The 125,000-nt window shown below is 36.4% G+C and overlaps 4 protein-coding genes and 2 long non-coding RNA genes across 6 annotated transcripts; all 6 read right to left on the bottom strand.

Moving 5' to 3' along the window:
• Window positions 1-157: 157 nt before the first annotated feature.
• On the bottom strand, window positions 158-2,853 carry LOC140144679 (uncharacterized). The gene is made up of 3 exons (XR_011857921.1): window positions 2,643-2,853; window positions 1,886-2,063; window positions 158-313 (listed from the first exon to the last, which is right to left on the bottom strand). It is a non-coding gene; the product is annotated as an uncharacterized lncRNA (long non-coding RNA).
• Window positions 2,854-12,081: 9,228 nt separating this feature from the next.
• On the bottom strand, window positions 12,082-18,560 carry LOC140144676 (protein bark beetle-like). The gene is made up of 3 exons (XM_072166484.1): window positions 16,508-18,560; window positions 13,739-16,195; window positions 12,082-12,647 (listed from the first exon to the last, which is right to left on the bottom strand). Exons 1-3 carry the CDS (start codon window positions 18,558-18,560, stop codon window positions 12,082-12,084), a joined length of 5,076 nt encoding a protein of 1,691 aa, XP_072022585.1.
• A 24,478-nt stretch (window positions 18,561-43,038) lies between these two features.
• Window positions 43,039-50,074, bottom strand: LOC140144675 (uncharacterized). Its single transcript, XM_072166483.1, has 7 exons — window positions 49,912-50,074; window positions 48,874-48,995; window positions 47,343-47,404; window positions 46,203-46,408; window positions 45,286-45,469; window positions 44,585-44,782; window positions 43,039-43,731 (listed from the first exon to the last, which is right to left on the bottom strand). Exons 1-7 carry the CDS (start codon window positions 50,072-50,074, stop codon window positions 43,455-43,457), a joined length of 1,212 nt encoding a protein of 403 aa, XP_072022584.1. The 3' UTR covers window positions 43,039-43,454.
• A 712-nt stretch (window positions 50,075-50,786) lies between these two features.
• On the bottom strand, window positions 50,787-56,772 carry LOC140144674 (uncharacterized). Its single transcript, XM_072166481.1, has 4 exons — window positions 56,712-56,772; window positions 54,141-55,004; window positions 53,247-53,411; window positions 50,787-51,238 (listed from the first exon to the last, which is right to left on the bottom strand). Exons 1-4 carry the CDS (start codon window positions 56,770-56,772, stop codon window positions 50,787-50,789), a joined length of 1,542 nt encoding a protein of 513 aa, XP_072022582.1.
• A 1,628-nt stretch (window positions 56,773-58,400) lies between these two features.
• LOC140144680 (uncharacterized) lies at window positions 58,401-62,126 on the bottom strand. The gene is made up of 4 exons (XR_011857922.1): window positions 62,016-62,126; window positions 61,106-61,195; window positions 59,856-59,945; window positions 58,401-58,494 (listed from the first exon to the last, which is right to left on the bottom strand). It is a non-coding gene; the product is annotated as an uncharacterized lncRNA (long non-coding RNA).
• A 26,568-nt stretch (window positions 62,127-88,694) lies between these two features.
• Window positions 88,695-112,048, bottom strand: LOC140144673 (protein bark beetle-like). The gene is made up of 11 exons (XM_072166480.1): window positions 111,460-112,048; window positions 109,838-110,370; window positions 105,099-105,342; window positions 100,607-103,069; window positions 97,765-100,293; window positions 95,730-96,593; window positions 95,073-95,167; window positions 90,734-90,835; window positions 90,150-90,432; window positions 89,147-89,344; window positions 88,695-89,002 (listed from the first exon to the last, which is right to left on the bottom strand). Exons 1-11 carry the CDS (start codon window positions 112,046-112,048, stop codon window positions 88,695-88,697), a joined length of 8,208 nt encoding a protein of 2,735 aa, XP_072022581.1.
• Between the last annotated feature and the right edge of the window lie 12,952 nt (window positions 112,049-125,000).

The following is a 125,000-nucleotide window of genomic DNA, read 5'->3' as shown; positions in this document are numbered from 1 at the left end:
CCTGATCAATTTACTCGTTTATATATTCTATGGTGTAAAATTTAGCTTCAGTATTTTTAAATGAAAGTGTTGTTTTTATGCTTTTATTGTGGTATCATGTGTACCCCTGTAGCACACTTAGACCTGTAGTATTTACCTGTTTTTCAAAGGGGACTGAAAACGAATAACTCGGAGAGTATGTGTAAGTTCCTCGCCTAACTCTGCGTCGTGTTGGCAGAAGACTGAAATGTGGTAAAGCTTGCAGCTCTGGTAGCGTTGTTGCAGTCAGAACTTCCAGTATAACGAAATCCTTGGTAATGGTCTTCGAGACGATCTAGTGTATTTGACAAAAAAATATTCACTTAAACTTACACAGGGAAAAAACCCTTGGATGATGAATAAAACCCTTTCAAGTAGGGTCGGTCGGTCAATTTTTGTTTGGGGGGGGGGTGGCAAATAACCCAACAAAATCCAAAATCTGTAAATATTTTGTAATTTATGGAAATACCAAAATAAACATTTTGTTCCTTGAAATTTCCCGAAATTTGAATGGGTATTCATTTAAATAGGAAAAATTTGTTTCCTATTTCTTGTAAAATTTGGGTCGGTCGGGTTTGTAGAACAAGGTTGTCTTTTTTCGTCGCCTTATAACTGAATGCTGTGTTGAACGCCTAGCAATAATGTGTGATTTGCATAAAGAATAGATTCTTATTTAAATGTTTGTTTTCACTGATCACATTATCCCCTTTTAATTTCGAGCCAAACAAATGAGGTATAATGAAGAAAATTCATTCCAACGCCTACAATGCGTGTACTACGCTCGCCGATCGTATTACATGTAACTGCACGGAGCATCGCGCTCGACGTGTGTAGTCCATACAAGCTGACATCCACGGTACATGTTAGCAAGTACTCGATCGTTGAACTCTAAATAAAACCGGGTCGACCCGGTTTTAATATAAAAAGTTAAATTTTACTGTTATTAAAGCACTTCAGGCTTAGTCTTTTACGAGGTATTTTAGTATACCACTGGGTATTATAATTATGCAACAAGTAGAAATCCGAGTAAAATTGAGGGCGACGCTGTGAAGCAAATCATACATTATGGCTTTAACCAAAGCGCGTATTATGAAATTTTTTTATGTATTAAGGAATCGGATAACGACGCGTCGCGACGTGTGTACAGTATTTTTGTTGGACCTGAGAGCACATCGGACCCACCAAATACATTCTGAATACGAGGAATGTCCTTTTGATATCAAATAATTTCGATTTTTTTTTTAATTCGCGATATAATTTAAATTGTATGGCAAAATATTAGAAATTGATATTTTTTATATTTTGGATACTTAACAGTCCTCGCTCGAAGTAAACTTTATAAATCCAATGTTATGTACGCGTATCTAGCAGGGAGGAAAACCCCGTCCATCATTGGAAAATATTGACTTTTCGTATTGAAGATATAATTTGTTTGTTTTTTTCAAAAATAATAAATGAAAAAGTCCATTATCTATTTATTAATCACACCGAATCCTTCGTAAAACTGTTTTAAAATATTACTTTCACACTCGTGTGATAATCCAATGGTGGCTAGAACTTTGATGTTGACGCTGGAGGTTAAAAATTGGACTGCCAAGAGCAGCCGTTGGCGGCGTATCGTATTGTAAATCACTAGAATTGATTGAGAACAAGTCGAGCAAAACTATAATTGCTACCTGAACCATTCATATACCTTAGGAAAATATGTTTGTTCAGACGTTAGCATAAAACGTTATAGCATGTCCAACTGACACATGCATATTCAAATAAAAACGTACTTAGATGACGTACGGATGAGTACACTTTCAACACAATTATTAACTTAACTTAAAAATTAGATATTAGAATATATAAAGAATTCTGTTACCTGTCCAACAAAACGATCACCGGGCCCTCCAATAATTGTGTCATTGTGTGAGATAACGAGATCGTCTTCGTATATGTTTTCATTCAGTACCAGGAGATTGTTGCGACCAATGCCTCCTCGACAAGATAAGTCTATTTCATCACCAGTATTATTTCGTATTGACAACATCTCCATTATGCTGGAATTTGAAAATAGTCTTGATATAGTCTTATTAAAAGCCTATTTATTAATCCTAACGAAGGTGTACAAAGGGGAAAACAGCATTGAAGCACTATTCAAATATATTTTCTTTAGTAAAAAGAAAGAGAAATTACAAATGTAAAATGTATTTTTGTGGTACTCGGCTTTTGACTTAACCACTAGCATTCTATATGTTAACATATTTATTACACTAACAAAGATGCTACAATCTAAATGGTTTTTACGATCCTCCGGATGAGTAAATCACTAAATGTAACGTTTAATTTAAATTTAAAGGCCTTTAACGTGGCGGACTTAGGATTGCTTCAACACCTTTTTTTGCCTAGCTATAAAAACTTGAATGTTTCTACAGTTATCATGGTTATACCAATCCATTTACTATTGTTACACTAGAAAATGGCAGCCATGTTTGCTGGGTGTTGTATGTTCTTTGCCTAGGATGTGTTATCAGAGCATTACTATTGTTACGGTATCAAAGGGAAATTGAGTTTGTTTATCGCAATGCAAAATCGTGTATGATATATTAATTATTTTAACCAGTTTTGGTGGTACCAACCCATAAATGTATGTAGCATTGTCGGAGCAGTCGGCAAGCTCTGTGTGAACAAATACTGCGTCTTGTTCAGAGACAATTTCTATGACAGATTCAACATTCAAAGAAGTCCGATTTGAAATAAGAATATCTCCAGTGGTGTAGTTGCTTGTCTCATCATTGATAGGTAAGAATATGAAGGACGATATACTCTGTTCTTCTTTATTATCCTTGTTGATATAGTGATGTCCCAGACACTTATAAGGAGTAATATCTGTCAAATAATTTATTCAAAATAGGTTTGTTACACAAGTTCATATAATGATTCAAAGATCAATTAGGACCAAATAATACATTTGTAAAGCTACCAAAATACTAAAACATATTGATAGTCCGAGCATCATGGTTTACCTTCTGCCAACTCAATGATGTTACTACCATTGGTGGTGATATTACCATAGAGCAGTTCCTCAAGTAACTCATTATTTGGGGTATCATCTGTTATCGCTGGGTCACCAGCAGGTTCCATTTCAACAGGCTGACTGAAGTCTGCATACTTAAGAACCTCCAACAGGTCGGCCTGCTTACCCATGAACAGTGTGTGGCGATCTGAAGAAAAAACCAAAGGTATCCGTAATATGCTGACAAATATAGTATACATTTTAGTAGGCAGTCTATACACAAGGATGTTGGTGAATGTTAACCCTAGAATTACTTAGCCATATTTTGTAACACGGACTACGAAGGGGGGTTGTTGCACCCCCCTAATTTTCATTTATAAACGTTATACCGTTATACAGTAAGCCAAAGAATTTTTTTAGCTCGAATTTAAGACCTCAAGTGTTGAAATTGTTCAAGAAATAAAGATACGACGATCCAAAAACCCAAGGAAGATGCCAATTTAAAAGTTGCAGTTTGCTCCATTGCAAGACCTATTGATTTGTACACAACGTGTTCGCGAACAAGAGAACTAGCATCGTGCGTCCATGAATAGCACACGTTAAAACCAGCGTCGTGATTTCAGTAATTCGAACAGAGAAGTGCAACTTTTGATTTCGTTTCTTTATTAGATTTTAGGACACCGTTTCTTTCATTCTTAACCAATTTCAACAAATAAGACCTTAAATCAGAGCTAAAGAGTACAGGTATTGGATGCTTGTTTTAGTTTTTATATATTTGTCTTTATTAAGGATATACAGGGATGAACACAACTGGTACCTTAATTCTTTGGCTTACTGTATTTGGTACTAACTTATAGCTATGGGTCTCCTCTATCCAGATACAAAATCACACATTCCCCACATAATATATGTACAAAAGTATAGCCAAAATTGATTTCCGGCTAAAAATGCTACAAAAATGCGATTTACCACAAAAAATGACTATTTTCACCTTACTAACAGGTAAATAGTCATTAGCTCTTGGAATAATTTCATAAGAGCGAAATATAAATCATTGGGCCTCATCAACCTCCCTCTATGGTCATCTTTGATGACCGGTCTTACCCCCGGGTAATGGGGTAAAACAATGAGCGCAAAGGATGGATCTACGATTAGCTTAGGTCGTTTGGGCGTAAGAGCGTGTGGTTTTTTTTTGACGGATACAAAATCTTATGGAGGTTGGTACAACCCCCTTCATAGTTCTAGGGTTGAAAGTGTAGATTGTTGTGTGCTTCGACAGCATCCTTAGTTGATGCGATCTGATTCTGGTGTTTCACCAGTGGCTGTGAAAGGCACAGTATAATTGCAAATTATTATAATATTTAATGCGAGTAGTTGAATAAGATTTGTTAACCTTTATCCGTCACCAATCCAACCCTGTGTAGAATGCCATCAGCTTGCTCATTGCTTAAAATCTTGCCAACTTTGATGTCCATTCTTTGACTTGTTACAAACAAAACATGATCTTCCAGCTCGCCATATCCAACAACTGGGCATTTGTATATAGTGGTATTTACTGTATCCAAAAGAATAACGTCTTCATTGATTTCAGATTTCATAATCCTTGACGTATCGGTGTAATTTTCGGATACTACTCCTGAAGGACAGCGGTCTTCGTTCCATGTATGACAAGGATTCTTTAGCAAGAAAAGGAAAAGGAAAAAACAAAAAACAAAATTCATCGGGGTTTTTTTTCGGAATTAACAATTATTTAACTAATAGTTAAACGAAATGTTTTAATAGTTTCCTCCTGGCTAGAAAATTAAGTCATATGACATGTATGAGATGGAAATGTCATACCTTGGGATCTCTTTTATAAAACTCATACCTTTCTATTGATCTCAATATTTGAGTGCAAACTCGCCTTCAATAGACTTTCAATTTCAAATACCTTTACTGTACTACATTAACACTACTCTAATAAAACACCATGCAGAAAAGGTTGAGATACTTACATCTTTTGTGAAACATTGTTTAACATCCAGACACTGCTCACATGATTCATTGTCGCTTTCAGGCATAGACATGTTGCACTGCCGGGTTTCGCAGCTTAATCTCTGTAGAGATAATAAATTTTCGATGGCGAAACTTATTAACTCACTTATATAAACTTTTTATAATAGCACTTTTTTACAAATCCGTTTTGATAAAGTTTTGTTTTGAAAAAAGCATTACCTGCTGAGCAATTTATCTTTTCTGGGTCTTTTTTATGATTAAAAGCATTACAATAAACTAATTGAAAAAGATAAATTCCTTATTAGAATGTTAATTAAAATGAAGGGCATTGAAGGGTATTCAACGTTGAATCAACGTTAAATCACAGTTGATCTAATATTATAACGTGCTTTCAGCGTTCAAATTTTGGAACTTGGAACCATGATTGTAACGTGCAATTGACCAATATTTACCACCATCCACGATCTTCAGATTTTACACCCCCCCCACACACACACCCCAAATCCCCATTCTCCCAATACTAAATGACAAAACCGGCAATTAAACAAAATTAATAATACTGACATTAATTGATTGCGAACACTGTCCAGTTGTAAAACAGGTGTAGTAAAACCAGTCTACACAGTCAAGTTCTTTATCAGGGGTATATGGTGTTCCCGGCAAACACGAACGCTTTGTATCACACCATCCACAGCCTTCTTCACGGGCGCATGTCTTGCATTGGTCAAAACGGCTGCAAAAACTTATTGAACATGCTCGACCCTGTAACCAAAACACATAAGACGAGTTGTGAAAATGAAATAATTATTACGTGTAGTTGTATTAGTAAAAAAGGGTATATAGGCCTAGGTAGGTTTTTGGGGTTACTTTTGTATTTTGTGTTACTGCATTTCTATTGCTTTTGCCCTTAGCTTAAGGGCTCGGATAGCAACGATTGCACAGTATTTCTTTTTCTGGAATTTATGAGCACATCAGACATATCGTATTGCATTCTTGATACGAGGAATGTCCTCCTGATATCAAATTATTTTGATTTCTTTGAAATTCGTGATATAATGCAAAAATGTGCATCTTCAATACGAATGGTTAACATTTTTAAATGATCGTCGGCTTTTCCTCTCAGCTACCCACACTTTAACTACATATCATTAGATTTATAAAGTTTACTTAAATATCAAAAAGTTTTAATAATTATATCGCGAAAAATATTTAATATCAGAAGGATATCCCTCGTATTCAGAATGCAATATTCGATATGCCTGATGTGCTCTCTTGCATGTCCCGAAAAAAAAATATATGCAAATGTTGCTATCCGAGCCCTTAAGTCCCGAGGAACATACATCTTATTGTGAAAATAAACACTTCAATTACCTGCCATCCAGCACGACATTTACACTGATTAGGTCCGACACACGTCCCAAAACCAGAGCAATCTTTAACATCCTGGCAGTGGAACTCTGCGCAATCTTCACCCTTCCATCCTTTACTACACACACACGTGGTTCCGTGACATACACCTTTACCGTGACAATTATTGGGACATTTCACTCCTAAAAAAAAAAAAAAAATCAGGTAACAGTATTTTGTTAGCAATTAATATAAGAATAATAATAGTAATACCAATAATAATAATAATAATAATAATAATAATAATCACGGCACGACTTTCGCATGTACCGTATGTAACATTAACATAAGGGGCTGCTTCAAAACTAATCCTCTGGTGGCCCGCCAGTTCCGTCCGGTTGGAGCCGGTTTCTATTGTTCTAAGCACCATAACCACCATAACTGCCGAATAACCGCCGGTCGAGATTTTAAGCCGTCCCTGTAAAGTAAATATTTCCAATAATTGTAAAACTTAAACGATAAATAAAGTAACAATGCTTTTGTCAATATAATTTCTAATTTTAAAAGTTGGATATATCTTACTTGCTGAACGTGTACATACGTAAGGCTGCATGACCGAACACGAAGTTTCACGGACTCTATAATCGTTCGATGACTCGGATAACTCCATTATAAAACAACGCCGTTGCAATGATTTCACGTCCTGGTTTAACATGTTTTGAGAAACAATAAAGAGACAGATTCAAACAGACAAAGATAAACGTCGTAACAATAAGAGGACAAATATTTATTTAAAATGGGGAAATTTCGTGTACATACCTTTTGGAACAATGTCTGATTAACACTTTTGCTGCCAGGAAGGTAGTATAACCATATTCTACCAGGTGAAGTAGAAAACTGTGTGTGGTTTTTCAAAATCTCTTGCAATATATATGACGGCATAGTCGGCAAAATGGCACCATCGATCTTGAGAAAAGATCCAAATTTGATATTACTGATTTTAATCACAGATAATTTAAACACTCACATCCACACATCGCATCGCGTACTCAGCACCACTGTCCATGATGCAGTCATGGTCCATGGCAAAGGCGATTCGACCTTTGTGGCATTAAACCCAGTTAACAGGAAATTAATCCAGTAAATCGATTCAGTAAAGCAAATAAGCTCATGCATTCGATCACTAACGGCAACAAGCTTCGGTCGATTACCCCAGCTGCAGCGTGTGTAAACTCTAATTTGCATAGAGGCTGTACGTGAAATTATTGATTGGCTCCAAACAAAGGATTTGAACCGGTGCACGTAATCATGGCGCAGTGCAGTCCATTCAATCAAATGTTGTCATCAACCTATTTGATCGCAGTGCATTGTTATGTGTGTGAGACGAACTGTCGCGGTTGATTGCAATCAAACAAACGATGTCTTATGTATTACTTTGTTCCGTGATGAAAATCGTGATGTTTTATTTCATCACGCTTTAAAACAAACGAAAACTCTTGAAAAATTTATTTCTTTTGTAGGCCTATTACTTTGTTTTGTGATGAAAATTGTGATGTTTTATTTCATCACGCTTTAAAACAAACGATTTCTCATGTATTACTTTGTTTCGTGATGACAATTTTGATGTTTTATTTCATCACTCACGAAAAATTGATTTCTTATGTATTACTTTGTTTCGGGATGAAAATCGTGATGTTTTATTTCATCATCACGCTCTAAAACAAACGATTTCTTATGCATTATATTTGTTTTGTGATGAAAATCGTGATGTTTTATTTCATCACGCTCTAAACAATAATTATAGTTACATGCATTTCAAGAAAAAATCTTATTAAAACGGTAGGCCCTATGTTGTTTAGAAAAAAATGTAGAAAGTGATGATGATGATGATGTCGATGATGATGATGATGATGATGATGATGATGATGATGATGATGATGATGATGATGATGTCTCCAAAAGTGTCCCGGTTTGTTTTTCTTGCCCTAAATCGTGCGTATCTATTAATAAGGCACTTCAATAATCAATAATCAGTCCCGTGACGGCCTCCACTAACTAGCTACTAACTTTGGTTTATGGGCGCTGATATTTCATGTTCACTGTCACTTATTTATCAGAAAAGTGCGACCATTTGTCAATCACCTACAGTACCCAATTTCGGCATACTATATAAGAAACTCATCATAATGATTGCCAGAGAATAGTTAAAATGTAGCTTGTACCGTTTTTTTGTGGCATCCTTCAGAAGTGAGCGCTCCGATACCAATATTTTCGGTCAAATCTCCATTCAATTAACACGGGGAGTTGGCTAGCTATGCCTTGCCCTCACTCATATTTTACAAAAGTGCGACTATTTCTGAACATCTAACCTAGCTGTAATTTTAGGTCATGTTAGAGAAATATATTTGCTAGAAGTTTGGAGAATAGCTAACATATTGGCTGGTTATTTTTCACACAGTGATGTTAACTAGGCAAGTGCCCATTCTTCCAACGTAGATCATTTGTAGGGGTCACGCGTCAATGGTGAGAGCACTGTGTATTGTGTATAGGAAAACGGACAGTAACTGCAGTATGCACAAACACCCCCACACCCCCACCCTGCACACCAATACGCGTTGAGGGTTTCCACGATAAGCAGAGGACTAAAAAAGAGAGAAAAAGCCAGACAGAAAGAGAGACAGAGTGAGTGAAACACACGGTTGTTTGATGGCATGTAAAACTGAGTCATTTTTTTAAAGAAAAATTGAACAATGATGGCGCTATTTATCTAACATCTTGTTTGCATCTTTACAAGAGGTAGACACTTGTAAAATGGTATCAGAACATCAGCAAACATACTAACAAATGACATGGGAATTTTCAAAAAACTTTTTATCATGAAATGTAAGGTATAACTCATATTATTTGGCTAATTTAAATTAAAAATATATCTAAGTAGCGCCCTCACAGATTACCACAAAAAAGCAGAAAAAGATAAAATCTATGTTAAAAATATATGTGTATGTAAAGTTTATTAGTGTGATAGCTGTTGGTATTATTCAGGTCTAGAATTGAACATAATAATGTTTTGTTAAAAACTTAATAAATGATCACATCAAACAACCGTGAATAAAGAGTGTAAAACGGATCGAGATGGATAGAGAGAGTGAGAGAGTAAAGAGTTAGAGGGAAAGAGAAACGGGTAGTACAACAAGCAACATACAGACTGATACAGACAGAAATACAGCTAAGGGATCAAATCAAAACTCGACCGCCGGTTGCCCGCCGGTTCCGGGTGGTTCCGTCCGGTTCTAAATTATACACAGTAATGAGGTCAGTCGTCACACCCTGGTTCATATGGCCGGTTGGTATCATCGAGTGAGTGGGTGGAGTGATTTCAAGTGGTTTCTTTTCAAATTTAGTACAATAGGAATAATTGATTTTCCTTCTCGGAGTTCTTCTCAATCAATGTGGCTACTTTTAGTATTTTAATTTGATGAGTAGATGAGTCAATCAATATCACTTCAACTAAAGATTTTTTTGCGATTTATGCACGCATCATGTCTTCTGGAGGCAGATTTGAACTTATGACCTTTCATGAAATCGCCCTATAGTACTAGTAGTATATAAATAATAATTGTTCATCACCAATACAGGCCTATGTGATTCACAAAATAATAAATTCACAACTTCTAAATTACTTAACATATAGAAATCATTGAAACCCTGTTCTGAACTGAAATTAACTGATCTAAACAATGGTGATATATTCAAGCAATTTTAACCATAAACAAGAAATCATTTCCAAAATAATTTGCTTTGGTAACAAGCCAATAGACACACGACTAAGAAAAATCGATCGCCGTGTAGTACTTTCAAGTCTGCGCTATTGTAACCGTGAATATTCAAGTATGCGCGATTGTGATCGCGAAATAGACATATCGACATTTTATTAATCTCCCCGGTTATGTGCTTAAACCAACCGGCGGTTGCTACTCATGCATTCTTGAATATTCATATACCAATGACCTCTGCCAACCGGACGGAACCGCCCGGAACCGGCGGGCAACCGGCGGTCGAGTTTTGATTTGATCCCTAATATCATATATATAATTTTGCTTAGTTATTCCTTAATTTATGCCGCTATTGACTTGTCGAATATTATTAGATGCACCTAAAAGATACTATGCACAAAAAAGTATCCGTGTATTCCAAATAGAAGCAATATCTTAAAGACACAAAACAGAAATTACCAAATAAAGTAATTAATATAATATATGTATTTTGATACCTCATTTTTTGATTTCAGTACTTCAAAAGTGACAGAATTGACATAGAGTGAATTTTGATCTCCCACGGTGTAATAAGCCCGATACAAAGGCCGGTGTGAATCGAAGGAGGAAAATTCCGCCAATTTGTTACTTTGAAAAGCTTTTTTTCATTCAAATTAGTATAATATATGGATGAGTCGCAACGTGCCGAATGAGGTTTCAGAATACGAAGAACAAAATTATCTCCATCTACTGATTGCTTTATTTGGCAAGTAAGGTTTAGTGTCTTTAAGATATTGCTTTTGGTTTAAGTATAAGGATACTTTCTGTGCGCAGTATATTATTCCTTCACTAACTACAAATACCGTATGGATAGTGCCATACCATCTTTCTATTACAGTTTTACATCTATACTACACCTACTACTATATGACATTGTACCTTGCAAGACTGCACTGCTTCGTCAAAATTGACGGCGCCACCTTTGTATCCAAAGCAATCACTACCATATCCAAAGTATCCAACAGGACAATAAACTGTTAAAAGTAATACACAGAAGTCAATGCGTTGAGCACGCTCAGAACTATAACAGTCATAGATTGCCCTCTTTCTAGGTTTATAGGTTTAGCTTTCTAGATTCTACACCTGAAATAACTTAAATATTTTAGATTCCGTTCGTCAAAAAAGTCTTCCATAATTTTATTGGTTATTTTAAATAACAATTTGAAACAAAACAAAAGATGTTGTAATGTAACTTCTATACAACATTGTTTGCGTAATATTATATGTCATAACACCCAATTCATTTGGTTGATGCGAATTCTAGACAATTGGGTTTGAAGCCAATGTGAGGCCACTCTCACTGCAAAATATTTATGCTTTTATCAATTGAATATGGCTCATTCACCCATTGATAGAAACAACAATACATGTCGTCGGTGGGCAGGAAAATATTCCTATATGCCATTGACCGCTGAACATGTTTAAAGCAAAACATCATATGTATCCTCTTGGCAGTTGTGTTCTAAAATGTTCAAGGACCACTAGTATGTACTGAGGCCGTTGAACATGAAGACTTTGCTTTAAAAAAATTCAGGGGCCAGTGACACTTTGGAGAATTTACCCGCCCGACAACAGTATACTTTTAGGTAAAATTAGGCAAGGATACTCACTACTCTCCACATGCGATGGAGTGCTGAAAAGATACGGCTCAAATAAGATGTCTGAATTTCCAATAACAAAGTCCGAACCCCGTAACCTATTTCCAATGCGGTAGTCTAACGTTGTCCCCCACCAATTATAAGTTGCGTTTATTTCTCCAGATCCAGGAATCGCATTCATTTCAAAGTCATTTCCTGGATTTTGTAGAACGTTGTTGTGGAATTGGATACCGCTAACGCCAACTTCAATGGTGTACTTTTCGGTACTAAATTGCCCGAGATTGTAAGCAATAAGGTTATCGGTACATTCTTAGGGTTCAGGTGGTATAGTTCCTTGTTTAACCAAGAGCAACCGTTTCCCCGTGTTGTTATACGCTGTGTTGCTGTCAAAGTTGATATATACTCCATTGATTTCTATCATATTTGCTGTATCTATGGGAGTGTTGTGAAGAAGAAGATTGCCGTAAATTTGGATAAAATCTCCTAAATTGCTGCCTATCCCTTCCACAAATATCATGCCTTCGCCTTGTGTGTTGTACTTAAACTCGTTGTTTAGAATACGATGTAGTACAGTTCTGTTATTGTACGAGTCGTCATCATCCAAATACAGTTCGAGTCCTCCTAATTTACTGTTCCCGTTAATTAAGCAGTTCTCCATATTAAAGCGATATTCTCCATTTATTCTAAATGAGATCACATGGTCACCAACAGGTGCTTCGTTTGATAAGAACTGGCATCTTTCTATAGATATATTGCACGAATAAGGCAACATTGTTGAGATCCCATTTATCAGTCCATTAGGTACGATGTGATACGATATTCCTCCTCTTTTATTTTCTCGAACAATTGAATCACGGATCGCATGTTTCACCAATCCTGCAAATAAACACGTGTAGTAAAAACAAAATAAGCAAAGTCTTTAGTACTGAGCAGTGCGAAAGCATCGTATTACCACGAGCTTAAGGCTTGAATTTATAGTTAGAACTAAAATATTGCTTGAAGTGTCACCGGGTTTCTTGAAGTAGAAACTTGGTCTTAAAAGTTTTTAGTTCTTTTCAAAATATAATCGTATTTAGATTTTGGTGTATAGAAAAGTATCAAGACTAAGATCTCAACAGAAACCATGCAGGGGTAGCACAAACTTTCAAAAGCTTAGAACGCTCTACTAAATGAGATACGACAGAGTCAGTATCGTGACGTTTCGATCCGTGACGGTCTCTGACCAGCACGTCTGTTAGAAGACAATAGAGCTATTCAATAAAACCTCTGACCTCTTCACCCGGGCTTCGGCATATACTATGCCACCGTGCGTGTATAGTATTCGCATGAAATACACTGGTCGGTCAATCTATCAATTTACCACAGGTAACAGGCCAAATCAACAATTTCTCGCAACCAGGATTTTAAAAAATGCATTCACTTTAACCAAAATACCAAAGTCTTAAAGGAACCGATAAGCATGTCAAATGATGACATCTCAGGTCTGGCCACAAAGAATTATGGGATTTACCAAAAAGGTCAAATTGAAACGGAAGTGACGTCAAGAGTATGTATGTATGCATGTATGTATGTATGTATGTATGTATGTATGTATGTATTATATCGCAAATTAAAAAAAAAATATTGATATCAGAAGGACATTCTTCGTATCCAAAATACAATTCGATATATGTCTGGTGTACTCTCATGTCCCACAAAAATACTGCCCCAGACTAATACCAGAGCCCATAATAACACACACACAAAATTTAAACTTAAACGACATATCCACCACCTCATTAATTATTCATGAGCTCACCTCGTTAATTAATCAATAAAATAACGCTAAAAGAGACGTCTAAACCACTTTCATGCTCATAATGACTTGTAATGTGTATGCATAGTAAATGAGACATAAAGAATTTCGCTCATTTCTGCTGTTCACACCATCGATAACATTTTGTTTAATCCATTATCACTCTACTTACTTTTCTCAGCGGAAGTTGTTATCCTGATATATGCCTCGTGTCCATAGCGTTGATAGTGATAGGAATATATACGTAAAGTCGTGCTTTCTGGTGGCGATACAACCGTTACATGATCTTCATTAGTGTAACCTCTCGTCTTGCCTAAAAGTATAGATGAGTCATGGTCGTATACTGCTATGTAGTTACGCCTATACTTAGGAGGCATGTATACTTGAAGTACAAGAGTCTCGTTTCTGATAGATTGAATTAGAATAGTACACGACGAACGAGCAGAGTCATAATACTGCGTAGAGGGAATGTGCAAATGCAGATCGGCAGACTTGTCTACCATGATTAGATTCTCAGTTTCCCGCCAACAAATCGGAATTGTTTTGAAATAACATAATGAAAATGCCGAGTTGTCATCTTCTTCGTACACCACTAAACCAGTCTCTTTGTTTTCGACTGCAGTTACATTATCGAGATCCAACATTACGTTCCCAACTTTTAGAAGCACTACGCCGCTCTTGGTATTTTTGACGGTAACATTTTGTAGTTTAAAGTCAGTTACTGGTGTATCCGTCAAGATCCCATGCGAAGCCGAATTCATGATGTTAACGTTGTTAATTTGTGGACTGGCATGCCTTATGAACAATCCAGGGTAGGGTTTGTTGTGAAGATAACCAGTATTTACGATATCAACGTACTCGAGAATAGATTCGGGTTCATCTACGTCCTGGGTTCCAACAATTCGAATCCCGCCCCATAGCCCAAGCTCACATTCTAAGCCAACGTCATCATGGTGATCACAATTATGTGTGCCAATTTCTCTCGATGGGCATTCAGACAGCATTGTTTCACTTCCTGTGCACCGTACATCATCAAGCCAAATTCTATCAGGTGGTGTCCCAGTAAAATCCGTACTACGATAGGAAACGGGTGATCCCATACCGAGTTGGCGACAAACCACTTGAGCATCGTTTAAGTCCCAGTAATCACGACAAACCGTTCCCCATTCTCCATTCAAATATATTTCAAGTCGGCCATGCAACGGTGATGGACCGTCTTGTAAACGTACAGCACCCCAAGAAAGATTTGTGTCATTTAAATTAGCTGCAGTCATAACAATAGGGTCATTGTAACTGCCGCGAGCAATCAGAGAACCAATGACGAGTACTCCAATATTTGGCGCGAACCTCATTTCTACCCCTGGTCCAATTGTCAATGTTACATTGTCCACAATAGTGATATCAGACCGTACGAAATAAGGACTTTCAGAAGCTGTTAGGGTTTTATCTTGCAGTAGCTTTCCTCCTAATGGGTGACTTTCGCCAATACCGCCATGTGAAGATGTCCGCAACGTATTACTTTCCGAAGTTAACGATGGCGAAAAGGTAACGCCTGGTCTATCATTCCAGTCGTTTATGTCAAAAATCTTATCAGCTATCTCCGACTCGTTCTCAGCATTCCAATCATTAAAAGTGGCATCCAAAGACGCACTAACATCATAGAACGTAAATCGTCCCATACAAAACTCGTACAGAAATCCTTCATTTTCGAAAATATTGTATTGGAAGCTTCCACTCAAGTGCCGCGTGATGATGGTGCAAGTCGGAACCTGTTGGTTGCCTGAAGTACCTGTTGGGAAATTTCCTGTTAAAGAGTTTCCATAGAAAATATGTTCGAAATCAGAAATCATTGCTGAAGATAATGGTACTGTTTCAAAGTATTCTATTATATAAGGAGCTGTGTTATTCAAAAACATATTATCCTTTATACTACATCGTGGCAAATCGTTGGGTATTCTAAGTACCTTTGCTTCATTCGCTTCAAATATATTGTCGATGACAGATAAGCTAGAATATTTATCTGCTCTTTCTATGTTTATTACGGTACCGTGATTCTCCCGAAAGATGTTGTCGGAAATAAGTAAATCGATAGTAAATCTAGGTATTACTGTATTTGAGCTAACAGATGATCGAGACGCTATTCTTATACCATAATATTGCGTATTGCTAATTGTACAGTTTCTTATTAGCCAGTCTACACCAAGATTAGCAGCAACATTTGCACTGTACGAGTCAGTAATGTACAGCGCCCGTGAAGTAGAACCGAAGCGGGTGTCCTCAACTGTCATAGTTCTGTTGCTGATGATAGCTGTAGAACCTGAAAACCGTATTCCGTAGTCCATATCATAAAAGCTGCTTTGGGATATTATTAGCGGTGTAGTACAAATCCACAGTCCAGAAGACGCATCCGTTAAATCTACTTTGTAAAGAGAAAGTTTCTCAAACGCTTGACTGAAGTAAAGACAGTACGTACTGGAAGAACATTTCATCTTAACATCGCTTGCAATAATTTCCGTCCATTGATTCGGGTAAAAGTACATGCCGAAGCTCCTTCTTAAGATGTGGACGATATTTGTATTTGTAATTGTAAACGTATCTAGCTGCTTCCGAGTTGGAACTTCAGTGCTACCTGTATATAAATGACAATAGTGTTGGTGATTAAGTTTTAATGATTCATAATAATAATTACGAAAGGTTGAGATTTATCCAGTTTATCTTAACTGAATTTCATACAAAAAATAAGTTTCACTTTCACAAGTAATTATATTTAGTTCTTAATAGCTTTTCTCTGTAACAAATTTTTTTTAACTGCCCAAAATAATGTAAAAAATCATTCCTGTGTTGTTTTCTATAATCGTTGCATCCAGTTATTATGAATTTCAGATAAAATAAGGCTTTTCCAACTTGAACGATAAGGTCACTGTAATGTGAGTGCACTCACCTTCAAGTCCCTTGGCCATAAGATTAAAGTTGTAATTATATCTATTGGAAACTGGCTGGTGTCGAATTGTTATTGCAGATCCATTTGAAACCACCGAGTTGTCATGAGGAATACTGCCGGATACACTAAGTATTATGTTGCCTTGTTCTTCAACCGTAATCCTAGCGTACTTCGATGAGTATAGAACAAATACACCCACACGTCCATTTGAATCTATGTTGCTGATCGTAAATATTCCATAACAAGAGCGAGATTCACTCAACGGGGGTGACAATATCAAGCTGTCTTCCAAGTCAAGTGTCTTATTCAAATGACAAGTGGATATTTTATTCTGAGGTTCTACCCATTTCACCAATTCTGTATGCATATTTGTAGTTGGTGAGACATACGTTTCGTAACAGTTGTGGATATTCCAATTTTCAAGATGAACTCCGTCGGAATAGCATTCAAATGCATATCCGGTACAGTTTGTTACCGAGATCGTTGAAAGTGGACGTATCGCATGGAATGGGTCAGTGTACAGCATCTTAACCCCTTTACTCGAGGATAAAATGTCCAGGTTATGGAACTCGTGGTGATGAAGATGAATAACTATTGCTTCCGTACTAACAATTGAATGTGTATCGTAACGATACCTATAACCAGCGTGCTCAATAGTCACGTGACGTAATACACTTACTTCATTATTCGCGGGGAAAATCACACCCGCCCAATGAGGGCGCCTGCACTGTATACTGATATCATAACTATGAGATGTACACAAGGTGGTGGCGTCTTCTTTAGGCTTGCAGTCGAGTACATCTATTTCGTTGCCTTTGCACTCCACTGGATAATTCAATATTGGACCGGTACCAGGTTGACGAGGGTAGAAATTGCTATTTAGTACGTCAAAATATCCGAGTTGTCGACAAGCAACGCGGGCATTTTCTTGTGTCCAATAATTGCTACAAACGGAATGCCATTCTCCCTCTACAAACAGTTCAAGTCGACCTTCCCATGCGGTGCTGCCGTCCACGAGCCTGATGGTTGTTGCTTTGGTATCTGATGTAACATAGTGGGGTTTAAAGGAGATTCCATCGTTGATATTACCGTCTGTAATTAATTTACCTCGAACAAATATCGCCGAAAATGGAGAAAATTTTAAAACAACACCAGAACTTATACGCAAGACAGATGATTGCGGAATGGATATGTCTCGATCTACATAATAATCGGCTTTTGAGAGTGACACGTTCCCATGTACAACACCTCCGATCACATCATCACGTATAAAAGGCACTACATACCTAGTCGCATTGGGGCTGATGACATCAGTTAAATCAGTAGACATAAGGAATGGGAAATAATCTATGGTAGCGAATTCATACATATCCTGACAATCCCAGATATATTCCTGAATTTGGATTTCATCAGAAGTACCCCACCAGTTTAGGTGTGCTGTAACATGGTAACCAAAGTTATCTCCAGTAATTATCAGTTGTAATGGGAAAAGCGGATTCTCTATAATATTTTCTTTGAACAACACGTAAGGCTTGTTGAAAGAAATAACTGCGACAGGAAGATACTGAGCTTCACGGTCGAAGAAAGGATGCGGTGTATTATCAACAAGAGTATTTTGCGAGATGTCAAATATGTCTTCCACTCCAGAAACACCATCTGGATAAAATGCAATTCGGAGAACAATTTCACACGTGTTATTAGCCAATACGTTGCCTTGAAATGATATCTCGTCCAGACCATTTGAAGAACGGCCGTCAAGGAACACAATGTAGTCAGCAGAATTTGTAATGAAAGAGTTATTTTTTATAGTTAACAATTTGGCTGGATTGGATGACCTCGGGAGCTCTATTAATAGAACTTGTGGCCCAATGTTATTTTCGAATGAATTATTATCAATAGTAAAGGGTGACATTAGGTTTACAGACAATGCAAGATTTCCGTTTTCTGCAAATGTGTTGTGTGATATAAGAGCTTTCTCGTACCTGGTATTACAATTACTCCTAGATAGTTTCAATCCTCCGTGTATATTATTGCTTACAGTGCTCGACACCATCTCGAAATTCCATTGGTAGTAATAAGAACAACTAGCAGGCTCAACATGCAACGCAATATCTCCGTTGTCGGTTAAAGATGTGCTTATTATTGAGAATATAAACACGTACGAACGTTGTCGTGTACGAAATTTAGTATAGATTCCATTCTCGGTGTTATTTCGAAAGTTACACATGTCGAAGTACATTTCACCATGACCTTGCGGGACAAATAATCCAGTGCCTTTGTTGTGCGAAATGTCCGTATTTTGTAACAACAGATGCCCGTATGTTTGTTCGATGTTTATTCCATGATGAGCGTTATCACTGATATTTGAATCGCCCACAATTAGTCTTCGACGCATGTGTTGTACTTTTATACCGCCGCTATTCTCCAATAAGTTAACATTTTGAAGATGTAAATCATAATCCATCCCTAGATTAATGACAAAATAAAGAACAAAAGTACCATTAGATTTGTGTAAAGATTTAACATCTAACAAAAAGTAATTACCCCATTATTCCTAGACTGTTGGTTGTATGCCAAATCTAAACTACAATCATTATTCAGAGGTTTGTTCATAAGATTCTCTTGCAAATTTGTGGCATAGCGATGGAAGCATTTCAACATAGCAGAATGAAATTAAACAATGTGTGATAAAAGTACATACAGTTAGTTATATACATGTATAATAAATACGAGGAAGTTAAAATAATTCCTTATAATAGAGTCAAAGGTCAAATTGTTCATGCAACAATGGAAATAGCCAGAAAATATTGCCTTGGGACCTTGCTTGAAAGGAACAAAAGACTAACCTTTCTGAACAGTGATTAACAGTGTACATGAAAAGCTTCGGATATACCCCTCTCTACGAAATTTCACTTTCAGGATATTGCTTGTTGTGGTTATAAGTTCTCCATTTTCTTCAGTAAGCAGCACAGAAGCTAGTAAGTCTTCCGTGGTGTTTCCGTTCCAGAAGTCTATATAGACTGTTGATCGATAAGTATATCCATATACAAGGTAGGCTGTTAATGTAGTTCCAGGTGGCGATTGAAAAAGCTGATGAAAGGAAATTAAGGTGGTTTTGTAAAAAGGATATGACTTAAAGTATCTTGTTTAAGCCTTTTGAAAATCATATTTGACCAATTAATCGATCATGTCATTTGGAGAACAGAGCAAAGTACTAAATACGTAATCACCCTAATTATTTCTGATTATTCCCTTTCTTTTGTCTCATTATCATGTGTTCATCTTCAAAGATTTGTGAATAAATATGTTTAAATGCATGCTTGAACCGTATTTTGTACTTTGTTCTAAAATACAAAAAATGACTTAGGCAATTATCGTAGTAGAGTAACGATATATGCTGTTTGTGATTGTAGTTACAAAATATATTGAATATAAATTGAACTTTTCAAAAGTATTAAATGCATTAAAGGACAGAGGTTTAAAAGGTTTAAAATGGTGTACATCGCCTTTTAAATCTGAACTCTTTATTTATTTAATGCCACATTCTTTCATTTGTTTAAAGCCACATTCTTTCTTTTATTCTTTTTCACATTTATTCTTTTCTATCTTTCTTGGTGATAATCATGCAAACATATGACCAATTAGGTTTTCAAAATATGACTGCTGATATATTGTGACCTTTCTTTTCTTGGGGGTCGCTTTTTCTGGGACACCTAGTACTTAAAGGCCCATTCAGTGAATTGCTCATCCGGACGATAGTAAAAATCATCAAAATTAAGATTTTGGTACCTTTGTCATTGTCATAAACGTGTTAACATAGCCTGTTAGTGGCTCAGCCTAAAGCCGTATATTTATGACAAAAATACGGAATTTACATGAATCTGTAATTTATATACTGACAGTATATAAATTAGCTACATGTATTTGAATGGGGCTGCTACTTCGACAGCTGCCTGCTGTTTTTTTTTCGTTTATTGCCAAATGTTTCATTTCAAAAATACCATATGACAATTTGAATGACTTATCGATCACTTTTAAGTAAACAATTAAATTTTTTACACGTGGTACCTTTTTTCGGTTCTACATGTGTCTCTTTTTCCACATTACTGGTAATAAATATCAAACAGTCATAATTGGCGGTCATTTCAAATCATCCTCAAGTCAAAGAGGTTCAGGAAAGTACTCTTTTTTTTTGGTTATCTAGACAAAATACAATGCTTTGTAACCCACCACTTGAACAGGATTTAGCCAAAGCAAACAAAGACTAGAGCTATTTAATGATTCTATAGAAATAGGTAGAAGCTTATTATCCTCTTCAGCAATAGGATTATTGATTGGTTTAAACGGTATAAATGAGATACTTGTCGCAACAAATTGAGGTACATATGAATACTACCGTCACACACATTTTACATTGTAACTCAGAATACAATTTGCCGACTTGACGGCTCATTCGTAGTGTACGGCCACATATTATTGAAATATAACACTTTGATGTTTTGCAAAAGTTCATTCTACAAATCATATACTTTGAAAACTTGCTTGATTTATTGTTGTGAATGAGTTATGTACGTTTTAAGAAAGTGTTTTTATTTCAGCCGTCTTTACAACATAACTCAAGAACCACAGGACCTACAAAAGTATATCTGTGATATTTGAATTCTTCTGCACACTTAATATGAAATGATCAATGCAATTTTTGCCAAAGCTCACTACCATTCTCAAGATGCTGTGAACTACCAAATCGCAACAGTTTAAAATAGTTGCTAACCTTAAAAGAAAAAAATGAGTTGCTTGTGCTCACCAAATATAATACTATGATTTTAAATTAACACCAATTACGGATGTTGTCTGAAAAACAATCTTGCACTTCATGAGATAATCGTTATAAACACATCCCAAAAATGTCATCCTTGTCCAATAGATAATGTAATGATACACTGACAGGAGTACCTTGTTAGTGCAACTACTGTTTCCGCATCTTTTTGTATTCTAGGAGTCACCATGGTTACAAATTTTCAGCCATTCAGACAAACGATCGAAGTATAAAAATTTGCAGGACTGAAATTGGTTTCTTTTTGCTATTTCATTTTTGATGCATATAGATTTGTAATAAAGGGGGTAATTAATTTTTGGGATGTGTTTATGGACTAACGTGTTCAGAACGCAAGCGGTAAATCCTACCCAATGACATGGGGATGTACAGAGTGATACGGTCTATTTAAGGTGGTACTACACCCCCTGATAAATTTCGTGACTAATTTTGCATTTTTCTCAAAAAATAAATACACATTGGTAACAAAAGTTATGTATATTATAATTATAGGGGCAAGGAATCCAATTACTTCACTGAAATTTCAGTGATTCAAGACAAGTGGTTCATTATATATGTTAAGAAATGAGGTACATTCTAGTGGTACCTCTTTTCTTATAAATAATGTACCGCTTGTCTTGAGTCACTGAAATTCCAGTGTAACAACTGGATTCTTTGCCCTATAATATACATAACTTTTGTTACCAGTGTGTTATTATTTTTGAGAACAATGCAAAAATAGTCATAAATATATCAAGGAGTGTAGTACCACCTTAAATACAAAATGCAGTATTTGAATAACCACCACTAAACATATAAAGCTAAACAGGTGTTGCTGAGAACGTTCTGAAGGGTGTCATTGTATTTGCAGTATACGTACCTGTACACATTCGCGTGGATCGGAGGAAGAGTGGTCCAAATATATATATTTATCCAAGCTCATGCCATAACCACAGAACTTGTAGTGCTGAGAATCTTCAGGGTGTGTATTTCCCCGTAATCAATTCCACGACCCCCATTGTCGGATATATCAGTCCCATCTACGTAAATTCTTCCTATACCAACGGTTGACACATAAAGTCCTGTTTTCATATTCCTGGCTAAACTACTATCAATTATAGCAGAATCAACGGACACGTCTGAGAATTTAACGCCATCACCGAAATTATTCTCCACGTTAACGTTGTCTAGAAAGGGTGGAATCCCTGACGCATTGATGGCTGGTAAGCTCGTATACTGTGATGTGTCATTATCGAAGAAGACGCCAGCGTATTCAATGTCGGTGTAGCTAAGAACAGATTCTAAAAACGTAGTATTGACCTCCTGGATCCATTGTAATCCAAGCCATGACTTATGGTAGAGATTATAATCAGCTAATGAATCACATACCAATCCAACAGCTTCATTTTGACCTGCCATAGAGCAAAGAATCACGGTATTTATTATAAAGATAAAAAAGTCCTGAATTATTTATTTTTTTAAATAAGACTTTGGAATGCTTTAGGAAAACTTGATACAGATAAATATTTTTATTAGCGAACAAAGATCACTTGCAAGTCTTTATATTGTAATCTAGGGGGTTTATCCCTCAGAATCTTACATTTCAAAGGAAAGAAAAATGATCTCCTCCTTTATGGTCCAGCAAATTTTGGAAAAGACCAAACACTGCTAACTCTGCTCGACATTAATGTTACATTAATTAAAAACACAAGGTCAAAATACAGGAAACAAGAATTGTCTTTGAAAAAAAACAAAGTTCACGGATCAGGTGTACAGGCTGTATCACAATAATTGGTCAAAATCATCAAAATGATCAGTTTCCTGTGATTATGGATATGACTGCCACATCAAACTGCAACATAGTATGATCCGCATAATTGATTAATGTCATAAACAGTCACAAAAGATTTATGGTCTGGTCATTTTATCAATCTAATGGGATCCAATAAATCATTTGAAAGAATCAGGCTTTTCATAAAACTACTGGGTACCAATCTTTTTGGTACAGTTTGTATAGTAATTTGTTCTAAATTCGTCTTTAAGGGCGTACTACACCCATATATTGGTTTGATTGATCTAAAATATTTTTTCATTTATAGCTAGGCGATATATGCACGGATCATGTGAAATAAAAAAAAATATGAAAAAACATCGTTAAAGTGTCCTTTTTCACCTATTTGTCTTAAAGTTGATTGGTTGATAAGGACGCTGATTCATCCCTTTTTAAGGGATTTTTTATTTAGCGACAGTACGTAGTCAATCTCCATAGGGATGGGCGATACCAGCTTTTGGTACCGATTGTCGATCTAGAGCAGTCAGGGGGTGTGGGTCGAATTTTTAGAAAAAATAAAATAAAATGAAAAAAAAAAATGGCCGCGGAGCGCGCTTGCGCGACGCAGGGGGTTGTCTGAGGGAGGATGTTCCCCCCTCAGAAACGTGTGCAAAATGAAGATCTAATTGAAGCGATTTGGTGGACAATTTTGGCACTCTATTATGCCTAGGCCTACTAGTGTAAAATTTTAGTTTGGCGGCCGGAAATTTCATGAAGCCTTTCGTGGACAAGTTTCCCTATTATCGTAGGCCTATAAATTGTTTTAAACATAAATCGGCGATAGCAGAAGCGAAAATGGCCACTTGTATATCGATTACGCAGGGGAGGGTAAAATGAAGTGATTTGGTGGACCATTTTGGTACTAGTGTGTAAAATTTTAGTTTGAAAAAGCCGCAAATTTGTAAAATGACGGTCCATGAAACCGTCCGTGGACAAGTTTTCCCTATAAATTGTCAACATAGGAAATTTGCAAAAGTCGAAAGAAGAGCGAAAATGGTCATATGTCAAGTTATCCACTACGCAAGGGGTCTGTCTGAGGACAGATGTTCCCTCCTGAGAAGTTTGAAAAATTTGAGGTCCAATTCAAGCCATTTGGTGCATCATTTTTACACCAATCAAATCAATCAATCAATCAAAAAAAAAAGGGCCCGAAGTCAATTTGCAAAATTCGAGATTCGTAAACATGGTAAAAACATGCATAAATCGATGAAGTCGGTATGGAGTCCGTCTTAATAATGACTTTGGTCACGGTGGCAAAATGTGACGGACCCTGCATATCGGCGTGCCCGTATAGTAATTTTCACATGCTTTTACGATGCGAACCAGCCTTCAAGCAACACGGTGACGGCCAGGTGGTGGCCGCATTGCATTCTCTAAATTCAGTAAATTTTCATCGTCAACCGTGTAATTGAATGGGATTATAAACAAATAGGCCTATGTTGATAAATAATATAAATACAAGCTAAAACCGTTGGGGTTCGATAATGAACCCCACAAAACTAACCGACTATATTGGAAAATGCCACACGGCCGGGCGGTTTCACAAGTTGCCGGCTCGATCATGTCATCCGCCGCCTGGTGACGGCGGTGAGGCTATTATTATAGGACCTACTTCCGATCGACCCGACTGTGCGGGTTTTATCATGCATGGGCCTACTCAATTACGTAAAATTTAACCTTTTCTCTCCACCTGTTCTCCCTTTTCTCTTCTCCTTTTCCCCAATGTCTCTTCTCTTCTCTCCTTCCCTTTTTTTTTTTTTTGGGGGGGGCAGGGGTAGCAGGCCAGTCGGCGCTCTCCCCTGAATCCGCGCCTGATGTGTTTGTACGTGTACGATGCGGGGTACCTGTGGCTGTAGGCCTATACATTAACGAACTAAACTTACTCTTCGTGGGATTATCGTAAACACAAACAACACAGGTGATAATAAAACCAGTAGCAAACATCACTTTACCAACAAGATGCAACAACTTTCTTTTAAATTAATGAAACAAAGCTTATTTTTGACTCAGAGTTTAATTTTAAGATGCTAGCCGAAGTCAATAACTTTGCACATTCTTTGCGTTCCTTTGTTTCAACTCTTGTTAAAAGACGACATAAAACTTGATGATCAGCTGACTCTTTCTGTTGACAATTTAAGTTTAAAACATTATTAACACAATTTTTGTGTTGAAAATAATTGTAAACAAAACCAATACAATTGGCTAGTTTCAAATCTTTCGTAACATTATATTAAACCGTGTTTTTTGTAAAATAGTTTGTAAAAGATTTGCAATTACTTTTATTGGGATCGAACATTGCCACTTTACAATGATCAAGGACACCAAAACTTTGGGTGTGTGAAAATTTTATGAAATGAGAATCCCTATAAGCGTAAACTAGTTTCTATACAGTTTTAAATTTGAATGATAGGGCGCTGTTTTGTGACGTTACAAGTACACTTAGAAAACAATTGTTATTTAAAGTAACATTTTTCAAAATCGAGATTTTTAATTGTAATAGGCCTAAATATAACATAACAAACAGTGCACACCCTGAAATGTTTTATCGTGTACATGCGCCGCTAATGCCCGCCATGATGTACCGCTGAGTGCATATCCCATAGACAATACATTTGATTAATTAAAACACTGTACAGTGTACAATGCGACGTAGGCCTAGCTGCGAGATCTGGATGTGGATCATTTATACTCCAATTAAGCAGTGAATTCTGCATTACACTAGAGTTGGAGATAGTCTAGGCCTACCACACAATTTATTCGCTACCTGAAGTCGCTAATAGAGAATGAAAGATTAGAATATTCGTTTATTTTTTGTTTTCAATTTTCGAATATTTTTTTTCAATACGTTCCATAAAATAACTCTATAGGCCTAGGCCTATTCTGTAAAGTATACCGTATCGTATACGCGTATCGGAAAATTGACAGTGTCGCGTACCGCCCAACCTTAACCAATTAGTAATTATGGCGTCGTCGTGTGTCGACTTGTTGTCTTCCGAGCTCCGACTGAGTGCACTGATTTTATCGTTTTTATGGATTTAAACATGGATTTTCTCAAATGGAAGGAATAATCGTAGGCAACAGGTAAGTGACGAAACCGTTACTTCACATAAAGAAGTAAGGGTGTTCCATCAGTTTAATATCGAGTTGTTACCATTGTGAACATAGTCACACGCATATAAATCGCGTTTCGTAAGCTTTCTATTTTCTCAGAAAACTGAGCAAAAATTCACCCTAATACTGAAAACCAAGGCATTTAATTTCAACCTTATGAAATCTGAAACAAATGTGCTGCCTTGCGAACACAAATTTTGCATATCATTGTCAACTGGAAGGGTGAAAATAAGTTTAATTTCATTGATAACATGAAATTGATGCATAATTTTTGTTTTCAAAGCTGTGCATAATTAATGCATTTCCAAAAAAAATATTTTGGTACTTTTAGAGTCTGCCATAAGTGATAAATATGTGTGTGTAAGTGGATTCACGGTAGCAGTTCTGAAATTGTTAAAATGATCAAAATTGTGACAAGGTCCTCATGTACCTCTCTTTGGCTTGTACCATTAAAAGCATGTAAGCTACATTATTATCAATGCCACCAATAGAACGAGAAGATTTGCCCTTCATTTTGCATACCACTTTGACCAATTTTTTTCTCATTTCTTCGCAAAATGCAAAAAAAAAAAAAAAAAAATGTGATGGGTGTAGTACCCCCTTAAAACAAATACACCATAATATTCAATTACCATGATTACACCATGCAGATAGATAAAACCTTATGCCACAGTATCATTATCTTGCTTGATAAGATGCCTACTCATACATTGCAGCATATAGTGTGGACAACTATATATCATACTAGCCTCTACTTTCAAAAACCAGGGGAAGATGAGATAATTTAATGTCCAAATTTGTCATTATATAGAGCTCCAGTTATTGACAGAAAATATAAGCAAACATAAACATAAGGGGGTAGATATGTATTCAATTTCTATGAACCATGAAGGTTTACTGCTTAAAAATCATGATCAAGAATATGAACTAATTTTTATTTGGCTCCGGCTGACAGTAGCCCCGACTTTTAGTAGTAAATCACCCGATAATGAGGGCCGATTGTTCCATGAAATGCGACAGGCGAGACTGCTACGCACTTACTGCGTATTTTTACGGTCTATGGCGTAATCGCGAAGGCACGCAACGTGATTGCTAGACGTCCACGGCACGATCGAACAATCGGCCCTCATGAATATGCGAGGATTCACATACAGTGCAAGGGGACTTTGGTTGATTGTACGCGGTCTGTTATCTCTTTCGTCCATAGGAAAAACGATCTAAATCCATATCTTGGTTAAAGTGAGGGCGCTCTATCCATTGGTGACATCCTCGAATTACAGTCGTACTTCGTTTTGAAAATAGCAGAACTTATCGTGACAAGATAAAGTCTGCACAAGAAGTAACGCAGCTGTTGTAAATACGGCTATAACTTCATAACTAAAAATCATTATCACAATATTTTAACACAAAAAGAAGGATAATTTATTTACGCGCATTTTGATACCCAATTTGTCCAGTTTTGTTCAATATTAACAATACAGCAGTGTTTTAAAACAAATATACCCGAATTTTAAGTAAGCGCGAAGATAATTAGTTAATAGGGCACGGTGGCTCAGTGGTTACGGCCTTGGACTCATAATCTGAGAGCTTGCTTGATGTGCATGGGTTCGAGTCCCCGTCCCACCACCGTGTTGCGCCCTTGGGCAAGGCGCTTTGCCTCGCTTGCCTCACCCCACCCAGGTGCAATGGGAAGCTGTTAGGGGTTGTCACAGTTGTTGTACTGATGAACCCTGCGCCAATTGTAGACTGCAAACGTGGTTCCCACATATTCTAATGACGGCGGAATAAATGTAAAGCGCTTTGAGGCTGTTTACGGCATAAAGCGCTGTATAAATATCTACATTTACATTTTTTATAATGGCGTGCTTTACGTGTTACAGTGCTGGCATAATAACCATTGATCGCTGTAAACTTCAACTTTTAAATTCGGGTATTTTTCTTTAAAAGAAAACGTTGTTAATGTTGAACGACATTTGACAAATGGGGTATCAAAATGCGCGTAAATAAATCACCTGTATTTTTATGTTAAAATATTGTGAAAACAATTATTAGTTCTGAAGCTATAGGCGTATTTTTACTTTTTGTGCAGACATTAGATCACGATAGATCATTTTACCATATTAATGAGTCAATAATGTAAAGCAATGTACAACTGCCTAAATATGGTTGTTATTTCAAAATTACTCCACCAAATTAGCCAAATCTTTGCAAATAGTAAGATTTGTATATTTTCTAAAATATTAATATTTTCTCGAAACAGCGATTTTCAAGTTAGATCATTTTACCAAATCAGGGCCGATGGTAGTAGTATCAGTGACAGACTCAGCCTCGTTGAGGCAGTAGCGGAAGCAGCAGCAGCAGTTTAATAGTAGCAGTAGCAGTGGAAGCCTGACAACTTACCGCAATTGTGAACGCCGACACCATTGTGATCACAACCCCACAATACAAGCTCATCACCAGTGCATTCCACATCGTCCAACCAAATAGGTCCAGTGCCATAGCGATAGCTGTAGGTTCTATATCCACTCAGATATCCCAACTGTCTGCAGGCCACCATGGAATCACTAGAGCCCCAATAATCCCAGCAGACGGTTCCCCATTGGCCGTTGAAAAATACTTCCAGTCTGCCTTCATTAAGAGTCGGTCCGTCAACGAGACGAATTTGGTGGTATCCAATAGGAACTGATCGGTTTACAGCATGGCCAGTAAATTTAATTCTTTCTGTTTCTGTGCCGTTAGCAATAAGGGAGCCTCGAATAACTGCACCAACATTGGGTTGAAAATGAAGTTCAACACCAGGATCAACTAGAAGGGTGACATTAGGATATATGACCAGGGTGCTGGTTACGTTGTATGGGCTACCAGATATGTCTAAGGTGGCATCTTCGGTAATGTTCCCGCCAATCTCAGATTGACTGGATGCAGAGTGGAACAGCAGTATGCTAATCAAAGCACTAAATAGTGCTCTATGACTTGTTTTCACACCCATCTGTACCTGTCCCGTCAGGGGACCCTAGCCAAATGCTAGGCTTTGTTAATCCTGCACCTGATGTAAGAAAATACGAAATGGAAATACAAACATTAAATACTGTTTAATCTTTCAAAGACTGTTGACCTGAAATCATTTACCCGTTTGCCCTCACAGATAACTTCCAACATAACATTATATCAAATATTTGAATAGATTATACAGATGGCAACACCCATGTGGTTTAGAACAACACTGACCATTATAACTGATTAAATTTGATATGAAAAAACTCTCTTTCTAATAAATGTTCCTTGAAAGGGTGAAGTTTAATTTTCACATCATTTAACTTAAGGTGAGACTTTTGTTGAATTTCGAAAAATAGGAAAATGTCTGGCAACACTGTATATACAGATGTGTTTTCCCCAAGCTCAAATGTAACTTTTTCATAAGACCAATGTATCATCTCAACATGCTGTGGTCGATGTTGAAATCGGAGACTACCATAATGCTTTATGAGCTATACAAAGTTGGTATATTTTCATACTTTGAAAAAATTGAAAAACACCCCTATTTCAAATAAACGGTATAACCCACCCTGACTTCTGGTGATTATTTTTATACTTTCAATGCGGCATCTAAGGTTTGACCTATTCATACCTTGTAAAGAAAACATTATATATATTGTGTATATTAGTAACACTGGCTTCAAAAGTTGACAATTTGATTGCTGGAAAATGCAAAAACTGTGAAAATAGGCCTTAAATGGAAATTTGGCTGTTACCATGGCAACAGGGATACTTTTCTGAAATTTATACCATGTGTGTTTGTTTGAGGTCAAGGTCCATCAAATATGAAAGTATAAAGAAAATTTATTTTTTGACCGTGGCAACTCTATTCTCAAAAATAGCAGATAGTTCCTCTTAACAATCCGCGAAACATCATGAACGTGAGCCAGCATGGGTGTCCATCAAGCTTTCCGACCATGACAAAAATTTATAGCCGTTATAAATTTGTTTTGGCACAGGATCTATTACCGGTATACCGACATAATTATTAGCAGTTGATGGGAAGAAGTACTAGAGCTAAAGGGACAGCTACGGATGGGTAGAGGATAGAGGAAATAGGGAGAAAAGGGATGTTTGCTAAAGCAGCAACAGAGGAAAGAAGAAGAGATGGGGGAGACAACGAACAAGAAATGAAACAATTGATCAATCTTAAATAAATTTGGGATTTGGTAAAATTGTTCGCAATTAAAACTCAGAGGGTGGCGATGCATTTTGCAAATTGCATTCATTTGCATTCATTTAACCAGGGAGAACCCCCTCCGGGATCAAGTCAGAGGTACTGTGCCCAGTAGTCCTCTTTTTCTACTTGAAACTTTTATCATTATTATGTTTTGATGAATCCAAGTGTATGAAAATATTGGATCCAAAACACAATAATGATAAAATTGGATGCTTTACGCCCAATATTTATTGGTGTCGCTATGAGTTTTAAAATATTGGACGCGACTACGTCTCGCCTAATATTTTTAAACTCATAGCTCGACCAGTAAATGTGGGCTCAATCGATCCAATTTGAAATCAACATTGGTAATTTTTTTATTTTGCTTTAACCCAAAGTATCTGCAAAAGTATACTAGCATGAAAGTTCATCTGTGTTGGTAGATATCATAATTCATAAGTTATCTGCAAAAGTGTTCTTATAAATCTCCTCTCGGGAAAAGTAACTGGATATTAATGTGTCTGGCTGTGAAAAGGTTCTGTGCATTATTGTCTTTGACTATTCTCATATCTTTCGAGACATTTGCTGGATCTAGTTTGTTGCCCATTTCTTCCCCATATCTTTTTTGCAAGTATAGTTGTTTTGTGTGCTTTAAACATTATGAGGTAGGCCTAATTTAAACATTATCTTACCCTTATATGCATCTTTTTGTAATGTAATAATCATATGTTATTTTAATTTCTTTTAGCCTAGCTATTATGTGTATATTGATAAAGATTTTATGCCTTTTATGTATATTTTAAAGTATACATGTTTGTTGTTTTCTGTGTTGTATTTTAAGGGGTCACCCACCTTTGCACAGTATTTTTTTGTCGGACCTGAGAGCACATCATACATATAAAATTGCATTTTGAATACGAGGAATGTCCTTCTAATATCATAATACTAATCATGGCGTGTCCGTCCGTCCGTCCGTCCCTCTGTCCGCGCGCTATCGCGTGCGAGTGGCTCGCTAACGCGTGCTACGCGTGCTCGCGGAGCGTATCGCGTGCACGCGGTGCGCTATCGCGTAGTGCGCGGAGTACCGGCGGGCGCAGTGCGACTAATCGTGCAAGTGCATCTCATCAACACATAACATCTAATCGGACCAATAGGCCTATTTTCAACACATATTTCAACGCGTGCATAGGCCTATTTCAGCAGAACGTGACTATTTCCAGGGTACTTCAGAATGGTTGTTGGGCTATTAGAAATATTTATTGGCCTATTACGAGAACCGCCAAACCCGAGAACCGCGAAATCTAGTATAATATATCTTTTAACATAACTTTTCCTCCCACGCACGCACAGTGGCCTAATATCAGAGCGGGTTGTGCGTAGGGAAATTCCCGTACCAACTTGACTGAGGCCTAAACAATCTAAATCTTATTACCTAGCTGGGGGGTTTTACACCCCCCAGCTAGGTATTGTAATCGTTCGGGTTCTTCCGCTGGCAACAAACCACTGTAATCTTCCCGTTTTCTTCCGCTGGCAACTAAGTGAAATTGCACATGTTTTTGTACTTTATGCACCAAACCCTCTATCTTTTTAACCAAATATCCCACAGAGTTGTGCGATATGTCAAACTTTTCCTCTGGTCATAAGGAACAAAAAGTCAGTGGTCACATCTCTGTAGGATCATTGGTTAATGAGATATAGTCACTTTTTTGTACTTTATGCACCAAACCCTCTATCTTTTTAACCAAATATCCCACAGAGTCGTGCGATATGTCAAACTTTTCCTCTGGTCATAAAGAACGAAAAGGTCAGTGGTCACATCGCTGTAGGATCATTGGTTAATGAGATATAGTCACTTTTTTGTACTTTGTGTACTTAACCCTCTATCTTTTTAACCAAATATCCCACAGAGTTGTGCGATATGTCAAACTTTTCCTCTGGTCATAAGGAACAAAAAAGTCAGTGGTCACATCTCTGTAGGATCATTGGTTAATGAGATATAGTCACTTTTTTGTACTTTGTGTACTTACCCCTTTATCTTTTTAACCAAATATCCCACAGAGTCGTGCGATATGTCAAACTTTTCCTCTGGTCATAAAGAACGAAAAGTCAGTGGTCACATCTCTGTAGGATCATTGGTTAATGAGATATAGTCACTTTTTTGTACTTTATGCACCAAACCCTCTATCTTTTTATCCAAATATCCCACAGAGTTGTGCGATATGTCAAACTTTTCCTCTGGTCATAAAGAACGAAAAAGTCAGTGGTCACATCTCTGTAGGATCATTGGTTAATGAGATATAGTCACTTTTTTGTACTTTGTGTACTTAACCCTCTATCTTTTTAACCAAATATCCCACAGAGTTGTGCGATATGTCAAACTTTTCCTCTGGTCATAAGGAACAAAAAAGTCAGTGGTCACATCTCTGTAGGATCATTGGTTAATGAGATATAGTCACTTTTTGTACTTTATGCACCAAACCTCTATCTTTTTAACCAAATATCCCACAGAGTCGTGCGATATGTCAAACTTTTCCTCTGGTCATAAAGAACAAAAAGTTAGTGGTCACATCTCTGTAGGATCATTGGTAAATGAGATATAGTCACTTTTTTTGTACTTTGTGTACTTAACAATCTATCTTTTTAACCAAATATCCCACAGAGTCGTGCGATATGTCAAACTTTTCCTCTGGTCATAAAGAACGAAAAAGTCAGTGGTCACATCTCTGTAGGATCATTGGTTAATGAGATATAGTCACTTTTTGTACTTTATGCACCAAACCCTCTATCTTTTTATCCAAATATCCCACAGAGTCGTGCGATATGTCAAACTTTTCCTCTGGTCATAAAGAACGAAAAGTCAGTGGTCACATCTCTGTAGGATCATTGGTTAATGAGATATAGTCACTTTTTGTACTTTGTGTACTTAACCCTCTATCTTTTTAACCAAATATCCCACAGAGTTGTGCGATATGTCAAACTTTTCCTCTGGTCATAAGGAACAAAAAAGTCAGTGGTCACATCTCTGTAGGATCATTGGTTAATGAGATATAGTCACTTTTTTGTACTTTATGCACCAAACCCTCTATCTTTTTAACCAAATATCCCACAGAGTCGTGCGATATGTCAAACTTTTCCTCTGGTCATAAAGAACAAAAAGTTAGTGGTCACATCTCTGTAGGATCATTGGTAAATGAGATATAGTCACTTTTTTGTACTTTGTGTACTTAACAATCTATCTTTTAACCAAATATCCCACAGAGTCGTGCGATATGTCAAACTTTTCCTCTGGTCATAAAGAACAAAAGTCAGTGCTCACATCTCTGTAGGATCATTGGTTAATGAGATATAGCACTTTGTGCATTTAACCCTCTATCTTGTTAACCAAATATACCACAGAGTCGTGCGATATCTGATATGTCAAACTTTACCTCTAATACGTGAAGACGGCCTGATTGGCGCGAGGTTCATATCGGTGCGTATGCACCAAATATGTATCTTGTAAACCTTAATAAGTTTTGCCTTGCCTTGCTTCGTAATCCTGTTTGGGCTGGACAAAATTTTTTTTCCACTTTTCCCCAGTTTCCCTAGGTATTTCGTCTTTAAGCTTACTGATATACAGGGATTGAATACGAGTGTCACGGCCCTGGTTAGTGTGCATTCAAATCAGAGATCCCTGTTCAAGGCCATCTTACTTAGCCGTCGGAAATGATTGCAAATTACCCCGGGCAAATTACACATTTGTAATCATTTTGACCACAAAATATGATGTGAAAACACAGGTAAGCAATGAGAACAAGTCCTCAAACATTTGAAATTTGTAGCTTACTACAACCTGATGATGTACTCATCCCAGGCAAACCTTAGTTAACACATTTGCTAGTCAGCCAAATTCGCCGACAAAATGCAAATCAAAGGGGTGACACTAAATTCACGGTTGTTCTATTAGCAACGCAAAATCTATGAAAAATTCAGCTGGTTTACTAGCTAGAAAGTGAGGCCAGTTATCGATCCGTTATAGCTCGTTATGAATAATTCATGTTCGACCCCTTGGATCATGTTAATTGAGTTTCGCAAATAACAACGTTGTTAGTTTTGCGAACTTTGCCTGTTCAATGAGAGTATAGCGCGCCCCCAATACATCTGGGCACAAACCAGGCGAAAACGATCCAGTTTAATGAAATGGCGGACGGGTATTCCCATCAGGCACCAGTGATATGTTTTTTCAAAGAAAGTCTACTAATTTGATATGAAATGACATTTTGCAATTTGCAAAGTCAAAATTAGGACTTGCTGGCAATAATATGAAGGAAATATGTGACAGAGAAAATGTGGGAAATACAAGTATTTAAGTAAGAGGTACAGGGCTCAAACTCGGTGACAACTCATGACCAGGAGTGAATTATGGAACATCTTGCAGGGGTCTGGTCAAAGGTCATCTGGGTCAAATCTTAGAATTGCATTTTCTGGACATCTGTGAGGAGTACAGGACTCAAAACTCGGTGACAACAAACCTCATGACAGGGGAACATTTTTGGAACATTTTGCAGGGGTCAGATACCTCCACAACACCAACATGCCCCAGCTAGGTTTGTGGTCTATGACCACCATTTGCCTCTAGTTATTATTTCAATCCTCAGAATCACATTAACAAAGCAGCGTTTGATTGCCAAGTTTTTATTGGTAGACATATAATAGGCCTTTATCTTTTACCATAACTTTTCCTCCCACGCATTGGCCTAATAATATCAGAGCGGGTTGTGCGTAGGGGAATTCCCGTACCAACTTGACTCGACTCAATCCCGGATGTTATGACAGTTTCGTTGGTTTATGAACGCACTTGAACCTACCATGATTAACCTAGTAAAATATATTTTGACATAATACAGTCCTCAAAGTAAACTTAATAAATCTAATGATGTGTACTTAAAGTGTATGTAGCTGAGATGAAAAGTGACCATTAATCAAAAAATTAATGTTAATTGAAAATTTTGACCTTTCATAGTGAAGATATAGATTTTTTTCCCAAAAGACCTACATTTTTAAAAGTGTTTTGGTGAAAAAAATTATATCTTCAATACAAAAGGTCAGATTTATACAATTTACTTTTGAGATCTGTTAAATTTCAAAAAAAAATCAATTTTTAATCATTTGCCATAAAATTTGTATTATATCACAAATTTCAAAAATATGTCTGATGTGCTCTCAGGTCCACAAAAATATGTAAAAACGTCGCTATTTTAGCCCTTAAGACTTACAAAATTTGAAAAATATCCACATGTCACTATTAAACCCTAATAATGGCAACACCCATGTGGTTTGGAACAACACTGACCATTTATACAACTGATCAAAATTAATATGAAAGTAAATTTCATTCTAATAAACTTTCCTTGTGAAAAGTGAAGTTTCATTTTCGCATCATTTAACTTAAGGTGAGATCTGTGTTGAATTTTACAAAAAAATAGGAAAATATCTGGCAAAACTATATAAACATATGTTTTCCCCAATTTAAGTGTAAATTTTTCATAAGACCAAATATGTATCATTTCAACATGGTGAAGTTGATGTTTCATTTTCACATATTTTTTTTAACGAATGCATGCCATGGTATTTTGGTATTTTTAAAACTTGTAAAAAGTTGAAACTATCCACATCTCGCTATTTAACCCTAATTATGGCAACACCCATGTGGTTTGAAACAACACTGACCATTTATACAACTGATCAAATTTAATATGAAAGTAAATTTCTTTCTAATAAACTTTCATTTTCAATTTAAGGTGAATTTACAAAAAAATAGGAGAATATCTGGCAACACTGTATAAACAGATGTTTATCCCCAAGCTCAAATGTCAATTTTTCATAAGACTGACGTAAAATCACAACATGATGAGGTCGATGTTTCATTTTCACATCTTTATTTTAGGATCAGGAATGCATGCCATTGTATTTTTGTATTTTTAAGACTTGTAAAAAGCTGAAATATATTCACATCTTACAATTAAACCCCAATTTTGGCAACACCCATGTGGCTTAGAACAACGCTGACCATAATAACTGATCAAATTTGATATGAAATTAATTTTCTTTCTAAAAAATGTTCCTTGAAAGGGTGAAGTTTCATTTTCACATCATTTAACTTAAGGTGAGACTTGTGCTGAATTTCGAAAAAATAGGAAAATGTCTGGCAACACTGTATAAACAAGTTTTTTCCCCAAGCTCAAATGTAAATTTTTCATAAGACTAATGTATCATCTCAACATGCTGTGGTCGATGTTGAGCTCGGAGCACTACCATATGGTTTATGAGCTATACAAAGTTGGTATATTTTCATACTTTCATACATTGTGTATATTAGTAACACTGGCTTCAAAAGTTGACAATTTGACTGCTGAAAATGCAAAAATTGTGAAAATGGGCCTAAAATGGAAATTTGGCTGTTACCATGGCAACGGGGATATTTTCCCGAAATTTATTTCATGTGTGTTTGTTTCAGGTCAAGGTCCATCAAATATGAAAGTTTAAAGGAAATCCATTTTTGACCGTGGCAAACATTTTAAAAAAATTCTCCAAAATAACAGATAAGTAGTATTCAGTATTAGGCCTAGCATACCATATACCATACCTAATTTAGGCAACGATACACGCGCAAACTGACACGCGCAAACAGTGATGCTTTTAAAATACGCGATACCTTAGTAACCGTACAGTAATTTTTGGACCCTGGATAATGTATTTTAGGCTGTTTTTGCTTATTTTTGAAATTTGATCGCTAAGATTGAAAAAAATGAGGTGAATATGCAGAGTAACTCGGTATAATTATGATATGCTTTGCAAAACTGTAATTTGCAAATGCATCACCGCCGTTCGAGTTTTTATCACGAACAGTTTTCCAACTCGGTAATTTATTGATTGATATCTCTGGCGAGTGAATTTGACCATATTATTGCATCATTATCAAAAATGCAAAATCACTCGTGAATATATTATAACGTTCATCGCAAAATGTTAACAGAAATACCCTTTGTCTCAATAGTCACCTAAATGAGCATAACATTTATTTCTAATAAAAGGAAATGTTGACTGCAGTAATTGACAGAATTTGTAAGAATTTCAATCGAAATTGAAGTGGCTTACCTGTGTAGTCGAAAAACCTGCCAACACTTGCAGGACGATGATGAAAATGCGGACCGTTGACGTAGGCATGTGTATTAAATTACAATCACCAGGCCGGCGGTACTTCTCTGTACAAACTGCCTACACCGATTCTGAGGACAAGAACTGTGTCACAGCCGCGATCCGCTGCTTTGTACGCAGCCGTCAGGTCACGGTCTGTCTACGTGACAAACGGTGTAGGTCAGTCACGGTCGGAGGACAGCGGGCTGTGCACCGCCCTCTTCGTAATAAAGGTCTGCTAATCACCTTTTTGTACCTCCGGTATGCAGCTGTCAATCACCATGCACAACGAGTGAGAATTACTGGGTTAAATCGGTAATAACATTATAAAAACAAATCTAAATAGGTAAATCTACCATACATTTTGTTTTAAAATGTAATTAGATAATCGATGAAAGAGATAATTATTACAACTTCAGAAAAGATGAGAAAAGACTTTTTTATTGCGGCGGCGTCTGCCAACTAAAGGCAGCGTAAGACGTCATTCTGCAATGAGTTCCAATGTGGGCCAAGATCAATGACGTTGGCCAAGCTAGCTAGTAGTCACCTAGCTCTTACACAAGGTCCCGAGCTCACACTGTCCTCACTTTTGCGATCGAAGTAGCGCCTCTCTTATTTTAGTACTCTCAGAATCACCCTGCTGACTATTCGATCCTCACGAAGCTCTGATTGGCTGGAACGCTCTAATACTTAATTATTCATAAGTAAAACTTTAGCGAATCTGGACTGGCTTCAATTAAAGGAAGATCCCAGCAAACACAAAACGTTTTCGACATCATTCGCAAAAGGTTAAAAAAGGTTGTCAGAAAACGTTTAAATGTCGGGTTATATAAAGGGTACATTAATGGTATAAAACGTTTTCATAACATTAAATAACATTTGTTGGTAATTTAAATTTAAATGTTTTACAGAAAAAATTTAAATGTCGGGTTATATAAAGGGTATAAAAACGTTTTAGTAACATTCCAAAAACATTTTTGAAAACTTGGTACAAATCATTCTAAACAGAATGTTCTTTTGGGGTTGAAAAAATATTTTGCAAAAAATGTTTGCCCAAAATATTTAAAAATAACTTTTTAAAAATGTTTTCACGATCTTTGTATAACCCGACAAATGTTATTAAAACGTTTTGTAAAAAAACATTTTAAGAAAATATTTTAACATAATGTTATTTAAGTGTTGAAAAAATATTTTGCCAAAAATGTTTGCAAAAAAGTTTACAATGACATTTCAAAAACATTTTTAAAATATTGTTGTAGTGTGTTTTCAGACAAAACGTTTTAACCTTTATATAACCCGACATTTTAATGTTATTAAAACGTTTTTACCTAAACCAAAACCCAAAATATAACTTATTTAAAACGTTTTAAAAACGTTTTTGTGTTTGCTGAGATAGCCAGATTTTTGTACTTTGAAGCTTTTATCACCAAAACTATCCGATTCCATGTTAAATAATGCTCCAGCACCGTTAGATATGCGTGTCACCCATTGGAGTGCACGCCAAAATTTGAGAGAATTGTTCAACAGGCCGATTTTTTATATTTTTATATTTGGAATAGCTTAAAGGAATTTGACTAAAATTATTCAAGACTCATTAAAAGAAAAAGGCGAGAGCACTGAGGACGAAACAATAACAAGAATGTTACAGTTCTGCAAGCATAATACCGGGGCATAGTGCTAAAAATAAACACAACAGAAAAAGAAAAAGACAACAGATTCGAGTTCAGCATACCCAAATTAACCAAAATAAGCTGGTTGCCAACATTTATTTTTTATTTATAGCATAACGGCCGAAGCCAGGCTAATCCCAATAGTGCTCAAAGGCTACTAAATTCAAGAGATGCCATCCGGATATGACGGGACAGGGATATGGAAAGAAGTCCGATTTTAGATGCAGGAGGAAAACCGGAGCACCCGGAGAAAAACCTGCGAGGACGAGCATGGATCGGCAACCAAACTCACATGTGGCGCCGCGGGGAATTGAACCCCGGCCACAGCGGTGAGAAGCGAGTGAGAAGACCACTACACTAACCCGCCCTCCCATACGCAAGCTTGATAGACACCTATACCTAGTAGCCACGACACGTTGTTACGGATAACCGATCAGCAACTCTATTCAATTTATCTAAATGATGTGCCTCAAATAAGGTGGGAGGTAAATAACTGTATATCAACGGCTAAAGGTGTTTTTCGTGCTTGCGATGGCTCAGTAACACCCGAAGGTACGTACCACTTGCAAATCATTTACAAATATAGTAGTGTTATCTGCCACTTGAACAAACGCTCTACACAACAGGTAATTTGAGACATCTTCCAATTGAATCGGTGCATTTTGAAAATTTTGTCTTTTGCGCATGACATATTTAACATTTGACCTAGTTTACTCTATAACTAACAATGAGAAGAACACAATTTGAGGTATATTACAACAATAGAATTTTTTTTTTATTTTGTCCCAATTATGACCTTCGACCCCTTGCGGGAAGCATAGGGGGAATAGAAAAAAATGGAACCAAGTTTTATCATTGAGGTGTGAGGATGCAAAAAAAACATTGGTTTAACTAATGTAGCAAACCAAAATGCTAACTCACATACAAGGGTCGGTCAGTATGTCATGAAAGTTGACTTGTAACCCCATATATGGATTATTTTCATGGCTTTTCTCAATGATCACATAAACACCATTGTCTTTTAAACGTCACATGTAAAAATTGTATCACATACTTGATTATGTATCACATACTTGATAATGTATAAAAACATTTTAATAACATTCCAAAACATTCTTGAAAACTTAAGGGCTGGGGTATGAACGTTTGGACAGTATTTATTTTGGGACATTAGAGCACATCAGACATATCGAATTGCATTCTGAATACGAAGAATGTCATTCTGATATCAAATAATTTTGATTTTTGAAATTCGCAATTTAATACACATTTTATGGCAAATCATTAAAATTGATATTTTTGATATTTAACAGTACTTGAAGTAAACTTTATAAATCTGATGATTTATACTTAAAGTGTATGTAGGTGGGATGAAAAGCCGACGATCAATTGAAAATTTTGACCTTTCGTATTGAAGATATGGATTTTTTCCCAAAACACCAAAAAAATTAGGTCTATTTGGGAACAAAATCAATATCTTCAATATGAAAGGTCAAAATTTTCAATTGACCGTCGGCTTTTCCTCCCTGCTAAATACACTTTAAGAATATATCATTAGATTTATATAATTTACTTCGAGGACTGTTATATATCAAAAATTTGAAAAATATCAAATTTTTATAATTTGTCATAAAATTTGTATTATATTGTGATTTTAAAAAATGAAAATTATTTGATATCAGAAAGACATGCTTCGTATTCAGAATGCAATTCGATAGGTCTGAGGTGCTCTCATGTCCCACAAAAAATACTGTCGAAACGCAATAAACGCTCATTTTGGATCCCTTAATACAAAACATTCTAAACAGAATATTATTTTGGGGTTGAAAAAATATTTTGTGAAAAATGTTTGCCCAAAATATTTTCAATAACGTTTTAAAAACGTTTTCATGACCTTTATATAACCCGACATTTAAATGTTATTAAAAGGTTTTGAAAAAGACATTTTAAGAACATTTCTGTGTTTGCTGGATTCAAATATTTTGGCATAACGTTATTTAAGTATTGACACAATATTTGGCAAAAATGTTTACAAAAATAGTTTACAATAACATTTTTTGAAAACATTTAAAAATATTGTTGTAGTGTGTTTTCATACAAAATGTTTTAAAACGTTATCATGACCTTTATATAACCCGACATTTTAATGTTATTAAAACGTTTTTAACTAAACCAAAAGCCAAAATATAACTTATTTAAAACGTTTTTAAAACGTTTTTGTGTTTGCTGGGTAGATATAAGACTTCAGACTCGTAATTTCAGGTAAAGCATGCATGGATTGATATGTTAAAGTCACTAATAGACCTAAGTCCGTCTTAAATACTGACTTTGGTGACAAAATGTCACGGGCCCTACATATCAACGGGCCGGCAGTAATTTTCACAGGCTTTTGGGCCAAAGAACCACATTTAAGCACTGCCTATAATAATCACAGGCCTATACTTAGGCTTACTATATACTATCCTGGGCCTACTCAATAACGTACAATTTAACCTTTTCCATGTTTTCTCTTCTTTTTTCTTTCTTGTCAATCACTAAAACTGGTATTTGATATTGCGTCCTCTACCCTTCAGAAAGTGCCCCTCCCTCAATACTACTTACATGCATAGGCCTACTAAATTACGTGCAACTTAACTTTTTCTCTTCTCTTCTCTCTTCAATTTTTCTCACTTTCTTTTCTTTTTTTCTCTCCTTTCCCCCTTTTTTCTACTTGTCAGTCACTAAAGTACTGGGGGAAATATGATATTGCGTCACACACCCTTCAGAAAGTCCCCCATGATCGATGCACATGTTCGCCATAGGCCTACATCCGGCACAAGCGCCTGCGAAACCTTGCAAACACCTCCGTTTCAAGTTTTGTGCATGAACAAAACTTGAAACGTATTGTCGACGGACTAAACAAACATCACCTAACACGAAACGCATTTGGCGGATAATAGCAGGACATATGAAGAACATAAAACGAACACTAACGGATTTGCTAAAATACCATCCGTTTCTTATACGGAAGACCGATCCGGTGTAGTGTGACACTAACACGGTCTGGGTCAGCGTACATCACCGAATGCAAAAATATGCTATCCGGTGGTGAAGGCCTCACAGGAACGTATTTGCAACGAACACGGGCCGAGTGCAACGAACAAAGAACGAACATGAACGAAAGGAGAGCGAACAAACTCCGGCAATATGCAGCACCATACGAACACACATCGGATAAATACCGAACATGTGTATTCGGTACACTCCGTTTCAAGTTTTGTGCATGCACAACACTTACCGACGGACTTAACGAACATCACCTAACACGAAACGCATTTGGCGGATGATAGCAGGACATAAAAAGAACATAAAACGATCATTGACGAACAACAACGGATTTACTAAACTACCATCCGTTTCTTGTACGGGAGACCTAATCGGTGTAGTGTGACAGACACATTAATGTTTTGATATGCATTCTAATAATAATAATAAAAATATAGCAGAAAAGCTTGAAAATCACGAATATCATGAATGTCAATCATCGTGGCTAATTACTGGTTTCTTACATATAGCGTAAAACAGTACAAAAAACATAAAATATGTACAGCTTAATAAAAAAAAATACGACAGTAGCAATTTACATTACACTAAACGTCGTTTTTTCCTTTGCCTATTATGAAGTAAAATTAGTAAGATAATCCGAAGTCTATCAAATGTGTTATCAAAATAATACGTATATATAGTTTTGAGCATGAAGTTACTAATTTTTATCAATGAACAAATACAATATACTTGGAGAATGAAATTACTTACGGTAAAATTATGGGGTTACCATTTTACTTTCTTTTCACTTATCTTATCACTAACACTAATGCCTACGCTAACCCTAACGTGAAATGACCTGAACTGAACTTTAACCTATTTGGACTACTGACACTTTCGGACTAATATGCTCTTCCCAAGTTATGAGCTTTTAGAAAGACAACTATAAAGTATACGTATCTGGCGTATGCATTATATTGTTTTTTCTCAAATTCACAATTGACCCGGCTATATAAAATAATATTGTGTCGATGATTTATAATCCTAAAGATGTTAGATACCGAGTTTAAATTGTATACATAAGCTGCGTATAACTTAAGTTCGAACAGCATACACAGTCATAGTGGCTAGAAATCAGTCGTCTCCAGTAAATTACCCCAGAAGTCGGAATGTCTGTCATTTGTCGGTTGTCCGCTAACATCAGGAGACCTCGCCGTTTCAAAGGCAATACCCGAATTTAGGTGGTCACCATCGAATTCCGCATAATCATTACCAGGAACAATATCGGGAATCTTTTGATTTGTAGCCGTTAATTCAAATTGTGGGTTACTAGGGTCGTATGTTTCGCCTGGTTTTATGTAACCGTAGTTTTGAATCCCGAGAACTGCTTCTTCTTCGTCCTCACTGTAGGTTACAGAAAGTACAAAAACCAGGAACACTTATTGTATCATTTCAAAATTCATTTTGGTGAAAAAGGTTTAAAAACATGGGAAACGGATAAAAGTATACGAACTGCATTTTCCTTATCATTTATCATATTGTTGTGATAAATAGTAATTATAATATATTTTCAACGTAATTTTAATGTTTTAATAACATTTTCGTTAAATTAATCAATTAATGATGATGAGAGTCAGCTATATACAGTAATGGATACCGACAACCTGTTTGTTTTGATGATAAAAGATGGGGAAATGCACTCAATGAGATCATTATCTTACCCAGAATTTGATTAGCTATAAAGAATACTGGACTATAAAAGCACACTTATTATATACATCATAACATAAAATAGCATAATATACCATAATATATAAATATTAACTGTCCAGAAGGTGAATTGTCAAAACTATTGCTTAAAACCGTACTATTTTTCCGAAGCGAAGCTGAGGGAAAATAGTACGGTTTTGAGATTACGAGGAGCAATAGTTTTGACAGAGTTTTGTAGCAAATATCTACACAACAAACCACTATTTATGGAAATGTCACACACAAGCCACAACTACAAGCCACAAGCGTGTCTATGGCGCGCGTCATCTCTGCGTATTAAGGCAGTGCGAACACGTGAAACAGTTTGGTTGTTGCTATGGCAGCAGGAAATAAGTACTACTATTTTCCGCTGCCATGGGAACCTTTCAAAAATAGTTAAACTATTTCGTGCCACGTGACGCGGTTTTAACCAATCAAACAACAAGGATCTATGTATGTGGTATATAATAACTAATAGTGCGATACCTTATGTAAACCTGTGTTTTACCTTGCTACATCCTTTCCATCATGCGACTTGTTACTTTTCACTGCGTTCTTTTTACCCATCACCAAACAGATAGTGAATACTATTATAGCGATAATGATCAGTCCCACAGACACCGACAGACCATAAAACAATCCTTTCTTATGCGCAGAACGTCGGCAATCCCTACCGAAGTAGATATAGTCTTCTGAGAAACGGCAGCTGGGGAAAGATAAAATATACCTTATATTTTGTTTGTATTTTAGGGTAAGAGTTATATTTAGGGGTATTCCTGAACTATTCCCATATAGTGAGGAAACTATTGACAAACTATGTAAGATCTTACGGTGCCCAAATCGAATCTCTGTCATTTACCACATCAAGGGTTTTCTCTGTTGAAATGTCTCTCAGGAATAGCTTTCATATCGCCGTATTTATATAACCTATAGGCCTGTGTATTTTTGATTGACATATCAAAAATTATTAATTAAAATATGTTACATAAGTAAATCTGAATACTTTAATGGGTCATTTTGTAGCCAGCTTTTAAAAGAAAATGTGTTATTCCCGAACGGCAATTTTTAGTTAGTATTATGATATATCGAGAGAATTAAGTCTCAAAACTTAAAATAAAATGCAAAATATGGATCAGAATAAGCAATGCTTGTTCCATATTCCCCGAAAGTTATTTCTTTCAAAGATACTGTTTTAAAGAATTTTCTCACTGGCATTCTGCCGGTTCCATGCTACTTTCTTGTGAACATATTCCATTGACTCCACAGTATGTTTCAACTGTGTTTAAGCACTGTGATTGACAAACCGGGAACCCATCAATACAATAAAAGTCCATGTGCTTTCCCTCTCCACAGTCTCCTGCAGAAGTAGAATCGCACAAAGCACCTGTTGTTTCTGTAGATAAAGAAGATCAACTTCAATTTCAGTCAATTCCACGGGCAAAAGGAAACCAGACCAACATATTAAAAGAGAAAAATAACTAAATAAGGTTAGAGTGAGTGAGTGATTTTTCATTTTGCTTGTGTGAATTAGTTTAAAAGTAATTAAGGTTAGAGTAGTTACTATTAAAAATAAAATCATGTCTCATCATAGCAAAGGAGTCTGACATTGTTACATTTCGTTTTTGTTCTTGATATTCATTACCGACTTGATAGTAGTCCAAGTCTCTGATGTGCAGCAGATTTAACAAGATGTAACAGTTCTACTACAAACTGCATATCTGATGTTGTTGGCTTTTGTTTGCTTCTTTGCTTATAATTGGCGAAGACTCGAATCATCTTTTACGGAGTGTAAGTTAGGACTTAAATTGATAATACAGTAATTGGCAATACAGATATCGCAGTAATACAAATCCGACTAATTTTCGCCAATTATAAGCCGAATAAAATATAGAACCCGGGAGGCTCACTCAATATCAATATGATGTAATTTGCATTATGCGCAGTCCAAAAGACCTCCTATTTTATATCTTGTTTAGCAAAATTTTCAGTTGATTCGACATTGAATTTCCGAGTTTTGTTTTGGCAATTGGCACAATATATTGGTGAACAGTAACACTATACTTTTAGATTAAATCAAATTGAACACACATATACATAATTATACTACATTAAACTGGTAACATTACCTTCAGGTGGGTTACAGTCTAGACATAGTCCCAACGTTTGATTACCCAGGGTGCCGCCGAGGTAAGGAAATATCGTCATTTCGTAAATTTCATTAGCAGTGAGCCCTCTGTCGGTTGGAGTCATATCATTCCATGCGTAAACCACTTCATGGTCTACGTAGATCGATCGCTCTAAAATACCAACATCTTTAGGTACATTTACATCACTGTAATATAATATAGTAATTTGTTACGCTTAAAAGATATTCTTTAAACATCCACATGAATAATCAGATCAATTATGCTAGTTCGCCATGCCCGCTACTTGTTATGCAGATATGTAAGTTAGCCACGCCCCCAGTTACTATTCATGAGCGAGCTCATAAATATTCATAACGTCGAAAAATACTACCCTACTACTATGCTTTATTCATTACGTTAATAAATATTAAAGATTTGCGTCTTCGAAAGGGCTCCAAAATTCAACTACATTTTCAGTCAAAAAAAGTAGGAAAGGGGAAGTTTCACACCAAGAAATCAAATCAAAATTAGGCTCTGAACACTATGTAGAATTATCCCTAAGAATGTTATCAACATGAGCATAAAATATGATTTGATTGACGGTTTGATTTGAGAGGAATAATGCCCTCGCGTTAAAAAAATAGCAAGTGCATTTCAGGTAAAAAATTTCGATGATTAATGATAAACGATTCTCAGAATTAACTAGGATAATTGCAACCAATGTCTTGCTGACTCTAATATTCTGAAAAAGATTCTCCATTTTAAGTTTTGGTGGGATTACCAAGGGATGTCTTTACCATGCTACCACCGGGCGACCGCCAGGGCCGTGACAAACATGACAATATATCGGGTGATTTGGAAAAATAGAACGCGGTTTATTGCTGGTTCTGCCAGGGCAACGGCGGTCGAATGTCGGTAGAGTATGAAGTCATCCCCAAGTATCGGAACCGTCACTTTATATACAGCTTGTCGGCAAATCATTGCGACACTAGGGAATGAATGTAATGTATTGTATATCTTTGTTTATAAAAAAGATCATTGATTGGCTGTATACGAAACCTTTAGCCAATGGACTTATATTCATTTTTGATCAAAACTGTATAATAAGAATACCAGAATACACCATTGTGATAACGTTACCTGAGTTTAAGAACTTTAACTCTTAGGAGTCCGTTAAGTACACTGTAAGCAAAAATTGACACCTGTTGAGGAAAAAGTCATGTATTAGCCAACATCTTTATAATCACTAAATAATATCAAAGAAGTCAACACAAAATTATAAAACATTGAAGCAATCACTGACTTAAGAAAATTACCTAAACATTGTCGCAAACTATTTTTAAGGATTTCTTAAATGTCGTCATAATAATTGTCATCATTTGTTTTCTCAACCCCCTCCTATTCCTCCTTCTCCTTCTTCATCTTCTTCTTCTTCTTCTTCTTCTTCTTCTTCTTCTTCTTCTTCTTCTTCTTCTTCTTCTTCTTCTTCTTCTTCTTCTTCTTCTTCTTCTTCTTCTTCTTCTTCTTCTTCTTCTTCTTCTTCTTCTTCTTCTTCTTCTTCTCCTTCTTTATTTTTGACAATGCTGAATAAACGTTGGGTGTTTTAAACTTTTAAAGGTAGACGAGGTATTGTTGGTCGAAGCAGCCAAACTAAAAATCGATTTTCATTATCTAAATCAATATATTATTGAAATATAACACTTTGATGTTTTACAAAAGTTCATTCTTCAAATTATATACTTTGAAAGATTGATTTATTGTAGTGAATGAGTAATGTAGGTTTTACAAAGTGTTGTTGGTTCAGCCCTCTTCACAACATAACTAAATAACCACAGGACCTGCAAAAGTATATCTGTAATATATGGATTCTACTACACATTCGCTATGAAATGATCAATGCAATTTTTGCCAAAGCTCACTACCATTCGCAAGATGCTGTGAACAACCAAATCGCAACAGTTTAAAATAGTTGCTAACCTTAACACCGTAAACTTTTAAGTAAAACATTTTTTGTCAAAAACACAACACTCATTAAGATATGATTCGATAAAAATCGCTAACTAAAAAAAAAATTTCCATTGGAAGCCTCGTCCAAACACCACCGTGTCTTCTTATCGAACAGAAAACTTATTACCACATAAAATCATATTGGCATAGCTATAGCGACACCTTACAAAATGTTCCTCTAGTTCCCTTGCATGGCTCTGTATATAGTGAGGAATTCGATCGATTGCATATTTTTGGTACCTGTGGTGTAGTACGCAAGTATCCTACCAGTAATCACTCCTTTATTCATAGCCTTGGAGGCGATTATTTGCAAGAATACGAAATTTGTATTTGCAATAATATTCGGCATGGTCCTTCAGCGTAAACACGAAAGTGGGGTTATGAATTGAATCACGTCATCATCACATCGGCACCTGCGCGACATCGCGTGACCCAGGCGATAAAAGCACTCCTTAAGGACCTTGCCTAATACTATAAGCTTTTGCAATTATTAGTAAGCAAGTATTAGCATCCCAAATGACACCTGTGCTATAACCGTGGCTATGGTGGACACGTGTATTACAGCCGAAATTACGTTTTAAAATATTATCTTGAGTCAAGATCATTGAACTAAATTGCAAACCGTGCTGGAATTTATAAGCATTACAAACATAAATCAACTTACGTCATCACTAAACTCCTCTTTGAAGAGTTCACATTCTGGAGAGAACTCGTTAACAGAAGGTTGACATCCGTCGGGTGCGTTGAGGACATTTACCTGTATTTTGATTAGTATCTCTGGGTTGCCTGCCAATTAAAAAACAAAATAAAACAAAATATAACCTTGTATCAAAAAGGGATATATAAGGAAATAATTGAATACCTGAGTGAAAGAAGGGCCCAACTCCATCAAAACTGGTTTTGAGATATTAAGAAAAAACTTAATATTTGGAAAAGTTTTATAGACAGAATGTTTTCATCTTCAGAGGACCTTTAATACATGAACATACAATACTACATACATTCGAAATTAAATATGATGTTTCCATGGCAACGGTATAGATCTTAATACGAGCTGGAGTTGGGCCCTTCTTCCACTAATATACTGCAAGTGCCAGTTCCGTGAGCAGATATGGTATAAATAGCCACAGAAATTTGATAATTATCCATTAATTGCACAAGTAGAAGCATGTAATATGTTAGCAAGAAAGTTTATTGTAGTAAAAAGCAGATTTCATGGGTGAACAAAATTTCTCTTATATTCCAATTTTTGTGGAAGAAACTCCATGGAGTTGGGCCTTTCTTCCATAAAAACCATGATTAAGTGTACATGGAAGACTATTTGGAGAGTGGATTTTGACTCATCTTTCACACACAAGGAAGTACAGTCTGTTGGCAATAGAATGTTGGGTCAAACTCATTTTTGTAAAAAATTGGAGTTGGGCCCTTCTTCCACTCAGGTATTCAATTGCAATGAGCTATTCTAGTTGATATTCATACACCTCCATGGATGACAAGACATTAATCTTCCATACGGGGAGTGTAAATTTCAGATGGGGTCACCTGAATGGGCGAATATACAACCCATGTGTGAGAGAATTATATAGTCTTGTCTTGCATAGAGGGTGTTTGGATTTCAACTGCTATAACCCAATACAGTAAACGTTTTAAAGTTCATCGATTTGTCAGAACGGTAATCATGGTAACAAGATGAAAGTATTACCCTTGGGAAAATAGTTCTGAACTGTGAATCTGAACATTTTACACGCCCCAGTGCAATCTAATGGCTCGTAAGAACAGGGTAATGGTCCGGAGACCCATGCACCACCACCAATCCCACTTTCAGCGTCACCTTTGTTTTGTACTTCAGTCGAATGATCGCCCATGAGAAAGCGCAGAGAACTCAATGCAAATTATCCAACCCTGATGATAATAGCCTACATTCATATCATGGAATCAATTTGACACCATTGCTAAAACCTATGCGTGCCGTATCAACAGTATGCATTCTAAGTTCAATAACACTAATTATCCATTACACAGTTTTCAATGGCTAATTTAGAGCGAAATTTTCTCATTATTCAAAATTCTCACTGTTAAACGCCACCAATTCGGTGAAACTAGATGATTTAGATGCCAACTGATCAAAAACCCAGCATAGGTTGACATGACACTTTCTTGTTTTAGCCCACTGAACCTAAACAGCGTAAAATGGCAGTGCCCCTTCGAAGCTGAAAGCTACAATTACGTAGGGTGAATATTTACTAAAACCCGATGCCGTGCGGATAAATTGTCGTAATATTCAACAAAAATATCATAAAGTGAGATAAAGTATACCATTTTGAGCATTAAAACCCAAAATGTACTTTTGTTGCTATTTAAATTGGTCAATTTCAGTGATTTTAAAGCAGCCTTTTCAGATGCCACACAAACAAATAGTTCCCAATCCACACTTCCCCTCTTTCAATGTTGGAAGGTCTCACAGACATTCTGACCAAATGGCTTTGTCCTATTAAATTGGGGGAAATGGGGCAGAGCTTCACCAAAGGACAATAATGTTTAAGTGCATTCTTCGATTTATTTTTAATAATAATGTTCCTACCATCTAATTCTGGATACTCTGGTGATGGCAAAGGTCCATGCGCCGGAGGAGGCGTTTAATGGTTCAGTTGGAGCTCTAGTGGTGAATTTTTCAGTAGGGCGTCTAGTAGTAGTCAGTTTCGTAAGATCCGTAATGTCAGCTACTGTGGACGGTCCTTCGGTCGGTAAATCAACAATAGTTGTGCTTGGCTCAGTTAATGGCTCTGCTGTGGTTAATGTTTCGGTAGTTTCTGGAGTTGGTAATTCAGTCATAGTTGTGCTCGGATCGGTTAATGGTGTTGTTATCGGAAGTGATCGGTAATCGGTAGTAGTAGTCACTTGTGGACTAGTTACAGTGGACGGCCCTGACTTCGGTGTGTTAGGCTTAGTTAATGGTTCTGTAGCGGTAAATGTTTCGGTAGTACCCCCGGTTATCATTTCTGTAATTACTTCCGTGATGATAGTTGCGTCTGGAGAAAAAACAAAAATCGGATATTAGGCTGGGGTTAGGCTGACACTTGTAAATGTATGATCAAATTTATAGCAACTCATTAAACAGGAACGGGTATGATGGACACTTGGATTTTGACCGGTCTCTCTCCAGTTTCTCCCTAGTCATTATAACAAAAGATCACTGAAAATTAAATATTTTGAGGCAAATAACTGACCTTCAGTGTTGACCCCTCCCCGCAGACAGAAAAATCCTGGTTCAGCCACTTAGCGTAAGATCAGTCGATTGAGTCGAAGCCGTGTTGATGTTTTATTGTAATTTTAGGATTTGCATTCAAATACCAACAACGTTGAAATTATCTGCATTTATTATGTATTGCAGGAAATATGTTCAATTTCTTTCAATCTTGTATAATAAAGAAAACAAAGCAATAATATGCGATTTGCATTCAAATAGATTTTTCCCAAATATTGTTACTTAAGTTTTAAGTTTCCTATACCACATTATTATGTCCTCTTTCAATTTCAGGCAAAACAGACAAAATCGCTATTCTAGCACTTGTGCAATGTGTGTAACAATGCATCAAGATTGATCTGCTGAATATGCTGAGGGCGGGTTAGTGTAGTGGTCTTCTCACTCGCTTCTCACCACTGTGGCCCGGGTTCAATTCCCCGCGGTGCCACATGTGAGTTTGGTTGCCGATCCATGCTCGTCCTAGTAGGTTTTTCTCCGTGTGCTCCGGTTTTCCTCCTGCTTCTAAAATCGGACCTCTTCCCATATCCCTGTCCGTCATATCTGGAGGCATCCTTGAATTTAGTACCCTCTGAGCACTATTGGGTTTAGCCTGGCTTCGGCCGAATGTTATAAATAAATAAATAAAAATAAATAACTATCCCGTAGCTTCACGCATGGACGTATAAGGTGTAAACGCATACCAAAAAGTAATTACCCCCTTTATTACGATATAAAACAAAAACAAACCCAGGTTAATTCTGCATATTTTGCCATGGTGACACTTTGAATGAAAAGGGTGCATTTTCGAAAGATCTACTAAAAAGCTACTCAAGTCAGTGTACCATTACACTACAAATTTTGATTGGGAGTCTTTTGGATTCGGAGGGTCATGGCAAAAAAAATTTGGGCTATTAAGACAAATGAGGCATTAACATTTGCAAAACAAAACTGGGTTTCCTTTTGCTATTTCAATTTTAAATTTTGATGCATAGATTTTGAGTTATGATCTCATAATGAAGGGGTAATTACTTTTGGTTAAATGTTTATAACCTAAAGCCGCATAGTAATGCATGCCGGTTTATATATATACTGCTCCAAAAAGTATTCTTACACTTGGAAATCACAATTTCAAAACTGAACCATATTGGGGTAAATTTAATTTCTTTAATATGCACTATTTTAAAATTCGGCACATTATGATACCTCATTGAATCCAATGTGACTTCAAGAAGCAAAGTTACACGCATTTGATTAGACGAAGGTCAAGTTTTAAAAAGTGACAAACTGGCCTATTCAACACTCCACGGACTAGACATCTGGTTTGAGAGAGGTAAATGGCTAATTTGTGCGTGCCTCTAATATAAAACAAAGAACAAAGGAAAACTGAAGCAAAAGAGCTGACAAATAAAATAAAAATAAAAAGTTATGAAAAGTACAGAGAAGTAAAAACTGAAATAAATACTGCTTTAAATAAAGCTTATACTGCTTTAAATAAAGCTTCATTGAAGATACTGTGTTGTCTCTTTGTTGTGCTTGTTGGAATCTTTTTGCGCCTTGTATAGGCCAATTTGTCACTTTTAAAACCGGACCTTTGTCTATTCAATTGCTTGTAACTTTTTTTCTTGAGGTCACATTGGATTCAATGTGGTGTCATAATGTGCAGGATTAGATTTTACCCCAATATGGTTCAGTTTGTAAATTGTGGTTATTTTTCCAAGTGTAAGGATACTTTTTTGGCGCAGTATATGATGATTATGTAATAAATTTAGTTGTCTACGCCTGCATAGTTTTACCTTCTGTGTTAATGGTTGGATCAGTTGTCTCACTTGGTGACGTAGTTTGCGGCTCATCTGACATAGTTCTCTGCGCATGCGTTGTTTCAACTACTGGGCCAGTTGCATTTGGTGACGTAAATGGCAGCACATCTGACACAGTCTTCGGCGCATGCGTCGTTTCACCTATTGTCGTAACATTAGAGATAACATAATTTTGAAACACTCTTTCTGATTATTTTCTTGATATTGCATAGATTACAACTTGGATTGAAATAGGACCATCACAGTAAGTTATGTGATCTATATAACATATTGAATACATTGGCAAAAATGCAAGCGCGTTTCCTTTTGACAGTAATGATAACACGCGGTCCCCTGAATGCTTCTATACAATGCAAGATATGTCCAGCTTTTCATTAGCTCATGTGCCTACCAAAGACACTAAGTCACGTATCCCTGCAAGACAAGTCTATATTCTGTATGACACTTCCTATAAATTAAGTTCTGAGACATGTCTTAATTTGGTGTCCTGTAGTTAGACATGACTTACTATAGGACGTGTCTTAATTTAGCCACGTGTCTTATATTGTGTCTTCAGGCAAAGCTCGTGCAATCTTATCAATTTCTATGAAGACATGTCTATATAAAAGACACGATGACCAATACACATTTTTTATAATATACTCACATGCCAGAAACATACAAAAGTATGCAGGCAGCTAGACATGCACATGCGTACGTATGTCTTTGTTTCACAGTAAGATAAATTCGCACATACGAACGTATAAGTAAAATGATGAATATGACCTTTTGAATATTAAAAAAGTTCATGTATATAGTTTAGTTCATGCTTTTATTTCATCTCATTGCATCAATAACATAATAGACAAATATAATAATAATATTTCTTACCAGATGAAGTAGTAGTCTCTGGTGCAGTTGTCGGAGGAGCAGTCGTGATAAGCATAACATTAACGTTGACTTGAATTAGTAATGAGCAAGACGGACTTCCTTGATCTGAGATGGACACCCTAAGATCATACATACCAATTGGTACAAGGGCCAGAGTTCTAATAGTGCCAGTAATAGAAACTTCGAAATAATGCACTATCGTTTCAGGGACTTGGAAAAAGCTATAAAGTAAATCTCCATTTAATCCACTGTCTGCGTCTTCAGCAAATATCTGATGAACTATTGTTCCAATTAGAGCATCAGGAGGTATGTCAACGCTTGTAATTGCCTCACCGTCATACAGCTCTGGGCAATTGTCATTTAAATCCGAAATAAAAACTGAAACAGCCACTGTTGAAGAAAGCATAGGCCGTCCATCATCCTCTGCGATTGCAATGAGGTCGAATTGATTCGGGAGTAAAGTGGATTCGTAGTCAAATTCAATGCGCGTGGTAATCTCACCAGTTTCACCGCTAATGGCAAAGAATTCTGTCCCAAATGCAAGGGAGTAGGTTATTTTACCATTGCGACCAACATCTGTGTCATTAGCTTGTACTGTCAAAATGATAGAGCCACTCGCGGTATGCTCGGGTATCGTCGTATTATACTCTGATTGTAAGAAGACAGGGGTGGCCAAGTTTGGTAAAGACTCTTCATCACATGCGATTCCTTCGTACCCATTGTAACACTCACAGAGATCTCTTGCTATACACACTCCTTGGTCAGAACAGTTGTTAACGTCATGACAACTCGGAATGTCACAAGATATTCCAAGCCACCCTTCTGTGCAATTACAAACGTCATATTCGACACAGGAACCGTGCCCTAAAATGATATACACAATGCAAAAAAGGAATTAGTAATGGATTGAAAAGAATCTGCCGTAAAACGTTACGTTTTCGCAGTCGTCTGTGGCATATAAAGAAATGAGAACATTACTGTGTATTTAAATTGTAAGGAAAAACGTTTAACCGGTTTAATTTATTTTCTAAGCCCACTTACAACAATGTTGCTATAAAAATAAAATCAGAGATATCTTCAAAACTTAACCGCGTGGGTATTCAGAATTCATTAATTTTTTTTGTAAAATTATTTAGTAACTGAATGGAATCACTTGTTCTAACTAGGAACTGACGGCCAACCGTTAAAGAACCGGCGGCCAATTTTGAAGTCATCCCTTATATTATAATAATATTTACCAGAACAGAATCCAAGAGTTTCGCACTTTTGAGTACACTGAACATTCTGAACCGGTGAATCCCAGGTCGCACACACAGAAATTTGGCTCTACACACGTGCCATTGCCTGTACAGTCGTTAACCTCGGAACAGTCTAGAGAGCTACAGTCTATTCCATCATATCCTAAGTAGCATCTGAAAGAATAGATTAACAAAAACATCGTCTGAACATCTATGGTTGGAAAGTTCTTAACCGCAGTCAGGCGAGCAGATGATACTCAAAGATATTCCATCGAAGTTTAACATTACCTGTCAGATAATGTGATCCGCTATTGTCCCTTTGAAATTAAAGGCCCCTTTGAGTTCCCTTTATGACCACTCCCTTTAAAATTTAATGACGTTCCCTATATTTACACTTTAAAATTTTGAAACTTTCCCTTTAAGACTCCTCGTTATCCCCGTTGAATTGTTGACTGAAAAGGTTTGCAATTCTCAACAGCACGACCTTGGTTGCAGATGTGGGAATTAAGTTTGTCGATTGTATTTTAATGGTCTTCCATTTGCCTCCTCTTTAAAGTAGTCGAAAGTCCCCTTTAAACTCCCGTTAAAATATTTTTTATATTCAATACAAATCTAAAATGGGACAATATATGTTGTATGCAGGGTGAATACAGTTTTTAAAGTATAGGTTAACGGCCTAATTTAGATCAGCTCTTTACACAATGGTCAAAGGGAACTCAAAAGGCCCCGTTAATTTTAAAAAGAAAATTCATCTACCCATGGAATAATGGTATTGGAAGTTAATATCATGAGTCAGGTTGGTAAGATTGGCAGACATTTAAATAGATCGCAACGGTTCCCCTTAAAATTTAAAGGGGGAATCTTTAGCTTCTCATGGAATATTAGGAGGTTAGCAAGGGTGACTGGTTGATTACAATTATTCCAGCAGACTATACCGCCCATTGAACCCGTTAAAACACAATCTATGCATCGCGATGAAATGTTATGCAGTACTCGCTGTCCCCCCTTTAAAATTATTTTATGTTCCTTTTAAAATACTCAAAGGGAACTCAAAGGGTTCATCGGATTTCAAAGGGGACAATTTGGAGAGGACCCCTGAAAAAAATGTGTACGTTTATTAAATGTATATAATTGAAGACCGAATTGAAAAGACTAGTTTGTGTATGACGCCCTGTCAACCAGACCTGAAAAAATTGTGTACGTTTATTAAATGTATATAATTGAAGATCGAATTGAAAAGACTAGTTTGTGTATGACGTCCAATCACATCGCGCCTTTGTCCTGACGTCAGACGCAAACTAGTCTTTTTAATTCGGTCTTCAATTATACCTACCTGCAAGTAAGGTCTTCATCACCTTCTTCAAACACACACACGCCGTTACCGTTACAGTCATTAAGGTGACTGCAATTTAACGGCACACTACAGTTGCTACCAACATATTCGCTGTAGCACTCACAGGTATCTGGAGCGATACAGTTGCCATTCCGGGAACAGTCGGCTACCGCAGTGCAATCTGGCATACCACAAGATAAACCCTTCCAACCATTGAAGCAGTTGCATTTATCATGATCTACGCAATCACCATTCCCTTAGTAGGAGAAAATAGTTTAATGTATCGGTTGAAATTGATAGCAATGTGCACAGGAAGAATCGTGAAAAGCTCAAAACAAACCAGTAACATCTGCAATAACCTACGAGAGTGATTGTGAACTGGAAGCAATGATGCAGCGAGAAATATTGCAATTCTACCGGCAGTAAAAGAAAGTGCTTGCCTTAAACATATTCAATGAAGAAACAAAATGTGATTTCGTAAATTATAATCTCATCTTAATCTTTGATATAAAACTTATTCATTTTAATTCATAATTACCCGAACAATAGCTGAATGTTTCACACGTTGGCATGTCGCAAAAATTTCCATACCATCCATAACCACAGTCACATACATCGAAATCAATACATACACCATGGTCAGAGCAATTCAAAGTGTTGTAACACGTAGCTATAAGACTACAATCATCTCCTGTGTACGTCAAATCAAAAATGAAGTTTTCAGGTTTGCATTCTTTTTTTCCATCATTTTTAGTATATCTAAAGGCCCGGGGGGGGGGGGTTCTTTGAAAAATTTTGTACGGGGATGTGCCACGCAGACTTTCGGATGCTGACTTTCTCTATACCTACTTTTTGCTGTTTTTGCTACCCATCAGTATACCAATTTTCAAGAAAAAGCACCCAAAATTGCCGTAATTGGGCGCTTTAATGGCATTTTTGCCCAAATGCGCCCAATTGGGCGCATTGGTATCCACTGAAAACCCACCCATCGATATACCAAAATCGCTGAAAAAGGTACCCCAAAACCGTGGCACATCCCCGTATACCTTCAACCAGGAAGAACCCCCCCCCCCCGGGTCTAAAGGTCCGTTGATAGTATTGATTAGTCGCTTTGACGCTCTCCGTAGGATCAGACGCAATTTCATTGTGCATATAGAATCTTGCCTTCCCAGCAAACACAAAACGTTTTCGACATCATTCGCCAAAGGTTATAAAAGGTTGCCAGAAAACCTTTAAATGTCGGGTTAAATAAAGGGTATAAAACGCTTTCATAAAAACACGTTTTGATATTACTTCCTGCAAATATTCTAACATATTGTGATTTAAGTGTTGACAGAATATTTGTTAAAAAACGTTTGCAAAAACTATTTTACAATGTTTTGAAAACATTTAAAAAATAATTTGTAGTGTGTTTTCATACATAACGTTTTAAAACATTTCATGACCTTTATAATTAAAACCTGACATTTTAATGTTATTAAAAAGTTTTTACCAAAACCAAAACCGAACCTGTTTAAAACGTTTTAAAAACGGTTTGTGTTTGCTTGGTTAGCACTCGGCGGTTATTTCATTATATTGGAGATCCATATGAAACTCCCTTCCATATCTCACCCTAATTTTTCGACGATGATTATGAGTTAAACCTTTGAAAATACAGAATTATTAGTTATGTGTAAATGTGTATTTTACTCACCGGTATACCCAGGCGTACAGAGGCATATATCCGTCATAAGACATTGACCTTTGGAAGGATCCGTGCAGTTATTTACAGAAAGGCACGAGGCTGCAATGAGGACAATGGAATGGTATTTTGATTAAAGCCATTCAAAATTAAAGTAAGTGTTTATCATTGCAAAATACATGTAATGGAGTAGGTTGATCGATTACTTCATCACATTGTCGCGCAACAGGAATTTACTCTTATTGGATTGTTCTCATGAGCGGAGACACAACTGGAAGGATAGAGCTTGAATTCCCCATGTGTCTCACATGCCCCTATGTGCAAACATGTTCATATATTTACATTCATTTGGTTTTAATGGTAAACAAGCCATCCATCTCTACATAATATATCAATATCCTTAGTATAAAGCCATGATTTCTCCGTGATACAATAACACTTATAAAACATGTTTGTTTTAACCTTTCAGTGCTTTATTGTGGAAAACGGAAAATCACGGAAATCGTCCAATTTGTAACACAGGTTTTTAATTTTGAAACACGGAGAAATCATGGCTTTACCTTAGTACCATACAGACATTCAATAAGATATCATATTTGCTTTTACAAAATATTGTAAAATAAGCTATTTATTTGAATTTTTGCATGTTAATTATGCTATAATGTGTTGTGATCAAGCAAAAATCTGTCTGAAATCAGTCATATTAAATTGTCAGATTCTTATTGGATTGTAACAAACATTTGCAAAGCTACAGTTTGAAAAAAAAACCACATTGAATTTGCATATCCAGTTCAAAAGATATGAACAGTTAGAGTTTCCAAAACACTATGAAAGAAAAGCAGATATTTTGTTTGGCTATTCTTAAAATCAATATCTCCGTCTTTTGACATCACATATTAAAGCCATATTATAACATTTGCTGACGAGAACGCCCTCAAAAAATTTTAAATTCTGGTTTTTGCACGATTGTAATGTACTTTAGTTAACAGAGATAGTCTGCAAAAATCAAGACTTTCGGTGCTGTAGTTTTAAAACGCCGGAACCGTCGTTTTATTATTACGATGGAAATATTAGTCGAACACGTATATGCGATAAAAGAATACGTACACGGCGTGCGGCATATACATACACACCCCCACACATCATGCATCAGAGGGTCGTACCGTATTACAACCGCTGGAGTAACTTGTATTGGCGCAAGTAGTAAATTCCAATTTTCTTTGCTTTACCTCACTTGTTCGCTCAAAATTAAACGGGGACATATCTGACAGTAAAAGCTAACATTTTATGGAAAATAAATACTAATCTATTTTTACAGAAATGTTATAATATGGCTTTAATGTATTAATCAGCAATGTTTCCAAAACTGTGTGTTTTTTCTTCCTGTGTAGCAGCAGGTGGTCATTTTAAATGACACTTTAGCAAAACCAAATCGTAATATTAATTGAAATTAAATAAGTTACCTTTAACATCGCAAATTGTTCCTTCCCATCCTATGTCACAACTGCAAAATCCCTCATCACAATGTCCTCGCACGCATTCGCCACAAGCACCTTAACAACAAAGACCATTCAGACAATAAACAACTGAAGATTAAAATGTATATGCAGGAACAATTTCATTGTCGTTTGATCACTAATTACCATATTGTTTCTTCTGTTCAGCAGTGTTTACGTTTGCAAACCATTCTTAATGGCCCCTTTTCACATTGTCTCATCCTACCACGGTCTAGCAATATGCCCAATACAGCATGTCTCAAAAAAAGTTGTGCAAGTAAAAAGCGCCATCTATGGCAATTAGAAGATACCGTTGTGACATGATGCTTATATCAACGTTAAGGGCATAGTCTTAGCTCTCAAATGCCGTTTGTTCTGTTCAATTTACTTGTTTTAATCTCGAGATATGTTTAGTTAACAACAAAAGGGTAAAATCACAACTGTGCCACTTTTACTAGGGAAGATCAAGAGGACTGTACATGTAAATCAATGATAGCATCAAGTTTTAGTTCCTGCGTGAAATCAAAAGAACGCATCAATTATACAACGATAAAATTAGTTTTAACTGTTTTTACTGTCTTATCATGATACATGTATTATATGATTCTCTTTTTCCACTTAAAACAGGTTAAAAGAGAAATATATATTTCACATTCTGCTGTAAAAGTAAATACATGTGCAAGTCAATAATTTTATCATGGTTAATACTATTTTCTTTGTCACTCAAGACATGTTAATAGACAAAAAAAATATTGCAAACTTATAGGTTAATGAACGCGCATTATTTCTTGGGAGATAAATTAGACAAAAAAATGAATTTGCGCTGAGGTTGATGCGTCTTATGCACGAGCCCCGAAGTAGTGCATTAGACACTTCAACATCAGCTATCATCATTGATCTAGGGCCTACTTGTGTATACCCTCTTCCCTAGTAAAAGTGGCACAATTGTGATTTTACCCTATCGTGGTTAACTAAACATATCTCGAGATTAAAACAAGCAAATTCAACAGAACAAACGGCATCTGAGAGCTAAGACTGCGCCCTTGACGGTGATTTAAGCATCATGTCACAACGGTATTTCTTAATTGCCATAGAGGGCGCTTTTCACTTGCACAATTTTTTTTGAGACAGGCTGTATATTCATGTACGAGTTTCACAGTAAAATTAAAATTTTGAAACTATTCCTCACTGTTTAGCATTTATATAAATTTGGTTACCTTCGCGACAGTCTTCCCCAGACCAGCCATCCAGACACTCACACGTGCTGTTAACGCATCTGCCTTTACCATTACATTGTAATGGGCAACCTACAGCCAATAATTAGATAGAGGGGTTAGACATATGGAAACAGATTATAATTAAACAAAGTGCCGCGTCAAACTTTCTTACGATACTTATATTTATGAAATCCGTAAATGCTTGCACTAAACCACTGAATAGATTCATCAGGTTTGTAGATAAAGAGTTGAATAAATTTCATTTGTACAAAACCAGAAATTAACTCACGATTAACGGTTTCGTTTATCATGGTCGATAGACATCTTCAGAAACAACTAGGGTGTGTAAGACCAAACAAAACTACACTCGCCAAACTCGCAAACAATCGTCAAGTGAACAGTCAAAATCGGCCATAGCAGATCATGCTGTTCAACAGAATCACGACATTAACTGGGACAATGCGAAAGTCCTTTGTAAGGAGTGTGATTCCAACTCTAGATACATCAGAGAATCCATCTGGATCAGGAAAAGAGGAATCAGCGTCACAAAATAGAGACGAGGGGCCCACTACTTAAGTCACGTATACGATTCTCTCCTGACTGACACACCATCTACAGTCGAGATCCGGCAAACCGGAAGTGGTGGGGATTCACCATTTTCATTCTGAAGATGTCTATCGACCATGATAGACGAACCCGTCAATCGTGAGTTAATTTTTGGTTTGGTACAAATGAAATTTATTCAACTCTTTTCACTAAACGTTTGAAAAAAAAAATTCCTTGATTTTTGTGTACTTCAAAATGGAGTCACTCATTCAGGTAACACTATTAGATATTCACACGCCATTGAATATCAAGGTCATGTCTTTCATAGGGGTGTATGGATTTCAAATGGAATAGCCCGTTGTACCTGTCTTAAGGGTTTCCTGTTCACTAAACGATGTGTCGTTTGTGACAGCCACGTCATAGATGCATCCCTGAAGAAGAGACCCCTCAATACCGAGAGCGATGCAGATATCCTCGGCAACCTAAAAAAAATAATATATATTATCATATATATGTAACTGGTGAATCATTAGCATCAGATCGAACCAACTATAATTGAACTATAGTAACAATTAAATTTATAAAGTATAATATCGCCACCCAGTTACGATAATTCACTAAGTCATTTTTGGTTATTTTGAGAAACAGTACAAAATATGGTTCAAGAATGTATCAGTTTTAAAATCACCCTAATCATTTCTGATTATTCCTTTTAATTGTCTCAATATCATTTATTCTTGTGCAAGAAAAGGGAATGAATATGTATGCTTGAACCATATTTTGTACTTGCTCTCAAAATTACAAAAAATTAGTCAGGCAATATCGTAACAGGGTGACGATATAACTTCGGTTTTGTTGGTCTTAAGTACAGTTGGCAACCGACGTTATTTATAGTTACGATATCATATTAGTGAGTTTTGATTCACTGAAGAGCGTATGCTGATAACTTACAGATGACGATGATAAAACTGAGCTATTAGCAGGTGCTTGTGTTTATTCTAATAAAAAATCATTCAAAATAACCTTTCGCTGCTCCTCCGGAATATGATCAAGTGAGTAGATAGGAACATAATGTGGGTCGGTGTAGGATTTGTCCATAGTGTCATTCACGTGGAAATTAGACTGGTTCCAAGACCAACTTCCTTGTATTCCAGGGTTGATCTGCGATGTAATTATTTCCCCTAAATATTGAAAGATATGTTTAATTCGACAGGTTAGCGAGTTTTATTTCAAAAACATTTTAGAAGACGAGATAGTAGGTAATACAAAGTCAATATTAACTAGTTCTTTCACAGACTAATACGGCTGCAGAAATGAGCCATATTGTTGTGATAATTCGTCACGGCATACTTGATTTAATTTATTGTACCAATGGCAAGCAATAGAAACTTTGTGCATCAAGTGCACGCCTGTTTTTGTAAATTATCAGCTATTATGTTGCGAGAACGTCTGCATGCTGATATTCCAAATGCGTCGCGCACTTGATGCAAGAAGTTTCCGTCGCTTGCCATAGGCACAATAAATAATTAAATAACTTACAAGAATTTGCAAATTCAATCGCGTCGGTGTAAGTAACTTCATTGGGACCTTGAAAGTCATTACTATCGTCTTCGTCCATGAATCCACATAATCCCTCCGTTTTTTCATGAAAACCCACTGAAGGCTTTAAAAGTATGTTTATGTATTGTCTATGCATGACATTGCTGTGACGAACTTCAAGAGTAAGTGAAGCTCCTGAAAATTGAACAAATAAATGATGAAACAGATGCAAAGCTCACCGCAAGGAATGTTATTATACGAAAGTGATGACAGTAATAGATTGCAATCCTTTATGTAAAATATTTTTATGCTCTATGCTCTTCGTAAACATGCTGCTGCAGTTGAGGATATGCTGGCCATTTTTCAGACCTATATCCGACCCATTTTGGAATATGCTTGTGCAGTTTGGCATCCAGCGCTTACTGAAAACCAAAGGCACAAGATCGAAAGGATTCAAAAACGCACTTGCAAAATCATCCTCGGCAATGACTATCAGGACTACGAGTCTGCTCTTCGTGAGCTCAACATCAACAGTCTTGCCAACTGTAGGGAAGATCTGGTCGTGAAGTTTGGCCAGCAGGTCCTCAACTCTGAAAGACACCACCACCTACTTCCAGAGCAGAGATCAATGAAGTACAATCTCCGTCACAGTAGAATTTTTCCTGAACCCTTCTGTAAAACAAACAGGTTTCAAAATTCCACCATTCCGTTCATCATCAGTAAACACAAGTAGTGTAATCCTATGCTTCTGCTGGTATTTAACTCCTTTGCCTGTATCGCTGTTTTTCGTTTTGTTTTTAAGTAAATTGTTGAGTGGGAGTATATATATATATTTATATTTTGATGTGTAAATTGTATTTTGTAAAGCCGGCGCTTTTCAGCCTATGCTGCCTGCCGGCTATTTGTATACCGTGAATAAATAAATAAATAAATAAATAAATAAATAAATAAATAAATAATATTTATAATAATAAATATATTTTAATATTTAAAATAATAAATGATATAAGACCAGAAATTCCCCGATAGGTTTATAACTGGATTATGTTTTATTCATTTTAAAGGGATTGGAATTTATGAGGACACATCTGTAACAGTCATTTAAAAGTATTTGAAATATCGTAAAGATAGAATATGATACAGGTAAAATCAGAGAAATGAACGAAAATGATTGACTAGTTTTTATTTCTACTTTATAGTACTGGTTTACGAGTACTGATGAAGACTTCAGCATTGCTGGATTTAGATGTTTTTCCGAATTTGACCATTTGCCGTGTTCAAGGACTTATATGTCTCACACAACTGCCTTTTACGGAAAGTATCCGATAACGACTCCTTACTTGAACCTTCCGCCATTTTTTATTTTCTCACATGGTTTGACTTTTCAGGTCATCAAATAGACTTTCTTGGCCGGATATTACGCCCGATTCTTCCTTATTAAAGACAATATTTCTTATGAAAGTGACACCATAACTTCACAATCATACACTTTAATTACTGACACCAAAAACTTTGTGGCATTTTCTCAAAGCGGAAACCATTTTATTGGAAATAACATAGTATTATATTTTCATTGAAAGATGGGGTTTGAATTGTCAACAGATTTGTCTTGCATAATTAGAAATAGGGGGCACCCGTAATCACTAAAGTGCCGAAAACTTGGAAGTTTACGTGAAAAGACGTATTGCTTATGAGGAAAAGAAGAGTATCAAGTTAAATTTGTCATAATAAAACTGCAGTGCGCCTAAACAGTATTCTTGCGTATAATTTAGTATGCATGTAGAATGCAATGAATAAGTTTGAAATGGTGGTGCCTAAAAATGGAGGTGTAATGACATTGGGCATTATCTTAACTGCTTTGCTAACAAATACCGTAGAATTCGTGAGGTCGCGAGATATGAAAAAAGAATCAATCATCAAGCCTTTACTTTCCGATTTGCGATTTTAATGCAAAAATAGGTCTAAATGGGGTTACATGACCAACACGATATAATGCATGGAGAGTATTTCTTATTTTTTTCCAGGAAGAGGCCGCGACCCCCAAAATGAACCCAGTTTGGGAACCACTGTTATAAGGTATCTACCGCAGAGTGGTCTATTAGGTATCTCTATGAGTGTTGGTTTTTTTAATTATCGGTGAAGTTTTTGTTCTCGGTGGAGTATTTTGTTTCTCAATGTTTTTTTTTCTCGTTTTAATTTTTACTTTCTTGGGTTTTTTTTTCTCGGTGGAGTTTTTTTTTCTCGGTGGAGTTTTTTTTCTTTCTCAATGTGCTTTTTTTCCTCAATGGGTTTTTAGGTTTTGTCCACTCTGGCGTGCCATACACATGGGAACCATTACGTTAAATTATAACCACATTATAAATACACATAAACAGAAAACACAAATGACAAAAAAAAAAAAAAAAAAGGAAAGACATTCTGACCTGCTTACCATTCTTGAACTGAAATGACATGAAAGCTACAGCAACCCCATCAGATGTGTTATTAGCAACTGGTTGTTCAATATCAAGAATCACTGTGGAATTACCCAAGGTGTATTTCAATTTATCCCGTACTTCCTCTAGGTCTCCGTTGATCCTATATAAAAAAAAACATGGCATAGACCGCATAGTTTTCAATTTTGCTTAACGAAAATGACATTTACTGAACGACATAAAAGTTTGTAGAAATTGGGGTAAATTGTGCCAGCTTAACTTAACCGGGGATGTGAACAGGCGTACAGACCGGATGGGCAGGGGAACAAGTTAACCCCTGGCTCGAAGTACTTGGACAACAGCGTACAGACCGGATGGGCAGGGGAACAAGTTAACCCCTGGCTCGAAGTACTTGGACAACAGCGTACCGACCGGATGGGCAGGGGAACAAGTTAACCCCTGGCTCGAAGTACTTGGACAACAGCGTACCGACCGGATGGGCAGGGGAACAAGTTAACCCCTGGCTCGAAGTACTTGACCAAAAGTTGTAACATACATCTTTCTTTGGCTCGGTTCTAGGCCACAATTGTCCTTATTTTTGCCAATTTTCCATTAAATTTACAATTTACAAACTTGCTTCCTCTGGCTTGATGGCTCCGGTACGCCCCAGGATGGGGATAGTGCGAGCCGTAACCCTCTCTTATTCGGGTTGCTGTTGCCGAGTTCCTACGGGAAGATCATCTAAAACAAACAAACCCCATTGTTGTATTACTTTTACCACTTTGTATGCAAGTGACTCTAGTAGAGTTTCGTCGTTATGGGCGCTATAACATGCAATACTTAAAATAGATAAGGCCAAAAAAAAGGTTCGTCTCAAAGCTTGAGAACGCGTTTGTAAAATCCCACGATTTGACAAAAAAACAAATGCGGAAATTTTTTTTATTTCAAAAAAAATTATTTTTTTAGTTTTTTCCAGAAAAAATCGGCGCAATCTCGCTTTTCACGCCGTGATTCTCGCTATTAACCAACTATCTCGCTATTTAAGAAAGTTTCCAAGCAGTGAACTTACTATAAAAATGTTGCTTTATGCCATAAAAGTTCGCCGAATTCAATAAAATGCAGTTCGAACTTTGCCAAAGTGCAGAATTCAACAGCATTGCAAGCACATGGATGAGTGTAAAAACCATGCTTTACTCAATAAAAACTGACATTTCATTTCAAATGAGTTCAAGTTTAGGCCAAATATCATTATATTAATCGAATTAGTGGAATATTTTGACTATAAAACATAATTCATGGTCAAATTTTTGTCACTTTTTCTTCGACTCACGCCGGGCCGGCAGTTCAGTGAGTTGTTTACAAATTACATGACATTCTAAACTGACCTAATCTGATCAACAGAGGGCCAGGTAGGCAATATTTTATTTATTTATTTTTTTATTATTATTATTTTCGTATTTTCGGGCGTTTTTAAAGCTTCTTGTGCCATTTTTCGGGGAAAATCTCGCTTTTCTCGCTTTTCAAAATTTTGGATCTCGTTTTTTGCTTCAAAAATTGCGGTTTTTGCCGGGGCCTACAAAATACCATGAAAAAAGTCGGGAATAAAAAAAAATCGCATTTCGCATTTGTTTTTAAATTTCTCGTGAGCTTTGAGACAAACCTTTTTTTTTGGCCTAATAGAGTTCAACATTACCTAAGAAACGGCATATCGTTAAGAGTGGTACCCGGGGTTGTAATTGTTGCTACACTATCTTCTGCTTTAACGGCCACTGCCCCAATCAAAGATGCGTTATTGTAGTAAAAGAATCGACTGTGGACACCAAAGTCATTGTCTGGACTCTGGCAATATACAAACTCTCCTATTCCATAGTAGTCGTACGGCTTGCCTGGAGAACAAAATGAACTCACAATTTTTTCAAATAGTTGCGCTTAGTTATTCCGAAGGTTCATTATTCCATTATTCCGAAGGGTCATTACTCCAATTTCGTAGCAACGTTCGTTATTTCGAAGTGTCAATACTCCGAATTTAGAACAAACGAGCATTTGAAGTCTACACCTTTCTGAATAACAAACCAGATTGTTCGGAGTAATGAACCTCCGGAGTAATGAACCTTCGGAATAACGACCTTTCGGAATAACGGTCCTTGTTCCCGTTCAAATTAACTCTTTGCATTTTTACAGGGTGAGTCAAAAAAACTGCAATAGAGCAAATAATCAATATTTATGTAAGAACCAAGTCGAACTTCCCCAATATTGAAAGATTCTATAAATGCTACACTCAATGGCCACCTTCTGTGAAAATATGAAGTGAATCGCGACTTCCGCTTAATTTGTATGAGTCCTTTTGTTGCGATAACCAATTTCGATATTTGTCCACGAGGTACCATGTATTTTGAATGAGAGCATACGGTGCACGGTAAAGACACCAGATCTGAAACGGACTTTAACTTAAATAAGGTTGATTTTTGCGTTACTTTAATTTCTTTTTTTTTCTGTTCAGACAAACTTTCTAACATTACTTTAAGTCCTTCATACCTCACTCAACTCCAACTCCATTTTTTAAATCCCAATATGTCCAACTTACTGGATATTTTGAAATTCACTCCACTTCAATTTTCGCGCATTTTATTTTGACATTTAAAAAACCCGCCTACAAATTTGTATCTTTTTGATAGAGAATAAACATCTTTAAAGTAAAGGTAAAATGAAAATAACAACAAATAATGTTTCTTCTTCTTAAACAAGACCAAGGGCAATAACACTTTGGGTGCTCCATTTTATTTTAATGCCAATGAGATTAAGAAAATGGCAGTTGTTCCAAATCTACCTTACACAGAGTGGGCTGACATTCAAATTTTAGATGTCTCTTGGACAAAATTAAAATTGGGTAGCGCTATAAAATGTGTCATAAAAACAAAACGGTAAATGCTAATTCCTTAATATTTTCACACAAGGTCAGTGATGGATATACCGTATATAAAATGTTTTAAAACCTAAAAAGTTCAACTCGGTTCTTAAATAAAAATGGATTCTTTTCTCTATTGCACTTTTTTTGACTCACCCTGTACATATATATTAATCTACAATATTCGATAAGTCTCCAAGCTATAGCTAAAGCTATAGTTGTGGTATAGCTATAGCTATAGCTGTGGTATCTCGGTCACAAAATACAGTAAGCAAAAGAATTAAGGTAGCAGTTGTGTTCACCCCTGTATATCCTGAATAAAGACAAATGTGTCAAAACACATGCAGCCGATGCCTGTACTCTTTAGGTCTGATTTAAGACCTTATACAGGGTGTCTCAAAAACAAGAGGCCCCTCATTGCGCCCTCTTTTTCTCCTATTTCTGAAAAGTTGATTAAATATATTTTGGTATGTAAAGAAACCTTTAATCGTTAGCTTTAATAAACCAAAACAATTATTTCAATCGGCTCACAACTTTTGAAGATATGCTCTTTTGAATAAAAGTACCCGTTTTTCACTCTGTCCACGGATAGCAAACATAGTGGTTGGGATGGCTCGTGCTGTGGAGTGGCCTGCACGATCACCAGACCTCACACCATTTGTTTTTTTCTTTTGTGGCAAAATCCAAGATCTTCGCAAACGTATTGCTGAATGCATTCGCAAGTATCCGGCGCACATACCATACGCAACGCAATTGATGCAAGGAGGACCAGGGCTGAAACCTGTATTTCGCCAAGGAGGCAACCAGGTAGAGGGCAGAGCAGCACAGTAAACGCACTTTAGAAGAACCACAGACAAACCAAACAGACTTTTAGGGCTACCTTTTATCCTAAAAAGATAAATGACTTATGTTGCAAATAAAAAAGAAAGCAAGAAACAACAATGAAAGAAAATAAGACACATAATAAAACCAAAAGGCATAAATAACCAAGAAAAAATAAATAATTGCAAGTAAAGCAAAAGAAGTCCCATTCGGCATCCATTTTACCCACAAATTAATGACACTATTAACAAAATCCATTGCCCATAAATCCACCGGTAAAGCCCATTCCACAAATAAAGTTATTTTATTAAGTTATCATTGAGGAATGTTTGATTTTCATGCATGGTATGTGTACTCCTTTTCAATCTTTGAAGTAGACAAACCTTCTCCGTGGACAGAGTATATTTGATCAACTTTTCAAAAATAGGAGAAAAAGAGGGCGCAATGAGGGGCCTCTTTTTTTTTTTGGGACACCCTGTATGTTGAAATTAAAGAAACGGTGATCCAAAACCTAATGAAGATATAAAATAAAAAGTTGCACTTTTGTGTTCTAATCAATAAAAGCACGATGCTAGTTTTCGTGCTAATCAATGAAAACACGGTACTAGCTCTTGTTCGCGAACGCTTTGTGTACAAATCAATAGGACATGCAATGTGGCAAACTGCAACTTTTAAATTTGCATCTTCCTTGGGTTTTTGGATCGTTTGGGTTTTTGGATCGTCGTGTCTTTATTTCTTAAACAATTTCAACGAATGAGGTCTTAAATTCGAGCTAAAAGATGCTGCTATTGGCTATTTGTTCCAATTATGATATATCTGCCTTTGTTTGGGATATACAGGGGTGAACGTCACTGGTACCTTAATTATTTGGCTTACTGTATGTCAACTACCCGACTCACCTAAAAATGTACATTTTGTGGTTTCCAAATGGTATATTTTCTCTCGTAATATGATATTTTTGTTGTAATATTATCAAAATTCATCCGCACGGCATCGGTTTTCAGTAAATTTTCGCCCTACCATATTGTAACTTTCAGCTTCGTGGGCGCAGGGCGCACTGCCATTTTAAGATGTTTACAGTTCAGTGCTTTTTAAAACAAAAAAAGACTCAGGTCTTGATCATTTGACATCTAAATCATATATTTTTACCTGAGTCTGACTGTGAGGGTTCTGAATATGAGAACATTCCAGACGAAATTAGCAATTTTGCCATTGAAAACGGTGTAATAGATAATTAGTGGTGTATAACGTATAGAAACGCTGAATTCTATGGATCTAATATTCGTCATGGAGTATTTTCTAGCTACTCTTGCTTACATTCTATTATTGAACTGTATTTGCCCTGGAACAAAGACGTACATCTATAGTCACGTGTAAATAAAGCCTAGTTTTACTGGGGTACATACTACTATTGTGCTGAAATATCAGTATGATCAAAGCATGTTTCACCCAGGCAGTATATTTTCGCCTGTTTTGTCATATGGTTGTAAATTCAATGAACTATGACTTTGCTAAAGTATTCAATTTATATAATAATAATATTGAAAACTGACTGAACAGATTATCTATTATTGGATACTTTCGTTAGAAATCTATTTGATTGTTAAAATGCATTCTGTAACTTTTGGTTAGATCATAGTCTTGAAAGGATCTGAAAAAAAACCCACATTTTATTGCGCAGGTTTTTTTCATCCAGTTCACAATAACACGCGCCGGAAGTCCATGGAAAAACACTGGACCAAACCATTGAAAGATGTACAAGCCAGGCAAATGAAGTCTATATTATAGTTAAAGACAGATAAAAATAATTTATCGCGTCTGATGTCACTGTCAATTACGATCCTTGATTGGTTTACACAGGTTAATAGCGCGTAAAAGGAAGGTCGGTTTATCTGGTGCCGATCGCAGAAAAGGAATAGCAGGAAATGGCGAAAAATTACGTACTTTTACAAGGCAAAAAGCAACTTTGACATGGTGCCTTCGCGAAAGAAAGTTTCCTACTACAAATACCTAACTTTTGAGATGGTTTGTATGTTTGACGGCGCAAAATTAACAATAAGGCGCCCGGTTATACAGCCGCGTTCAGCAAGTCATCTTCACGACACTTGTAAACAAACCGTGCTCGAGTTTGATTGACAGATGACGTCAGACGCGATAAATTCTTTTTATCTCTGTCTTTAATTATAATCACGTTGACCAAAGGTTAAAAGAAAAAAGGAAGAGAAAGAAAAAGAAGGAAATGTATTTCTACGGCCACGTACATCCCAGGAACGGATTTACTACAAAGCCAAGTGCGAATTTGTTACAATTTTATCCACATCTGACCATTCTAGCTTCAATAAGGAACATTCTTTTCACACGATTCCTACGTATTTGTACCATCCCAAGAGCCCGGTGGGTGGGGGGTAACCATGTTGTCGGTCCCAGCGGCCAGCAAAAGGTAAATATTAAACCGTGACTATAATTTTACTATTAGCCTTTGGGTAGAGATACAGGGTATAGCACTTCCTGCCTCAATTCCATTATATCCGAAAGGCTTAATGGAGATATTTTATTTGAATTGGTATCTCTTCCAAAATTACAAAGAAACAACCCGGATATTTTAGGGCTCGTAGCTGTGTTTTGAAATGTAATGCAATATCCACGATACTAAGTTGTTATCAATATCTTTAGGTGAATAGAATAGTGCAATCATGATTCCACAGAGTAAACTACATACCATCTAGTGTTTTTATGTGCGGATCACCTCCTCCTCCTCCTCCACCAGACGGTCGTCGGCGCTCACAACAATCTCCTATCCAGCGATCATTACACGCACAGGTGGATGTACATCGTCCAAAAATTAGGCTGCAAACACCTCTGCCGTTACACCCTTTTAATTACAGAGAGGTAACATTATTGAGTACACATACACGCACGATCGTGCGTGAGTATTTACCAGCTTATCAGTGGTTCAAAGTCAGTCATTTGCCCCCATTTTTAAACCCTTATTCTAATAATATTCCTACAGACACAATAAAAATTATTTCTTGGTTCTCGTCCAGAGGATTTTCAAGAACTGATGATGAGAGGAGAGGTATTTTTTTGTTTTCTTTTTCAATGTATTTGTTCTTGTTCTTGTTCTAGGTCTTTTATGTACTCGAGGAAAACGAACGAGGAGCCCCCTCTTTTCTTTTTCTTCTTTTAAATTTGGCCCCAGTATTGACGCCGTGGGTGTACCTATAATACATGTGAATCACAATCAGTTTCAGTAAGTTTAGTCTAAATTTTTAAACCGAATACTTATAATTATGTTAACTTCAGAGATGCAATGAGCCCTGACCTTGACATGGAAAACAGTCCGGTTCATCACACATTGCTCCTTTCCTTCCAAGCACACAAGTTGGGGTTATTCCACACTCGTCGTCGCCTTTACAATGACATTCACAGTTCTCCCATACCTGCCTCTCGTTTACCTCACATGGTGGACAGATATCGTCACACATACATCTCGATTGTCCCAGAGTTGACTTTGTGCAATCTTTGCAATCACACGAACATGGACATTCACCGCTTTCATCAATGGTGTCGTATGAGCCATCTGCACAGGTACAGTCGCACTGAAATTATAATAATTATGTAGAACATGGCTTATAATGAGTGTTTGCCTTGATCATTTTGTTTGTTACATATTTATTTTTAAATGTTAACCCTACGCATCATTTGCTTTTTGGCGAGGAGGAAGGAAAGAAGGAAAAAAGATAGAAAGAAAAAGAAGAGAAAACTTTTTTCTCGGGTGCCACACCCGAACGTGGGCCTACCTTGTCTAGCGCATGATGACGCAAACGCATCACGTGGGATACCCACACGTGCAATTGCTTTGTGAATTGAGCTTTTCATGTTTGATTCGGTTCTGGTTAAAGTGTAATCACTGTGGCGGCACTAGATATTTTTCATGTTTGATTCGGTTCTGGTTAAAGTGTAATCACTGTGGCGGCACTAGATATTTTTTCGAGGACGGGGGGGGGGGCAAAAATCATGAAATTTACAGAAAATTGGTGCAAAAATTGTGTAATTCCTTCGATTTTTTGGTTTTTTATTGGAGGCAAATCTCCGACTATGGGCAGATATATATTGCCCCATATGTCGCCGCAAACACCCCACCACACCACTACCATGGCGTAGCCACTATACCTCACTAATAGACGAATCCAACGAGCCAAGTGATGGTCAGAATTCATTCAGCCATTATTGGGTCCCGTCTGCACCAAACTGGTGTTGTTACTGCCCAATTGGGTGGATTAAATCCGCTTAAAAATCGATATTGAATTGTATTGTGTTGTAAACTTTCATTATTCTTTTGTCTACGTGTAACACGGGTGATGGAATGCAGTTTAATATCCCCGCCAAGGCCCATTATTTCACATTTGAGGGGGAATAGACCTAAGGGGGGACCCAGTAATGGCTGCCATTGAGGTGTAGGAATGCGTGAAAATGGATCCGTCTATACAACAGTAGGTAGGTAATACGTACAATATTTATAGCAATCATGAAGTAGAAGTTAAAGTAGAATTTCGTGAATGTCTGATTTTTCAACGACATACATAAAAGGATTTGTTTTATTATTTTCAAGAATCAATATATAATAAGAATTACCGGACAAGAGCCGTCCAACTTCATTTCCCTTTCAGTGCCGTCAGCACAATGACAATAACATTCTGGGGCCAAATATTTTCTTTTCAGCGTTTTACCATCCTGACATTTGTCACATAAGCATTTCCCGTTTTTTTGCTGCAAGGAAAAAAATAAACAATTCATTAATAATAATAATAATAATAATAATAATAATAATAATAATAATAATAATAATAATAATAATAATAATAATACACTCTGTAAATGGTTTGATAATAATCTTATGAAAGCAAATGTGAAGAAAACAAAAGTTATGTTACTTGGTACACCTGTTAAAACTAGTAAAATTGATCACGTCAAAGTGTATATGAATAATGTTGAGATTGAAAATGTCACATGTTTCAAATATCTTGGTGTTCAAATTGATGTTAACTTGAAATGGAAAGAGATCAACAATAAATGGATCAACAATATTTGTCGTAAAGTGTGTACAAGTCTTGCAGTCATGAGAAGAATTAAGCCGTTTGTTCCAAGCAGTTCACTGATTACTATTTACAACACTATGGTTTTACCACATTTTCATTATGCAATTACTATTTGGAGTAGCTGCAGTGTAATAAACTTAAATAAGCTTCAAAAACTCCAAAACACGGCAATGCGAATTATACTAAGTGTACCATACAGAACTCATATAAACGACATGTTACGTACCTTAGGCTTCATGAATATAAGAGACGGTATTATTTTCTTAACTGGATGTATGATGTTTAAAGTTAAAAATGAAATTGCACCCTCCTACCTCAATGATTTGTTTCGTCCAGTTAATATCATTCATTCTGTTAACACTAGAGGAGTGTAAATGGCGATTTATATGTTCCAAAGTGCAATACAAATTATGGTAAAAGCTCTTTCCAATACAAAGGTAGCGTATTATGGAATGTTATTTCGAAAGATATTCGTCAAGTCAACTCACTAATGCAATTCAAAAAGAAACTCAAAGAAGACCTGAAATTGTAGCACAACTAATTTTGCAGCTCATACATGTCAAATGTTTTTAAATACTTCGTGTTTCTCTTTCAATTATTTTTAATTACCAAAACTTGGTTTTCATGCTGTATAGTATTTATATAATGTATTTTAATGCTGTGTAATATTTATGTAAGCTCAATTTTTAATGGTTTTTAATAATGTATAATCTACGTGTATTCAATGCTTTTATATGTTTGTCTCAGGGCCCTACTGAAAATCAACATTGTAATATTTGTTGAGTAGGTTACCCTGTTTAAATATGGTTAATAAATAAATAATAGTAATAATAATAATAATAATAATAATAATAGTAATAATAATAATAATAATAATAATAGTAATAGTAATAATAATAATAATAATAATAATAATAATAATAATAATAATATGAATTATTTGGTATCATCAACTAAATCCCTTTCTTTGCTATTTATTTGAAAAGGTAAAGGCTAAAACTTGTATGAGGAAGAAAACATCATGAAGAATATATTTCTACAATCATTTTTTTATTATTATTTTGTGATTTCTGGGAGAGTCGTTTACCTCCGTGTACATGAAAACGTACAAATTCTGCACTTAAAGTGTTCAAAATGGCAGCTTTCAAAAATGAAGTAAAACTTTATAAAGAAGAATATAAGCCAAGTTCTTAAGGCCGCCCTGATATTTAAGATTTTTAGGCCCATTTTCCCTCTTAAAAGTTGTCATGCCCCCTGCCAAACACCCCTCTTTGCCCACTCTCTGAAAAAGGGCTGGCCACTATATACAATAATTTATGTAAGTTTGGAATTTTCGACTTTCGTCGATGTAGAGAAAGATAACACATTAGCATTACAAATTCACCCGACCAATCAAAATGCAGTAATATGATGACGTCATACGGTTTCAAAAATGGCTTCATTGAATTGTAATTTATTCATGTGTGTCTAATGATTATGTTCCACTCTTACTTTCGAGGCGATTCTGGCTGCAACTTTATTAATTATTCTGAACCTTTGTACCTTGTATAGCAAAATACCATTTTATCAGCTTTTAATTTTTATTTTAAGCATTTTCCATAATCAAGAGTTCAATGTTATGTAGTAAAACAAACAAACAGAAAATGGCCGTGTTACATTTTAAAGTCCGATAGACACAATCATACCTTGACACTTTTGACGGTATTGTCCGGTGGATCACAGTAGCATGGGCACATGCACTCTCCATTATCAGGATGAGTCTTTCCAGCAAGTTCTTTTCCAGTTCCTTCTTCTTCGCAAGTGCAACAAGCGTACCCCGGGTCTATACACTCTCTATTGAAGATTATTAAGGGGAAGATCACTCAGCATGTTTATGCGCGTTAATTATTTCAAACTTTTATTTAATATACTTACCGTCATCGTTCAATCATAAATATCATTAAAATAACATAGTTGTTTGATGTGATCATTTATTAATTTTTCTAACAAAAACATTACAATGTTCAATTCCAGACCTGGACAATACCAACAGCTACGAGGGGCGGTCAAAAAGTTCGTAGAACAAGGCATGCTACTTTGTCGCACCGTAATGAATTTAGTCTAATTTGAAAGCTTGTTCCTTCAATCTATATATTTGAATTTTGCATCACTGTATATGGACAGGACATTCTACAGAGGAAGCCTACCTCCTTGAATTCACAGGTACTACCAGTGATCACAGGGTCATCATGGAAATGTTTCCCGATAGTGGCGAGAAATTTAACAATGTACAGTTCCGGTAAATGGTGACGAAGTCCTTGATATTCAACAGCAACGAAATGGTCCTTAGAGGTCAAGGATGGAATGAGCGTCCTTGAAGATCATCCAAGGTCCAAAAGACTTGTTGACGTCACCACTAATGATATACATGCTGGTTCAGTGGTATTGATAATGAATAAAGAACCAAGCAAGAAAAATGAGATAGCTACCCAGCAAACACAAAACGTTTTCGACATCATTCGCAAAAGGTTATAAAAGGTTGTCAGAAAACGTTTAAATGTCGGGTTATATAAAGGGTATATTAAGAGTATAAAACGTTTCATATCATTAAAAAACATTTTTTGATAATCAACTGCTCAGCAAACACAAAATGTTTTACAGAAAACGTTTAAATGTCGGGTTATATAAAGGTTATAAAAATGTTTTTATAACATTTCAAAAACATTTTTGAAAACTTGATACAAAACATTCTAAACAGAATGTTATTTTGGGGTTGAACAAATATTTTGCTAAAAATGGTTGCCCAAAATATTTGCAATAACGTTTTAAAAACGTTTGCATGACCTTTATATAACCCGACATTTAAATGTTATTAAAACGTTTTGAAAAATACATTTTAAGAACATTTGGAAAAACCGTTTGCAAAAAATAGTTTACAATAACATTTTGAAAACATTTTAAAAACATTGTTGTAGTGTGTTTTCATACCAAACGTTTTAAAACGTTTTGATGACCTTTATATAACCCGACATTTTAATGTTATTTAAACGTTTTTACCTTAACCAAAAGCCAAAATATAACTTATTTAAAACGTTTTTAAAACGTTTTTGTGTTTGCTGGGTACACAATATGACAACTCTGATGAAAGTGTTTTCAACATAAAGCCATTAACATTTGGGTACTCCAGGGTGTCTTCTAAAATGAAGTCCCAGAATCTTCATACACAAAATGTATACCAGTTGACATAATCACATAAGAACTTGATCGCTGTTTTATGAGATTCAGGGGGAGTCTTGATGACAAATAAGTAAAATCATAGGCATATAAAAAAAAGCGCAGTGATTTATAGTGCGCTACGCACAGGCACAACGCCTAGACGTTGATCCACAAGCCTCAGCACACTTTACAGGTTGTCGCTGACCACTACGGCCCACATCATTCCACAAACCATTAAACAACAAATTGGGAACTTTGCTGCTTCAAGAGCGCACACCCTCGACATTCCACAAATAACCATCGCAACCAGGATCAGCTCCCCGAGTTTCGTACGGGTTACAACGAGACAAATTAGCAGTGAGTTCCTTGTCCAGGGGAATTTCAAGCTAACTCAATTTTCTTTCCACGTGAGCGTACTAGGCACCGCCAGGGTTCGAACCCGCAACCTCTCGCACCACAGTCGAACGCCTTGTCGATTGAGCTAATTTGACTATATATCATACAATTTTGATAACAAAATTAAAGCACGCCATCAAACGAAGAAGGTTGGTGGTAGAAATGCGACTGTTTTTGGATTTTGTCGTGTACCCTATTCTCAGTTTGTCAAGCTTTTGGAATATTAAGTCCTATTAATATCAGCTTTGCTGGTGATCAATGCTGGTGAGCCTTCACTGAAGTGTGGCTCATTGGACAATCGAAAGACTTAATTTTGTTGACACAAAAGGTTTCAAGAAAAATTGCGACGGGTGCATTAAGGTATGCAATGACAATGTTCAAGAGTGAGATAAAAAGAATTTGGCTAGTACTCTATCAAGTACCTTGTTCTACGAACCTATTGACCGTCCTTCCTATCGCACTAATACACATATATATTTCAAAGCTATTTTCAAGATAGATTTACATTTCTATATCAAATTATTCATTTTTCTGCTCTTTTGTGGTTATCTTTATTCTATAAATTGTACATTTTATTTATTTACATATATTTTAAATTTAAATTGGCCAAATAATATGACTTAATCTTTACATTTCATGATAAAAAGTATTTTTAATTTACTTGCCATTTGATAGTATTTTTCTAATGTTTTAATACCATTATACCAAGTGTATATCCCTTGTAAAGATGCAAACAAGATAAATAGCGCCATCATTGTTCAACTTTACTTAAAAACGAGCGTGATAAAGATCACGCTGGAAGTATAACTATTTTTTTTTAAACTCTTGGTATCCGCGACACTCACTATATTTCTATGATGCATGGTACATTGTTATATGAATATTTGCCAATTATATCAAAACAAAGATTCCAATTATAATGCAATTATATACTTTCATATTTCAACCCCCTTTTTAAGACAAACAACATGTTTCGCTTTAGCTCAAAATAACGATGTTATTGCTTTAAGGGGGGTACTACACCCCTGGCCAATTTTGTGCCTATTTTTGAATTTTTCTCAAAAATTATAGCGCATTGGGGACAAGTAAGATACGCATATTATAGGGGCAAGGACTACAACTACTGCACTGGAAATTTTATTTCAGCACAGACAACAGTTGTGGTGTTACAGTCGAAAATGAGGGAAACCGATATTTGATCAATAAATCAATAACTACTTGCTTTGAGTTGCTGAATTTTCAGTACAGTAGTTGTAGTCCTTGCCCCTATTATATTCATATCTTACTTGTCGCCAATGTGCTATACATTTTGAGAAAAATGCAAAAATATGCTCAAAATTGGCCAGGGGTGTAGTACCCCGTTAAAGTGGAAGCCCCACTTTTGGTTCAAGTTCCTTAGGGAATTAGTCAAGGTTAAAATGTATCCATGTTAATTCTGTTCTGTCTGTCATCAAAGTAACAGGTGTAAGTCAGTTCTTCTGTGGTGAACTGGCCAAGCGGGGCTTAAGAATGCCGAAAGGTTTTCATAGTTGAGAAAGCTTTAATACTTTAATACTTAAATTACCCATTTGAAATTGCTACTATAATTCTGCGGTAGTGCTATTTGGTCGGGTTTATTTACTTACGCCCATCTTTTGCTTGCAAATGACAACGGTACTACATATTCCGCTTGCTCAGTATAACCTCCAACTCGAAATGCTCCTGTCAAAGCATATCTGTCCATCCCAACTGTTGCTGAAAACAACGTCGACTTCTCTGGATCGGGGCAATTGTGCGCACAAATTGTGCCACCGATGTCTGCTTTTGCTCTTATATTTAGAGTAGCTGATAATCCGGTTACTGTTGGTGGTTCGGTACATATTGCATGTATGCCAATATTAGCTAATGGAAGAAGAAACAAACGTTATATGCATAATCAACCCAGTCTTCCTACTAAGATGCTGCTATTAATCATTCTACAACTGGTCTTAAAATATGAATCATTTTAGTGCAGTGATAGCGCCATCTGTTGCTATTAAATTTATGCCTTATGTATGCCTTTTTAAAATGTTTTGAAGCTATATTTGACACAAATAAATTGAATAAATTATAAAGTTAAAGCATCACGGGGATGTGGCGGAGAGGGCAGTTGAAAAACCAGGGCAAAATAACAAAATACAAAAAAATACAATAAATAAATAAATAAATAAATAAATAAATAAATAAATAAATAAATAAATAAATAAATAAACCAAACAATAGCCATCAAAGTTGCCCTGCAGAGCTACAAAGAAACAAAAGTCATCAATCTTAAACTATAAACTAGCCCTCGAAAGAGGGTAGGGTCAGGGAACCTTTATTACTATTTTAGTAAGGTGACTACAGTTTCTGGCAGAGAAGAACGGCAATTATCTACATTTTGAGAGTGTGCAATGCGTAAACACGGAAGTTGGGTTCTAATTCAATCGTCTGATAATCATAACAGACCGATAATCTGATTGGCCAATTACGCGTCAAAACGTTTGTCGGCGCACGCAATGCATCGCCTATGTCGCTCATTAACTGATTGAGCAATGGACTCACGTTAAACAGGTTGGCATAATTCATCTAGTCGATTCAAGTTGAAAGTATTACTTCGTATCGCATTATTAAACGCACGTCAATCTAAATTATTAAGCATTCACTAACATTTTTCCCCATTAATTTTTATCAAGTGCGGGGAATATGGAGAGGACGCCAGGTTGTTAATTTGATACGCTTACAGAAAAATAATTATAGCAAATACAAGGACAAATATCATAATCCCGCCATCTGGGATCAGCTACTGGTTCAAAACTTACTCGCCCTTTTTAACCATTCACGTAATATGACCATTTTTTCACCACATTCGGGTAATGACAGTATAGGTGGATGAACGGCTGTGAATCCAGCTGTAAGTGTTGCAGTTGTCGATGCTCTGATTTCTCCGGTGTCAGGATTACCACTTGTTGGACGTTCTCCAATAGTTAAGAAAGCTTTAGTGTCCTTTTTACATCCAGGTGACTACACGAAGAAGATATCGATAGACAGAAATAAAACAAGACAAAATAAGACTGAAAAATATCGCTTATGAACAAGCAATTCATTTCAAATAACAAAACATAACTTACCACCAAGCATTCACAGGGATGCTGCAAATTAAGAATTGATCATTAACTCTGTCCTCGCGGGTGTTGACTGTAGACGACAAGTTTCAAAAGTTTCATAGTTTTAAATTTTCATGACCACATTTGGAATCAGCATGAAAAATGCATTAAAATGAGTATAAACAAGCTTGTTGGAAACTTGGACTTTTTATGTTGAAGACCACTCTTACTGTGTGGTAATAATCATAAAGTGTTCACTCTGATTCATGTGAGATTTTGCTCACTGGTTGTTATACTTTAATTTGATTACAGTGACGTTGGCTATATACGCTATACACTATAATAATCTTTTCTAGCACATGTTATACATTTTTAATGACTAGGCATATATAATTATATGCAGGTAATATTTATAGGTTAATAAACGCGTATCACTTATTGGGAGTGAAATTGTTCAAAATAATGCTCGCGTACTGAGATGTTGATGCGTCTAATGCACGAGCCCCGAAGGTGTGTGTGCATTAACATATCAGTACAAGTGCATTATTTTGTACAATTTCTCGAGCAACAAGTGATACGCATTTATTATCCTATTTCATACACGACTAAAATCTCCCGCGATTTTCGATATCTTTATTCCACATTTTTCACTAAAAATGTTGGAAAATGCAAGCAAATATAAATGCATCCTCCCGCAAGAAAAATGAACGCGTCTAAAAGTACTGCGAGTACTACGCGGCTTGCGCGCCCCTGCAATTATTATACACTATTTATACACGGCTAGTAATTTACCAATGTTTGCTCTGATTGGTTCTCACTATCTAGGAGTGTATGAATATCTCTTATTTTACCTTGGAGTCTGGGAATGATATACCATCACCATCACGCCACAAAACTGCATCTTTGGACTCACATGTAACTTTTGAGGTTGCTCCTGTGATAACCTTTAACTGAATGAAAAAAGTGTTATGTAAGCTCACTGTTGTATACATACCTACCAGAGTATGAATATTCTGAATCATCCGTACCATCATTCATACATACCCAGCAAACACAAAACGTTTTAAAAACGTTTTAAAGGGGTTAAATTTTGGTTTTGATTTTGGTAAAAACGTTTTAATGACATGAAATGTCGGATTATATCAAGGTCATGAAAACGTTTTGTAATAACAACACACTACAGCAACACTTATAATGTTGTTAAAATGTTAATTTTGACATTGTTGCAAACATTTCTTGCCAAATATAACATTATAGTAGAATAATTTGCAGTTGCAGTAAGTTTTCAAAAATATTTTTGAACGTTATGAAAACTTTTTAAACCCTTTATATAACCCGACATTTAAACGTTTTCTGGAATCCTTTTCTAATCTTTTGCGAATAATGTGAAAAACCGTTTGTGTTTGCTGGGTACAGACATATATTTGAATAATACACATTAAACATATTGATGGTTTTGAATTTTCATTACAAATTTGCAAATACTAAATGGCAAATATAGCTTGCATGCCGAGATTTCAATAACATAAACTAGAGCTACTGTGGTTCATAAGCATCAGGCGGTGGCTTCTTATATTCATGACCTAAGCATGACAGTTGACCTCAACCATAATAAACACTTCATTACTTTCAATAAGTAATTAACGTTAAAAAATTACACTGAAGTTGCAAAATGGTGAAAGAAGTGTATTAAAGTCATTTTAGGGATTTCTCATTTCTTTGAAGTTTCAGATTCAGTTTGTTTTTTATTGAAAAAACATCGGACATTCAGTTCTCATTTTATGATTCATAGACGTTGACAAGGTAACGCAAATTTATGCAAAATAAGCTATATTTTCCTATACTATGCACATATACAATTTCTTTTGTATTTGATTGTTTTAAGGACAATTTATAGGTAAACTGTAAATTTATTTATCGTTTTTTATTATTGCAAATATCCAAGCCATTTTGTGCAGTTCAATTTGTATTGCTAATGACAAATTTGCATATTCAGAGTTTCTAAACTAGCCTAACGTCAATTTGAGCAAAATGTCATTTCGTGTCATTTCTTGTGCGCAATTTGAGCAAAATGTCATTTCGTGTCATTTCTTGTGCGCAACATTTTTCAGAAACGCAATGTCCAATTACTTTCAAATTTGTAACATACATCATTGATATTCTGATATGCAAAGAACCGCATAGAACGACGTTTAAAATAATAGGCGCCAAATTATTTTCGCATTGTTATACAGACGTGACATTTAGTATGGAATATTTTTTTCGCAAAATTCTGGTCTGGAAGGGGTCTGCATAAACCACACGGGCTAAATATTAATTGGGGTGTGTCGGGAGATGATGTAAAATAATTGTTTGATAGAAAAATGTGGTTTTCATGAGTTTACATTATGGTGGTCACAATTTAGCGAATTTGCCTAAAATGGCGGATTAAGGGAGGCTGAAATTGAGCTTTGTGGGGGACACAATTTCTGACTTTATGCAACATTGTTCTGTTATTATCAAATTTATAGGGGTTTATGGTAATATATCCTAAACTTCGTTAGCAATTGGTATTTATCACATCTGAAATACACTTGCAATGTATAAATATTTTGAACATGGGAGGAGCTTAAAATATGGCTTTTAAAGGTAATGCGTACTCAAAAAGTTTGAATGGCCCCTGAGGTCAAATGTTATAAACTTACGGTACAAAGCATCTGCGCGGATTCTTGGTTGTCCAATGAACTCATGCTGTTTCTTTGTATATTGTAAGTTTATAACATTTGGCCCCAGCGGGCCAGTCAAACTTTCTGAGTGTGTACAACTTTTCAGAGCCATATTCTGTAAAGTTCCTCCCACTTTCAAAACTGGTAGATTGCAAGTTCATTTCAGTAATGACGAACACTTACTGGTATTTAGGTTCAGCAAAATAACCTCAAACCTCAATAAATTTGATAATATCAGAATATGTTGCTCAAATTCAGAAATTTTACCCCCACAAAAATCAAATTCAGTCTCCTTCAATCCGCCATTTTAGGCTAATTCACTACATTATGAGCGCCATAATGTAACCTAATGGAAAGCCCATTTTCTGTCAAACAATTACTTTACACCATCTCCCGACACATCCCAATTAATATTTACCCCGTGCGGTTTATGCAGACCCATTCCAGGCCAGTCTTGGAATTCTGCGAAAAAATATTTCATACTAAATGTCAAGTCTGTAATAATAATAATAATAGTAATAACACTAATAATAATAATAATAATAATAATAGTAATAACACTAATAATAATAATAATAATAATAATAATAATAATAATAATAATAATAATAATAATAACAATAACAACAACAACAACAACAACAACAACAACAACAACAACAACAACAACAACAACAACAACAATAATAATAATAATAATAATAATAATAATAATAATAATAATAATAATAAAGCAGAAAACATGTACCTGAGCTACAGAAATAATCTCCAACGCCGCGGAACGGTGAAAGCTTATCCAGAAAGGATACCACCATATCTGAATTCTGAAGACACGCAGAAATTTTTGCCCAAGAAGTTTATAGTATTTCAGCTCACCCCTGAAATTTGAGTTATGAGAACTTTATATTGGTTATTTTAAATATTTTGTTTCAATTTATTTTCTTAAAGCAATATTGCAACATATCCATATAAAATAGATATGTATATATTTCCCACAACGTTTTGGTTTTCACTTTCGGATAATAAAGTTCAGCCGAACAAAATAGTAAAACAAAGAAATCGTTATTTAATACCAGCGCCGATATTACTAATGCAAGTCACTTCGTCCGTCGTGAAGTGGGGGACCCACTAGACCGACACGTCGCCGAGTCCGACTACACAAAATCTATTCTTAGAGGTTCATCAGTCCGGAAATGAACAACACTGCGCTGGTCCAAAAAAAAAAACACCGAAAATGAAAACCATTGTAGCGGTCCGACACTGCTAGTGTCCAACTGAATTCCACTAGGCGCGCATCAGAAACATTGCACGATTCAACATTGATCGGGATGCGGGATTCGTTTATATATTATATTAATCTTTGCAGAGTGTTCAAGCAATTTTGACGAGCTTTATCGTCATTTCTTGTCTCATTATGAGGTCGTGTGTATAAGGACAAGTTTTTAGAACTTTGACCTATAATTTGATGGACAATCAAATTATTTGAGGTAACTATTATGCTCTTCAATATATATCTTTGTGTGTTTTATGTTTAAGCCTACGCAATTTGAATGATGTTTATCGAATGAGAAGCATGCCGATGTAATTTGCTATACGATCGTGTTTTGTAATACATCAAGACAAAACTGACAGTCAGTGGCGGCGCCACGGGGGCATGGGGGGCCCAGTCAGAACTCTTGTCACCCCTGCCCCCTGTTTCCCCCTCCAGTAAATACCCAAAATTACGAAAAATTTCCACTTTCCCACAAAATTTACTTTGCCCCCTCAATGCCCCCCACGAAAAAAAATCCTGGCGCCACCACTGCTGACAAAGGCTCTTTAACTTACCCTTTGGTGAATTCGCATTGCACATCAATCCCCTGTTCCATCTTTCCTGAAAATTCCAGACCTATTGTTTCTATGTCTAGAAATCCACGCTTCTCGATAGTCAACTTAAAGGTTGGTTCATATGCGTATGACCCTTTAAATGTACACTTTTGTTTTCCAGAAGGACTCTATTAAATTAATGTGATAATAGAATGCTCAATATTTGCGCCAGACAAACAAAATTCTCTTTCCCACTCGCGTCCGCTCATAATTATTGGATTCTTACATTTTTTCTTCATTTAAAACATTACACCTCATGGTTCAAGGGACACATTAAGATTCCCGCCTCAAAATAAAAAAACAAAAACAAATCGGATTGCCTGTTTAAATATCCCATTCCCCATTTGGCATTAATATTGAACGGTCCCTAAACGCAAAACACTTCAACTTGATTTAAGCGGGACATATTTTGTTCCGGTATCACTGGAAAAATGTTTTCATTTCAGACGAGACTATCATTGTCGAAAATGAGGTGAATTTTGCTATTTGATGGGCCAATTTTGCCCTATTTTGGCCCAAACACGTTGTTTGTCGGGGTAAAAAGAAGAATTCACGGGGAAATTATCGCTTTATTTTCTTCTTCAAAACACAACACAAAAGTAAATCATTTAGTGGTATCAAATTGGAGCCAACAAGATTCCGCAGACGACAGTATCAATCAAAGCATCAAAACATGAGCAGGTTTATATTTATAACGGGTTACAAAAGTGAGGCCTTCTTTTTTAGGATTTTTAAGGGGACGTCCCCTATGGAAAAATTAAGGGGAGAGGTATCGGGTCCATCTATCCAACTGTTAAAACATCCCCATTTTGTGTAATTATTGTAACGCAAGATTCCACCTGTTGTTCCAAGGACGTTCTCCAAACTATAGTAATACTTGACAAGATCTCGGTTTGAATACTGTTTTTCATTTTGAAGTAATTACACAAATCCCACATACAGTGTCAAAAAGTTGTCAATGTCCGCTGTGCGATGCGGGGGTGTGTATGTAATGTATTTTGGTTTTGTTCCTCTGCATTCAACTGTAATTCTTTCAAATCAAAGTGTGTTTTTTTCTATGCATTTGACCACTTCACAAAATTCAATATTTAGTGCGGTAACATGTGTACCCCTTTAGTTCATCTGTAATGTTTACCTTTTCTTCATAGGCGACTGAAAAGGAAAAACTCGGAGACAAAGTGAAAGTTCCTCGTCTAACTCTATGTCGTGTTGGCAGAAGACTGAAATGTGGTAAAGCTTGCAGCTCTTCTAACGTTGTTGCAGTCAGTACTTCCAGTATAACGAATTCCTTGGTAATTGTCTTCGAGACGATCTATTGTATTTGACAATAAATATTCACTTAAAATTGCACAGGAAAAAAGGGCGACGAAAAAACCCTGTTCTACGGGCGGACGGACCTTTCAAGTAGGGTCGGTCAGTCGGTCGACCGTCGAGCTGTTTTTTTTTCTGTGTTTTTTTTAAATGACACCAAAAATTACCAAAATTTGTAAATATTTTGCAATTTGGTGAAATACCACAAAAAAAAAAGAAGAAGATATTTCTGATATTTTCAAATTCGGATCGGCATTCATTTATACAGGAAAATTTGTTTCCAAATTCTTGTACAATTTGGGTCGGTCGGGCCCGTTGAAGAGGGTTTTATTTTTTCGTCGCTTACTACACACTTATAACCTCACATTTTTAGGTCCATTATCTATCTGTTAATCACACCGAATCCTTCATGGAAACTGTTTTACATTATCATTTTCAAACTCGTCTGATAATCCGATGTTGGCTAGAACTGCATTGGTGGCTAGAATTGGAGTTCAAAATTAGACTGGCGCCACATCGTATTGTGCATCGCTTAAATTGCTTGAGAACGATGAGATCAAAACTATGGCTACTTAAACCATTCATATATCTAAGGAAAATATGTTTGGGCGTTAATTGCTTATCCACAAAATTAGCCTGTTAAGTAAAATTTCAAAGTTTTGGGGGCCTGAGCCAAGGATCGAAAGCTCAGGCCCCTAAAACTTTGAAAATATGTTTGTTCAGACTTTAGCATAAAAACGTAATAACATGTCCAACTGGCACATGCATATTCAAATAAAAACTTCGTTGTTATACGAATGAGTCCTCTTCCAAAATTTCCTTAACTTGAAAATTAAATATTAGAATACGTAAATAATTATCTTACCTGTCCAACAAACCGATCACCAGGCCCTCCAATAATTGTGTCATTGTGTGAGATAACGAGATCGTCTTCGTATATGTTTTCATTCAGTACCAGGAGATTGTTGCGACCAATACCTCCTCGACAAGATAAGTCTACTTCGTCACCAGTATTGTTTCGTGTTGACAACATTTCCTTTATGCTGTAATATGAGCATTAATTTTTAATTACTTGATTTAGTTTTAGAATTCTGACGGAATTAGACAGTATGCTTCGACTATATTTATAAATACGTTTTTATAATAAGCACGTGACCCATTGGCACGACATACCAAGACCAGCAAGCGTGACCAAATCATGCATTGAAAGAAAAGGATAGGAACTTTGTATAAAACAACATTTTGAAAGTATTTGACAACGGAAAAAATATTCAACGACGGAAACGTTTACAATATAATCACAAAGTTGAACAAAATAGACAATTTTGCTGCACAGTAGTCTCATGTTGTTCCGCCTTTGCATTCAAATGTACAGTAAGACCACCCGCTATGTAGAAAGTCACTTCGAGACTTACTGTTTACGAGCTGTTATGGCAGCGCGGAGGTGGTCACGTGCGTATTTATAAAAACGTAATTACAAATATAGTCGAGACACACTGTTAGGATTGCTTCAAAACTTATTTTGCCCAGCTATTTAAATGTACTCTACAATAATATAAATCCATTTACTATTGTTACACTAGAAAATGGAAGCTATATTTGCCGGCCTGTTGTATGTTCTTTGCCTAGGATGTGTTATCAGAGCATTACTATTGTTACGGTATCAAGGGGAAATTGAGTTTGTTTATCACAAATCGTGTATAAGAGATATATTAATTATTTTAACCAGTTTTGGTGGTACCAACCCATAAATATATGTTGCATTGTCGGAGCAGTCGGCAAGCTCTGTGTGAACAAATATTGCGTCTTGTTCAGAGACAATTTCTATCACAGATTCAACATTCAAAGAAGTCCGATTTGAAATAAGAATATCTCCAGTGGTGTAGTTGCTTGTCTCATCATTGATAGGTAAGAATATGAAGGACGATATACTCTGTTCTTCTTTATTATCCTTGTTGATATAGTGATGTCCCAGACACTTATAAGGAGTAATATCTGTCAAATAATTTATTCAAAATAGGTTTGTCACACAAGTTAATCTAATGATTCATAAATCAGTTTAGACCAAATAACATACAAAAGTTTTATTTGAAAAGTTACCAAAATATAAAACATATAGATAGTCAGAGCATAGTTTACCTTCTGCTAACTCAATGATGTTACTACCATTAGTGGTGATATTACCATAGAGCAGTTCCTCAAGTAACTCATTATTTGGGGTATCATCTGTTATCGCTGGGTCACCAGCAGGTTCCATTTCAACAGGCTGACTGAAGTCTGCATACTTAAGAACCTCCAACAGGTCGGCCTGCTTACCCATGAACAGTGTGTGGCGATCTGAAGAAAAAACCAAGGTATCCGTAATATGCTGACAAATATAGTATAAATTTTGGTAGGCAGTCTATACACAAGGATGTTGGTGAATGTTAACTCTAAAACTACTGAGCCATATTTTGTAACACGGACTACGAAGGAGTGGGGCGGTTGCCTCCCACCCCCTAATTTTCAATTATAAACGCTGTATACCGTTATATTTGATACTAATGTATAACTATTGGTCTCCTCTATACAGTGATACCAAAATAAGTACAAATATTACCCACATAATATCGCTATGACGTCATATTGTGAGGACGCCTATGTAAATTTGGAACATTCTGGCCATGTGCAAAAGTATAGGCAAAATTGATTTTCGGCTAAAAAATTCTGCAAAAATGCGATTTTCACCAAATTGTCTCCTTACTAACAAGTAAAAAGCCAATAGCTCTTGGAATAATATTCATAACAGTGAAATAAAAATCATTGGGGCCTCACCAACCCGCCTCTATGTCATCTTTGATGGCCGGTCTTTCACCCGGGTAAGGGGGTGGGGTAAAAAATGAGCGCAAAGGATGGATCTACGATTAGCTTAGGTCGTTTGGGCGTAAGCGCGTGCGTTTTTTTATAACGGATAAAAAATCTTAGGGGGTTGGTACAACCACCCTTCGTAGTTCTAATGTTAAAAGTGTAGATTTTTGTGTGATTCGACAGCATCATTAGTTGATGCGATCTGATTCTGGTGTTTCACCAGTGGCTGTGAAAGGCACAGTATAATTACAAATTATTATATTATTATGTGAGTAGTTGAATACGATTTGTTAACCTTTATCCGTCACCAATCCAACCCTGTGTAGAATGCCATCAGCTTGCTCATTGCTTAAAATCTTGCCAACTTTGATGTCCATTATTTGACTTGTTACAAACAAAACATGATCTTCCAGCTCGCCATATCCAACAACTGGGCATTTGTATATAGTGGCATTTTCTGTATGCAAAAGAATAACGTCTTCATTGATTTCAGACTTCATAATCCTTGACGTGTCGGTGTAATTTTCGGATACTACTCCTGAAGGACAGCGGTCTTCGTTCCAAGTATGACAAGGATTCTTTGGCAAGAAAAGGAAAAGCAAAAAATTCATGTTTTTTTCGGAATTAACAATTAATTCGCTAATAGTTAAACGAAATGTTTTAATAGTTTCCTCCTGGCTAGAAAATTTAGTCATATGACATGTATGAGATGGAAATGTCATACCTTGCGATCTCTTTTATAAAACTCGTTCCTTTCTATTGATCTCAATATTTGAGTGCAAACTCGCCTTCAATAGACTTTCAATTTCGAATACCTTTACTGTAATACATTAACACTACTCTAATAAAGCACCGTGCAGAAAAGGTTGAGATACTCACATCTTTTGTGAAACATTGTTTAACATCCAGACACTGCTCACATGATTCATTGTCGCTTTCAGGCATAGACATGTTGCACTGCCGGGTTTCGCAGCTTAATCTCTGTAGAGATAATAAATTGTCGATGGCGAAACTTATTAACTCACTTATAAACTTTTTATAATAGCACTTAGCACTTTTTTACAAATCCGTTTTGATAAAGTATTGTTTTGTAAAAAGCATTACCTGCTGAGCAATATATCTTTTCTGAGTCTTTTTTTATGATTAACAGCATTACAATGAACTAATTGGAAAAGATAAATTCTTTCTTAGAATGTTAATTAAACTGACGTGCATTTAAGGGTATTCAACGTTGAGTCAACGTTAAATCACAATTGATCTAATATTATAACGTGCTTTCAAACATTGTAACGTGCAATTGACCAATATTTACAAGCATCCACGATCTTCAGATTTTACACACACACGCCACAAATCCCCATTCTCCTAATACTAAATAAAAACAAAACCGGCAATTAAACAAATACTGACCTCAATTGATTGCGAACATTGTCCAGTTGTAAAACAGGTGTAGTAAAACCAGTCTACACAGTCAAGTTCTTTATCAGGGGTATGTGGTGTCCCCGGCAAACACGAACGCTTTGTATCACACCATCCACAGCCTTCTTCACGGGCGCATGTCTTGCATTGGTCAAAACGGCTGCAAAAACTTATTGAACATGCTCGACCCTGTAACCAAAACACATAAGACGAGTTGTGAAAATGAAATAATGGTTGAATTATTACGTGTAGTTGTATCAGTAAAAAGGGTATATAGGCCTAGGTAGGTTTTTGGTGTTACTTTTGTATTTTGTGTTACTGCATTTATATTGCTTTTGCCCTTAGCTTAAGGGCTCGGATAGCAACGATTGCACAGTATTTTTTTTCTGGGATTTATGAGCACATCAGACATATCGTATTGCATTCTTGATACGAGGAATGTCCTCCTGATATCAAATTATTTTGATTTCTTTGAAATTCGTGATATAATGCAAAAATGTGCATTTTCAATACGAATGCTGAACATTTTTAAATGATCGTCGGCTTTTCCTCTCAGCTACCTACACTTTAAGTACATATCATTAGATTTATAAAGTTTACTTAAATATCAAAAAGTTTTAATAATTGAATACATGAATTCAAAACCCACCCAAGTCCATGGGAAGTGATTTTGAGAAAAAAACCCGTGTATTATTTTAATTCCTTCAGTTAGATTTACCTGGTCAATATGGTAAGTTTTACGTGCAAATGAGTAGGTTAAACTGTATTAGGTATGACGATTAGCATTTCAGGGACTTCGTGGGGTTCATTTTAAATGCTGGACTTGGGTGGTTTTTGAATCATATACAAAGACAATAATGTTGGAATGAGATTACCACTAATAATACAAATTAAAGCACACAGGTATGTATAATGTTGATAAGCATTCTGCCATGTAATATAAACCACACACTTTCCTTGATTAAACCCATTTTTTCAAAAGTCACTCTCCAGTAATGAATGTGTTACAAGTGGACTTTTATACATACTGGATTTCAATCAATGTGTTACAAGACTCAAATCATGGACTTTGGTGGTTCTTTCATACATGCTATTTTTCACATGCTCAATAGACACAGAGGATGAATTTGAGTTGTTCTTTCATATGACAGGCCTATGTATAGCAACAATTTCCCATGCTTAACTCAATTTGGTATTGGACTTGGGTGGGTTTTGTATTCATATATTCAATTATATCGCGAAAAAATATTTAATATCAGAAGGATATCCCTCGTATTCAGAATGCAATTCGATGTGCCTGATGTGCTCCCAATGCCTCCCATGTCCCGGAAAAATGCAAATGTTGCTATCCGAGCCCTTAAGTCCCGAGGTAATCCCAATTGCAAAGGCATACATTCATCAAATGTGGGAACATACATCTTATTGTGAAAATAAACACTTCAGTTACCTGCCATCCAGCACGACATTTACACTGATTAGGTCCGACACACGTCCCAAAACCAGAGCAATCTTTAACATCCTGGCAGTGGAACTCTGCGCAATCTTCACCCTTCCATCCTTTACTACACACACACGTGGTTCCGTGACATACACCTTTACCGTGACAATTATTGGGACATTTCACTCCTTTTTTTAAAAAAATCAGGTAACAGTATTCTGTTAGCAATTAATATAAGAATAATAATAGTAATACCAATAATAATAATAATAATAATAGTATTAATAATAATAATCACGGCACGACTTTCGCATGTACCGTATGTAACATTAACATAAGGGCGGCTTCAAAACTAATCCTCTGGTGGCCCGCCAGTTCCGTCCGGTTGGAGCCGGTTTCTATTGTTCTAAGCACCATAACCACCATAACTGCCGAATAACCGCCGGTCGAGATTTTAAGCCGTCCCTGTAAAGTAAATATTTCCAATAATTGTAAAACTTAAACGATAAATAAAGTAACAATGCTTTTGTCAATATAATTTATAATTTTAAAAGTTGGATATATCTTACTTGCTGAACGTGTACATACGTAAGGCTGCATGACCGAACACGAAGTTTCACGGACTCTATAATCGTTCAATGACTCGGATAACTCCATTATAAAACAACGCCGTTGGAAGGATTTCACGTCCTGGTTTAATATGTTTTGAGATACAATAAAGAGAAAGATGCAAACAGACAAAGATAAACGTCGTAACAATAAGAGAACAAATATTTATTGAAAATGGGGAAATTTCGTGTACATACCTTTTGGAACAATGTCTGATCAACACTTTTGCTGCCAGGAAGGTAGTATAACCATATTCCACCAGGAGAAGTAGAAAACTGTGTGTGGTTTTTCAAAATCTCTTGCAATATATATGACGGCATAGTCGGCAAAATGGCACCATCGATCTTGAGAAAAGATCCAAATTTGATATTACTGATTTTGATCACAGATAATTTAAACACTCACATCCACACATCGCATCGCGTACTCAGCACCACTGTCACATACACCCCCCACCCCCCATCCTGCACACCAATACGCGTTGAGGGTTTCCACGATTAAGCAGAGGACTAAAAAAGAGAGGAAAGCCAGACAGAAAGAGCGACAGAGTGAGTGAAAGAAATATACACACGGTTGTTTGATGGCATGTAAAACCGAGTCATTTTTTCAGAAAAATTGAACAATGATGGCGCTATTTGTCTAAAATCTTGTTTGAATCTTTACAAGAGGTAGACACTTGTAAAATGGTATTAGAACATCAGCAAACATGCTAACAAATGACATGGGAATTTTCAAAAAACGTTTTATCATGAAATGTAAGGTATAACATATTATTTGGCTAATTTAAATTAAATATATATCTAAATAGCGCCCTCAATTTGCACACAAATGTACAGTTTATAGAATTTAATTACCACAAAAAAGCAGAAAAAGATGAATAAAATCTATGTTAAAAATATATGTGTATGTACAATTTATTAGTGTGATAGCTGTTGGTAGTATTCAGGTCTAGAATTGAACATTATAATGTTTTGTTAAAAAAGTAATAAATGATCACATCAAACAACCGTGAATAAGAGAAAGAGTGTGAAACGGATCGGATAGAGAGAGTGAGAGAGTAAAGAGTTAGAGGGAAAGAGAAACGGGTAGTACAACAAGCAACATACAGACTGATACAGACAGAAAGACAGCTAATATCATAACGGCTAATTTTGCTTGGTTATTTCTTAATTTATGCCGCTATTGACTTGTCGAATATTATTAGATGCACCTAAAAGATACTGTGCATAAGAAAGTATCCGTGTATTCAAAAAAGAAGAAACTAAACAGAAATTACTAAATAAAGTAATTGAATAGATGAAGACTTTTGTTCTGCGTATTTTGATACCTCATTGTTTGATTTCATCAAATTATGCCAATAATTGAAAAAGAAAGCACTTCAAAAGTGACATCATGATCTATCACGGTGTAATAAGCCCGATACAAAGGCCGATGTGAATCGAAGGAGGAAAATTCCGCCAATTTGTTACTTTGAAAAGTTTTTTTCATTCAAATTAGTATAATATATGGATGAGTCGCAACTTGCCGAATGAGGTTTCAGAATACGAAGAACAAAATTATCTCCATCTACAGATTGCTTTATTTGGCAAGTAAGGTTTAGTGTATTTAAGATATTGCTTTTGGTTTAAGTATAAGGATACTTTTTGTGCGCAGTATATTATTCCTTCACTAACTACAAATACCATATGGATAGTTCCATATCATGCTTCTATTACAGTTTTACACCCAAACAGTTACTATATGACATTGTACCTTGCAAGACTGCACTGCTTCGTCAAAATTGACGGCGCCACCTTTGTATCCAAAGCAATCACTACCATATCCAAAGTATCCAACAGGACAATAAACTGTTAAAAGTCATACACAAAAGTCAATGCGTTGATCACGTTCAGAACCATAACAGTCATAGATTGCCCTCTTTCTAGGTTTATAGGTTTAGCTGAAACTTAAATAATTTAGATTCCGTTCGTCAAAAAAGTCTTCCATAATTTTACTGGTTATTTTAAATAACAATTTGGAACAAAACAAAAGATGTTGTAATGTAACTTCTATACAACATTGTTTGCGTAATATTATATGTCATAACACCCAATTCATTTGGTAGATGCCAATTCTAGACACTTGGGTTTGAAGCCAATGTGAGGCTACTCTCACTGCAAAACATACATGTCGTCGATGGGCAGGAAAATATTCCTATGTGTCATTGACCGCTGAACATGTTTAAAGCAAAACATCATATTTATCCTCTTGGCAGTTTTGTTCTAAAATGTTCAAGGCCCATTAGTATGTACTGAGGCCGTTGAACATGAAGACTTTGCTTTAAAGATTTTCAGGGGCCAGTGACACTTTGGAGAATTTACCCGCCCGACAACGGTATACTTTTGGGTAAAATTAGGCAAGGATACTCACTACTCTCCACATGCGATGGAGTGCTGAAAAGATACGGCTCAAATATGATGTCTGGATTTCCAATAACAAAGTCCGAATCCCGTAACCTATTTCCAATGCGGTAGTCTAGCGTTGTCCCCCACCAATTATAAGTTGCGTTTATTTCTCCAGATCCAGGAATCGCATTCATTTCAAAGTCATTTCCTGGATTTTGTAAAACGTTGTTGTGGAATTGGATACCGCTAACGCCAACTTCAATGGTGTACTTTTCGGTACTAAATTGCCCGAGATTGTAAGCAATAAGGTTATCGGTACATTCTTGGGGTTCAGGTGGTATAGTTCCTTGTTTAACCAACAGCAACCGTTTCCCCGTGTTGTTATACGCTGTGTTGCTGTCAAAGTTGATATATACTCCATTGATTTCTATCATATTTGCTGTATCTATGGGAGTGTTGTGAAGAAGAAGATTGCCGTAAATTTGGATAAAATCTCCTAAATTGCTGCCAATCCCTTCCACAAATATCATGCCTTCGCCTTGTGTGTTGTACTTAAACTCGTTGTTTAGAATACGATGTAGTACAGTTCTGTTATTGTACGAGTCGTCATCATCCAAATACAGTTCGAGTCCTCCTAATTTACTGTTCCCGTTAATTAAGCAGTTCTCCATATTAAAGCGATATTCTCCATTTATTCTAAATGAGATCACATGCTCACCAACAGGTGCTTCGTTTGATAAGAACTGGCATCTTTCTATAGATATATTGCACGAATAAGGCAACATTGTTGAGATCCCATTTATCAGTCCATTAGGTACGATGTGATACGATATTCCTCCTCTTTTATTTTCTCGAACAATTGAATCTCGGATCGCATGTTTCACCAATCCTGCAAATAAACACGTGTAGTAAAAACAAAATAAGCAAAGACTTTAGTACTGAGCAGTGCGAAAGCATCGTATTACCACGAGCTTAAGGCTTGAATTTATAGAACTAAAATATTGCTGGAAGTGTCACCGGGTTTCTTGAAGTAGAAACTTGGTCTTAAAAGTTTTTAGTTCTTTTCAAAATATAATCGTATTTAGATTTTGGTGTATAGAAAAGTATCAGGACTAAGATCTCAACAGAAACCATGCAGGGGTAGCACAAACTTTCAAAAGCTTAGAACGCTCTACTAAATGAGATACGACAGAGTCAGTATCGTGACGTTTCGATCCGTGACGGTCTCTGACCAGCACGTCTGTTAGAAGACAATAGAGATATTCAATAAAACCTCTGACCTCTTCACCCGGGCTTCGGCATATACTATGCCACCGTGCGTGTATAGGATTCGCATGAAATACACTGGTCGGTCAATCTATCAATTTGCCACAGGTAACAGGCCAAATCAACAATTTCCCGCAACCAGGATTTTTTTAAATGCATTCACTTTAACCAAATGATTACCAAAGTCTTAAAGGAACCGATAAGCATGTCAAATGACGACATCTCAGGTCTGGCCACAAAGAATTATGGGATTTACCAAAAGGTTAAATTGAAACGGAAGTAACGTCAAGAGTATATATAGGGCGCTATTTTTCAACAACATGACGATCACAGTAGCGCCCTCTTTGTACCCCTGACGTCATTTCCGGTTGAAAATGATGGCGCTTACGGTTAACTTTGACCAGTTCCGGTTGCCATAAAATTCGTATTATATCGCAAATTAAAAAAAATATTGATATCAGAAGGACATTCTTCGTATTCAAAATATGTATTCGATATGTCTGGTGTACTCTCATGTCCCACAAAAATACTGCCCCAGACTCATACCAGAGCCCTTAATAACACACACAAAAAATTTAAACTTAAACGACATATCCACCACCTCATTAATTATTCATGAGCTCACCTCGTTAATTAATCAATAAAATAACGCTAAAAGAGACGTCTAAACCACTTTCATGCTCATAATAACTTGTAATTTGTATGCATAGTAAATGAGACATAAAGAATTTCGCTCATTGCTGCTGTTCACACCATCGATAACATTTTGTTTAATCCATTATCACTCTACTTACTTTTCTCAGCGGAAGTTGTTATCCTGATATATGCCTCGTGTCCATAGCGTTGATCGTGATAGGAATATATACGTAAAGTCGTGCTTTCTGGTGGCGATACAACCGTTACATGATCTTCATTGGTGTAACCTCTCGTCTTGCCTAAAAGTATAGATGAGTCATGGTCGTATACTTCTATGTAGTTATAATAATACTTAGGAGGCATGTATACTTGAATTACAATAGTCTCGTTTCTGATAGATTGAATTAGAATAGTACACGACGAACGAACAGAGTCATAATACTGCGTAGAGGGAATGTGCAAATGCAGATCGGCAGACTTGTCTACCATGATTAGATTCTCAGTTTCCCGCCAACAAATCGGAATGGTTTTGAAATAACATAATGAAAATGCCGAGTTGTCATCTTCTTCGTACACCACTAAACCAGTGTCTTTGTTTTCGACTGTAGTTACATTATCGAGATCCAACATTACGTTTCCAACTTTTAGAAGTACCACGCCGCTCTTAGTATTTTTGATGGTTACATTTTGTAGTTCAAAGTCAGTTATTGGTGTATCCGTCAAGATCCCATCCGAAGCCGAATTCACAATGTTAACGTTGTTAATTTGTGGACTGGCATGCCTAATAAACAATCCTGGATATGGTTCGTTGTGAAGATAACCCGTATTTATAATATCAACGTACTCAAGAACAGATTCGGGTTCATCTACCTCCTGGTTTCCAACAATTCGAATCCCGCCCCATAGTCCATTCTCACATTCTAAGCCGACGTCGTCATGGTGGCCACAATTATGTATCCCAATTTCTCTCGATGGGCATTCAGACAGCATTGTTTCACTTCCTGTGCACCGTACATCATCAAGCCAAATTCTATCAGGTGGTGTCCCAGTAAAATCCGTACTACGATAGGAAACAGGTGATCCCATACCGAGTTGGCGACAAACCACTTGAGCATCGTTTAAGTCCCAGTAATCGCGACAAACCGTTCCCCATTCCCCATTCAAATATATTTCAAGTCGACCATGCAATGGTGATGGGCCGTCTTGTAATCGTACAGCACCCCAAGAAAGATTTGTGTCATTTAAATTAGCTGCAGTCATAACAATATGGTCATTGTAACTGCCACGAGCAATTAGAGAACCCATGACGAGTATTCCAATATTTGGCGCGAACCTCATTTCTACTCCTGGTCCAATTGTCAATGTTACATTGTCCACAATAGTGATATCAGACCGTACGAAATAAGGACTTTCAGAGGCTGTTAGGGTTTCATCTTGCAGTAGCTTTCCTCCTAATGGGTGATTTTCGACAATACCGCCATGTGAAGATGTCCGCAACGTATTACTTTCAGAAGTTAACGATGGCGAAAAGGTAACGCCTGGTCTATCATTCCAGTCGTTTATGTCAAAAATCTTATCAGCTATCTCCGACTCGTTCTCAGCATTCCAATCATTAAAAGTGGCATCCAAAGACGCACTAACATCATAGAACGTAAATCGTCCCATACAAAACTCGTACAGAAATCCTTCATTTTCGAAAATATTGTATTGGAAGCTTCCACTCAAGTGTCGCGTGATGATGGTGCAAGTCGGAACCTGTTGGTCACCTGAAAGCTCTGAAGTACCTGTTGGGAAATTTCCTGTTAAAGAGTTTCCATAGAAAATATGTTCGAAATCAGAAATCATTGCTGAAGATAATGGCACTGTTTCAAAATATTCTACTATATAAGGAGCTGTGTTATTCAAAAACATATTATCCTTTATACTACATCGTGGCAAATCGTTGGGTATTCTAAGTACTTTTGCTTCATTCGCTTCAAATATATTGTCGATGACAGATAAGCTAGAATATGTATCTGCTCTTTCTATGTTTATTACGGTACCGTGATTCTCCCGAAAGATGTTGTCGAAAATAAGTAAATTGTACACAGGTCCAGAAGAGACATAAACGGTCCTTTCAAATGTTCCAAAAAAATCGCAGCTCTCGATAGTAAATCTAGGTATTACTGTATTAGAGCTAACAGATGATCGAGACGCTATTCTTATACCATAATCTTGCGTATTGCTAATTGTACAGTTTCTTATTAGCCAGTGTACACCAAGGTTAGCAGCAACATTTGCACTGTACGAGTCAGCAATGTACAGTGCCTGTGACATAGAACCGAAGCGGGTGTCCTCAACTGTCATAGTTCTGTTGCTGATGATAGCTGTAGAACCTGAAAACCGTATTCCATAATTCATATCATAAAAGCTGCTTTGGGATATTACTAACGGTGTAGTAGAAACCCGCAGTCCATAAGACGCATCCGATAAATCTACTTTGTAAAGAGATAATTTCTCAAACGCTCGAGTGAAGTAAAGACAGTACGTACTGGAAGAACATTTCATCTTAACATCGCTTGCAATAATTTCCGTCCATTGATTCGGGTAAAAGTACATGCCGTAGCTCCTTCTTAAGATGTGGACGATATTTGTATTTGTAATTGTAAACGTATCTAGCTGCTTCCGAGTTGGAACTTCAGTGCTACCTGTATATAAATGACAATAGTGTTGGTGATTAAGTTTTAACGATTCATAATAATAATTACGAAAGGTTGAGATTTATCCAGTTTATCTTAACTGAATTTCATACAAAAAATAAGTTTCACTTACACAAGTAATTATATTTAGTTCTTAATAGCTTTTCTCTGTAACAATTTTTTTTTTAACTGCCCAAAATAATGTAAAAAATCATTCCTGTGTTGTTTTCTATAATCGTTGCATCCAGTTATTATGAATTTCAGATAAAATAAGACTTTTCCAACTTGAACGATAAGGTGACTGTAATGTGAGTGCACTCACCTTCAAGTCCCGTGACCATAATATTAAAGTTGTAATTATATCTATAGGAAACTGGCTGGTGTCGAATTGTTATTGTAGATCCATTTGAAACCACCGAGTTGTCATGAGGAATACTGCCGGATACACTATGTATTATGTTGCCTTGTTCTTCAACCGTAATTCTAGCGTAATCCGATGAGTATAGAACAAATACACCCACACGACCATTTGAATCTATATTGCTGATCGTAAATATTCCATAACAAGAACGAGATTCACTCAACGGGGGTGATAATATCAAGCTTTCTTTCAAGTCAAGTGTCTTATTCAAATGACATGTAGATATCTTATACTGAGGTTCAACCCATTTCACCAATTCTGCATGCATATTTGTAGTTGGTGAGACATACGTTTCGTAACAGTTGTGGATATTCCAATTTTCAAGATGAACTCCGTCTGAATAACATTCAAATGCATATCCGGTACAGTTTGTTACCGAGATCGTTGAAAGTGGACGTATCGCATGGAATGGGTCAGTGTACAGCATCTTAACCCCTTTACTCGAGGATAAAATGTCCAGGTTATGGAACTCGTGGTGATGAAGATGAATAACTATTGCTTCCGTACTAACAATTGAATGTGTATCGTAACGATACCTATAACCAGCGTGCTCAATAGTCACGTGACGTAATACACTTACTTCATTATTCGCGGGGAAAATCACACCCGCCCAATGAGGGCGCCTGCACTGTATACTGATATCATAACTATGAGATGTACACAAGGTGGTGGCGTCTTCTTTAGGCTTGCAGTCGAGTACATCTATTTCGTTGCCTTTGCACTCCACTGGATAATTCAATATTGGACCGGTACCAGGTTGACGAGGGTAGAAATTGCTATCAAGTACGTCAAAATATCCGAGTTGTCGACAAGCAACGCGGGCATTTTCTTGTGTCCAATAATTGCTACAAACGGAATGCCATTCTCCCTCTACAAACAGTTCAAGTCGACCTTCCCATGCGGTGCTGCCGTCCACGAGCCTGATGGTTGTTGCTTTCGTATCTGATGTAACATAGTGGGGTTTAAAGGAGATTCCATCGTTGATATTACCGTCTGTAATTAATTTACCTCGAACAAATATCGCCGAAAATGGAGAAAAATTTAAAACAACACCAGAACTTATACGCAAGACAGATGATTGCGGAATGGATATGTCTCGATCTACATAATAATCGGCTTTTGAGAGTGACACGTTCCCATGTACAACACCTCCGATCACATCATCACGTATAAAAGGCACTACATACCTAGTCGCATTGGGGCTGATGACATCAGTTAAATCAGTAGACATAAGGAATGGGAAATAATCTATGGTAGCGAATTCATACATATCCTGACGATCCCAGATATATTCCTGAATTTGGATTTCATCAGAAGTACCCCACCAGTTTAGGTGTGCTGTAACATGGTAACCAAAGTTATCTCCAGTAATTATCAGTTGTAATGGGAAAAGCGGATTCTCTATAATATTTTCTTTGAACAACACGTAAGGCTTGTTGAAAGAAATAACTGCGACAGGAAGATACTGAGCTTCACGGTCGAAGAAAGGATGCGGTGTATTATCAACAAGAGTATTTTGCGAGATGTTAAATATGTCTTCCACTCCAGAAACACCATCTGGATAAAATGCAATTCGGAGAACGATTTCACACGTGTTATTAGCCAATACGTTGCCTTGAAATAATATCTCGTCCAGACCATTTGACGAACGGCCGTCAAGGAACACAATGTAGTCCGCAGAATTTGTAATGAAAGAGTTATTTTGTATAGTTAGCAATTTGGCTGGATTGGATGACCTGGGGAGCTCTATTAATAGAATTTGTGGCCCTATGTTATTTTCGAATGAATTATTATCAATAGTAAAGGGTGACATTAGGTTTACAGACAATGCAAGGTTTCCGTTTTCTGCAAATGTGTTGTGTGATATAAGAGCTTTCTCGTACCAGCTATTACAATTACTTCTAGATAATTTCAATCCTCCATGTATATTATTGCTTACAGTGCTTGACACCATCTCGAAATCCCATTGGTAGTTTGAACAACTAGCAGGCTCGACGTGCAACGCAATATCTCCGTTGTCGGTTAAAGATGTGCTCGTTATTGAGAATATAAATACGTACGAACGTTGCCGTGTACGAAATTTAGTATAGATTCCATTTTCGGTGTTATTTCTAAAGTTACACATGTCGAAGTACATTTTACCATGACCTTGCGGGACGAGTAATCCAGTGCCTTTGTTGTGCGAAATGTCCGTATTTTGTAACAACAGATGCCCGTATGTTTGTTCGATGTTTATTCCATGATGAGCGTTATCACTGATATTTGAATCGCCCACAATTAGTCTTCGACGCATGTGTTGTACTTTTATACCGCCGCTATTCTCCAATAAGTTAACATTTTGAAGATGTAAATCATAATCCATCCCTAGATTAATGACAAAATAAAGAACAAAAGTACCATTAGATTTGTGTAAAGATTTAACATCTAACAAAAAGTAATTACCCCATTATTCCTAGACTGTTGGTTGTATGCCAAATCTAAACTACAATCATTATTCAGAGGTTTGTTCATAAGATTCTCTTGCAAATTTGTGGCATAGCGATGGAAGCATTTCAACATAGCAGAATGAAATTAAACAATGTGTGATAAAAGTACATACAGTTAGTTATATACAGGGTGTCCCAGAATGATTTATACCGTGTTTGAACGAAATATCAAAAATATATAGTCAACAGTGTATCTAATTTTAGTAAGTGCAATACAATGCCACACATGTCTCCTACTTATTCTGTGACTTTCATGGAAATAGCTTGATTCGTTTTGGCGTGACATTGCTATTACTGAAAATGGACGAAACCGGCATGTGTGTAATTTACAGTGCAAAGGCATCATAACACATGGATCCTTTATAAACACCTCAAATAAAGAAAGTCCGCAGTCATGTAACCCGTCCTACACCAAAACCTGATCTTGTTATGACAATTTGATTGATGAGGTCGTGTGCAGAATCTTGTTAGCTGCAATTTGATACCAAATTTGCTACCGAAAACTCTAAATTCACAGAGATTGATACCAGTATATGAAATTTGGTGCATTTTCAAAAGTTGCAACTTAAAAACGGACCACGCGGACCTGTAGAGGTGAATGGCAGAGCGCGACCATTGACATAGCCCGAAACAACCGCTAGGTCATATCGATCGCATCGTGCCCTAGTAAATTTATTCATCAGTTTAAAGCACTGTAGCAATCCATGCGTTTTAAGTTAACAATTGAATAAAGCGCGCACTTGGGGTAGTCGACAGGGGCCCATCGTGGGCAGGCAAGCTTGACCATATTGCCACGCTAAGCAATTTCGACTGCGTGCTTCGTTTTGATTTGCAACTTTTGAATTTGCACCAAATGCCATAAACTGGTATCAATCTTTGTCACTTTTGAGTGTTTGGTAGATTCTGCACACGACCGTATCAATCAAATTGTTATAACAAGATCAGGTTTTGGTGTAGGACGGGTTACATGACTGCGGACTTTCTTTATTTGAGCAGTTTATGATATACAGGCGCTACCGCCCCAAAAGCAACACATTTTGATGTAGAGTACAATTTTTTCACTTTTTTCCGCCCTTTTTCTTTACTAATTCTTTTTGCCGCCCTTCTTCTTCCGCCGCCCCTTTTTGTCGCCCTTCTTCTTCCCGCCGCCCCTTCAATTTTGCCGCCCCCCACTTTGCCCCCGGGGGGCGGGCGCCCCAAAAGCCCCCCCCCCCCAAAAAAAAATACGCGCATGTTCTTCGTTATGTAGCTGTAGGTTTGCCCATATACTATGGACATAAATGCATGCTGTGACACTAAGGACGAACCTTCTCTATACTTTTATGAAAAATCCATTTCTGCCGGCATTTCAAATGATGAAACTCACACACCTCAATAATTGTCTTCAAAACTGCCGCCAAAGAAAGAATAGTTTAAGGTCACTCAAGCGTAACAAACCCTTTATTCCATACTATAGTTGCTTCGTAACATCATAAATAAACGACAGATATCGACTATTTAGTAGAAGTAAGAACAGGACACAATATACTGCATAACATTACTTTGTGCTGAACGGTTAGTAATTTTACAAATTTTCAAAATAGTTTGCTTTGTCAAAACTTGAAATTCATCATTTTAACGCAATCCTCTACTAGAAACGTCCAATTTTTAAAATCTAAAAAATCTGAGAAAGCTAAATATATGTAGAACGTAAAATGAAAAACAATATGACCAATAGAAATGCCATTCATACCTAAAAAAATCAATCTTTCTCGGTATAAATCATTCTGGGACACCCTGTATAATAAATACGAGGAAGTTAAAATAATTCCTTATAATAGAGTCAAAGGTCAAATTGTTCATGCAACAATGGAAACAGCCAGAAAATGTTGCCTTGGGACCTTACTTGAAAGGAACAAAAGACCAACCTTTCTGAACAGTGATTAACAGTGTACATGAGAAGCTTCGGATATACCCCTCTCTACGAAATGTCACTCTCAGGCTATTGCTTGTTGTGGTTATAAGTTCTCCATTTTCTTCAGTAAGCAACACAGAAGCTAGTAAGTCTTCCGTGGTGTTTCCGTTCCAGAAGTCTATAAAGACAGTTGATCGATAAGTATACCCATATACAAGGTAGGCTGTTAATGTAGTTCCAGGTGGCGATTGAAAAATCTGAAGAAAGGAAATTAAGGTAGTTTTGTAAAAAGGATATGACTTAAAGTATCTTGTTTAAGGTTATTAATTATTTTAAACTGTTGTGATTTGGTAGTTCACAGCATCTTACGAATGGCAGTGAGCTTTGGCAAAAACTGCATTGCTCAATTCATAGCGAGCGTGTAGAAGAATTAAAATATCACAGATATACTTTTATATGTGCTACGGTTCTTGAGTTACGTTGTAAATAGGGCTGAAACAACAACACTTTTGTAAAACGTACATAACTCATTAACAACAATAAATTAAGCAAGTTTGCAAAGTTTACGATTTGTAGAATGAACTTTTGCAAAACATTAAGGTGTTAATTTTCAATAATATATTGATCTAGATAATGAAAATCGATTTTTAGGTTGCTTCGACCAACAATACCTCGTCTACCCTTAAGCCTTTAATCATATTTGACTGAAGCTCTTGGCAGCGGTGTCAAAATTGCTTACGTCAGCCTTTTGGGACACAGACCGTTTCTCAAACCAATTAATCGATCATGTCGTTTGGAGAACAAAGTACTGAATACGTAATCACCCTAATTATTTCTGATTATTCCCTTTCTTTTGTCTCATTACCATGTAGAGGAGAGCGTGGCCTAGCGGTTAAGGCGTAGGACTGTGAATCCAAGGGTCAAGGATTCGAATCCCAGGTCCGGCTCTTTGTGTCCTTGAGCAAGGCACTTCACTCTACTTGCTTAGTGCTTCGGAGGGCACTTTAAGCTGTCGGTCCCGTGTACATGCATATTTTCTCACATTAATGCAGTGTGCACGTTGAAGAACGTCACAGGTTATTCGAAAAGTGCAGGGGATCATCCCGGTACTGTTGACTGTACTTCAAAAATACACTCATCTACTCTAGGTTCCAGAGTAAAATAAGTACAGCTTGTCTGTACGCAGTGCGATAATACTCATACATATGAGGGAGGCACTTATAAGGAAGAAGAAGAAGAAGTTCATCTTCAAGATTGGTGAATAAATATGTTTAAATGCATGCTTGAACCGCGGTATTTTGTACTTGAAAAATGACTTAGGCAGTTAGTAGAGTAACGATATATGCTGTTTGTGATTGTAGTTTCGAAATGTATTGAATATAAATTGAACTTTTTTAAAGTATTAAATGCATTAAAGGAGGGATGATGGTGGCCTTTATATAAAAGGTTTAAAATGATGTACATCTCCTTTTAAATCTGAACTCTTTATTTATTCAATGCCACCTTCTTACATTTGTTTCTTTCTTTGATTCTTTTTCACATTTATTCTTTTCTATCTTTCCTGATGATAATCATGCAAACATATTATGACCAATTAGGTTTTCAAAATATGACTGCTGATATATAGTGACCGGGGTTTTTTTTTTTTGGGGGGCTCGTTTTTTTCTGGGACATCTAGTACTTAAAAGGCCCATTCAGTGAATTGCTCATCCGGACGATCGTAAAAATCATCAAAATTAAGATTTTGGTACCTTTTTCATTGTCATAAACGTGTTAACATAGCCTGTTAGTGGCTCAGCCTAAAGCCGTATATTTATGACAAAAATAAGGAATATACATGAATCTTATCGTTCAGTCCGGTCCGACTGCCTGATCAGGAAGTACTGCCGAATCAGGCAGTATGTTGCCGAGTCAGGCAGTATGGTATCCCACAATGCAATGCTCTATTTCAAATAGAACATTTTTTAATATACCGTTATTTCTTGGTTTAGAGTAAAGAAGTAGGTAAAATATATAAAATTATCAATGAATGTACAATTAGTAGTAATTTTTCATCAATTTTAGTTAAAATAAAGTTAATTTGCATATTTAGATCAAATTTTTAAAAAACCGTTAGAAATTGTTTTGTTATTTAAATTATTTTTCTCCCGGTGGAATTTTTTTTCGCCCGGTGAAAAATTGTCAACTTACATGTAGCTCATGTGTGTCAAAGTAAAATTTCCCCCGATCTTTTATAAAATCACCATGAACAATTTAGTCCTTAGTCTGTCGAATTCGGAAGGGTTACCAAAGCACGTGTTGCCTAACTCGGCAACATGCTGCCTGATTCGGCAGTACTTCCTGATCAGGCAGTCAGACCGGACTGTTTAAGCAATTTTATTCTTTTACACGTTCGCTGGGATCACTGAATGGGTCTTTAAGGGTACACGAGGTATTATTGGTCGAAGCAACCCAAAAAAAATCAATTTTCTTTATCTAATTCAATATATGTGATCGTACACTATAAATCTGCCGTAAAGTCGGCCCGGTCAATTTTGTTTTATTTCGTGTTTAGAAAATATATATCATAAGCTTTAAAATGGTATATCATTAATGACTTCAAACGATATCCAGAAGCGGGGTTATGGATTGTTGAACACTGCTCCTTCAACAAAATGGTACCTTTTTTCGGTTCTACGTGTGTCTCTTTGTCCACATTACTGGTAATAAATATCAAACAGTCATAATTGGCGGTCATTTCAAATCATCCTCAAGTCAAAGAGGTTCAGAAAAGTACTCTCATTGTTAATTTTTGTTTATCTAGACAAAATACAATGCTTTGTAGCCCACCACTTGAACAGGATTTAGCCAAAGCAAACCAAGACTAGAACTATTTAATGATTCTATAGAAATAGGTAGAAGCTTATTATCCTCTTCAGCAATAGGATTATTGATTGGTTTAAACGGTATAAATGAGATACTTGTCGCAACAAATTGAGGTACATATGAATACTACCTTCACACACATTTTACATTGTAATTCAGAATACAATTTGTCGACTTTACGGCTCATTCGTAGTGTACGGCCACATATTATTGAAATATAACACTTTGATGTTTTGCAAAAGTTCATTCTACAAATCATATACTTTGAAAACGTGCTTGATTTATTGTTGTGAATGAGTTATGTACGTTTTACAAAAGTGTTTTTGTTTCAGCAGTCTTTACAACATAACTCAAGAACCACAGGACCTACAAAAGTATATCTGTGATATTTGAATTCTTCTGCACACTTGAGATGGAATAATCACATGTTAACTCTAATCTTTAAATGTCTTAAAGGTACTGCTCCATGTTATCTTTCATCTCAGTTTACCTTCATGTACTCTGTTCATTCAAAAGGTTCCAGAAGTCAAGCTTTTAATTTATTACATGAACCATCTTGGAATAATAATGCTGGTAAGCGCACTTTCCAAATGAGAGCAGTTAAACTTTGGAATAATCTTCCTGTTAGTATTTGTAATAACTTTGATAACATGAGTATTTTCCAACTTAAGAATGCTGCATTTGTAAAACCTGCCTTGAAATAATATTGTAAAATGTTGTTATCACTGTACATGCTGATGTCATGTAAATTAGTTTTAATTTATATTATCATTGTACAAATTTGCATCTCACATTTTGCTGTATTGTATTAATTATGTTATGTTTCAACTATATTATGTTTTAACTATGTTATGTACTTGCAGGGCCTCCTTGGAAATCAGTGCTTTGTCATTGAAGGGCTACCCTACCTAAAGAAAGTTTAAATAAATAAATAAATAAATAAATAAATGCAATTTTTGCCAAAGCTTACTACCATTCACAAAATGCTGTGAACTACCAAATCGCAACAGTTTAAAATAGTTGCTAACCCTTGTGCTCACCAAATATAATACTATGATTTTAAATTAACACCAATTACGGATGTTGTCTGAAATGAAAAACAATCTTGCACTTCATGAGATAATCGTTATAAACACATCCCAAAAATGTCATCCTTGACCAATAGATAATGTAATCTGACAGGAGTACCTTGTTAGTGCAACTACTGTTGCCACATCTTTTTGTATTCAAAATTTGCAGGACTGAAATTGGTTTCCTTTTACTATTTCATTTTTTGATGCATAGATTTGGAGCTATTGCCTAGTAATAAAGGGGTAATTAATTTTTGGGATGTGTTTATAATCTTTATGGACTAACGTGTTCAGAACGCAAGCGTTAAATCCTACCCAATGACATGGGGATGTACAGAGTGATACGGTCTTTTTAAGGTGGTACTACACCCCCTGATAAATTTCGTGACTAATTTTGCATTTTTCTCAAAAATAAATACACATTGGTAACAAAAGTTATGCATATTATAGGGGCAAGGAATCCAATTACTTCACTGAAATTTCAGTGATTCAAGACAAGTGGTTCATTATATATGTTAAGAAATGAGGTACATTCTAGTGGTACCTCTTTTCTTATAAATAATGTACCGCTTGTCTTGAGTCACTGAAATTCCAGTGTAGCAACTGGATTCTTTGCCCTATAATATACATAACTTTTGTTACCAGTGTGTTATTATTTTTGAGAACAATGCAAAAATAGTCACAAATATATCAAGGAGTGTAGTACCACCTTAAATACAAAATGCAGTATTTGAATAACCACCACTAAACATATAAAGCTAAACAGGTGTTGCTGAGAACGATCTGAAGGGTGTCATTGTATTTGCAGTATACGTACCTGTACACATTCGCGTGGATCGGAGGAAGAGTGGTCCAAATATATATATTTATCCAAGCTCATGCCATAACCACAGAACTTGTAGTGCTGAGAATCTTCAGGGTGTGTATTTCCCCCGTAATCAATTCCAAGACCCCCATTGCCGGATATATCAGTCCCATCTACGTAAATTCTTCCTATACCAACGGTTGACACATAAAGTCCTGTTTTCATATTCCTGGCTAAACTACTGTCAATTATAGCAGAATCAACGGAAACGTCTGAGAATTTAACGCCATCACCGAAATTATTCTCCACGTTAACGTTGTCTAGAAAGGGTGGAATCCCTGACGCATTGATGGCTGGTAAGCTCGTATACTGTGATGTGTCATTATCGAAGAAGACGCCAGCGTATTCAATATCGGTGTAGCTAAGAACAGATTCTAAAAAAGTAGTATTGACTTCCTGGATCCATTGTAATCCAAGCCATGACTTGTGGTAGAGATTGTAATCAGCTAATGAATCACATACCAATCCAACAGCTTCATTTTGACCTGCCATAGAGCAAAGAATCATGGTACATGTATTTATTATAAAGGTAAAAAAGTTCTGAATTATTTTTTAAAGAACAAAGATCACTTGCAAGTCTTTATATTGTAATCTAGGGGGTTTATCCCTCAGAATCCCACATTTCAAAGGAAAGAAAGAAATATGGTCTCCTCCTTTACAGTCCAGCAAATTTTAGAAAAGACCAAACACTGCTAACTATGCTCGACACTAATGTTACATTAAACAGGAACAAAATGCCAGGCATGTTAGTGTGAAAGTTCACAACACCACCCAGCCCATGGGCTCGATCTGGGAGGGTGGTCAAAAGAAGTCAGCAATAGATGTAGTGGTAGTGGTAGTGGTAGTGGTAGTGGTAGTGGTAGTGGTAGTGGTAGTGGTAGTGGTAGTGGTAGTGATAATGGCAGCCCTGGTTTGGAAAAACCATGGACGAAATAGATAACAAACCGTGTACAATCAGTCAAAGTCTCAACATCACCCGATAATGAGGGCCGATTGTTCCATGAAATGCGACAGGCATGCGACTGCGTATTTTACGGTCTATCACGTAATCGTGAAGGTACGCAATGCTGCCGTGATTGCTAGACACGGCACGATCGAACAATCGGCCCTCATGAATATGCGAGGATTCGCAGCATACAATGCAAGGGGACTTTGGTTGATTGTACGCGGCCTGTTATCTCTTTCGTCCATAGGAAAAACGATCTAAATCCATATCTTGGGTAATATGAGGGCGCTCTATCCGTTGATGACATCCTCGAATTACCGCCGTACTTCGTTTTGAAAATAACAGAACCTATCTTGACTAGATAGATCAAGATAGATCATTTTACCATATTAATGAGTAAATAATGTAAAACAATGTACAACTTCCTAAAAATGGTTGTTATTTCAAAATTACTCGGCGAAACTTGTGCAAATAGTAAGATTTTTATATTTTCCAAGATATTAAATGTGTGAGATCATTTTACCAAATCAGGGCCAGTGGAAGTGGTACGGTATCAGTGACAGATTCAGCCTCGAAGAGGCAGCAGCAGTTTAATAGTAGCAGTAGCAGTGGAAGCCTGACAACTTACCGCAATTATGAACGCCAACACCATTGTGATCACAACCCCACAATACAAGCTCATCACCAGTGCATTCCACATCGTCCAACCAAATAGGTCCAGTGCCATAGCGATAGCTGTTGGTTCTATATCCACTCAGATATCCCAACTGTCTGCAGGCCACCATGGAATCACTAGAGTCCCAATAATCCCAGCAGACGGTTCCCCATTGGCCGTTGAAAAATACTTCTAGTCTGCCTTCATTAAGTGTCGGTCCGTCAACGAGGCGAATTTGGTGGTATCCAATAGGAACTGAGCGGTTTACAGCATGGCCAGTGAATTTAATTCTTTCTGTTTCTGTGCCGTTAGCAATAAGGGAGCCTTGAATAACTGCACCAACATTGGGTTGAAAATAAAGTTCAACACCAGGATCAACTAGAAGGGTGACATTAGGATATATGACTAGTGTGCTGGTTACGTTGTATGGGCTACCAGATATGTCTAAGGTGGCATCTTCGGTAATGTTCCCGCCAATTTCAGATTGACTGGATGCAGAGTGGAACAGCAGTATGCTAATCAAAGCACTAAATAGTGCTCTGTGACTTGTTGTCAAACCCATCTGTACCTGTCCCGTCAGGGGACCCTAGCAAAACGCTAGGCTTTGTTAATCCAGCACCTGATGTAAGAAAATACAAAAGGAATGATTAAAAACAGTAAAATCGTTTGACCATAAACCGTTAACCCGTTCCCCACATTTCAACGATTTTATATTATTGTTTGCAAAAGTAGGACATACAAATATTGGATGAAATGAAACCATATATTATAGGATTGTGCATTTGGATTCAAGATATTATCACCAGTGGAAAATTTGCAATGAGAATTCTTTCAAAACGATCAGAATTGGACAAAAGTATGAGAATTTAAAATTTTCTCATTTATATAAAACTTTCTCATTCAAATGAACGAGAAATACCAATTAACGTGTCAACCACCTGTCACATTGGTTTGAAGGAGAAAATTAACCACTTGTGACAGGTTGTTGACACGGTAGTTAATATTTCTCATTCATTTGGATGAGAAAATTTTATATAAATGAGAAAATTTTAAATTTTCATATTTTTGTCCAATTCTCATCGTTTTGAAAGAATTCTCATTTTATATTTTCCACTAGTGTATAACAGTTTTGAGTTCTTTGTTCCAGCACCACTCTTAAATCCGTTTGGTTTTAATTTCGATTCGACAAGGGTAATGAATGCTTTCATCATCTTACTGTGGTGATCCTTTCACACTGCCTGTTGTGGTACTGGCGAGTAGCTCTTTATAATATGATTGTAAAAGGAGGCAAGCGGGCCAGATATGAGAACTGCAATTTATTTGAAAAGCATTGGACTCTGGAACGTCGATGAACTTTAATTATCGCGATTGTGTTCTGAAAAACTGGTAATTTCATATTGTAAAAGCAAAAGTATCGACGATTGAGTTATTATATTTAGCTTTTTTGGGGGGGGGGAAGAAACGGCTTTGGTTATTGGGTAAATCATACATTTTGGAAAGCCACCAAATATCTGGCAGAAACATCTGAATTTGTTAAACTTTTTTTAAATGGTTTCAACTTCGTGGACTATCTTGTCCCTAAAAGAACTGTATCGTCGGATTTTTTTTTTTTTTGCTTTTTAAACGCCCAAACTAAATAGCTAAAAATGACGTGGTTGAGGAATTGATCATATACGTTTTGTATTTTGACAATTTATCATGCCAATCTTGTAATATAAGAATTTTACACAATCATATCATTTCCAAACCTTTCCACAAATTCAATTTCAATCAATGATCGTTATCATGTGTGCCAATCACTGCGCATGATGTATCTATTGCCATGGTGATTGATATTTGACATTTTCATAAAATTCTTATATTTTAAGAACGGAGTATTCAATGTTCAAAATTCCAAAAGAATGTGATAGCAATTTTAATCCTTAACCTCATCAACTATTTAGTTTGTTTGGGGCCTAAAATACCCAAGTATGATATTTTCCGACGATACAGTTCTTTCAGTATTATAATCCAAGGTGTTAATGACTTAGAATTATGTTCATTTATTTATTGCAGAAAGGAGAAATCTTGAAGAATTAAATTCATACTATTTAATATTTTACATATATAGATATAGATGTAATTGAAAGCTACTATTTGAACCCGCTAAATTGTAATTAATTGGTGTTTGAAGAGTTTGATCAACAGAACAATATTGTCTCTAAATGTACTTGGCCTATGCTGGCAAAATGTTAATGTGTTTCAACAACTCCATCTAGACTTCCCTCTTTTTCCCCCAACTCAATTTGCAATATTCTCTTTTTTGTTTCACTGGTAAGATAGTTGACAATGCTGATTAGTACTAAATTTTAACATTGTCTGACAAACTGGTTTCAGTAAAGTGTATCAAAACTTACAACCTCAGAGGGTGCAGCCCTACAGCCTCTGTTTCAAAGTTTATCTTTTTGATAGTGTATAGGATGTCTAATAGAATAGCCAATTTTTATCGACCCACTTCATACAAAGGAAACGTCAAAAATAATTCATTGAGTTTGCTAAGCACTTGACCTATGATCCGGATTCATAGCGGCAAAGTCTGTCTTGTCTAATATTATAACACGCACAGACAAATCAAACACAGTACAAAAGTGGTACGATTATGACTTAGTATTTATTATGTTTATTGATTATACAATATTATCACGTCAACAAACGTAATCCAGGAAAATTCGGGATATTATAATTAATATTTTTATCATGTGATATTTACACTGGAGTTAACTTTTTGGACAAATTATTTTGCAATAAACCTATAATCATTCTATTACCTCCACGACCCATTATTCAAAATCGCGCACTGTGATTTGTTGAAACGCGTCACGTGAGAGCCCATTATTCTGCAATAATGGGTCAAGCGCCGTAACACATTCTACGCACAGCATTACGCTTGGTTACGCGTGCAATATTTCCGCGATACGCGCTGTCACTTACGCGTACGCGCTCCACCTTGAAGTAAACAACTTAAAAAACGTTTAAATAATTATTTACGTTTTTACTGCCTCGGACACATTATTTGGGTGTAAAGGATAATGCATTAGGTCGCATGTCACAAATAGGTCACCCAAAAATGGAGGAGCCGTAACATGAAAATGCTTTCTTCCCACTTCAAGTTTAGTTTATTCTAAAAGTATGATACCTATTTTAGAAAGTTTGGTGTCATTTTGTAGATAATTATGTTCTTTGTCAAATACAAAAAACCCCAAGTCAATTGGACAACTACTTTGAGATTTATACTTCAATATGTAAGATGTGTCAATGGAGGAGCCGGGGCGGGTGAGCCGGGCGGGTGAGCCCCCATAGGGTTGTACACAAAATTGTGAAAATATGGCAAACTTCAAACCTTTGTATCTTAAATAGTACAACTAGCATGGACACCAAATTGCACATATATCATCCTGGGTTGTTAATCTACCTCATAGTAGATCAACTGTAACCAAAGATGTAACTAATTAATTGCCTAATTAAATACTAATTAAGACAGTTTTCCCTATATGTTACTGTACAAAGTGTGCATGTAATGCTCCGACATTTCTAAGTGGCCTATCTCTTGCCCGAGTCACCCTGCTTATTCAAAAGTACACATATTTTGAAGGAAATTTGATGAGGAATTCAATTATGCTATTAGTTTTAGTGCCAGACATGGAGGAAAAAAGTTTTGATTGATAATGTCATACGAATTGTAAAATTATTTTACAATTTTTGACCACCCTGTATGTTTAACGCAAGGGATACCAAACTCTTTCTTCCTAATTTGTTGGAAGGGCCCATGCAATGTCTTTCTGAATCCATATTTATTTTGAGCTACATAGCTTTCAGAAAAAGAAAATATGGGGTTTACCATGAAACAAAAGATGTTAATTGTGTTGATGTTCCACCCTGTATATTTCTTACCCACCCTGTATTATGATATTATACTTTGTTGATTTGGCATCCTTGTAATATAAGCTTTCCAGAAATGTATACTTTTAATGGTCTAAAATGTATTCATTAAAAGTTGCATTGAAGTGAATCAAAATTGGTGATATTTTTATCATAAAACATTATGTTACACAAAAGATGACCAATTCATGACCTGCGACCATTACCCTTTATTTCTTAATTATCTTGCAGTGCGTATTTTGGAACTCCTGTTCTGTGACCATTTTTTTTTTATGTTCCTTTTATTTAATTATTATATAAGCATAAACATAAGGTTGTATAATTAATTTGAATATTTATAATACTTGCTGTTTCTGATATTTAATTGTAATTCCGATTTGGGCTATTGAATGTAAATTTTCAAATCTACAATCCTTTTCTTTTCATGCAACAGTTTAGTTTCAGTTACCACATAATACATGAATTGGGCTGATCCTTTTTTTTTTAAACAGGGTAGCCCCTTCAGTAACTGGTAATGATCTCCAATGGGGCCCAGAGTGACAATTTACAACATACAATACAATAACAGACGTTAATAAAAATTAAAAGCAATGCATGGAAAAAATAGTTACATAAAAGTACAGCATTTACATTGTACATCAGGCCATTAACAGTTATATGCCTACAGTAACAAAATTAGAACATGGTCGTCTGTCTTGAGCTCGCCACCAAAAAAAAGGTGGCGACGTTACATTTTGCCAAAGTCAACTCTCTGTGAAGCAAGAAGTTATTTTCATGCTTGTGGTCTCATTTTATTGCTAAATAAAATGCACTTTCAACCCTGTAAAAAGAAATACTTGAACTTTATTAATACTGACACTGTGCTTTATAGGGTGGCGGTGGTGGGGGATGTGGTGGTGGGGGATCCAGTGGTACACACAAACTCTATGGGATTGGGATTGGGATTTTTAGTGCGTAATCTGCTTCTGTAAAGGCTGTAAATCTAAAAGACTAATGGCCTTATCAGCTAAACAACTCTACTAATTGGTTTTCATCATTTATGATTGGTTTAGTCTAGAAAATACAAACTTTTCCATACAAAACTACCCGTTGTCATATTAAACACTGTAGTAAGTAAAGCAGATGTCTTCAAAATCTAAAAGTAACTGTAAAATTGTAATTACTTATCCTATCAAAGTCAAAGTATTATTTTCTGAAGGGAAATTTGACGAGGAATCTAAATATGGACATATTTTTTCTGTATGGGTTAGGGGGAAAATGTTTAGGTTCAAAGTATGTGAATTATTGTAACAAAATCTAACATACTTTGGAACACCCTATATTCCGAGATTACCAAACAGCTGTGATTTTTGTTTCTTCCAAAGTCAGTTGGCTCTCCATATCCTCTAACCAAATGAATGTTGTTTACTTCCAGTCTATTACTGTAAGTTGGTAATAAGCAATGCATTGAGTGGCCCATATCAAAATCTGTTTTATTCCACCCTGTATAACTTGCAGGTCATACTGTATAATGAGTTGAAATGTATAATTTGAATTGCGTATGCCTTCAGCTTTCCAACAATGTATACTTTTGCTAGTTTAGGGTTGATGATTGTGGAGATAATCTAATTAGAAACCCGGTTGGTGTAAAAATTCATAATATTTGTCATGTAACGCTAAGGGTGGCGAGTTCAGGACACACGGCCACATTGTAAAGACACAAAGTTGTATAAACATGTGGAAATTGGTAAATCAAATGTGCAAGTCTAATCACAATTCAGAAATACAGTTTTTAAAAGTATGAACGGTCATTGAAGGAAAGTTTCCACGGAGTTCATTCCAAGCATAACATGATCTGTAGTGAAAAGTCCTCTTACCATGATTTATGTTCCATTTTATGACAAGATAATTGAAAGTTTGGTTTCTAGTACCATGAGTATGAAGAGATTCCATAATTATCAGAAATTTTGCATGTTTTGAAGTCACAAGTCTTTAGTAGGTTAAGAGTTAATCCCGGGATTTAATAGCTCATACTTTTAACCATAGAACGTGGGAGGGCGAGTTAGCGCAGCGGTAATTCCCTCGCTTTGCACCACTGAGGTCCCGGGTTCAAGCCCCGGGTGCGGCCCAAGGACTCATGTGTACTTGGTTTATCCCGATTTCATGCTCGCTCTCGCAGGTTTTCTCCGGGATCTCCGGTTTCCTCCTGTATCGCAAAAATCGGTGATTAGTTGTTTGGTTATCAAAAACTTCCTTCACCCAATGGAATTTGGGGAGTTGCACATTAATTTGTGGATGTTACAATCTAAATGCGGATAGGTGTGCGCCGTTCGGCAGCAACCTAGTTAATGCGATCTGATTGTGATGATTCAATACAAAATTTATTTATTATATCATTTTATATTATTATAACTACTGAGCCATTTTGTAATAGACTACCAGAGGTGTTGCAACTCCCTATATTTAATGTATAAGCGTCATAATAAATAAATATAAATTTATACCATTATATTTGGTACTATGGGTCTCCTCTATGCAAATATACCAACATAAGTACAAACGTTCCCAAAATAATATCGCTATGACGTCAAAATGCAATTTTCACTCTTGCAAAATTGAGAAATTCTGACTTTGTTCAAAAATATATGGAAAATTGATTTTCGGTTAAAAAGTCAACGAACATGTGATTTTCAAGCAAGAAGTCAATCTCTCTTTGAACAATCTTCCAGGAACGAAATCATGAATTTTACTGTAAAAACCTATGGTGGACCTCACCAACCCACCCTCTATGTTAATTTTATGTCGGGCCTACCCCCGGGTAGGCCTGGGTTAATACTTTTATCACTTAAATGAGCGCAAAGAATCTATCTACGATTAACTTTAAGTCATTTGGGCGTAAGGGCGCGCATTTTTTAATGGCGGATCAAATACCTAGGGAGGGTTGGTACAATCACCCCCCTTCGTTGTTCTAGGTTTGATATTCAATGGAGTTTTGTTTTTGTGTTTTTTGAAAATTGGTTTTGATTTTTTAAAAAAAGAGTTGAAAATATGTTTCCTAAATTATTAGAATGCTTAACATAAAAGTAGCATATGGAAAGGTTTCTATACAAGAACGATTCTTTTATAGAGTGTATTCAATAAACCCAAGCGGAACTTGACTTTGCCAAAGAGCGCTTATAAATTGATGTCTTTGTACACGTCTTTGGGCTTCATTGTCACTGCATACGAAAAACGCAATAAAAACGCATGTTTAGCCCTTATTTCTAAACAATTCCAAAAAATGAAAATTTGACTTTCATTGCCAGTTGGAACTAAGTAATAGATTGGGATTTAGCCATGGTTCATTTGGCAAATCAAGATAATACTTTTTAATTTAAAAATATAGTGCTATATTTTTTCTGGAATATGATTAGCTATTTCTAACTCTAATTTTGTTCATCAGTTAAAAGACAAATACAAACCTTACTTCTTCAGTATTCTTAATAATGGTTATAGTCTTAAATATTAGGTACTTATCTTATCATTAGCTGACGTGTGTTAAACTATATGCTATTTTTCACATTAAAATCACTAATAAAGCCATGTTGTAGCATTTCCATAAGAAATAGATTAGTATTTCTTTTCCATAAAATGTTACTTTTACTGTCAGATATGTCCCCTTTTAATTTTGAGCCGAACAACTAAGGTAAAGTAAAGAAAATTGGAATTTACTATCAGCGCCAATGTCACCAATGCGTATCACTCCGTCGGTCGTACTACGGAACGTTCCTTTCATGGGTACATGCATGACCGTCACGCACACCAATTATGTACTGTGTTGTGAACATCTCGTACGCGTTCGACTAATATTTCCATTGTAATGAATGATGTTGATTGTTGCAGTACATTACATTCGTGTAACTTGAATTTCAAACAATATTGAGAGCGCCCACCTCAGCTAATGTTACAACATGGCTTTAATTCAAAAATTAAATTATAGTAGGAATCGACAAGTTTTGTAAGAGTTTGTATTATAATCGATAAGGCTTACCTGTGTAGTCAACAAAGTGTTAGTCAAAACTTGAATGACGATGATGAAAATGCGTACCCTTGATGTAAGCCTATGTATATGGTCGTTTACAGGTCATAGTCCGAAGAGTCACCGACGGACATTTGATCTGCACGTAGCCTTGAATCAAGGCGTAATTGGGCATCAGAAGATGGTGTTCTTTTGTGGCAGTTGTTGGTTTTACTTCTCCTGTTTTTCTTCTGTTGATCCTTCAGAAGCCAAAATACGCACCATTGACCATAAAGTCCCGGCTACTCATACCGTAACCCAGGAGTCAAAATACACTGATTCTAACTAATTCCAACAACGTAGTATTATGATATCATAAATACCAGCATCATCTGATTAGATTAGACACGGAACACACGTTAGTTTGCTTTATGATTATCATTAATATAAATGGTATTTAGTTACACTCTTATATTGCCTCACAATTTACTATTTATAGGTCTATGTAGGGTCGCGTAGCGGGTATGTCCCGGTATATCTAACGGCAGTGTACCTTTTGATTCCGCTTTTGATTGACACCTGAACTTAAAGTGTTATTTGCGCCACAGCGACCCACTCGAATGTTTCCTCGAATTTCTACTTTTTGCTTGATTGTAATGTTCAATGGGGTACAAAATACCATGTGAAAGACTAAGCTTGGAGTGCTTTAATTACAGTAAAATTAAAGGTTTATATCAAACCTGGGTATCTCTGGTGTTATTCACCGTGTTCACCGATCAAGTGTTGTTTGCCACATCCCGTACATATGTACCATTGAATCAGTGACGTATTGACCTGCTACCACGAAATGAGCGTAAAATCGCACGTTGGTAGTTTCGAGACATACTATTCGCTTGAACAGGTGCATGTGAAACAAATAACACTAATGCAGTCAGGGCATCTCGAAACTACCAACTTGCGACTTTGCGCTCATTTCGTGGTAGCAGGTCAATACGTCAATGATTCAATGATACACATGTACGGGATGTATTCCACACCCAGTGGCGGCGCCACGGGGGCATGGGGGGGCAAATGCCCCGCCAGTCAGAACTCTTGCCCCCCCCCCCTGTTTCCCCCCAGAAAAAACCCAAAATTACGAAAAATTCCACTTTTTACGGTAATTTTGCGCAAACTTTGTTGATTTTGCCCCCCCTGAAATTCACTTTACCCCCTAATGCCCCCCGAAAAATTTTTCTGGCGCCGCCACTGTCCACACCTTACTGACTGCGCCAACTAGGCAGTTGAAAAGGAGAGTGGCGTGAGCCTGCTACCTGGTTCCTTCTCAGAGAGCAAAACTGTGATCCGATCGGAGATATAATATGCCAATTCTGCAAGGATGGGTGCTCCTCCACCTCTCTGCCTAAACTAGATGCTATACATCAGTGACTCAGAAGGAGATGGAAAGAACCGTCAAATACAGTACCTGGGACATATAGAAGAGCAGTGGGAGTCACTATTGTATTTCATAGGATGTTCTATAGCGACACTCCAGAACTCCTGCAACACCTGTTACCAGATCATAGATCCTCGTCTGCGGCGCTCCAACACATCCCACGACCAAGCTGTAAGAATTCCAAAATCCACCCTTGTTAGCCCCCAATGATCCTTTCTTCAATCTTCAGCTCATATGGATTACCCTACCTGGTACATTACTCCAACCAGAATCGGCTGAACTTCAAGCGGGAGGTTAACAACTATCGCGCCAACACATCAGCGCTACATCAAAATAACAAATTTAATAAAGATTAAATGGCCATTTTACGTTTAAAGAAGACATCAAGCAAATAAGGTAGACATTAATATGATGCTGACATTGCGATAAGACGGGAAATCTGTGCGCACGTAATGTTTTGTGCAAGTTGACAGGAAAATACACGAATATTCCATACACATTATCATTTTTGAGCAGTCAAGTTAGCTCAATCGCTAAGGCTTTCGACTATGGTTTGAGAGGTTGCGGGTTCGAACCCTGTCGGTGGTTAGTACGCTCTCGTGTTAAAACCAGAGCTGAAATTCCACTAGAAAACAAGGAACTTACTACTGATCGCGTTGTAACCCATACAAAACTCGGTGAGATGATCCTGGCTGCAATGGCCAATTATAAAATGTCTAGGGTGTGCACTTGTTAGCTGCAAGTTTGGGGCTTGTGGGTGTGTAGCGCACTATAAATCACTGCGCTTTTCTTTTTTATTTCGACAATATATGACCACATTCTTTCTTTAGAGTGTTTGAACCAAGTATCTGAAATAGCATCAACATTGGTAAGCTGGTTCATAGTAAAACTGTCCTGATTAGAAAAGAGCATGACAGGTTTTTTAACAGGCTTTTGATGTACTTACCGTATAGCTTATTTATTAAGGCTCCATTTAAAATTGATTTTTAAAAACGTTGTTTTTGATGGATCACAATTTTTTCCATTGGTCAAAATTACGCCAGGCATTCATTCCACTACAATTTTTACTCACAAAGGTCTTTTATCTCTTTAAATATATTTTATTATGATAAAGTGAATTCTCTGGCCACTGAAACTGTACGCAAAAAAGTGCGTAACCTTAAAAGAAACAAGGAAAGAAAGAACACCTTGCTCTGATCGGCTAATTTGTTAAATTATTGCTGAATTATTCATAAGTAGAGCTTGAGGAAATCGAGGCTTAATTAAAGGTAGATAACCCGATTTTTTTTTCAAATGGTATTTTGTCCTTACATTAAAGCTTTTATCACCAAAACAGTCGGATTCCACTTTAACTCTTTTAAACTGTTGCGATTTGGTAGTTCACAGCTCATCTTGCGAATGGTAGTCAGCTTTGGCAAAATTGCATTGATTATCCATAGCGAGTGTGTGGAAGAATTCAATATCACAGATATACTTTTGTAGGTCATTATGGTTCTTGAGTTATGTTGTAAAGAGGGCTGAAACAACAACACTTAAATAATTGTAAAACGTACATAACTCATTAACAGCATAAAATCAAGCAAGTTTTCAAAGTATATGATGTGTAGAATGAACTTTTGCAATACATCAAAGTGTTATTTTTCAATAATATATTGATTTATATAATGAAAATCAATTTGTTTGGCTGCTTCGACCAACAATAGAGAATATACCCTTAAGTAATACTCTGGCACCGGTCGATAGGCTTGTCACCCATTGGAATGTAGTACACCAAGATTTGAGAATACTGTTCAACCATGGAAATAAGATAATTTTCTTATTTCCATGGTTCAACAGGCCGAGTTTTTATTGTTTTATGCCTTATGGCATTTGTAGGACCTATTTAGTAATTGGTTGTTTTGACAAAAGCGGATTTAAGACTCAGTCGATGATTCACAGTGTCATCGCCCCGATATCTTCATGGCAGAAATCGCCATGGTAGGCTGAATCCACCGCCACACATGGCCATTTTGTTCCGACCTGTTTAATAATTTTGAGACGCATAATGGGCCGAAGGACATCTGACTAAGGCTACTGACAATTGCCCGGTGACTGACCTCGCTGTGTGTGAGTCGAGCATGGTACGCCATAGATCATATGCTTTTAGACTACCCACGATTGGCCTATATACACTGCGCTATATAATTCGGCACATATAAAATCAGAATTATCGTCAGTTTTTGAGTTCAAGACACAAGCTTCTTTCTCAAGACGCAAGCTAACGACTATCATATCTGTTCAACGCATATATTCAAGTGCAAGGAACCACATCTGGTTTCTTTAGACGAAATCATTTACGGGAGATATTCATCATTTTCAACCCCGGTATCCAAAGATTTTCGTCTGAATATCAAATCGTGCATAGCACATTCACGTGTATCGATCCCGGGTATTGATTTTAGTGTCTCTGGTGTACCAAGTAATTATTAGCCAGGCGATGTCGGTGTGTGATTGTTTGTCATGTTTGTACAGCTGTTAACATTTCTGTGGTAATGACCTTTTGTGTCTATCGGCATATTCAATGTCCGGGTTCAATGGATCTTCATAATGTAAAGAGATATATTTAAACGCACAATTATGTACATAAAAAGATATAAATGAAGAGATAAAGAGATAGCAAATGTCTATAAAGTTTATTTTTAAAGGACGAACACATTGAGACCATTTTTAAAGAGATCGGAGCATTTTTTCGAAGTTGACCCACGTGGAGCCCAAAATTTGACCTTTGACCTTTTTGCTTATAACTTGAGAATGGTACATCACAGATATAACAAACTATACTTTTTCTGAATCCTTAAGACTAGAGGAATGCTTTGGTATAGTTTTTAAAAAGATTAAAGCAATTTTGAAATCTGACCCCTGTATGACCTTTTCCCGCCAAAACTACCTTTCCACCAAGTATATTTTGGTATATTTTTGGTATGATGTTCAGGGGACATCTCTAAAATGTATAAAAGTGAAAAAAATTCTGTTGCAATTAGTGGTAGGTGACACCACTAATTTGTTTAGATTGACTGGACTACATTTGACGTTTTTATTCTTAGTGATGAGAGGCACGATTTGAAATACACTACAATATGATAGGACCATTTTAGGTTTAGTCCCGTCCCGAAGTATATGGGAGAGCGAGTTGATGCAGCGGTTGTTCCCTCGCCTTGCACCATTGAGGTCCTGGGTTCAAGCTTCGGCTGTACCCAAGGAATGTATGTCCGCTTGGTTTATTTTGATTCCGTGCTCGTTCTCTCTGGTTTTCTCCGGAATCTCCGGTTTTCTCCCGCTTTCAAAAAATCCATGATTAGTTGTTTGGTTATCAAAAACTTTCTTCACCCAATTGTTTGTGCTCTGTGTGCTAGTCCTTCGCTTCAACGGAAAACGGTCCAAGTTTTGAAATATTTTCTCAAAATATCAAGAGCTATCTTGAGAACTACTGAACCAATACTAGGCATGTTTGTGCTCATTGTAATGCCTTTTTCGTGCTGATTAAACCACCCACCGGCAGATTTTTGGCTATTTCTCCATTTACGATCCTGCCCAAAAGTGTCTGGTTTTGACACGACACGTCACAATTTACATTACACTAAACGTCTTTTTTTCCTTTGCCTGTTATGAAGTCAAATTAGTAAGATAATCCGTAGTCTATTTTCCAGCTATAAGCTCACACAGCTCTTACGATGCTATGCACTCTACCGTGTAGTGTAATCAAAGAATGTGTAGAGATAATTCACTGCTTGCTTGGAAGCTCTTGGGCGAAAATGTGTGCTCAGGTGTATCGAGGTGGAAACTCTGCATAGATGATTTATAAGAGAATCGTTTTTGTATAGAAACCTTTCCATATGCCCCCAGGCCCGAGGTGCTAGGAGGCCCGTAAGAAATAAGGAAAGATACCTCAGGGGGCCGTAAAAGCGGGACTGTGCTTTCATTTACCCCCCTCGGGCCCGTAATACCTCTTGTTGTTTATATTGTGTAATATGCCAAATATACATGTATGAATAATTTTGGCAGTAGGGGTATCATGGTTATGGTCAGTTGTCATAATATCGTGAATATTGTTTCTCTTTATTAATATTTACTTTTTTGAAATGAATGGTGATTAAATGGTTTCTGTTGCAATTTGTGGTGGCTGACTTTTTAATTTGATTGGCCTATTAT

This window comes from Amphiura filiformis, unplaced genomic scaffold (assembly GCF_039555335.1).
Source record: "Amphiura filiformis unplaced genomic scaffold, Afil_fr2py scaffold_71, whole genome shotgun sequence".
In the NCBI taxonomy this organism is placed as follows: domain Eukaryota; kingdom Metazoa; phylum Echinodermata; class Ophiuroidea; order Amphilepidida; family Amphiuridae; genus Amphiura; species Amphiura filiformis.
This window is presented reverse-complemented; position numbering and strand designations above follow the sequence as displayed.

Coding starts and splice junctions, on each gene's coding strand:
- LOC140144673 (XM_072166480.1), bottom strand. CDS start 112,048: ATGGGTTTGACAACAAGTCACAGAGCACTATTTAGTGCTTTGATTAGC. Junction 95,168..95,729: donor TCCATCGCATGTGGAGAGTA/GTGAGTATCCTT, acceptor GACTTTTAACAG/TTTATTGTCCTGTTGGATAC. Junction 89,003..89,146: donor CATCATTGAGTTAGCAGAAG/GTAAACTATGCT, acceptor ATTATTTGACAG/ATATTACTCCTTATAAGTGT.
- LOC140144674 (XM_072166481.1), bottom strand. CDS start 56,772: ATGACTGTAACGGTAACGGCGTGTGTGTGTTTGAAGAAGGTGATGAAG. Junction 55,005..56,711: donor GATGAAGACCTTACTTGCAG/GTAGGTATAATT, acceptor ATATCATTTTAG/GGCACGGTTCCTGTGTCGAA. Junction 51,239..53,246: donor TCCAACCATTAACACAGAAG/GTAAAACTATGC, acceptor TTTTTTCTCCAG/ACGCAACTATCATCACGGAA.
- LOC140144676 (XM_072166484.1), bottom strand. CDS start 18,560: ATGGTGTCGAGCACTGTAAGCAATAATATACACGGAGGATTGAAACTA. Junction 16,196..16,507: donor TATGGCCAAGGGACTTGAAG/GTGAGTGCACTC, acceptor ATTTATATACAG/GTAGCACTGAAGTTCCAACT. Junction 12,648..13,738: donor AACAACTTCCGCTGAGAAAA/GTAAGTAGAGTG, acceptor GTTTATTTGCAG/GATTGGTGAAACATGCGATC.
- LOC140144675 (XM_072166483.1), bottom strand. CDS start 50,074: ATGGGCGATCATTCGACTGAAGTACAAAACAAAGGTGACGCTGAAAGT. Junction 48,996..49,911: donor TCAGAACTATTTTCCCAAGG/GTAATACTTTCA, acceptor TTTAATTGGCAG/GCAACCCAGAGATACTAATC. Junction 46,409..47,342: donor GTTAAAGTTCTTAAACTCAG/GTAACGTTATCA, acceptor ATTATATTACAG/TGATGTAAATGTACCTAAAG.